Source organism: Chaetodon auriga, chromosome 18, assembly GCF_051107435.1.
Source record: "Chaetodon auriga isolate fChaAug3 chromosome 18, fChaAug3.hap1, whole genome shotgun sequence".
Taxonomy (NCBI): domain Eukaryota; kingdom Metazoa; phylum Chordata; class Actinopteri; order Chaetodontiformes; family Chaetodontidae; genus Chaetodon; species Chaetodon auriga.
Genome location: NC_135091.1, coordinates 17,307,699 through 17,449,837, shown reverse-complemented (window position 1 = coordinate 17,449,837; position 142,139 = coordinate 17,307,699). Strand labels below are relative to the sequence as shown.

The 142,139-nt window shown below is 42.3% G+C and overlaps 10 protein-coding genes and 1 non-coding gene across 18 annotated transcripts; 7 read left to right on the top strand and 4 right to left on the bottom strand.

The window, feature by feature from the left end:
* Positions 1–30,568: 30,568 nt before the first annotated feature.
* LOC143335862 (uncharacterized) lies at positions 30,569–33,802 on the bottom strand. The gene is made up of 4 exons (XM_076755511.1): positions 33,611–33,802; positions 32,350–32,493; positions 31,727–31,807; positions 30,569–31,090 (listed from the first exon to the last, which is right to left on the bottom strand). Exons 1-4 carry the CDS (start codon positions 33,786–33,788, stop codon positions 30,975–30,977), a joined length of 519 nt encoding a protein of 172 aa, XP_076611626.1. The 5' UTR covers positions 33,789–33,802; the 3' UTR covers positions 30,569–30,974.
* Positions 33,803–38,760: 4,958 nt separating this feature from the next.
* On the top strand, positions 38,761–67,054 carry vsnl1a (visinin-like 1a). Its single transcript, XM_076756889.1, has 4 exons — positions 38,761–39,195; positions 45,926–46,092; positions 63,423–63,638; positions 64,773–67,054. Exons 2-4 carry the CDS (start codon positions 45,931–45,933, stop codon positions 64,968–64,970), a joined length of 576 nt encoding a protein of 191 aa, XP_076613004.1. The 5' UTR covers positions 38,761–39,195; positions 45,926–45,930; the 3' UTR covers positions 64,971–67,054.
* Positions 67,055–68,477: 1,423 nt separating this feature from the next.
* On the bottom strand, positions 68,478–70,972 carry sf3b6 (splicing factor 3b, subunit 6). Its single transcript, XM_076755554.1, has 4 exons — positions 70,854–70,972; positions 70,040–70,158; positions 69,342–69,480; positions 68,478–69,144 (listed from the first exon to the last, which is right to left on the bottom strand). The coding sequence occupies exons 1-4, from the start codon at positions 70,881–70,883 to the stop codon at positions 69,055–69,057; spliced, it is 378 nt and encodes a 125-aa protein (XP_076611669.1). The 5' UTR covers positions 70,884–70,972; the 3' UTR covers positions 68,478–69,054.
* Positions 70,973–76,503: 5,531 nt separating this feature from the next.
* tdrd6a (tudor domain containing 6a) lies at positions 76,504–86,760 on the top strand. Its single transcript, XM_076756936.1, has 15 exons — positions 76,504–82,246; positions 82,496–82,575; positions 82,709–82,786; positions 83,047–83,092; positions 83,359–83,438; positions 83,639–83,693; positions 84,001–84,104; positions 84,193–84,244; positions 84,369–84,448; positions 85,090–85,144; positions 85,562–85,614; positions 85,695–85,758; positions 85,945–86,012; positions 86,341–86,398; positions 86,669–86,760. Exons 1-15 carry the CDS (start codon positions 76,519–76,521, stop codon positions 86,758–86,760), a joined length of 6,693 nt encoding a protein of 2,230 aa, XP_076613051.1. The 5' UTR covers positions 76,504–76,518.
* An 815-nt stretch (positions 86,761–87,575) lies between these two features.
* On the bottom strand, positions 87,576–93,262 carry pla2g7 (phospholipase A2, group VII (platelet-activating factor acetylhydrolase, plasma)). 5 transcript variants are annotated; one of them, XM_076757060.1, is made up of 11 exons: positions 92,899–93,262; positions 92,465–92,592; positions 92,184–92,334; positions 91,622–91,715; positions 91,462–91,530; positions 90,211–90,382; positions 89,704–89,817; positions 89,208–89,299; positions 88,793–88,963; positions 88,553–88,701; positions 87,576–88,463 (listed from the first exon to the last, which is right to left on the bottom strand). In XM_076757060.1, exons 1-11 carry the CDS (start codon positions 92,960–92,962, stop codon positions 88,363–88,365), a joined length of 1,305 nt encoding a protein of 434 aa, XP_076613175.1. In that variant the 5' UTR covers positions 92,963–93,262; the 3' UTR covers positions 87,576–88,362. The 5 variants fall into 5 exon arrangements, with proteins under 5 accessions (XP_076613175.1, XP_076613178.1, XP_076613176.1 ...); XM_076757063.1 differs by having other exon boundaries at positions 93,087–93,245; XM_076757061.1 differs by having other exon boundaries at positions 92,465–92,587; positions 93,155–93,178.
* A 469-nt stretch (positions 93,263–93,731) lies between these two features.
* Positions 93,732–101,717, top strand: ints9 (integrator complex subunit 9). The gene is made up of 17 exons (XM_076755776.1): positions 93,732–93,862; positions 94,310–94,437; positions 94,549–94,609; positions 94,787–94,849; positions 95,047–95,186; positions 95,357–95,443; positions 95,578–95,698; positions 95,786–95,920; positions 97,050–97,161; positions 97,379–97,559; positions 97,992–98,052; positions 99,158–99,329; positions 99,460–99,584; positions 100,350–100,517; positions 100,786–100,884; positions 101,005–101,142; positions 101,328–101,717. The coding sequence occupies exons 1-17, from the start codon at positions 93,854–93,856 to the stop codon at positions 101,502–101,504; spliced, it is 1,977 nt and encodes a 658-aa protein (XP_076611891.1). The 5' UTR covers positions 93,732–93,853; the 3' UTR covers positions 101,505–101,717.
* A 580-nt stretch (positions 101,718–102,297) lies between these two features.
* glrx5 (glutaredoxin 5 homolog (S. cerevisiae)) lies at positions 102,298–105,855 on the bottom strand. Of its 2 annotated transcripts, XR_013078489.1 has the most exons (3): positions 105,432–105,855; positions 103,423–103,892; positions 102,298–103,392 (listed from the first exon to the last, which is right to left on the bottom strand). XR_013078489.1 is itself a non-coding variant. In XM_076755778.1 (2 exons), exons 1-2 carry the CDS (start codon positions 105,727–105,729, stop codon positions 103,720–103,722), a joined length of 471 nt encoding a protein of 156 aa, XP_076611893.1. In that variant the 5' UTR covers positions 105,730–105,855; the 3' UTR covers positions 102,298–103,719. The 2 variants fall into 2 exon arrangements, 1 of the variants encoding a protein (XP_076611893.1); XM_076755778.1 differs by having other exon boundaries at positions 102,298–103,892.
* A 309-nt stretch (positions 105,856–106,164) lies between these two features.
* Positions 106,165–107,238, top strand: prkrip1 (PRKR interacting protein 1). The gene has a single exon (XM_076755777.1). The coding sequence runs from the start codon at positions 106,206–106,208 to the stop codon at positions 106,767–106,769; it is 564 nt and encodes a 187-aa protein (XP_076611892.1). The 5' UTR covers positions 106,165–106,205; the 3' UTR covers positions 106,770–107,238.
* A 165-nt stretch (positions 107,239–107,403) lies between these two features.
* On the top strand, positions 107,404–107,679 carry LOC143337045 (small Cajal body-specific RNA 13). The gene has a single exon (XR_013078699.1).
* Positions 107,680–107,946: 267 nt separating this feature from the next.
* clmnb (calmin b) lies at positions 107,947–116,775 on the top strand. Of its 3 annotated transcripts, XM_076755774.1 has the most exons (11): positions 107,947–108,054; positions 109,354–109,723; positions 110,146–110,207; positions 110,307–110,402; positions 110,780–110,863; positions 110,954–111,046; positions 111,167–111,393; positions 111,551–111,744; positions 112,137–112,219; positions 112,778–114,354; positions 115,939–116,775. In XM_076755774.1, the coding sequence occupies exons 2-11, from the start codon at positions 109,642–109,644 to the stop codon at positions 116,063–116,065; spliced, it is 2,625 nt and encodes an 874-aa protein (XP_076611889.1). In that variant the 5' UTR covers positions 107,947–108,054; positions 109,354–109,641; the 3' UTR covers positions 116,066–116,775. The 3 variants fall into 3 exon arrangements, with proteins under 3 accessions (XP_076611889.1, XP_076611888.1, XP_076611890.1); XM_076755773.1 differs by lacking the exon at positions 107,947–108,054 and having other exon boundaries at positions 108,336–109,723; XM_076755775.1 differs by lacking the exons at positions 107,947–108,054; positions 110,780–110,863 and having other exon boundaries at positions 108,336–109,723.
* Positions 116,776–126,186: 9,411 nt separating this feature from the next.
* Positions 126,187–128,071, top strand: LOC143336312 (alpha-1-antitrypsin homolog). The gene is made up of 4 exons (XM_076756388.1): positions 126,187–126,826; positions 127,115–127,385; positions 127,529–127,676; positions 127,880–128,071. Exons 1-4 carry the CDS (start codon positions 126,193–126,195, stop codon positions 128,069–128,071), a joined length of 1,245 nt encoding a protein of 414 aa, XP_076612503.1. The 5' UTR covers positions 126,187–126,192.
* Positions 128,072–142,139: the final 14,068 nt, after the last annotated feature.

Below are 142,139 nucleotides of genomic sequence, written 5' to 3'. Positions count from 1 at the left end.
TCCAGACCAGACCAGTTCCCTGCTTAAAAACATGTAAAATAGAATGAATTTCATTGGGACAATGTCCTCAGTATATAGTAGTTCCAATAAGAACGGATTGCAGTGGGGATTGTGGATTATCCAGAGTAACAAGGACATAGACATAGAACGAGTAATTAGTGCTCTAATTTGTACAATTAAAAGCCTCATCAGCTCAACTGATTATGTTTAATATATCATAGTGATTATGAGGAACATTAGGCGGCCTCAGTTCCTCTTAATAAACATGACATGACTCCAATAAACAGTTATTCCAGAAACACATCGCAATGGCTTGTAAACTGTCCAGTTCAAAGAAGTTGAAAAGTATTGGCAATCAGCAGCTTCAAGCTAAAAATATCTCAGTATCAGCTTTTGAAATTCATACTGTTTGAACTCTTTTGGGAGGTGATGCCAGCTCAGGTCAACCACTCCTGAGCTTTAGTTATCGGCATCCAGCGCAGTGTTTGTACATTTGACATCCGCGAGCAAAGCCGGTATTTCCAACAACATCATTACTGGTCATTAAAAGCTCATCAGGCGAGGATGTGAGCTTGTAACTAAAAGGAAATGTATGCATGCGGTAGATGAGTTTGTTCCTAATGAAGTTTGTCGTAAAGTGTGCATGTATTAGCCATGGATGGAAATGGCACTTGGGGCTTGCTTGAGGGCCTGAACAACTAATTGATTTTTCACACAAATTCCTCCTATGCCATTGATTACCCTTAATGCGCTTTTAATTTAGTGGTCCCACGAGATATTTCTGCCTTCATTTACATGAATAGTATGGGTTCAGAGCTGTTTGCCATCTGTGCTCACTCACAAATCTTCGTCGACCAGATCAGAATAGACCCACATAGTGGTGATATACGATTTGAAATTTGGGGAAATGTATTTGTATCCAGTTAAATTCTGTCAACCTCCTTTTATTGATCTTTAATCTGTGGCTGTAACTCAGTGAAGATGCTAAGTCTAGCAGGTTAGCAGACTGCCACCCACTACAGCACCCACCGATTCACTGCACGATCTGATAAAACGCTGGCCAGGGCGAACTCACCTGCTGCCAAAAGCTGTGATCGTGCACCAGAGGGATTTTATGCTTTGAGAGGAAAACAGAAGGCAGGGAAGAAGTTTGCCTACTTGGCTGTCATAAATCTTCACTGGCAGCGTGAACACTGGCTGACTCATAATTTGCTTTATGGCTGTCCTGCCTCTGCAATGAAATGTGTACATTTATACTATATGGGTGTCTGTAGATGGTGTGTGTCTTTGTGCATGTACACGCGTGTATGTGAAGTTAAAAGAAAATTGGAGGTTACTGCAACTTGGGTCTTATTCTCTCCTCTGTTAACATGAGCTCTGAAAACAAGACAGCATCTCCACAACTCCAATGAGCAGACATTGAGACACTTAAACAAGCCAACAGTCGAGGCAGATTATATAAACCACTTTATTTGGAGGTAAATTCGACAGTCAGTGCACCTGAAGTGTCACAAACCAGGAAACTGGTCTGTAAACTGTCATGGATGTTTACAACATTTTGCCATTTACCTTTTGCTTTCTCTTCCAAACAGGTTTGTCTCATTTCAGTGATGTTGCTGCATTCCAAGAGCTCAGAAACTAATGTGCTAACTACGATGTTTTTGAAGCTGATAGGAATGACATCTAAAAGCGTACAAACTGTGGTGGTTTGAAGAACTCTGGTTTTCTTGTGTGCTGTGGAGAGGTGTGGGGCTGTGTTTCCTGTGCTTCCTTTTCTGGCAGAGGCTGGGCGTGGTTCTCCAGGTGGCTGGGAGACGGCTCCTACTCAGCTGGGACTCATCACAATCAGCACAGCATACAGACTGTTGACTGCTGAAGACTTGTCTCCAGATTGTTTCTGCTGCTTAGTGGTATTATTGGTGTATCAATCTGCATCTGAAAACGCAGTTTACTCCTGAGTTTGAGGAAACTACAGAGCTCTTTAGGACATTACCTTTTTTAAAAATTACATTATATATTTGTGATTCCTGTATATCTTCAGTAGAAATGAATGAGCTTATGGATGAGCAACCCCATCTCCAGAGGAAGAAGATGAAATGGATCATGTTCAGGGACGACATTCTTTTAATGTAAAAAAATATTGATTTCTATAATATCACCTCTCACGCTTCCCCACAACAGGTTTGCCCACACATCAAATTTTAACAATTTCCTGTGACTTTAATGAGTTAAGATTCAGTTTTGGTTTGTGAGTGTTCGTCTCAAGTGACCCGGTGAGCAAACAGCATGGCTGTTGCATCAATTATAACTGAATGAAACAGTTGTGAAAATTGTGCATGGCCCACAGGCTGGAGGGACATTTGGGAAAAGTTAGAAATTTGTTTTACACACATACAAAAGTAATGAGACTTGGACCCTGTGGTTGGGAGGTGAAAAACTAAAACACGGGCTCAGTGGGAGCTCTGCTGACAGACTGCAGGTCAGGAGGTGGAATGGATCGTGCTGTCTCACACTTACCCCTTCCTCTCGGGAGGAGTGAGAAAAGATGGTGCCTCTGGGTCTGAAAAGTGAAGTCAAGTGGGATGAAAGGGCCTTAAACCTGCTTTCTTTGTAATGGCCAGCAGGGGTAATGCCATTGGTTGCAAATAGAAGTCAGATTTTATAGAAGTCTATGAGAAAAATGATCCTACGATTTGAATTATTTTCAGTTCATGAAAGTTAATTAGAACATTTTGGTCACCTGAAACATCTTGTTCAGAGTTTGCTGGTATTAAAAGCCACCCTAAGGTGTTTGCTTTAAGCCTGATTAGCATCCCAATTAATACTGCAGTCAAATTGAGTTACGAATGCACCTTGCAAACCAAGCTCCTCCTTAGCTCCACCCTCTTGTTCAAATCACTCCTGGCTCCAAAAACACAAGATAGCAGCGACCAAGATGTAAAACCTCAAAAATGGTAGCCCAGAAAAAACAATGGGGAAAAACAATGGGGCTACATCCACTTCTTTTGTACAGTCTAAGCTCAAGAACTAACTCGCCTAGACAGAAGAAGTATCATTATTTACACAGGCTATATCACTCCCTCTCTACTCCCACGCAGGTGTTGTCCAGTTCACGCTGAGTCATCCAAATATCAAACCGACACAGGCAGCAGAGAAACGTGTGTGACAGACGAAAAAGTGAAGCCACGCCACACGCCGCGCGTCATCAATGAAACAGAGGTGTGAATGTGATGTTGGAAAGGATGATTGAAGCACAGGATGCATCACCTAACCATCATGCGTCATACTGAAAACAGCACTTGTTAGAAAGTCACATGTGCAGAGTTGTCACAGGTTGTCATGTCACAAATCGTTTTTTTTTTTTTTTTTTTTTTCCTGTTTTTCTATTCTGCATCCCTGACTAATAGCGAACAGCAGTGATTTAACTTCCAGGAAAAGGCAGCTCGTGAAAGCCAGCAGTAAGGGTGCTGACAGCTATGAGAGAGACTCATCTTTCCTCTGATGCACAAAAAGTGACATGTTTACAGAAAAAATACAACCCCTCCGATTGGAATTTATGAGAAACGTAATACTCTACACCGAGTGTCTGATATCAGAGGAAATTGGAGTGCAAAGCATAAAACATATAAAAGAATGCTTGTTTATCAGTGAGAGTATCACGGCAGTACAGCTGACAGCCCCAGCGGCAGCTCTGTGTGGCTGTGCTCACCTAAATGATGCTGTCAACATGCTAACATGCTCACAAAGACAATAGTGGCATGCTAATGTCTAGCAGGTAATGTTAGGATGTTTAAATTCCCCTCGTTTAACCAGGAATTGAGAGCAATCTGTCTTTTGCAGTGATTCCCTGATAACAAGTAAAACACAGTACACACTGCATACAAAACAACAGAGGTGAATTAGCTAAAGTATATTTGGTACAAGAAGTGCTTCATAGGATAGGGAGGTGATCTGGGTAGATGATGGGCATACAAAACACAAGATCTCGACACTGAGTCTCATCCATGATGAGGCACAGAAGCAAAGGCAAATATCATGGTTTCAGCTGAATGAGCATTTCAAGTTTTGGAGTATTTGGTGTTGCACACTTTCAAGCCGCACGAATGCAGGGCACACTAACATGACATGCAGGTACTGGTAAAGTACAGCAGGTACAGAAATATGTTTCGTTATTGTCTCAAAATATCAAGCTGTAGGCTTCATAAAGCTGATAATGTAGAAATTAAGCTTTTTTTACTTGACTCTTGTATCATTGCAATAGCAGAAAAACAACTAGACAATTTCCCTGCGGGAAATTTTGAAAGGGCCACGGGGTCTACTGCCCGACCGCGTACATATACATTACATTATATGCCCATATGTCTGTTTATTTCCATGTGGGAGCATGAGAGAGAAGTGCTCACAGAGGTACTGAGCCTCAGAGGTTGCCACAGCAACTTCAGAGCCCCTCCCAATCATGCTCTATGAGACACAGCTGCGCACGCACACACACGCCCCCTCTCAGCACTCAGGCACACATGCACTCAGAGAGAGAAAAAGAGACATAGACAGACATGGCCGGGCTTAGAGGCCTCTAATTCAAATTCTGTAAGTCTCACACATTTTTCCAGCACATTGTGAGAGAGAGGACAAGTTTGTCTGCAACTGTGGAAAAAATCATGCCTGTAGTGTGGAAACTGTGGCCGGGAGGAGCCTGGAAAGACAGAAAATCTGGAGTTTTTTTTAGGCTCTCTGCCACTGAGGCCCAGTGGTTGTCATGGCAATTTGGCTTGGTTGCCCATGACGATAGGGGCAGACAGAGAGGGGCGACAGAAAAGCGGAGAAAACGAGCGATTTTCTGCCTCTGCACTCCTCTCACATTTGGGCTTCTCCTGAGAGAACGGAAGCTCCTATCAGAAAAACAAAGACACCGTGAGCGCCTTGAGGACTTCCTGAACGTTTTGGTGTAATTTTGTGTTTCTACAGAATATTTTGTGGACACAGTCGCGAGTTGAAAACAGGGCTCCTTTCTGCTCTCTCCGAAAATCTTTGTATTGGAGTGCATGGAGAGCAGAGACAGACGTGGCCGCGCTTAGAGGCTGCTAATTCAAATTCTGTTCGTCTCACAGATTTTTCGAGCACATTGTGAGAGAGAGGACAAGTTTGTCTACAACTGTGGAAAAAATCATGCCTGTAGAGTGTAAACTGTGGCCGGGAGGAGCGTGGAAAGAGCAAAAACCTAGTCGTTTTTAATCGGCTCTCTCCCACTCTAGCGATGATGTCACCCACTCTAGCCTCTAACTGTCCGCGCAATACACACCCATTGAAATCAGAGAATTTCTCCAAAAACGCTCATGGTCATTGATGAGGGATTATTCAAAAACTACATGAGTTATCAAAACGCGGCTTAATACAGCAATAGACAAGACTTGTTACTACAATTTAAAGTTTAAATGGAGTCTCTAGGTGAAAGTATGCCGGAGCAGTAGCCAGTAGAAAAAGTGCGACAATTTTTACCGCCTCCCATTCATTTCTTATGGAAAATTTATCGCAGTTTTTCGCGACTTACGTCGCGAAAAACTGCGATAAATTTCCCAAAAATAATAGCACGCCGATCCCGATCGAGACGCACGTTTTGATATAACATTTGCGTGGGTGCTCCCAAAACTGTAGGAGGAGTAGCGGTCCGAAATTTGACACGGAAGAGGAAGAATAATAATAACTAGACAATTTCCCTGCGGGAAATTTTGAAAGGGCCACGGGGTCTACTGCCCGACCGCGTACATATACATTACATTATATGCCCATATGTCTGTTTATTTCCATGTGGGAGCATGAGAGAGAAGTGCTCACAGAGGTACTGAGCCTCAGAGGTTGCCACAGCAACTTCAGAGCCCCTCCCAATCATGCTCTATGAGACCCAGCTGCGCACGCACACACACGCCCCCTCTAAGCACTCAGGCACACATGCACTCAGAGAGAGAAAAAGAGACAGTGACAGACATGGCCGGGCTTAGAGGCCTCTAATTCAAATTCTGTAAGTCTCACACATTTTTCCAGCACATTGTGAGAGAGAGGACAAGTTTGTCTTCAACTGTGGAAAAAATCATGCCTGTAGTGTGTAAACTGTGGCCGGGAGGAGCCTGGAAAGAGCAAAAATCTAGACTTTTTTTCAGGCTCTCTGCCACTGAGGCTCAGTGGTTGTCACGGCAATTTGACTTGGTTGCCCATGACGATAGGGGCAGACAGAGAGGGGCGACAGAAAAGCGGAGAAAACGAGCGATTTTCTGCCTCTGCACTCCTCTCACATTTGGGCTTCTCCTGAGAGAACGGTAGCTCCTATCAGAAAAACAAAGACACCGTGAGCGCCTTGAGGACTTCCTGAACGTTTTGGTGTAATTTTGTGTTTCTACAGAATATTTTGTGGACACAGTCGCGAGTTGAAAACGGGGCTCCTTTCTGCTCTCTCCGAAAATCTTTGTATTGGAGTGCATGGAGAGCAGAGACAGACGTGGCCGCGCTTAGAGGCTGCTAATTCAAATTCTGTTTGTCTCACAGATTTTTCCAGCACATTGTGAGAGAGAGGACAAGTTTGTCTACAACTGTGGAAAAAATCATGCCTGTAGAGTGTAAACTGTGGCCGGGAGGAGCGTGGAAAGAGCAAAAACCTAGTCGTTTTTAATCGGCTCTCTCCCACTCTAGCGATGATGTCACCCACTCTAGCCTCTAACTGTCCGCGCAATACACACCCATTGAAATCAGAGAATTTCTCCAAAAACGCTCATGGTCATTGATGAGGGATTATTCAAAAACTACATGAGTTATCAAAACGTGGCTTAATACAGCAATAGACAAGACTTGTGTCTACAATTTAAAGTTTAAATGGAGTCTCTAGGTGAAAGTATGCCGGAGCAGTAGCCAGTAGAAAAAGTGCGACAATTTTTACCGCCTCCCATTCATTTCTTATGGAAAATTTATCGCAGTTTTTCGCGACTTACGTCGCGAAAAACTGCGATAAATTTCCCAAAAATAATAGCACGCCGATCCCGATCGAGACGCACGTTTTGATATAACATTTGCGTGGGTGCTCCCAAAACTGTAGGAGGAGTAGCGGTCCGAAATTTGACACGGAAGAGGAAGAATAATAATAATAAGAAGAAGAAGAAAAAACACGCAGGATAACAATAGTGCTCGGGGCTTCGCCCCGAGCACTACTGTCTACAGCTTTGCTGTAGGCAGTAGTGCTCGTGGCTTGCCCCGTGGCCCTAATAAGAAGAAGAAGAAAAAACACGCAGGATAACAATAGTGCTCGGGGCTTCGCCCCGAGCACTACTGTCTACAGCTTTGCTGTAGGCAGTAGTGCTCGTGGCTTGCCCCGTGGCCCTAATAAGTAGCATTATTTCGATCAAAATGCAGAACACTAACAGACACTAACCAAATCACAGCTGGAAGTCTAGACAAAGCCCAGGCTGCAGGAGTAGTATGCAACTCGTATACAAAACTCTTCTATCTGTTTGATTTAGGATCATTTCTACCTACATGAAATCCACAGTTCTACTCTACCAGCTTCCACGGTCATCATTTTACACCGAGCATCTCAGCGAGCTGAAACGTGTACACTGTGTACTCACAACACTGGTACATCGAGTCCAATCCATGACTTCAGTCTAATTAGCCCCCATCCAATTTAACTATCCCTCCTCAGTGTATACCGCCACAAAAAGCAGCGATAACGACCTCTGAGTACAAAAGCCCACACGGATCACAAACACAGGGCAAATTTTGAAATGTGTGTGTGTCTCTTCTGTGCCTCCCTAACAACTGCCAGCCATCCAAGATGAATGGCTGCCTTACCCAGATGGGGTGTGGGATCCATGGCAACAGCTCTCCCTCTTCTTAAAATGCTGTTATGTTTTTGGGTGTGATGGACTCCTCTTGGCTCAGCTTTCCTGCCATTACACTGTAATTAGGCTTCATCAAAACATAACAAAATACGTCCCATCCAGCTGTACTGCTGCCAATGGGCCTGTCATTTCCTCGACCTTGGATTAAGATGTACTTAACTTGGACGCAACTGAAAAATAAAACAGTGTAAACACGTTTTTCTTACTAGTATCTGGGAAAACACTTGTTACTACATACGTTCTGAATGGAAGAGACCGTTTTAATTACTCTTGCCATTAATCAAAACAATTTGCACTCACTGTAAGAGGATGCTTAAGTGAAGAGTGTCACTCAAGTAGCATTATGTTGTGTTGTAAACACACAGAGGCACATGCATGCCTGGGGAAGCTGTGTCTTTTCTGGTCGTTGGAAAGATATTTGACATTTTGTCTCAGCTATATTCAGACTCAAAACTCAACTGAACATCACCTGATATTATTCTGAAAGGCCTGGAGATTTAAAGAATTTGGGGCACATGGTTAAACATGAATATACATGCAACCAAATACTGAGTTGATTATTCAAGGTTTACAGTTAAAAAGAAGCAAATATTGCATATTTGAAGGGAAACTAAAAGCTTCTTCCCCTTGCCTCATGTTGTTTAGGTGTGCAATGTCATGAACTTCTGTGGAGATCTGCAGTCCCTCCTTTTGTCTCCTGTCTGTCTCTCCTCTGTCTGTCAAGTCTGAGTCTGTCTGTGCAGGGCGTGGCCGGCTGGCTGGGGTTGGCCTCCTCTCCCCCTGAACACACCTGTGCTCAATCTAACGATCAATACTCACCTGTTCACTCAGTATATAAGCGCCCAGGTTCTGACTGGTATTCGTCTGCCTTGCTGCACAGTTATGGCCAGACCTGATGATCATGTTAAGTACTTTTTGTCAGTATTTCGTCTTGCCTGCCTTCCTGCCTTGTTTTCTCCTGCTTGTGCTCAGGTGTCTAGCCTTCACCTGTCCGAGGAACTTGGACCTGTCTGCACCCGAGCTCAGTTACAACACACTCTGCTTCCTTCCTTGCTCACATTCATTAAACTGTCAAATCTTTCCTCCTCCTCCTGCCTCATCTGTCTGAGCCTGGAGTTTTGGGTCCTGCAAACTCTGCTAAAACACAACAACTTCACTGTAACATGAGTCTGGGAAGTCACTGCTAGTGGCTATTCCATTGTAAAAGCATGTTACTCTCCTTAAAACCACATACATACCAGGTACAACAGCTTTAGACGTTCTAGTAGACAGACTTTTCCACTTAAGACAGAGCCAACATAGCTTGTCCCTGCTTCCACTCTTTAAGCTGTGAATCTGCTGAACATGATGTGCACTAAAATGATGACATGTTTTTCTTTCTGGTCAAACATGTAATACTTGCATCTTTCTCGATGTGTTTCTTCTTACAGTAAATTAACTAAATCTTCTTATATTCCCAAATTCCACCAAGAACTATACAGCAGAGTGATAGCAGCAGTCAGGAGTGTAAAACCTTCTGAACTGTGAGTTTAAATCTTTTCACTGCAGCTACTGTGAGGTGCAGAAAAGGCCATTATCTGGAGATTCCAGCTCAGCACCCTCTGCTATAAACTATTTTCAGTGTATCCCGTCAGATAAATCGACCCTCTAATCAGACCTTTACAAGTGTGTTCTGATGGGATATTCTAGTTTCAAGTACTGTGGAAGTGAATAAAGTGAATTTCACACATTGCTTGGTGAGAAGTGTCCACGCTCTGGCTTGTGAAATAAGTTTAAAACCGATGTTTGATAGAAAGCAAATCGGTCACAGCATGAAATGAGTCACACCAAATGCAGATTTTTTTTTTTGCAAGCCACATATGACTTTCAAAATGACCCACGCAGTGGATAGATGAACCAATCAGGCTGCTCTAACATTCAATAGGTTATGGCTTTATTGCAGAAATAGCTGAAAAAGTAAGAGGATTACTGTTTTACGCTCCAAATTTAGGAAACTCTTTAAAAAAAAATGCATCAGAAATCTGTGAGTGATGCAACGAGGCTCGTTTGCCCCAACTTCTGTCCAAAGATCAGAGCCTTGAGATTCAAGGCGATTGTGTTTCTTTAGGATGGGATGTGAGCAGACTGGTGATCTTTTGCAGGGCCGGACGGATTGATGGAAGAGAGTGAAGAGGAGGGAGAGTGCAGGAAGGGGGGGGGCAGATCGATGGTTAGTCGACCCTAACAAATAGATTATGAGGTGACCTCTGCGCACAGGCCAAGACTACCTCCACCGAAGAGAATAAAGAAAAAAGACAGCTAAGAGAGTGGAAGAAAGGTGAGCACACAAGGGGGAAGTAATGGAGATGAGAAAAGACCTGACAAAGACCTTTGGACACTACAGTCACTTCCATACACATCTTTTCAGGTTTCTGGTGTATCTGGTTGAGGTCAGACAGAAAAATTACAGTCATGCAACCCTTCAGCGAAGAAAAAATTCTGATTGACATGTGCCTGAAATCTCAATTTGCTGCTCACTACATGTTAAACTAGTGTCTACTTTAAAGGGAGTAGTAACTTATTGAACAAGGAAATCATTTTTTACAGTCTCGGCCATGTCTGTTGTTTTTTCAACCCAGTTTAGATGAATCTATGCCCACTTCTGTACGACGAGCTCAGGGGGATACGGTGAATGAATTAAAGTTAACGTTAAAGGTTTCCCACTAGGGCTCCAGAAGAGGAGTGACAGTTTTCATGAGAATGCAGCCGTCAATGTCGCCTTTGTCCTATGGAGGCAGCTGTGGTTTCAACTGGGCTGGAAAAATGATGTCCTGGTCGCACCATGAAAGCAGGATTATTCTGTGCTACCTTGTGAAACAGGTTCTGCTGGCAGCTTGGTGACTACTGACAGGCTGTTTTGTGCACTGCTGTAGATGGTGAGCTAGCTGGCCCGCTAACTGTCATTCAGCTCAGTGGCTAAGGTAATGATAAGCTAACAGTTTATTCAACATGTTCAACCTAAGTGTTGCCTCATTATACTCTGGCAGAATGGGGCTGTGTTTGTGATGGATGGTGCTGCACACTGAAGGGGCCATACAAAAAAGAGCTGCTGGTCAATGCAAACCAGTAACCATCTTGTGAGAGCTTAACAGCTGGGATGCCCATCAACATGATGGTGTTCTGACCCACGAGTACTTAGCTGTCATTAGTGCAATACCACATGAGTATTCACACCACACTGTTGCGGCTGGGAATGAATGCTTGTTTCCATCCTCTGCAGTTCTGAGATTATGAGGAGCTGGTTCATCAAGATAAGCAGTAGGTGTTGTCAGTTCTCCAGTCAGTTGTGAAAATGCCAACGCAGAAAAGAAGGCCTATCGGGATGACAGGGTTAAATGAGTGCCAGCCAAAACCTGAAGCACATGATGTAGGATGTGGATGGAAACACACCTCGTGATATCTGAAACACTGCTCCTGGAAAGAATCTTTTTTGGTTTACCCTTCAACAACTGCATGTAACGGGAGGTCAAAGTGACTACAACTCAAGGATCTCTGATCACCTTGGCTAAAAAGGTAGAAAGACGACAGTTTTAGAAGCAGCTGAACGACCTGAAAATGAGATGAGCTTAAAATGTTGATATGGATAACTGGGATTCTTTGCTCATAAGGTTTGATAAGCCTTGAGCACAGGTTGTTTCAGCTGTTTGAACAAATGACCAGAGCTCTGTTGCTTTTCTCATGAAGATAGGCTCCTGAACAGTATTTCCACTCTCGGATCACCTAAATTTAAACGTCCCTCTCTCCTTTCCTTGGTGAATGCCCCCAGCACTCGTCTCACTTCCATCTTGCTCTGAGTGAACGCTTTGGCTCACAGCGGCGGGAGCTTTGCAGAGGACAGAGGTTAACGGTACACTGCCCTTCCTCTCCCTCACGTACTAAATTATTTAACCAGCGCCTGACAAGCTCGTCAGTTAAATCAGGACGGGGACAAATCTGACAAGACACCTTTGCCTCGTTTTCGGCTCCACCCGGAAGCAAAGCCATGGTGTGGACGTGGACGACAGGGCTGCTACAGGCCGCGCATCTAAACTGTGTGACCGGCTCACTTCTCTGCTGTTTCTCCATATGGGCTGAGTGATCATTGAAACATGCAGCTCCAGGCATGCTTCAGCCCATCCCCATCTCTGAGGCCCCTGAGACAGTGCATTATGATGCGGCAGCAGCACAACTTCATTAAAGTTTCATCGTGTCTTGGAGCAAGCTTGACGGGAGTTCTGAGCTGCCTGCCTGCATGCCACCTATGACTGAAAGTACAAAGGTTCCTCCCTCTGACTCACTCCTCTCCTCCTCACACTCTTTCTCTTCATCTCTCCTTCCTCCCTTCCTCTCCGGTCAAGCCGAGCGCTTGTTAAATAACATGCAGGCCCCCTGAGATTTGCCTATAGGCCTGTAGTCGAGCAGATGGGCCCGAGGACTCACTTGCTCACTTCCAGCTGTCTCTTCTGGTATTTGAGTTGCCATTAAGACTCAGGACTGAAATGTAAGGAACACATGAAGCAGGCAGTTATCTCTACACTGCAAACTCAGACAGAATATCTAACAGAGCATGGAACCTTTCTGTCTTTGCCTTTAGAAATTCAGCTGAGGAAATGTAGATTTAGGCAGTCACTGATGCTTTGATCTACTGTGACTTTCCTCGGGTAGAACACGAACACCACTGCAGCTTTTTCTGGAGCTTCCCAGCAGTGGATGTTGAATGCATCAAGCCAATCTGTCGATGGACTTGAAAGGATCCTTTGGTAAAAGCAATTTGCAATCAATTGGACTTGCTTTTGGCTGGATTTGCAGCCCAGGATTTACATAGCTGCTCGCTCGCTGCGGGTGTTTGCTGCAAATGGGGTTTTATTTCAGCCGCTGAGCCAACAGCAGCTCATGGGAGATTTTGGGGCAAAGCAGAAGGACAATCTTGCTCGCCGTATTTCAGCAAACATTTTTATGAGATCCCGTTTATTGTTTGCAGTAATTCTGAACCAGGTGTCAGTATGTCTCTCGACTGAAAGCGTTATTGTTGTACTTACCGAGTGCATCATCGCTTTTGAAGCTGCAGTAAGTCAGGGATCAAGAGATTCACTGCTCTATTTTTAAGTGCTGATAGATCCACCACGGCACTCAATGTGAACTTATTATTTTTTGTGCTGTCAGTGCAAGGCTTTAATTCATTATATTTGATTGGCAGGTGATATGTTGGTTTTTGTTCCTTTTCACAGCAATATGCTCTTTGTTATACTAACAATGCTGTTACTAATAGCACCACAACAGTGTTCAGCACCCTTTCCTTCTGCTGATTAACCTTGAATTAGATCTTACATTTTGTAACACAGGATATACAGTAACATGAAGGCACATGGGGCACTTTCTTTGTGTCTGATATTCTACTTCCTTTAGGCAGCTATAGTCCTTCATGCAAAATTACAACCGTAAACAACAGGCATTCTGAGTGTGTGTTACAGTGCTTCCTATGCTATCTTCCTATGCTCTGGCTCACAACAAAAGAGTGACGTGACATCCTGTGCAAACAACCTATTAAAACATGTTTTGCTCAGTAGCCCACTGTGACCGTGACTGTGCCGTGATACAAGTATCATTTTTAGCAGTTCTGAAATACCTGCAATAAGAGTGAAATGTTTTAAATGCGATGTTGCGGTTGGAATTTCTACAAAGTGCGAGACATGTTTGGAGCGTTCCCTCAAAAAAGCACTTCACTGATTAGATCAGCGTTCCTGTCATTAGAGGCACAGGTTGTGTAATGATTCCTGTGGCTCTGGAGGAGCGTTTTGAAGAATATTTGCCTTCTTTTAGAGTTGGGACCGATGTGATCCAGTATCAGTATAGGGTGCTGACACTGATGGAATTCTCTCATCTGCAGTAATTCATTCTGCCATCACTGGTCCACATACTGATCCAAATCCCATAGTCTGATGATCCTTTGAATTCTAAATTTTGTGGCAAGCAGTACTTTAAGAGAGACAGGAAGCAGTTCTCAGTGATGCTGACCCTTTAAATGATATTCAACACAGAAGACAAGATCTCATAAACCCATCAGGAAAATACAGCTGCAATCAAGGAATGCAACAGCTGTACTAGCAGAGAGTACACTTCTTCCTCTTCCTGCAGTTCACTGTCCCGGATTTATTATTTTTTAATAAGCAATTAAATTATTTCTAAGAGAGACAGTTCAAAGATTCACCCAATTATTATTTCCAACCACGCCCCAATCAGCTTCAATCATGTAAACAAAATCACTTCAAAACAGCAGAGTAGATGGCGCCTGAACACATCATTACTGACAGACTTAATACATTTAAGATTTAATACATACCTGATCCAAGAAAGGACATCCTTCACTTTTATTTTCCACATTACAAACATCTGGTTTGGGGGAGTCATTTATTCATCGGGGTGCTCCTTGGGGGTATTTCTGATCACTTCCCCATCCTACCTGATTCTATTTCTACACCTACGATGACCTTTGAGCTCCTCCCACCTGATTTTAATATCAGTCACTGACGAATAGAAGCACATTCTACCGCTGCACCCACTGTCAAACAGAGCATCAGGGATGACATGTTTAACCTGTAGCATAACTGAAATTGCCTCGATATAAATGATGGTACTTCAGGTCTCATAGTTCTCTCGAAATTTGAAAGACTGTGATCTCTACAAAGCGGTTGTATACCAATCTTTTTTACAGTAGTCACCAGAGATAAAACATGAAAATAATTATCATACTAGTGGTTACTCTGAGCCCACATTAACTGGTCTGTAAACCACATCCTATCAAATCCATCGTGTTGAAATTAGAGGTGCTCCTCCTGAAGGTTTTATTAGAGATAATCAGGCCAAATAATCAACAAACCACACTGTGATCACTCAAGTGCTCAGTGGGGAAATGAACAACCAGCTCGCAGCGGTTCAGCTCGGCCGTGTTTCCTCCCTGTGTCAGCATCTACTTTGTTTTTTGCCAAGCGAGGGTGAGAAAGAGAGAGATACCGTGGTAGATAACTAGTGCGAGATGGATAGAAAGTGAGACAAAGAGAGAGACGGAGGGACTGTTAATTAGAGGGTGTGACGTCTCTCCTGGATGTTCTGGTGAGTGGTGAATATTCAGCATCCAATGGAGCTAATTCACAGACAGCAGCAATGACGGAGAAGAAGCCAGTGTCATTTCCCGCAGACGAGTGATAGCTGTGGGAGGGGAGGAGGTGGAGACGGAAGGTGGTGTGGCACATGGCCTGTTACCATGGCAATGAGTCCCATGATGACCTGCAGAACATAGATTAATTCCAGCTTTTCTTACGGGTTGACACGAAAATTCCTTCCCTCTCCTCAGCTCCTCTCAGCTGCTCAACTTTGTCATCCCGGACCTTTCACCCACTCTGTGAGGCGGATTTTATGCTGCCAAATAATAAGAACAACAACGCTTTGAGCTCGGCTGTTTACTGTATGTGACAGTGAGCTAACGCTTAGTCATAGCGCTCATTTATATTCATACTGCTGTAACTTATGCTCATAGACACAAAGTAGGCTCCTGTGCTGTTGAGAGAAACTCGATTTGGCACTGTTAAAAACGTGCCGACACGATTTCTATTGCATAATGTGCCTTGATGTGTCTGACAGGTTGGTGGCTGTGATTTATGGTGGTGAAAAATTGATGCTGATGTTCGGGAGATGAAAGACCTCTGCGGGTGGCGAAGAACAGAGGAGAGAAAAAATGAGGGACAGAGAGGCAGACCATAACGCCATATTGTCGACAGACTATTTGTTAGCCTTCAGTCTGGTCAGCTCATATCACTGTTGTTGAAAAGCTTTGAGGACATTTTATTAGGACATTTGCAGCAGAACAACAGTTAAACTGTTGCTTTTTAATGACTTATACCATTGAGCAAATATCTACATTTCTACTGTATACATGTTTCTATTAAAACACTAATTATTTCGTCACTGTCGACAAAAAACGTACCCTAACACTTTATCTCAAGGATGATGGACCAGCTTGTTCAGACAGCTGGAAATATTTTGTCACGTCATCTCAATGTCTCCATTTAGCTGGTAAGTCACTGGTGTCATTATTATCCTGGATGTTTTTTCTTGTCAACAATGTGTGTGACAATAGTCTGACTCACGGGATGTAGACTGTGGGTATTAAGCCACCTATTTCAGGCTGTCAATGGGAAGCCTTTCAGCTATCTGCATTTACTGTTGAAAATCCCGGTTGCTGGGAATCACCAACAACCTCTGAGCTGGCAATAGCCTAATCCTAACCTGGTCGCAAACGGTATGAATGTAAGCATGCTAACAGCTGTTAGCTTTACTTTTGCAGTATATTTAATTGAAAATAGCACAAAGACAAATTGTTTTTTGAAAATTAGATCCTCATTTAGAATTTGATACCATCAACATGCGTCTAAAAAGTTGGGACAGTGGCAACAAATGACTGGAAAAGCTGTGAAATGCTGACAGAAAACAGCTGCTGGAGCATCTCACAATGAATGAGGTTAACTGGAAACAGGTGAGTATCATGATGGGATATAAAAGAGCGTCCCAGTGAGGCTGAGTCTGTCTGAAGTAAAGATGAGGAGGACTTGATTTGTTAGCTACTAGCTAGCCACCTTCCACAAAGCTCCCAGGTTACGAAACAACAGCAACAGAGGAGATTTTTGTTCCTCAAGTGAGTTTATATTTTTCTAGCAATGCATCAAATGACAATGTGAACAGGGCCGCTCATAGTGACAGACCTGCAGACAATTATCACCTGTGTCTGCAGCTTGTCTTTCTTTCTTCCTCATAGTGGCTGTCAGTTCACTGTTTAGCTGTTGCTACTGCGACTTTGCCATCTCAGTTCGCTCTCACAGCTCGGTTTCATCATCAGCTGTCTTCCGAGAAAAAGCTCTCCAAACAGGCTGTACACTACCTGCTCAGCACCAAACAACAGACAGACACAGTTAGATGGTGAACGTATTGGAGCATTTAGCAGCTAAAGAGCCAAATATTTCCCTCAGGGGTTGGTAGAGACCAAAAGAGCTGTAAGAGAGAGAATAATGGACTTACAATTGTCAGGTTGCCTGATACACAACTCCATCTGAATGCGAATGCTGGTCTCTGGCTGCTGGATGTGTAAATAAGAAACTGTTTGTAAAAAAAAAAAAAAAGGGCAATTATATGTCAGTCTTGTTTCCACAACTTTTTTCTGGCGCCCCCAGTTGGCTGAGGGGAAAAAAAGATCTTGCAGATTTAAAGCTGCACTAATCAATATGTCAGTATGAAAGCTGAATGTATAGACAAAGGCTGTATTTAGCAACTAAAGAGCCAGATTTATTTTTTTTTAGGAGTTGTTGGAGACCAAAACAGAGCTAAAAGTAGTGAATACTGGACATCAATGTGTCCACACACAGTTGATATTGTTTGAGATGTTATTATGACAACTTGACATCAACCAAGACACCATAACCTCATGCCTCATTATCGTTGTAACAATTTTTGTAACAGTGTAATAAATAATTTCCTTAACCTGTTTAACCCCTAAGGTTTGACGATAAAAAGTAATGTGTCCACTAGCTACGACTAACTGTTGCATGCCCAATAGATTCTTTAAGTCTGGTAATTCTGCCTGCTATGGCTTCTTTATGATGGGTCATGTTGTCTTGGTTAATGTCAAACAACGTCAATATTACATTAAAAACAACATAACTGACCAAATGACAACACTCAGAAAGACATGTCATGGTCATGTCATGGTCATGTCATGGTCATGTCAGTCTTATGCACACCCCTCCATGTAAAGTGCACCTGTAGTGTTGCTCCAAGCTTGGTGCTGTTTTAGACCTTAAAAACTGAAGTCAGGGAGCCTAAATCTCTGAGCTTTATATACCACAGACTACAATAACTACTGTAAAATCATTGGCTGCAGCCTGGCTGGTATAGATGAAATCTTCCTGGTCAGAGTTGGCTAAACTCTGTACACCTGTGTAAACGCACCACCATACCTCTGGGTGCTTCCCATCGCTGCTTCCCATCACGCTGTGGACTCCTGCCACAGCAAGCACTGAGCAGCAGAGAAATATTGACTATCTCTGTGCAGCACATGTAGGCGCAGCAGCCTCCGCCGACTGAGGTTAAGGAAGGAGCAACTGATTTCTTTTTTCCCTGCTGGAATTTCAACCTATAGCTCGGGAGGAGGAAGTTGTTCGGAGTTTTTAGTTGAAGTGTGTACAGATTGATACTTTGGTGTGACATGTTTGCAGATTATGTTGTATCATAAAAACAGACGTACAATAGAAAAGCGTAGGCGGAAAGTGAAGAAACGAGGGTTGTACATTACCTCTGCAAGTGAATATTGCACAAGCAGATGTAAAGCTTGAACCTTGAAGGGAACAAAGGAGAACCTTCATCTGTACTACACTTGAGGCTGTAGGTGATTTGAAATGCTGTCCAAGGAATAGTACAAGGATACATGAAGCTGGCTTTTCCACTAAGTGTTACATTAATTACAATCTACAGGTCCCTCATCGTCAAAATACACGTTACTTTTTATCTTCCAGGCGTGTTATTTAACATGAATTATTTGAATGTCTGACCACAGAGAAGCCAAACCACAAAGGGAGCTATTTGAAAATGAGAAACGAGGGAGTGGGCTCACAACCCGCAAACACTTAACACAGTGTCGCGATTTGTTTTGCTGCATTGCAGCAGTGGCTCCCTCATGGCCGTCTCTCTGGAAAGGAGGGAGAATTAAAAAAAAAAAGAAAACATGGCAGTCTAAATATCAGCTCAACTCCTTGCATTAGGATGGACTGATCCGTTGTGCTCTTTCTAAAGAACAAATGCTGAGTTTTCTATTATTTCTTGCTCTCACTGTCAGGCTGTTTTTCTTCTATCAACTCTCATCCATCTTTTTTTTTTTTTATCTTCCATATTCCTAATCCATAATATTTTCTCTTCTATATTCCCCCAATCCACCATATTATTTCATCAGTAGCACAAATACCCCTATCTTCCCTGGCATTTTATATCTCTGACCAGAGCAATTTATTAGCCTCTGTGCCAACACAGACATCAATTCCAAAAACATCAATATTATTCTGTGGAAGGTGTTGCCTGCTCCGTGATGATTTAGACAGATTTTCCAGTCCTCTATTTTTTCTGTGACAAATCAGCTAATCCCTGCAGGGATGTGTGAGACGGATGATCGAGGAGGCGTGATCCCGGGTCAGAGTATCGACAAAACCTCCTGCAGAGGTCAAAGCTTTTCACACTTGTACGGTCCTTATGACAGGGCACCCTGCAGGGGACCGTGGGGACAGAAATAAATAGAGAGAAGCCAAGGAGAATGCAGGTTACTGTTTCATTTTTTTTCCTGCACCCACGCAACAAAATTAGACCCTGCATTCATGAACAGCAGCACTTGTTCTTAATCAGTGTGCACAATAGCCAACATTCCCACTGAACGACCTCCGATTGAAATACTACTGATACTACTTTTGTTTTATGCTGTACAAAAACGAATATGTTTGTACAGTATTATTGCACAGTAATAGTTCGACATTGTGGGAAATACACTGATTTGCTTTCTTGCCAAGAGATTGATACAGCTGTCGTGTATGTGCATTATGTACAAAGCTAGCGCAGTTCTCCTAGCTTAGCATAAAGACTGGAAGAAAGGGAAAACAGCAAACTTGGCTCTGCTCAAAGTTCAACCTAATATCCTCTTTGAATTTAGCTAATTCGAAGGTTTTAACTCATTATAATAAGTACATGTACGCAAATATAAAAACAACAATATGTACTATTAGGGAGAGTCACGTGTTTGAAATATTTCTTGACAACCAACTGCTTATCAATCCCTCTGCTTCTGTGCAGCGTCTCCACGAGTTGCCTGCCAACCTTACAGTGATGACAAGATTCAGGGAAGGCAGTGAGGCCAGCAGCTGTTCGCCAAGTAATAGTTATAGCACAGCATTCTTTCTTGGAATTAAACAAACTGGACACATGAGCTTCGGAGGTGTTGATAGAAGGATGTCTGAACTTTGGGCAGAGCCAGATCAGCTGTTTTTCCCCTGCTGGCGGTCTTTGTGCTAAGCTTCACTAACTACCTCCTGACTGCAGCTTCACATTCAGCTGAGGGCAAATTGTTGTTTTTATGGTTTCTTTTTGATATAAAGTGTTTGCGGGCTTTAGAGGATTTTTGAACTTTGGGCAGAGCCAGGCTAACTGTTTCCCGCTTCCTTCAGTCATAATGCTAAATTAAGCTAAGCTAAGAATGGTATTGATCTTCTCATCTAACTCTGCGCAAGAGACTGAATAAGTCTGAAAGTTCTGACTGTTTGCAACATTATGAACAAACTTAACACTCCGTCTCATTTATAGAGCACCAAAGCGTTTCACTGCATATTGGCTCCATTGTTTATATCACTTGTAGCTCTCGTAGCTCAACATTGCTTGTGTTTGTTTTTTGATTACCTCCGCCGATGTCATTCCATTACTTTGTACCATTAAATACTGTGCAGAGTTCAATGTACATCATAAAGAACACGAATGTGATGCAGCTGCAGATATAATGATCCAAACTGAACGCTGAAGCTGGCAGCCTCAGTCTGTGCATGAAGGGATGAGATGTCTTGATGTTGGCTCTAAGCGTGCTTTGTCATTAAAGAAGACCCCATTTACATGCGATCTGGATCCAGACACGTTGTCCTGATAAGGAAAAAGGTGTTACTGCAAGGAGATATACCTCTAATTACTGATATGTCTCTTCTGTGCCATGACAGCATCACAAGATGTGTTATTCAACAGAACTGTGAACCAATATGTGAAATTAATGATAAAAGTAAGAAATAACTGTGTGTGTGAGGGTGTACGCTGCACTCATCTGCAGCTGACCTGCTGCTAACAAGGCATGTAATTTATGTAGTCCATAACTTAACAAAGGAGTCTGGGGCTGATTGGCCACCATCTCAAATTACTCTGGAGAGATCTGATCTCAATGAGGACAATGAGAACACATTAAAAATACCAGGTGTGAATCAGATTGTTTATTATCTGGACAACTTATACAGACACAGATCCCATTTTAATACCAGGTGTAAATGGGGTATAAGAGACACACTGACCACTCAGAACATCAGAACACCTTCAAGACCTCTGGGACTTCTGTGAAAACAGGCAGGTTATGCAGCAGAAATACCCACAAACACCCAGTGTTGCCTGCAAATTACAGGCTACAGCAGTCTCTGCAGCAGCCACAGGTAACAGTTCATTTACAGTATAAATTCTGAAGTGCAAATGTTAAATTATCCACTCAGGGCATAGATTTATTCTCAGTGTCCACTGAAAAGATCCCAGCAGCAATAGATTTCCCAGACAGATGCAATAACACAGCAGCCATGTTCCTATTCTTGCATGCAATCAGTCATTTCCACCCCTCCACTCTATCTCATCTGTCTCTGCTTGCCAACACCCATCACCTGACAGCTCACTGGAAGCACTTCAATATATATCCATCATTTCTGTGTGTTATCATCACATGTATAAAAAGCAGCCAAGCAGCAGCAACAACTGCGGCAGTGTCCAGAGCCGTTTTGTGAACAGCACCGCGGAGATCAATGATGGAATCAGCGTCACGCGGGGAATCGGGCGGGTTCGTGTGGAATGAGAATTAGTCTGGAGGATCAATGCACTATAAACAATTTCACTGACATCTCTCCTCGCCCCCTCGCTCCCACAGCTAAAATAAATACACCTAATTAAGCACCGGAGGGAATGCTGACTTCAAGACCAGACACACCGAAACAGAGCAACAAATACTGTACAGTGCCGCTCGGAACGAATCGAGCATGATCGATCAGGATCAATACTGCCGCGCTGCCTCGCACCTCACCACTGACGCTACGGAAAATCAAAGAAGGTAACTTTTCTTTGATCTGACTCATGCTCATTTGGCCTCCACTGTCAAGCACAAGCAGCGTGCCCTGTCAGCCTATCAGCAGAGGCCTCATCAGGAAACATTATGAAACACTTTTACAGTCAATCACCCCTTCTAATACCTTTTTAAACGTCTATCCCTCGAGATTTAGATTTCCTATTTATACACTCGATGTTGTCATATATACACCGTAACTCTGAGCGCGGGACATTTTCTGCCTTGTGTACTGACAGAAACACCCTGTGATTGGCTGGATAAGGACCTATTTCACAGCATTTCGCCACGCCGTAGGAGGAAAAGCACAGGTGTTGCTAATAACGTTAACGATGGCTCTGTTGTATTCAAGTGTCATGACAGTGCGAGCCGCCGCACACGATACCAGCACCCTGAAACTGATGCAACTGAACAGAATTCAGTCATCATTCATTCTATTATTCACACCTGTGCTTTTTTTTTTCTTCTGAAAATGCCTATTGTGTGGATTTGGGGTTGGCAATAAACCACCGAGGCAAACCATTTGATCATATGTCGATTGTCATTTAATCCACCATCCAATCCACCCTCCTGCCTCATATTCCCATTAGTTCAATGTAAACATGAACGCAGCATTACGCGCTAAAGCAGAATGTTGACCATGTTCACACCATCTCACTGTAGAGCATCAGCGTAGTTAACATTTGTTAATTAGCACTAAACACAAAGAGCAGCTGAGGCTGATGGGAATGTCTTTAGTTTGTGTGTCTGACAAATTAAAACTTTGACCTGATGATAGAGCAAACGTTAAGGAATCAGTCATTACAATTCATCTGGACAATGAGGAACCAAGAATTTCTTATTGTGGCAGCATGGAAATGCATTCTGTACCCAACCACTGGCATGGCTGAAGATCACACAACTGAGTTTCTTGCTTTATTTATGGATTTATTTTTTACATTTTGAGAACTTCTGTATGTATTTGTTTCTTGCTGAAATCTTATTACCAAGTGCTGCTGTTGCAATGACTTAATGTGGCCACAAAGAGTTTGAATTCAGACCAAATGCTGCAATTTCCTCCACCACAGAGGCTGGAGCACACAGAGTCAAACCCTGTTGGGGTCACAGAGAAAGAGCCCCAACATCATTCATGAGAAATGAGGAGCGTGCCTGACATATTTATGAGGACAGCGCCACGCCATTTCAAAGAGTGTCTACTTGGAGAAATAATGCTTCACAGTGTCTGAGGAGAAAAATCATAAATCTGATTAAATGCTGAAAGAGAATAACACATCTTCTGTCTGTGCTGGCACCGCTAAGCTTCTGCTCTGCACCATTTCTTCACTGGCGGACCAAAGTCACAGAACTACAGTAAACAGACTAATTGCCATTTGACTGGTGTGTGATAATACTGTCTAGGAAACGTTCATTGCTGCTGGCGTATCTGCCTAGAAAAAGCACCAATTCTCTGTTCAACGCAGTTATGCTGAACGTTCCAGCTTCACCAAGCGGTTTCCTCAGAAGAAGCAAAGCTCACTGCACTTTATCAATTTTCTCTGGCAGTCAGTCCGCAGGAGCTGATCGAAAACAGAGTGACCCCCCATGATGTGCCCCGACTCTTTTATTTGTTGTGGGTGACTTCCTTTTTTTAATATCATTATAATATTAGCAGCTCATTAAAGTAGTATCTATTTTTAAACAGGTTAACAGCACAAAGTGCAGTTATCTGAGGGATGAGGGAACAAATTCCCCAGCTAGTCCTCTGCAGATTAATGCCCTCTCCCATCATGCCTGTGGGGTTAGCTGGGAGGCAGACAGCGATTAGTCACTGGGTGCGGTGAATTTATGACAGCCCCTCATTTTCATGTCAGCTCAGTGACTGTGCTTTAGCGCTAACACACACTTTGAATATCTTCTTGTTTAATCAGCCCAGTGTGAACGTGTTATGAAATCGGTATAGCATTCACAGACATTGTCTGCCAGTCAAAGTCACAAATGCCCTTCTTCAATCCTCACAAAATCTAATGTATGTATGCATACCAGCATGATTATTTTTACATTTTGCATATCTGAGTAGCAACGTACAGCATTTAGCTTCAAACCTGAACCCTGGAGACAGCTGGGATACAAAAGGCCAGTGTGCAGAGTGTGGGTGGATTAAAATGGTACTGCAGCATGTACGTAATGAAGTACCATAATGGAATTATAAGAGACTTTGGCACTTGTTAATTCAGGCCATTACTAAATGGCCCCACCTACGTTCTTTTAGCTGATAGGCCCTGGCCCTGATTCAGGCTCCACACACTCATCTGGACTTCGCCTCACTAAAATAACCATCCGCCTCATCGCTCAGCAGCAGATTTTACCGATGCCCACAACAGCATTTGATGTTAAGGACCCTAATGATGATTTATTGTATGGCAGAAGCTGTCCTGTCCTCCCCTACAAAGCCAAAACACAGTATCTGTGAGAGGTAATTCAACTCCATCCACTCAAAACTCTATGATATAGGACTTGATAGCAGTTATAGCAGTAATTTTAACACCATCTTTGACATTTAAACCACTCAAGCAGTTAGTTGCCAGAAAGAGTACTGTACTGTAGGTGCTTCACAATAGGAGTTTTGGCAGATGTGTAGAGGTGAAAATACACTTTTGCTGGACTGTTGCCTTTCCTTCAGATGCAGCCTCGGGTATAACTAGTTGAATTATTCTCCTCTGCAACTGCTCATATGATTGGCAACCTTATCTCCAGAGAAATACAATTCTATGCTTCTATTTTACATGAGCAAAAAGCAGATTCAATGAACTGAATTTAAATGAAAAAAAAAAGAAAATGTGGAGAAAAATACCAGTTTAAGAGGTTTTTCGAGTCCGAGTCGAGGGTCTAAGGATAGAGGACATCATATGCTGTACAATTAAAGCCTCTCAAGGCAAGTTTGTGATATTGGGTTATAATCAATAAAATGGACTCGACTGACAGATTCCACCACTATCAATAAAACACAAACAACAAGGTTGGGCTGCTTTAAACTTGCAAGTTTCGTCTGTCCCAGATAGTTGACTATCTTGGGAGAAACACGATGAAATCTTGTGGTTTTCGATCATACTGTGACACACGTCCACTGACAGCCAATACAGAGCTTTTTACAAAATGCAGCGTCTGAAGCCCCACAATGACTGTCACTACGTACCACTTTTACAAACCAGCCAGCCAGAATAACACAGAAATGACTCTGAACACACTGGTTAGCTCGGGTAATGCTACTGCTAAAAAATAAATTCATATTCTCATTGCAGAGCTGCAGTTCACCAGGCCTTCATCAGCACATCTGACACGCCTCACAATTCAGACTGAGCTCTGAGACAGATTGCGACCAAGATTTAGCCGTCTCAGTGTGCCGTGTGAGGAACTTTTAAGATTGCAGTTATTGCACGGTGTAAAATAATGGTGTTTTCAAAATCCCCATGATGGAATGAAAAAGTATGCTTTCTGCTAACAATCCCACTATGCAATGCATCCCATTTCTGTTGTGGGTCTTAACATCTGTCCGCTCCACTATAGAGTGAAGTTTGCAATGGCTTTTCTATAAGGGGTTCATCTACAGGGATATCTGCCACAGCTCGCTAAGACTGACAGTAATCTCTTAAATCTTCAGCCGCCATATGTTGTGAAGTGTAAGCACACAAATTTGCTGGCATTGGCATGTTGGACTTTATCAAATGCATTTGTAGAGCAGTGCTGTTGATCATTCTGTGTGTAGAGCTTTAATAATCCCCTCATACCCCCCCCCCCCCCCCCCCCCCAGTGACTCTTTAGTTGATCTTGCCATGAGTCAGTGAGGATCCTGTGTATTCAACCAACACCGCTGTTTGCTGCACTCAGACAGGTCTCCTGTCCAGTCTGCGCCAATTTAATTAAAGCTTTTTAGGAGCAGGCGAAACAATAATGCAAAGTTGTGTCATAACACTCGACTGTGAAATCCTCTTATTGTCCTTCTCTGGACCCGCTTCCCATCATTCTGCCCTGTGCCAAAGTAGAGATTACTGCGCGGGCCGACCTGAGCGGAACAGCACTGGGATACATTTCCAAGTGTTCGCAAATGGTCCTCTCTTGACACTATTTAGATGTTGGACAGGATAAATCCAACATCAGACTCTCTGCCAGAGCTGCTTTTCAGTGACATCCCATCTGATTAAAAATGAAGTGTATCATGCACTTATTATAAAAGAATCCATGAAATGATGCTTGCAGAATCAGACGTGTTACAGTCTGGTCACTTTGATGACATTACAGTCCAGCAGCAGTGACTCAGTCGTGTACAGAGGCGATATATATTCCAGTGTATTTTTAGTCCCCAGGTCGATCATCTGGTTCTGCTACTGTGGCCTGGTGATTGCTATTGATCCGAAAAGGCAGCAAATACATGCAGGCTGAGTTTGTGTGTGTGTGTGTCAGTGAGTATGCATACAGTGCTGTAAACTGTGTGAAAGGCAAACTCTTAGTATAAGCCCTGCTTGTTTGCTTTGGAGAGACGCCGTAGTCTGCTGCAGACAGTTTGACACCACAGGTTCTCCTTTGATAATAACGCAAAGATGCATCAGCTACTGTACTGAAACACTGTCAACACTGTAAACAACCTTTTGATACGGATACCTTAAGGCCCCAGTGTGTGTTCAGTATAACAGTGGAAAGAAGAAGATGAAGCTGCTGTGTTTTCCTCGCACAGGAGATTGCTTTCATATTTGATAAATTTGTTGCTTATTAATCTTTGCTTTGCTCGCGCTGTCTCTTTATTCACAACCTGCAAGCCTGGGTCAAAGAAGAAGGAGCAATTCAAAGCCATATAATAACTGCTCTTGCTAGCCGTTGAAATAGTGAAGGCATATTGGCTGATTCCCATTAATTATCTTCTAGCTTTCCAGTAATAAGCTTTCTAAGTATAGGCCTCTGTGGTTCTTCCTACACAGAAGAACCATGCAAATGATTCAAGGGGCATAAAGGGAGGAGGAAGTGTGCATATTCTGCATCTTCAAGGTCTCTCCACGAGCATAATAACATTACTTGGACTCTCACGCTGGGATAATGCCCATCTTCCATTCCGCCTAATGAAAATAAACAAATGTGTGCATGCCTAATCCCTTTAATTTTGGTGGTGGGGAGGAAATTAAAAACACGGGAATGCAAATCACTGCCAGGTTTCATTTCTGGTGTTTTTTTACACGTTGGCTCCCCGGGTTATGCTAGGAGATCATAATTTGTGGTAAGTGAATTATACAGTGAAGCTTTTGTTAGAAGAGGGAGGAGTAATTTTGTAAGAACTTAAAAGATAAAAGACAACTTCCAGCTCGACTGGAGCCTTTGAAGCCTCCCTGCTGTTCCTAAAGCTGTAATGTCTCTTTCATGTTACGTAGAGAGGCTGCAGATACAAGTTTAAGGAATCCTAATATCACATCTTAACATAAAAGAGAAAAGAAAATTAACCCTTTATGCATCTGTCTAATGGTAGACCAGTGGTAGGAACCATACTGGTGAAATCAATAAAACAAAATGAATTTTATGTATCAGATAGTGATTTACACTGAGTTGCATACAACACAGTCATTGTGTTTCTTTTTCCTCATTTTCAGGCAGTTGACTTGATGAACAAAAACAATTAATTTTACTAATTACTGGAGGCCACGGAACTCTCCTGTTCTGAATTGTTTCCATCATCTGTTTCCATTATTGTCAGTGAGTATAAGTAGTCTTTTATTTGTTATGGATAGCAATGTCGGTCTGTCGGATGGACGGCCTGTAGGTCCACCACTTTGGACAAGACTGAAATATCTCAACAATTATTGGATGGATTGTCAACTTTTGCACAGATGGTCCGAGGAGGGTGAATCCTACTGGCTCTGGTGATCCCCTGATTCATCAGCTTGCTAGCACTGTCATTGTGAGCATGTTAGCATTCTGCCACTACCATTTAGCTCAAAGCACCGCTATGCCTTATAACAGCCTCACAGGTGCTTCCATGGTCTTTTTTTTCCATATTATCTTGATTTAAATGTGTTAAATAGTCAAATCAGCCTCCCTCTATTGTGGCATTATGGCTCTTTAGATGTTCTCACCCCAAAATGCTAAATATTACCCACTTCAGTTCCTCATTTGATTATTCAGAAATATGTCATCAGGTACAAGGTACGAGCACATTGTTATAACAGATTATAATATTCTCTTAACCCAAACTTTACAAAAGAATCAAAGAGATACTCTCTCTCTCTTTCTATTACAGACAAACATTTCATCCGCTATCTGCTGCAGTTGGTGTATTCCCAAATTCACACAAGTCTACTTTCAAATGTACGTACAGTATGTAGGCCAAATAAACTTTCAGAGCAGAACAGACCTCCTATTAATAACAGTCTAATCTATTAACTGTAAAACCGCCTGGTATTAATTCAGCACCCTCATTACAATGCAGGTGGCAATGCCTCATCATGCTTTAATCTTGAAATGTGGCAATTATGCAAGAATGGTGCATAGGTAACACACTCCACTGCGCTTCAAGTGAAGTGCAACTAAAACGAGAAGATTAGTGGCCTGTGTGTAATCAATAAGGAATAACAATAGATGAAATACTGTTCAAGCAACTGCAGATGGAAATGCGATCCCATTAAAGACAGTGAATGGAACATTAAGTTGTTAGAATGGTACAAATTGATATATTAATAATGTATTAAGAAGATGTCAGTCTGTAGAAAAAACAACTGAGTAGAAATTTTTAGCTTAAGGCAGAAAAAAATATCCATATCCATGTGAGGATTAAGCCCTGCAACAAATCAACACACAAACTTGGCAAAGGCAGCTCAGAGTGACTACCACTGACAGAGTCATTATCAATCGAAAAAAAATCTAATTCAACTCCCCCAGCCTTCACAGACTGTGCCTGATTAAAAAGGCAGATTGAATGTGTAGCGTCTGAATCCAATTATTTTTGGAAAGCCATGCCGTGGCATTGTTTCTTTTTGATTTGCACTTGCCTGTCTGCCAGCTGAGGCACCTTTCTCATTGAAACAAAATGCTCCCCAAAAAGCCCTCGCATTTACTGAAAAAAAAAAATCCGACTATTTTGATTCAGAGATGTGATCAGGACATGAAAAAATGTTATTCCAAAGTACTGAAAAACGTCAGTGAAAACAGCACTGGTCAAATTGCTTTGATAAAATACACTGAGGGGACACCTGCTAACACAAAAGGAATAATTGGAGCGAGAGAAAAATCCTAATTATTCTTTACAAAACAAAATGTGTCATGTGATTTCGACTTTTTCATTCTGCCCCTTCACAAAGAGAACTTAAGGCAATCAAAGTAAGAAGGTAGCTGTCAGATATCAAATAAACGTCAGGTTTAACAAGCATGCTACTCCCAACTGCACACGAGCCAAATTGTCCTTAATTCTGTTGTAACTTCTGTTTCATCAGTTTGGAATTTGCTGCATTAAACGACAAACTGAAGAAATGCAAGCACTGACAATATAGTTGTTGTCTTAATTTAAACAGGTGCAGACAAGCTGTTATTGTTTCCCTCACCTCTACCCACGGGATCTGTCTCCAACATGCACTCCATGTTCCAGAAAACACAGCTGACTTAAGAATAAAAGCAAACCTATTTACTTCACATTTAGGGAGCTGTGGATGGCAGGTAAACAAACCCAAACAGCACTCTTGATACCATCGTTAGAACTTGAGCTGAGGTGTTACTTCCACTGCCTACAGCCTCTACAGGAAGTGCTGAGTCCATGTTAAAATCAATTCAGTATGTCTCTACTGGTTTCTATCTGGAAATCTCTTAAGCATTTAATGAGGTAAACTGCATTTCTATGACACGAGCAGCTTTTCAGCAACCGCTCTGATATAGCCAACAGTCTTATCAGGGTTAAAAGGTATGGAGGAATGAATTTGTTATCAGCTCATTACTATTTATTGTTATGTTGTGCTACAATGGCAGGAAGATACTGAAATTGTAATGTGTCCATCTGTTATGCTAGCAAACAGTGTATTTAGATGATCAAGTTGTTGAAAAAGAGTGCATGTAGTCATCAGATAAAAAGCATATCTTTAATCACTAAATTTTGCTGAGGAAATTATGCAGCAGGAAAAAATCAGCCCACAGCTGACAAAGAGCTGAGACAGACACAGACAGTATGTACCACCGCTTTACTTCAATGATGGAACAACATCAGAAAGGGAGGAAATGCTAAGTGCTTGTCTCAATAACAAAGATGGATCTATGCTTTGCCTAAAGGTAGAGTTATGTGTAGTACATACTTCACATGAAAAACACCTTTCATATGCAATTATATGATTTAATCCAATGGTGAACAGGACATTTTGAAATTCAACTTCAGCTAACCTCCCACAGAACTGCTCAAGGATACATTGCATACAGTACATGTGAACCCATTTAATGGTAAAAGCAGAACACAACAGTAAGAGAAGATACTCAGCTCATTTACTCGAACTGAAAACGCCCACACATAACAGGAACGAGTTGAGCGTGCTGTACAATACACCTACGGTCGAACATATAAGCGCCAATTGTATGCAACAAACCTGACTGAAAAGTACATGTATTTCATACAACACAATACTGTAGTTATATTACTATGTAGTTCTATTCATATATTACTATATAACTTCATATAAATATTAACTTAAAAGTAGTATGTAAGTAAAACCACCAAGACTGTATATAAATACAATAATCAGGCGAGAGAGAAAGAAAGAAAGGAATAGTAGGGAAAATATTTTTAAAACCAGAATATTTTTCCAGCAAGTCAAATGTGGGAGCAGGTTTGCTTTTATCAGCAATATCAGAGTGTCCTTGGGCAAGGCACTGACTACCCAGCTGCTGCAGCAGCAGGCTGTGATTATATGTAAACCCCCCGTGAGAGAATGGAAGTGAATGTGCACATGTGACATTTTGTGGATTCACTCTTCCCTGGGAGCAGTTAAAATATACAGGAACCAGAAGCACTCACAAAAACCAAGAAAGAGTAAAAGGACAAAACAACCATGAACAATACAGTGTAAGTCAGAAAATAAGACGGCAACAAAGATGGCTTTTACACGCTTCACTAACACTCACACACATCACCTGGACTGTATTTGTGATGTTCATTTGTAGGGATGGGGACGGTGTAGGTGTTTGGTCTTGGCTCTCTTTGAAAGTCCGACCCTGATTGGCCGTGTGCACGTTCTCAGAGGCTCCAGTCTCCTGGGCTGCTCCGGTCCTGCACACAAAAACACAAAAATATAACAGCACGGTATGCATCGCTCCTGCACGCCTGGCAGCCGGGAAGCCTTCTCTCTGCTCTGCACATGGGGTGTGTATTCGTTTCAGCCCACAGCCCCACAGATCATTCTGCTGTTTGTTTTCTGCTAATGGTTCCACAGAAGCCACAGTGAACAAAAGAATGGACATGCTGCCTTTCTTCATGCTTTCAGCATCTTTAAAAAGCTGACAAGATAAATATATTGATTCTCAGTGTGCCAAGAGAGAAGCAATGTTGTTAGACTGATTTTTTTCCCCTCAAACTGACAAGGTGAACACATTGCGTCTCCACGTAGGCAAGTTGTTAGACTGACTCTCCTCTTAAATATTCAGAGGCCGGCCCACTTGACTCCCAGGAGACACACTTGGATTCGTAATGCGGAGGAAGCCAGCATCCATACCATACTGCACCAGGCATGACAATATATACAGACATTAAAACCTTTCCAATGATTCAAATGGACCGCTGAGTGCCTTTTCTTTCTTTAATCTTGAAACAAGAATGACTCTTACCCAAAACGAACCCAGCATTTTATCAATAAAAAGGCTCAGGGGCCTTTCAGTCTTTTGTCTGCCATTACAATACAAAACTCACTGTGGCTCAGTTGTTCCAAGAATGGTCGACACACGAACGAGGGAGACCACATTTTCCTTGTCTGCTCCATCTCCTGGGGCTCTGAAAGAGACATATCGACAGTCAGTGAGCCAGGAGGGGCTGACTAGTTCAGCCTTATTCGCTGCTCTGTTTACTTTTAAACAACATTTTCGCATTTATGGTGGTATCGTTCCACTGTAGCTTCACGGAGGAGGGAAGTGAATATTTGAACATTCATGAGAGGAGACTCTGTCACTTTGAAAAGACCGATCAATAAGAATAATTGTATTTCTTCGCCGAATTCACCTTGCTGACCTTTTAAAGCCTCCAACACAAAACGCAACACTGTAAACAACACAATAAAAGAACAGTTAGCTCTAATTAAACTGTGTAATGTTTTTCAGACATGTCAGACATTTTAATTGTTGAAAACGTGGCTCCTGAAGAAAGTTTTCTGGTTAAGCAAACCATTATTTTACTCTAAATTTAGTTTCACCATTTGTCAGCACTGATTACCGGAGTAGTTCGTTGATCTTCTGTTGTTTTGTCCCTAGAGATAAAATTAAAGTTTTTCTTGCTGTCTTTTATTTTTTTTACATAAAACTACTACTAAAACTACAAACCTCTGTGTTTCTCTGGAGTGTATATGGATGTTTCCTGACAGAGGCGGGTGCCAAGGGGCACCTCCTGCTCGCCGTCACCGCTGCCAGAGGTACAAGACAGCATTCGATCACTTTCACACAGCCTGCGGTCTTCATCAGCATCACCTAAACAATAGAAATACGACACACACAGAGCAGTGATTGGTCTTTTGTATTTTTCTGGCATCATTGTTGGAACATAATCATGTTCTCAATAAAAATGATAAAACAACTGACAGCCCCCTCTTAAGCCTCATGGCCAGGTTTAATGTTAAACTATTCCATATTATACAAGGCTGAGTCCAGTGGTTCAGTCATCTAACTTTAGCTGACCAGTGCTTTGACACTGATACATTCAATCTAATTGCCCTGCTAGACTTTTCACTTCACTTAGGAAGTTTGAAGAAAATCCTACATTGACTGAATTTAAAATGTGATTCTTTTCTCAGCGGCATGTTGTAAAGATACAGTAGTTTACACAGCTCAGATGGTATGAAGAATAGTTTGACATTTGGGGAAAAACTCTTATTCACTTTATTGCCAAGAGTTAGCCGAGAAGATCAATACCACTGTCTTATGTGGTTGCTAAATGTGAGGCTACAACCAGCAGCAGATTAGTAGCGGTGACCCTGGAAGCAGGGGGAAACAATTAGCCTGGGTTCGACCACAGTGAAAAGAAATCAGCATGAAAGACCTCTTAAACTCACTAATTACTGTATTGTATCTTATTTCATTTGAACAGAAACTGAAGCGTGAAAACAGAAAGTTGTGGTCTTATAAGGGTTATTTGCTGGAAAATATCTAGGCCAGGCGCAGTCACTTCCTGGAGTCTTGTTGTGACCGTGAGGCTGCAAAGCAACCAGAGGAGAAAAGAAAGCGTATTTCCCAATATGACGAACAACCCTTTGCACAAGGAAAGTTGTGGAATGCTCCGAAAACACCTGTTTGGAACATTCTACAGGTAACACCCAACTTTTTTGGAATCAGAGTTGTAACTCAGTTTCATTATGTACTGCACTGCGAATTTCAACATGCACACAGAGATAGATATATATCGAAACCCTAACCCTAACACATCAGTTGGTCATAGGAACATTTCTAACGGTGCTTACTGCCGTATATGAATCTCATGTCTGCCATCGTTACAACGGGAACCACTCTTTTACCAGTAACATGAAGTCACTGGATGCACTAATGGATGTATAATGCACAGTAAAAGCGGAGTCGTATTGTTTGAAGTTACCTGATGGTGTATCGCTACTTCGTCCCTGTTCTGGGCTGCTGAGCTGTTTGCAGTTTAACGTGCCGTCCTTCGAGGCTTCAGTTACATCGCTACACTTCTCAGGTGACGATGCTCCACTGTTGCTCACAAAATAACTCACACTGATATCAAAATACAAGTTCAGCTCTTTCAAGACCATGTCAAATTGTTTTTTCATCTCAAACTTAGTGCTGTCGTTAACAACCCAGGCTGGACTGTTGCTCTCAGAGGACATAGGGGAGGACACTGACAGTGGGTTTAAGTCATCCTGGACGCACTCAGAGGAATTACGACTTGATTCACTGTTCGGCTGTTGCTCCGGCCGTCCGACATCTGCTGCTGGGAGAATGTTTGGGAGTTCATTACAAATATAATCACTACTCAAAAATCCATTTGCCATGTTCTCAGAGTGGCACTCGAATCTTTCCACTTCCTCCTCACCCTCACCCTCCTCCTCTTCTTCTTCTTCTGGTACCTCTTCATGCCTATTGCTCTCTGCCTCTGTTATAGAGTGGAAAAGTTGTTGATGAGGTGTTTCCAACAGCTGCCTGAGCAGGCTGGTAAGGAGAGGGCTGTTGCTCAGGACAGCATCATCGTCATCATCATCGTCAAGTGAGAGCTGGATCTTTTCGAAAGTGTCAAACCCTCCCAGCACACGGTCCCAGACAGTTAAGGCAGATGGCACTGGGGAAAATCTGTCACTACAGATTAAGGCAGTGGGGTTGTCAGCATTCTGTGTACGGGTTAATTCATGGGGACCTGGCACAACTGCATCACTTGTTGCAGGAAGAGTAAAAGCCAAAAGCTCATCTTTATTTCCAACCATGAATGTCTCAGCTTTGTGTTGGTAATCAGAGAAACAACTGAGTTCATTTCCTTGTTCATGTTGACTAATGAGTCTTAATTTGTTGCCACTTTTACTCACGTTGCCCTCTGTCCACTCACTGATACAGTCATCATCTGACACCTCAGTCATGTCTGCTTTCTGTTGATGTTGTTGCTGATGACTGTCCTCTGATGTCACTAATATTTCTGAGTTACCCTGCACATCAGTTTCTCCTCCAACACTTGCCACTTCTTTTCTTTTGTTTGTCCCTTCCATTATTGGAATTACAGCACTGTATAGGTGATCAGACAAACATCCAAGGTTATTTCCCAATTTCTCTTCAATGTGTATTAAGTTGTTGCCATGTGTACTTATTTCACCCTCTGACCAGTCACGGATGCAATCGCCAACTGACATTTTAGTTGCATCTTCTTTGTGTTTTTCATTTTGTTGTAGGCGTCTTTCCACTAAGTCCACTGAGTTTTCTGATTTCCCTTGTTCATCAGCTTGTATTTCTTCTTCAAAATTTGTTATTTCTTGTCTGGCAGTTTCAGTCTGTAAATATTCAACCTCTAGTGTCTTCAGGAGGTCAAGGCTGACAGGAAAACAGCTGGACTGATCCTGCTCTTTTAACTGATGTCCCACAGTATCGTGGCTTTCTTCTCTTCTATCCCCAGCTGGAGGACGCTTTGGACTGCTGCTGGGACTGGATTTCCCATGACAGCTGCCTTCATTGCTAGTCTTGTTGTGTGTTTCATTTGTGGTGATGGAACAAGCCTGTAGGTCTGTGTATGACTGACATAAGTCCTCTTTTTCATCTTTGCACTGCTGTGTTCTGCTTTGGTAATTAACCAGCCAAGTCTGGTCGTTAGCTGAAACCTCCTGTGATGGCCCGACGTCAGAACAGAGTGGAAGAGACATTTCCATCTCACAGACTTTTACTGATGGAGATAATTCTGCACCTGCAGAGCTCCCTGAGTTACAGCGTTTCTCTTCAGCCTCCCTGTCAGTTTCACTCCAGATTGCAGGGTCAATTACACTGAAAGGGCCTGTATCATTATCTCCTTCAGCAGGCTCTTGACTGATTCTTGCCGGCATTGGAGTCTCTGTTGTGTGATCAACCGTTTCACTTTGAGCTTCGGCTATCATCTTTCCAGCAGCATGCTCTCCTTTGGCCCCACAGAAGTCATCAGCTTCAAGACTCACAATTTCAATTGCAATGTTTCTAGCTAATACCACATCATAAGAAACAATTGATCCCTCAGCACATTCAGCCGCAGAAGGGATGGAGTCTTTGCTTCGGCCATTCTCATCAACTTGGCCTTTTGTTTCCCCATCACAGGCGGCAACATTTTTATTTTCACAAATTTGCAGTTCTAATATTTTTTCAACATTTTTTCCACCTTCTGCCAAGTTCACAGAGGGGTCCTCCTCTGGGTTTGAGTAGAATGTCATGGGACTGTAACCTTCTTCGTTTTCCTTGCTGAAAAGTGTGTTCTCACTAAATCCATGCTCGTCTCTCCTTTGACTACTCTCTTCAACTTCAGTAGCTTTGCTCCATGTATTAAAGAAGCCTGTGTCATGCAGCATGTTTTCATGAGTGTAATCAGACTGACATCTTACTTCTCCACTACTTGAACTATGCGTGAATGTATGGATGTGACTGACACTATTTAGCACCTGCCTCCCATCTTCATCATTTCCATCGGGAAGACTGTAACCACCAGGGGGCTCATCTTCAAGCGCTTCCCCCAGATGTCTGCAATCAGGATGACTGGACGTGTCAACTGCAGCTCTGGCATCTTCTGAAGTGTCAGACTCTGCTAATACCACACCTGCATCATCTACCGGGTATGAGCTGAGCTTGTCACTCTCAGTAACTGCTGACTGCTCATTTTTCACCAGAAGTAGGAAGCGTCTCTCTGCAGTGAGAAAACAGACTTTAGACGATCTTGTGTGAGCATCATAAGTGTGTGAAGAAGTTAACTTAGTAATAGGGTTGAGAATTAATTCAGTGTGTTGTTGCTCATGAGGCTTTTCATCTTCAATATCCCCACGTTCTGCAGTGCTCACTAGGACCACATTCTTCTGCCACGTACTTGTTGATGATGGAGAGCCAGTGGTTTTCCGAAATGCCAAAAGCTCTGGAGAGTAAGACCTGCTTTTCTCACTGTGGTTGACTGTCTTACAATCCGTTTTTGGTCGTTTCGGAGAGATTGGTGAACTAAGCTCTCTCTCAGTTTGTGGGCTGATATCTTCGTGTGAGATTTTATCCATTTTCAGCTGTCTACTACACCTAAAATAGAAACAGCTTGTGTGTGAACACTGCATCAGAAAGCCACACTGCTCAGATCAATAAGTGTCAGTCTATCAAAAAATGCAATCATGTCAAGAATGTTTCTAATGCATAGTTTATTTTTGGTAGATAGCATTTCTAGAAAAACCTTTTTCACATTAAAGAAAGACTTTTCAGACTGGAACACAGACTCACTGTAGTGATTCAAAATAGTTTTGTAAACCTCAGCCTGTACTATAGTCCACATTTCCATCTGTATTACCATAATAGTCCATATGCTCTGTTGTTGAATAGCCACAGTAACTCACCTTACACCAAACCTGCAGTTAAAAAACATGGAAGTAATCCCACAGCAAACCTCTGAAGAAAAGAGATGAGACAACAACAGTGAGTGGATTGAATTGTTACACAGTATAATGCTGATTCACTGCACAGAATGGTGGCACTACAGCACTGTAGCTACACTGTTGCTTCCCTTCTTTAACGCCTCAATGAGGAAGTGCTGTGCATCAATTTCTGACAATGCTAGCTTTGTTACAATGAACACAATAGGCCAAATTCACATTAGACATACTGCCTTGTCATAGCAGCAGAAGAACAGGTGTTACTAATAACATTAACAATCGCTCTGTTTTATTCAAGTGCCCCAGTAAGCCATGATAGTGTTACAGTGAGCCAGCATAAACAATACCTGAAACCAAAGCAACTAAACGGAATTCAGTCGTCATTTATTCTACCATTTACAACAGTGCTTTTCAAATTGTGACACTAAAGATCATCTGTAAAAAAGGCCTGTCTCACCCTCATGCTGTCTATAAGGATTAACCAAATGTTAGAAGGAAGAATTTAAGCACAAAAAGGTGCAGGCGCCAAACATGTGGTCTGACTGTCACCTATCTGGCACAGCACTCAGACACAGACATGTTTACATATGATGAAATCCTGCACTTTGTGCTTATAGTATGGGGATTCACAGAACTATATTTGAATATCAAGCACTCTACAATATAACATTACAAATATAACACACCAAATAATATCATGACATTGCAGCTGTCATATCTGCTTTGAGGCAGACAGGATTCAAATCACCAGATGAAACACTGATATTTCTACAAACACAGAAGTTATCCCTCTGTATTTTATGTATGACACAATTCATCTATGGCGATCTCTTAGTCACATAAAAAGATCTTATTTTAAATGTTGATGCTGTATGTGGACTGATTTGTGTCATCCATGTCACTGTAACCATCTTATGCCTCTTTGAACAAAGGTTTGCCAGAAAGAAAAAATGCACAGAAGCTAATTGCTGCTGTTAGCATTATTTTGTGCATGACAGTTTTGGCCAGTGAGCTAAGAGTACACATGGCTTAACAAAAACTAGTTAGCTCCTTTTTCAGAAACACTTGAATTGACTGTTTGAACTAGTTTTCATAACTAAACCCCACTCAATAACACTATGTTAAAAATAACTGACTTTTTGTCAGCTATTTGTAAACCTTAAATGGCTAATGTTAGCAAAGTCAGCTAGCTAGCTTATTGAGCAGTCTTTACCATATCCTACTTTTGGCCATTGACACGGACATTAGGTAACATTTTAAGATAGTAATAACTTCACTTCTTTATCCATCTATTGGTTACTCCCAAGCTACTCACCTTCTTAATTAGTTTAACATGGCTGGCATACCTGGCATAAGAGCTTGGGTAAGTTACTTTCCTTTTTCCGGTTGCATCCTGTGTGGCGCGAATTTTCGCGCGTGCTGGTAGCTTTAGTTTAGCTAGCTAGCTAACATACATTGTGTGGCTTTGCCTCCCAATTTTATCAGATTACAAATGCTGATGTTGTCGTGTTTCTAGCGCTGAAAGTCACAGCAAGGCCAGCTGGGGAGTAGCTGGACTTATTAATGTCAACTATGAAAACTCCTGTTTGCTTGTCATTTCTTGCTGCCTGTACTTTATTCTTCACAGCATCATCCTGCAATAGCAAACCACACAGCCTGAGCAAGAGAGGCAGAGACGCACCGCTCTCTCTCCTTGTCTTTCTCTCATTATCTGTCTCCCTCTCCCCCCAGTCTCTCTCTCTCTCTCTCTCTCTCTCTCTCTCTCTCTCTCTCTCTCTCTCTCTCTCTCTCTCTCTCTCTCTGTCAGTATCTGTCTCCTCCTCTCAGCTCATCAGCAGCAGTGTATGTTCAGCAGCATCACCCCGCGGACCCGCACCGCTCACCGCTCACTTTTGGTTGATGCCGACTTTTCTCCCGCAAAAAAACTCAATAAAAGCAGCAGAGAATAAATTGAAACGCACGCCAGAAATCTAAAGCTCGCGGCTCGACAGAAGAGCAGCTTCAGACGTTTGATTCGCCTCTTTTCCGTCCTCGCAGGGTTTTTTTTTTTGACCACCTCAGACATCAGACCGGACTTCTCCCGTTGACTCCACACTGTAAGGTAGGATGGATGCTCTGTGCCATTTGTTGAAGGGTTCGTAGTGTGCATGGAGATAAATAATTTTACATACTGACCTGCATGATGCAACCTGGTGGTGCGTCATCCTTTTGCTTGCACAAGACTAATTATGGATTTATTGGCTTCCATATTAATGAGGCGCAAACTACAATAATGAGACATATCATTTGTCAGTATTGGCTGCACAGCTGCTTCATCAATGCCTGATGCTATTGGCACGTTTTGCACGCAAACCCGCGACTTGTCAGCTTTAGAAAGATATGGTTGTGCCTTGCTTGGGTTTACGCTGACTGCCCACACACACACACATACACGCACGAGGCTTTCGATTCAACAACAAAAGTGTAAAGACAGACAAATCAGCATCGGCCGCGGCTGGTTCACGCCGTCTCCCTGATCAATGCAAACTGTGTGAATTTCGTCGATTACAATTAGGACTTCTGCGTGGGATGTCTGCGCCTGGCACGACATGGCACGATGTGGTGTGATGTCCTGGTGTAATTTGGCTCTGGTGCTGATGTTGTATGGGTGTGTGAGTGTGTGCGCGTGCAGGAGGAAGGTGGGGGTGTGGTGGGTCTCCTTAACCCACATTATCCTCACTCACCATGAGGCTACTTTTGCAAATCAGTGCAGACATGACCACATCTCATCTAGCTGTGCTTCATGCTTATTATATCCCTACCTCTCCTGCACACACACATGCACACACATTTAAAGGCAATAATAATCAAACCCTTAAAGTGCATGGCTTGTATCTAATGTTACCCCTCCTGGCTGGGGCTCTGCCTGACTCTCAAGGTCATCCCCCTGTTGGCAAATGATGGTAAAGGGACAGAGTTATGTAATAGCCTCCTGCCTGGCTCAGAGGCAGGTCTGCTGCTTGTTAAAGGACTGTAAAATTACTCATTTGACAATAGATCTGTGTGTCCGCCCACACCTGTCTGTTGATGTGTAAGTACAGCTATGCTTTTCTGTTTTTTTTTTTTTTTTGGTTTTTTTTGGCTTTGACGATGCCCCGGTGGACTACAAGACAAAGGGGCTATGACTCAGGTTTGGAGTCAGCATGGTGCTCTGCTCTGCATTGCACTGCAGACTGACCCAGAGTGTGTTGTCCCACACTCGATCCCTCTCGGTCTCCCTTCTAAAATAAAGCTGACATTTGCTGATTATGCATCATGCTGTCTGTTTTTTTTTTGTTTTTTTTTCCTGTAGATGTGAGTAACGGGTGAAATACTTTACCATGCATAAAATGAAGCACTAACAGGGAAGTGGGGTGTGTTCAGTGTTTTGTGCTAACAAGCGTGTCATGCCTCTGCATCCGTCTCAAATCACACCCTGATTACACTCACATCACTCTCCTCGCGATTACCATTTTTTTTTACTGTAACTTATGCCTCTTTCCTTTGGTCATCTTTTTCTGACGATGCACTTTTCCCCCGTTGCTCTGTGAGCGTGAGCTGGAGAATGTGGAAGGAATCGTCATTATCACATTTGTAGACTACTGAGCGCTTGCTGAGCGGAGAGATTTCTCTCAGTTATCTAACATTTAAAAATAGTTTTCATTCTAGTCCTAATTTATTGTAGTACAAGGTTGAGGGTGAACATCAGCACAGTGAAAGGATGACAGGGCTCTTACACCGCTCTGAAAAATCCTGTGTAAGTACATGGAGAGCAATGAAAACCTGGAGTCCAGTACGTGTGCACACACTTGGCCAATGGGGCCGATTCTAATTCTGATTCTGAAAAATGACAGTGAGTGAGTGGAGACGTTGATGTGAGGGCAAAAAGTATGGAAGACAAATGTGACCATGAATTCCTGGCATGTGGCAAAATGGTGTGGTGTGTGGTGGTGTTTTCTTATGGCCAAACTGACCATCAGATCTGTGAAAACAGGCACGAGGCGAAGGTCTTTGAAAAGTATATTTAAAAAATGTGGAGGAAGATGATGTTTTGAAATTGCTCCAACACACCATGTTGCCACTTGCGTCACTTTAAAGGTTGTGCAGTTGCGGGTTTTATATAAAGCGGTCTGCGGGGGATGTGTGATTTATTTAAGTGTTGCCTTTTTGGACGCCGTGAATTAAACGCTCAAGATTATTTCTCAGAGTAAACATTATTACATCTTATTATATAAACTTTTTACTGACATTCTAATAATGCGTTGTGATGTAAAGCTGGGCTACCGGCAACACGCTGACACAATACAGATGCAGATTCAGCTGTGCTGCTTGTTGCATGAATGAAGGATGACAGATTATGAGTAACACTTGCATTATGATGCAGAGTGTAAGCACACTGTGAACACATTAGAAGTGAATGAACATTTAGCGCCACATCAGAAGTTTGTATCTTTCATCCAAAACGTATTCATTCCTCAGAGGTTTTCTATGTTGCGTGTGGTGCAGCATCAGATATGCTAACAGTCTGCTCACCATATGCTTTTAATGCCTTGAAATGCAGCACTTAGGCTTAATTCTTAATGACTTATGGGATACAACATTCTATAAGCAAATGTAACAGGCGTACAATCTTAAGCACATGGTGCCCACACTTGCATTTATGACTGGTGGGAGGTAAGTTATATATGCTGTAAGCATGAACACATGTATTCACTTACATACTGAGCATACATGCTGTAGAAATATGCATGTGATGTATTTACTTTCTAGAAGTGCCACACACACTCTCCCGCACACACATCTATAGTGACATAATGCCGAGGCTCTCATGCGTCTTGTGCTCGCGTCTCTCCGGGGACACATCTGTCTCCTGCTGCAGCTGCCATCTTCAGGCTCAGCGCATCGTGTCTGACAGCCTGTGTATTGTAACAGAAAAGTGTTCACAACTTGCTGTCGGAGTGCACTGCCTCCTCGGCTTCACTGCAGCACTGACAGACTTTTGCATGTAAGCGGGGACGTTTCCTCATAGCTAACACGTAAGAAGAGGCTGGTGTTCAGTTGTCGTGTTCAGACAGTGCTGTTTAACCCATAACCACATGTCAGTAGTGATTGCTGCAGATGTTATCTTCTAAAATACAGTGTGTGTGCGTAGTCTTTTGCCTTTAAGGGAGCAGCTGAAGGGTGGGGTTCAGTAGCATTTACTGAATCTGAATTGGATTCAAATCGCTTACCAGTAACATCAGCATTCTGTCGTAGGCAGAGCAGATGGTCACTGTGAGCCAGACAGCAGCTTCTACACAGACTCTGCAGAACAGCCCACATTAACTTTCCCGCTAAAGTCTGCTTATTATCTAACCTACAAACATGAATGCACGTCTCTTCCTGCACCTTAGCTTGTTGAACCAGCACCAAACTTACATTCACCATCAGCACATTAAACAGCATGTAAACAAACCTATGTTTACATGCTGGTCCGGTCCAGTTTGATGCTTTAGTTTGCTCTTTAATACCACTAACAACATGCTGTCTGCATGTGATTACTTTGCCTCTTGGTCCTTACAGTGTAACACAGGCTTTCTGGCAGCCTGTCAGCTGCTGTCAATCAAACACAGACAGGAACACACCCTTCCAGCCAGCCACCCTTCCTTTATTAGGGAAGGATGTTCTAACAAACGATTGCATTGTGGGAAATGTTGGCTCAAGTGTTTTTGGATACTAAGGGCTAAAAGCAGAATATCTCTGCCTCTGCTGCTTTGATTCTTTTTTAAATCTGTTCATGGATGTGCAGTGCTAATGACAACAAAAAAAGAAACTCAAATTAGAAACACGTATGTTTGGCAGTGTTTTGGTCCGATGTGGTAGTATCAGTTTCATATATCAAAGATATATGAAAAGATAAAGATATAAAGATACGAGTAGGACTGCTGCATGTTTGTCTTATGGAGGAAAAATAGCTGTTCAGCAAAGGGGCTTTAACTCACAGTGGGCTGATCCACTGCTGACAAATGATTGTCGTCACTTTTCAAGATCTCAGAATACATATTTAGTTGATTTTCACATTGAAACTGAAGTTGAAGGATCACAGGGTCAGTTATGAATCACAAAAAGAAAAAGAAAAAAACAGAAGCAGCTGAATGCTCTGATCGACCGGCGGGTCACATTAATTCAAGGCTGTTTCTTCTGAAAAGCGCCCGTTTGAGAGATTTTTATCTGAACGCTTCTGTGTGCTCAGACTGCATAATCTGTGTCATAACTAGCACAGAGAGCACTACCTCCTCACTCACAGATCACCGTAATACAATGGCCTAGTCCAGGCCTTCAAATGGAGGGGAAGCTCAGTGGGATGTTACTGTGCTGTGGTCATCGGTCACATGTCTCTCTCCATCCCTCGCTCCTTCAGTCGGCCTGTCTCTCTGTCATTTTTTGGGTTGTGGAAGTGTGGATTCTCATCTCCACCTGTTGCATTGTTACAGTGATTCAATTAAACATTCTGTTTATCTAATTAACGAACTTCATGTCCTGCTGCCATAGGGACACTGTAGCCTTTGTGATACCTGCAGTGATTTAATTTGTAATAAATGCATTTGTAGTATTGTCCATTTAATTTACAGGCAGTGTGGAAGCTCGATTAGTCATAATCTGAATTTTCAGTTTTGCACATCGTGAATCCTCAGTCTCTTGGTGAACTTGCATCATGCTGAGCTTGGCTGAACACATTTTTCAAAATTGGATTTCAGGCCAGAGTGTATCTATCTTCCTTAGACAAATGGTCACCAAATTGCAGTGCAGGGACAGACAGGGACTGAGGTGCTCAGGAAGGTTCTAAGGGGTCTCTGTCAAATGAGGAATTGTTTATTTTCCTTTTTTTTTTCTCAGTTCACTAAGAATAACTTTTCTGATCGATGTGTCTCTCTTGCCACGTTTCTCCCTCTCCATCAACAATGTCAACAACCAAATTAGATCAACTAACCAAGCCGCGGTCTACACACACACACACACACACACACACACACACACACACACACACACACACGCACACACACACACTTCAATCCTCCATTTCACAACTCTGTCAAATAATTCGACCCCTGTGTATACTGGGGCCTGTATGAAAGAAGACATGCACACCTCTCTGTCATAATAAAAAATACAAACCCTTCTCCCTGCCCAATTCAATCCAGATAAAGGCTAAAACAAATTATTCTGCCGAGAGTCACAAAAGATTGATGCCACTCTCACGTCTCTACATTAAATATCGAGGTATTGCCAGCAGCCAGTTAGCTCAGCCCTCTGTCAAACCACCAATTGTTGTTTCTACACTCTGGTTTTTTATTGTTGGGCAGAGCCAGGCTAGCTGTTTCCCCCTGTTTCCAGTCTTAATGCTAAGCTAACATAAATATATTTATTTATTTTGATGTCACACCTTACCCTTCGGTGAACTATTGACTTATTTCACTTCAGTATGAACATAAACTTGCTGTGCCTCCCTTAACAAAATCTATCGCAGATGACCTTTCCACTGTATTTTTAGGGTGTAGTTACGCCGTTGAACTGTAAATAATGTAGTTGCGAGCAGGGACCATTTGGAAATCTGCCTTGGTGGTGTGTTCAACACAATCTGGCATGTAGGGTGTGACAGTTGGCTGCTGAGATGCAGTACTTTCCCGAGCTGTGTTGTGACACAGTCAAGCCCTGAAAATGAACAACCAGAAAACATGAACACTATGAAAAAAGTAAGTCATTTCTTACAGTAAAAAGGTTGGTGTTTGTCAGCCAACATCAGAGCTGAAGAGGGATAAAGGCAGCAAAGTGATGCGAGCTTCCACTCACTGCATTGTTGGTTTTCACAGCATATTGAAATATACGGAAGCCAGCAGAAACCTGGAAAGTACAAAATCCATCTCAAAAGCCATGGCGTGCTTTTAAGAAATGGTCACTTTGAAGACTCACGCTTAAATGGAACTTTGCAAAAACCAGGACAGCATAGCACGCCTCAGTGTACAGCGTACTGTATATGACTGCAGCACCTCTTGGATGCTTGCCTGAGCCTCCTTTCCTCACCACTGGGCACTGCGAGACAGACTGGCACCACACACACTGATGCTGCCTCGTATCTCTCTTGGTCTTTTCGAGCTAAGGAGGTCTAATAAAACATCTCAGCAGAGAGTAGAAATGTTCCAAAACTCTAACCATCTTTTGCAGATTATGATAATTATGGGTTGGTTAATGGACTAATCAAGGCCATAAAGTGGCAGCATCGGCGCTGTGCAGATGCATCCGCAGAGGCAGCTGTGTGCAAACTGCTCCAGTGGAGAAATGAAGGGACATTAAGCACCAAAACACACTTGAGTTTCTCTGGAAAGTCACAGTAGACCAACTACTTTAAGATGTCATTATTACCCTCTTCAAATTCCAAAGAGTTTCAGAGAGATGCTCGCCACGTGGATAGTAAACAGCTAAAAACCTTTTGAAAAAATAACATTTTAATAGGCTGAAGCTAAAAGAAAAAGTCGTTTATGGAGAAAGCAGGGTTTTACTGATTCAACAGGGTGTGATGAAACCCTACAATGAATGTGATCATTCCACACAGTTTATCATCGCAAAGAAAAAGGTTGGTTTGTTCTGTAGAAATCTCTGTTTTCAGCCTCGATAAATCACCTCAAACACCCTTCAGACCTACAGGTTCATAACATGTTCTCTGTATAGGGCATTTCTTTGTGTTCTTTATTAAGTGAAAGGAGTTTAATTTGTGTGTGTGTGTGTGTGTGTGTGTGTGCGTGTGTGTGTGTGTGTGTGTGTGTGTCTTTTTGCAGGCAAAATGGGGAAACAGAACAGCAAGCTGACCCCTGAAGTGATGGAGGATCTGGTGAAGAACACAGAGTTTAACGAACATGAGCTGAAGCAGTGGTACAAGGGTTTCCTGAAGGACTGCCCCACCGGCCGCCTCAACCTGGAGGAGTTCCAGCAGCTCTATGTCAAGGTGAGACTCCACTGACTCACTTTCAGTTGATGGATGTCACACATACGACACATACTGTGTGCTTCAGCACTCACAAACACAGAACCACAGCACACGGAGCACATGCCTCTGAGTCGATCCGACCGGAGTTCGATAAATGTTTAACAGCTCACAATGGGGTTGAATAGGTTATAGTAGAGGAAAAATATTGCAGTATGAATAAAATAAAGCAGAGTGTAGTTTGAAAGAACAGAGCCAAGTTTGTTGGAGTTCAGCAGAGGAGAGCAGGAGAAAGTGGCCCCAGAGCAGAAAAGATTAGTTGCACAGAATGCTGCTGAATTCATTATGCTAACATTATATTAAGATATTCTGATGGAGGCTGGATCAATATCCTGCTGAAAGCTCAATTTTTTGTATTGTATTCATGACAAGTGAATGGTTTTTTTATCAAGATGTTCTAAAAACATCTACAGAAATGTGCATAAGGGAGCTCACTAACAGAGTAGAGTAATAGTCACAATGGTAGTAACACTTTAAGTCGTGGAATTACGAGCATTTGATGCAACAGGAGCATTAGTAACAGTATCGTAGCATCACTAGCAGAGGCATAGTGTAAATTATTAGCTGTCTAATCATATTTAAAAGATCAACACAATGCATTGTCAGTGGGTTTTACTACACATGATATTAACAGGGTTGCTTTGTGGTCACATGAACACATTCTGAATCACCGCAAAACCACTGAGGGAAAGTGCTTTCCCATTATAAACCCTGCAAGATTTTAGCAGGCACCCTGCCATGTTCCCATTCGCCGCTCCTGTATCTGGGCAGAAAACCAACAGACGGGCCGATATCTGAGGCGCTCAGATGATTATCTTCTCATGTTAATATGTAGCCTAACGTATCTCATTACATCTGACAGAGGAGTGTAAATTTATTCCATGATTAATTCATTTAGTCTTATGAAACAGAACACATTCATAGAAACACTGAGCTCATAATGAGAGAGAAATTTGTGATCAAATAACACAGTAAGTGGCTATAAATGGTATACTTCAACAAATATTCACCATTAAAATGAGTGCTATTACAGCTATAACTGATACAGCTGCCCGCTGCTAATACAAAAATGGATTGAGGGGTTTCCCGCCTCAAAACGAGCCGTGCATGTCCCTGCTTTGCTGTTACATCAGGCTTCTTGTGTCCTCTTTTACTGAATTCTTTAACTTCCTAAGAGTTTTCATGTAGAGAGCTGCTCGTATTAGAAGAGGCCTTAATCTTTTATCACTGGTGCCAGAACAAGCCTCACATCCAGAGGGGGCTGCTGTTACATAAGACGGGTCTAGGCACTGAGGTTATGGGTGCACTTCCTCTAAATGCCATCAGAGCTCAAACATCAGCTGAGACCAGGAGAGAAAGTTAAAAAAAAAAAAAAAAAAAAAAGGGAAACCATCAGATGTAAGTGAAGATATGGCTGCCAGGTTTAAAAAAAAAAAAAAAAATCAGAGCAAAGCACATCTGTCACCACCGGGAATGCCGTTTTTCCATTTGGACCAATTTGTCCCATTAAAACCGACTGAAAAGCATTAAAAATCCTTTTAAAATTGAACTACAAAAATAACCTGGTCTCCCGGGAGAGTTGAGAGAGAGTTGGCAGCTCTGACGGAGGGATAGAAACACAAAAAAATGGGATGGAATATCCCTTAAAATCTCTTTATGGCACAATACGACGGCTCACAAGCAACAGTGGCAGGAAATCTGCAGCCGCACAAAGGGGGCAACACAGCTCAGATCTAAAGGGGTCTTGTAGGCTTCTGGGTAAATCCTATTATTGATGCATCCTATTGTGTTTCTAGGCAACAGTGTATCAGTGATAAGGCTTTATTTAAATCCAGAGGGCTGATAAGTGGAAAAACGGTCTGCTGTGACCTCACATTAACGGGACAGATTGTTCCTGTGAAGAGTGACTCTGCATGTGTGTCTGGAAATGTGTGTGTGTGTGTGCGTGTGTGTGTGGTGCGGGGGTCATATGTTTAGTGGGAGGGAGAGTGAGACAGTACAGTGTGTTTTTGCGTCGGTTGAAAGCGAGAAACAGAGACGGGCAGAGATGAGAAAAGTAAGCAAGTGAAGCAAAGTGTGTATACATTATTTATTAGTCATTAGCTCCAGTGGAGTCATAAGAAATGTACGGGAATATGTGTGTGAGTGTGTGCGTGTGTGTGTGTCCTCGCTGAGCATGCATGCATGAGATAGACTGGCTTCGACTTACACCTGTGCACCCAGATCTTTATTTCCGTGCACTTCTGAGCTCGTCCCCGCTCCGTTCAGATCTCCCCACATTCACACAGATCTGCACCTGCACCTGTGACAACTGCCGAGAAGCCCCCTCCCCAACCAGCAGCAGCAGCAGCAGCAGCAGGACGCTAAATGCAGTGTTACCTCCACTCGGCTGCCTGCCAGGACTTAATGTACTGTTTAGGTTGGAAGTTGACTCTCCGCTCTCTCGTGTCTTCTTTCTTTTTTCCCTTCTGTGCTCTGTCTCGCACTCCTTTAATTCCCAGTGCCTTCGTGGAGGTAATCATCTTTTCAACTGAGAAAAGGAAAGGCGGGGTAGAAAAAAGTGATAAGGAATGAAAGAACGGGAAGAGAGAAAGAAAGAAAGGGAGAGAAAGCAGGTGGAGCATGTCGGCTGGAAATAATAGCTGTGCGTATCTCAGGGCAGTCTGTGATATTCATAGTTGATGCTGTGGTGGAGCAGAGAGTCTGCAGTATCTCTGTGTGCACCTAAGCTGTATTGTCACTCCTCACGGTTCCATTCAATCAGAACTGGAGGAACATGAATTACTCTGCATATCATTATAAAAGAGCTCATTAAAATTAATGAATCTCAGTTCTTTCAAATGGTCAGATTGATTATAGTTTAAGAATCCATCCTGATCAGTTGCTGGGCTCAGAAGTACGGCTAAACGGACGTAGAAAGTGTGAAATCAGAAGTAATTTAAACAGTTTCCAGGAGATAATAACACAAAACGATATAGCTTATTTAAATGCATATTTAGCATTTAAGTAATTAGTAATCTCTCAGTGTGGTGATGAGGCTGAATAGATAGATTTAGCTTTCTCTGAGTAGGAATGGATTAGGCCAGTTTTCAAATTTTCTCCCAATTGACTGACTGATTAATGGACTAATTGCTTTGGCACCAATGTGTAATGTGAAGAAACTGCATCTCCACTGACACGGAGCTGAGCTTTTCCGCTCTCCGTGTTCATTTTACTTTACCGAGGTTAGAATAAGAAGACGTTCAATCACTTCACACTCTCAGCACCCACCTGCACGTTTAGCGTGATCACGCCTTGTCTGTCTTGTTTTTCATTTTCCGACCAAAGTGTCACCGTTCATAAATCCTGGTCAAACTACGGCGGATCATTAAAGTGACCTCCTGCAGGTTTTTTTTTCTTCCCAGTGGCTTTTTCGCTCTTAGCAGCATTGCCGATGCCAGACAGCGATGTAAAAATGGAAGAGAGGCCTCCGTGACAATTCACACTCAAGCGCTTGCATGCCACAGCGTGTGAAATTTCTCATCCCTGACACGCCAGCCGCTGTGGGAGCCATTTGTAACAGGATAACGACACTCCCTGAGATGTTAAGGTGATAGATTTTGTCACTCTGGTTTTTTTTTCTTTTCTCGCGCTTGATGCACGCAGAGACAGCAGCCACAAAGAGATATCCACAAACACACATGCATACATTTTACAGCGATCCATACGGAACAGGAAGACACAGCTATAGCTGAAACCCTGTTGCATATGCTGTGTGTCTGCCTATGCAGCATGTTAGGGTGCTGGTTGACAGCAACATGAAGTGAGCATCAGTATTGTTGGTCCCCTGCCAGCTGGTGTTCTGTTGATGTTATGTGATGAGATACGGTGCCAGTATAATGGACTTCATTATGGTTTGGAATAGAGAGCAACTCTCTTCTGCTCATATCGCTCTGTTGTTGTTTCTATAGAGAACACCTGCACGGAAATACAGGAAACAACAAAGAGACGCCAGTTTGATATTTCAGCTTTGTATTTTGAGCTTGTTGCTGCAGGTTAGAACGGTGCAACAGTGTTTGAGAAATTGGATTTTGTTGCTTTGTAGAATTCAGTTATGGCAGTTTAGCAGCCTCGTACATGAGGTTGGGAAAAATCTGACATTTGGAAATGAGAAATATGAACACTGAACTCCTGGTTTGTCGCTTTAGATGAGAAGCGATATGAAGGGGAGAGAGGGCTTTGTTGTAGATTGGATACATTGTTTTGATGCTGGCCCACACAAACACACACACACACACACACACAGACTCACACACACTCTGCACACCCGTTAACAGCAAGAGCCTTGAGGCCACGCAAGCGAGACGCAACAGAGCGGAATCCATCCATACAGTACATCTACATTCAGGTCAGCATCTGTGTGTGTGTGTGTGTGTGTGTGTGTGTGTGTGTGTGCCACTGACCATTCAGCAGTGCTGGCTGTGAGAGTCCCCGTCGCCTCCCCAGGCAGACAGACAGACAGACAGACAGACAGCTCGCCGGGCAGAATGATAGGAAGGTAAATGAAGCGACAGACGGACACTGACATCATCTGGCCAACAGCCTGTTTCTGTGAGGAAACATATGTCGCCTGATCACAGGAGACAAAAGACCCACAGAAGAGATGGAGACGCAGCGTTAGATTGACAGGGAAGATCAGCTGTGAAAGAACACCTTTTTCCAGGAGGAGTTATTTGGAAAATCCTAATACTTTGGATGGGTGAGACGAACAGTAAAGCTGATATAGAGACAGACTTACAGATTGACTCCCATACAACCAGAGTTTAGACAACAGGCAATATGGCTGAAATCAATATCACCATAATGATATTTAATATTTTCACGAAACTTAAACAAAACATAATCCAGCTGTCTTCCACTGTTATTCACTACATCAGGCCGGCACTTGATATTTGAGGGTTGCATTACAGATTATGAAGGCTGCAGAGGAACATTGTGATTTATGAAACCGAGTTATGCACGTCACCAAGATACACACATTTTACTGTTGAAAAACACAAACTGCGACACTGTTTTTGGCTGTTTCTCAGCTCCAATTTTAGCTTCGTATGCAACAATATATACAGTATATAGACAGAACTTTGTGAAACAATACAACAATACCATAATATAGTCACGGAATAATGGGTGTTCTGCTATATTCTAAATATACAAGGCTAGGTGGAGAAAAGCTTTAAAGATTTAAAGGCGTGGATCACAAAGTCATGAGAGGAGGTTTCCATCTACAATACTGACTTGATGCTTCATTACTATTAGCGGTACACAATTGGAAAAACTCAAGCTCATTTTGATCCATATTTGTAGGCCTCTCTGCATCACACCAGCCATGATACAAAAAAGTCTATAGACGCTAATAATTCCAACAATTAAAAGCTTCAACTGGATAAACATTGAAAAAATTCATGTGGTGTACCTTCACACCAGAAAGTGGCGACCCTACAGGGCTGCTGGTGGTGCACCGCAAAGCTTGCATGTAGCCCTCATCATAATATTGCATAACATATCCCTCTCCCTCTTCTCTCTCTATATGTTCCTCTTCCTCTTTCTGAGCTGCTCTCTCATCCCTCGCACACTTTCTCCCTCGCTTTACCCTTTTCCTCTCTCTCCTCCCTTCCTCTGTCTCCAAGTGGGCTTGTGGCTGCCATACACCAAAAATAGCCTTTGTCATCTCGGAAGCTCTCACGCCATTCTCCATCGCTGTCACAACACAGGCACACACTCAGAGAAACTCTGTGTATGGGGTTTAACAGCATGAAACAGTTTGTGCTCACTTGAAAAGGCTTCTTTTTATGAGCTGCACTCTGCTCAAATACAGACTCTTTGTTTAGAGCTCAGAAAATTTGACTAACACGAATGGTAATGATAAACTCTGGACAAAATGACTCACTCGTTATCATAGTGAGTCCTTTACGATGTTTGGAAAGCGCAGAGGGAGGGGAATCTGACACTGAATTAGCAGACTGTAATTTTCACAAAGACAAACACTGTTTTTTCCACCGCAAATTTTTTCTCCAGTCTTTCAGAACAGAAAATTGGTGTTAATTGCTGAGAGTGTGTGTCAGTGTTTGCAGACGAGATGCATCCGAAATGAGCTGTAATGGAGACAACTGACACATAAGTACACTCAGGGAGGCAGAGAGGAAGACACATGGATGCACAAGAGGCAGAGAGAGGGAAACAAGATGGTCGGATTTATAAGAATGAATTGCTTTTGACCTGCCAGCCTCTCTCTGGCCTCTTTGCAGCATCTCACGTGGAACCTTCAAGATTGAGCTGTGTATAGCCATTAGCACATCCTCTCTAACAGTAAATCTGTTATGATGGTTGAATGGTGAAGGCCAAAGGCCACAGAGCTATTAGTCTCAGCGTGCACGTTTAAAATCCTGTAGCAGTAAGAATGACCTTCATCTGTTTAAAGAGGGTTCAAGCCGCCACATCAGCAAACATCCACCCATCAGGAAGACACCGAATTCCTATCAGGCTGACTCCTGACCTGCATGTGGAGGCAGACCAACAAGGAGAGAATAGCCGGAATAACTAGAATAGCTGGAATATGATTACTAAATTTTTCCCATTTCTGTTTGAAAGATGATGACAAATAAGTAGTATATTCTTGGCGACGCAAGCTACATAATCATTCAAAACAGGATAAGGTGTATAGTGATACCTTAATTATGTTGGCATATACTGTAGTGGCAGTTAAGAGTACATTCTGCCAGTATCTCAGTGTGGATTTAAATATGCACTCAAGGTCAAGTCAGGTCATCTTTTGTTGAAGTACTCTGTAAATAAAATGGGCCTTGTTAATCAGTGGAGTGGCCCTCCTCTTCCCAGCTTGTAGTGCTTTGGAGTAGAGCATTATTAGGTTAGGAGCCTGGCTTCCCCTTTCTTTCTTTCTGCCCTGCTCTCCTTATCTTTTTTGTCTCATTTTTACTCTCAGTCTTTCCTTGTAATCATTCTTATTTGTTGTTGTCAGCTCATGTTTTGTCTATTGTCTCTCTGTCTTTCTGGCTAGCCAAGAGTTTGTTGTATTTTTAATCAGTAGCCCAAGATATTAACTGCTGAAGGGGCAGTTTGGCATTTTGGGGAATACACTTATAGGCCTTCTTGCCAAGAGTTTGTAAAAAAATAGAAACAGGGGAAAGCAGCTAGCCTGGCTCTCTCCAAAGCTGATATTAATTTACCGCTAAATATTAGAAATTAACAAGTTAAATTTTGTTTGTTTAAACTGCACACAAACGTGTACAAATGTAAACTACGAGGATTTACCCTTTTTTTTTGGCCAACCAGCGACTTCCAGAAACTCCAATTAAGGTTAAAGAAATTAAATATAACTTATTAATTAGTAAAATCTAGAGGTGCTGCACGGCAGATTTCATAAACTTTAGACAGAGCCAGGCTAGCTGCTTCCTCCCTACTTCAAGGAAAAGAGAAACCCTCTGCAGGCAAACTCACTCACCAGAGTGGGCAAAGTGTTGGCACCTGTGAGAAGTGGATAGAGAGAAAGGGTGGTGCTGTTCACCTTAATGCTACACTGCACAATAAACACAGCGCACTGCTCATTACTTACAGCGGTGTGTTTGTGTTTGTTATGCAGGTACTCTCAAATTAGGTCCAAGCGCCATGAGAATACGACTCAATCTATGCGTATTTGCATTGACCTCAGGGTTAGAGTTCTGCATTAAATTTAGATCCTCGACTTTAATAAATGGACTCAAATATGAGGGAGATGATATAAACCCTGTAGACATCTTGCGGGTGTTTTAGCTCTCTGTAAGTCGCATAGAAATAATGCTGAGGCAGCGGGGAGGACAAACACATGAAGACTTAGAAGCACGAGGTTTCTTTCCTTCGCATGCACACACATTCAGATTTGATTGAGCAGCCATGAGTGATCAATGAGGCTGAGGAAGAACAACCGAGGAGGTTCGAGGAGTCATGTGAATGGAGGCACAATATAAACAATGAACCTCACTGCAGACATGTGGAGAGAATGGGAAAGGAAGAGGTTTTGTGTTGCTCACTTTTCCCTTTTTTCCCTCGCCCCTTTCTTCTTCTTCTTCTTCCCTTCCTCTCTGGTGCCGTCTTTTGGCCCGGCTGCGGCTTGCAGGCCGATTATGCGCTTTTTAAAAGGTGGCTTCAAACTGCACAAGCTGCTGTGGATTTATCTTGCCAAGCACTTTAGAGACGAGCCATTCTGGACACACCGCTGGCAAGTGAAGATAAAGCGAGCACGTCCTCACTTTTTCTCTGATATTCTGCCTCGCTTTGAATTGCGTCACAAGGAGGAGAGGGTAGCCCCCAGGTCTACCTGCCAAACCTGGCAGTGAGTCACGCTCTGCTTCCTGCCCTGCCTGGCTGCTTTTCTGTATCTGATTTAGATCAGAGTCAGTATCAAAAAGGCAGAAAAATGGCACTGGTGGACGGCGCTGAACATGACATTTTAATGTGCTTCTTTTATGTGATAAATAACTTTTTTTAAGGATATTTCAGCACCATCATGGATAGTCACTGGTCTGGCTTATTGATATGTTGCTGATTGGGATGCTGCTATGTATGTATTTTGATGTATTTACCTCTCATTGCAGCCCTCCCCCGCTCTCCCTCCTCTTGTCATTCTTTCCCCAATGCCAATACCTATTCTCCTCACCATCCCCTGAGGCATGATATACATTTCCACACTCAATAGTGCCATCTGCTGTTGTGCTGTCATTTACACTCCTAATGCAGAGTTAGTGCTGCCAGATGGGTGTTTTGTAACCACAGATAAACCAGGGTCAGAGACAGGTCTGCTGCAAATTCCTCTTAAATCACAAGCTTAATGACAGTGTGCAGTCCAGGAATCAGGCTGATTCCTGGACTGCACTCAATCATACATAATAGACAGCAGAATGGAGGTCTTGCCAACCATTCATAATATATTCTTTTAGGCAATCTGTTGTATGATTTGCATGTGGTGTCAGAAAGGAGGACTCCCACTCTTCAATATCTGCTTCCCACCTCCAACACACACACACAACCAGTACTCGTTACGCTTATCATTGGCCATTTTATTTTAATCACGTGGCCCCTCTTCTTGAAATCCTATTCTCTCACTGAATCAAAGGCTCATCCCTCAAGATCAGAGCAATCTCACAAACCTTGACCATAAACAAAGGTCGCACGTGTCTTAATGCAGTCTGACTACTGCTCAGATAGATGCCTGCCACGTTCGACTCCTTGTAGCACCGTGTCTTCAGTCGTGCTGCATTCAGGTCATATTTTTCAAACCGTAATTACGAGTAGCTGAGTGGGAAAAACTGCCATCAACTTGTAACTCAGAGTTGTAGATATCAGGAATTTTTCAAACAGACAAAATCTCCCACTTGGTGAAAAGAACCACAGACATGTCACCAAACAGAGGGTATATTGGATGCAAATGCACCACCGCTAGCAGTTACATCAAAATGCAATCCAGTGTTTACACTAAGACAAATCAGCTCTCTTAATAGGAGCTATCTGTGACTACAGGGTTAGCTGTGGGAGGCAGCCAGCTTCCAATAGTGTATGAACACTACCAAGTCAGGAAGAAGGAGTTGTTGTATCCTTGAGTCTCACTAGAAAAATTCAAACAGAAGCTGAACACCCCATTTTAGTTGAACATGCCCCCCTGACAAACTCCAAAAATGCATTTCTCTCCATATAGACACCACTGACTGTCCACGCTGCTGACAGTCGACTGCTGTGTTTACAGTACATGTCGGGCTGAGGTGTGTGTGGGCTGAACACGATGATGTAATGATTTTTCATGCATTTTTGGGAGGCTCTAGTTGACAGAATTACTGGATTTTATCTGGAAAAAGGAAAGTAAATTCTCCTGAACGCTGCAGTCTGGGACTATCAGTTGATACCTTAACACTGACTGTACATGTTAGTCACTAACTCTAAAAAACTGGATTAAGTGTTAAGCTGATTTTTGAAGATTTCAGTCCTGATTGATTTGGCGACACCCGTGGTTACCGTGGTAACAGCAAGTGCTGTTTAATAGTCCAGCCAATGCTCCTTGAGCAGCTGCTTTGTCAGTAATACAACAGAGGGGCATCTGGTGTATCTGTTTACAGTGCAACCAAACACACTCATGTTGTTTTCATAAAGAAAGTAAGTCACTAATCTGCCTTTTCCCATCATGCCATGAGAAGCCACAATCTGATTTAGAACAAAGTCAAGTGCTTATTTCAGCAGTTATTGTTGGAAATATTCTCAGGAATGAATTACTGCGAACTTGTTTACCTTTGATGACACTGATATCACAGCAGACACCCATCTGAGAGTAACAAGGGGATGATTAAAAATGCATTTTACTGAGTAGAGGGAGGGTGAGCGAGTGTGTGTGTGTGTATGTGTGTGTGTGTGTGTGTGTGTGTGTGCGCGCGCGCGTGCATGCGTGCGTGTGTGTGTGTGTGTGTTTTCTATCTGTGCAGACCCTGGAGGCTTGGAAGCAGTAGCAGCTACAGCAGTGCGCTGGCTAAGTTTCTGTTGCTGCCTGGCATGTCACTGAGGGTTTATGTAAGAGCACACACAGGCTCCATCTCTCTCTCTCACGCACACACACACACACACACACACACACACACACACACACACACACACACACGCACACACTGTAAATACCCCAGCAATGGATTATGCATGTATTCCCTCTCTCTCCCAATTCTGCTCGGTGAAGAAGCATCTAAGCGATGCTTTGCAATGCAAACAGCCATATGCAGCGACAGCCAGTGCTGTCAAGCCATACTTCTGCTTGTGTGTTTCTCCAAATAGGCTTGACTGCATCTGACAATGTTAGCAAAGGGATGCATGAAACATAAGGCATTATTTACACAGCCCTCTGGTGCCACAGTGGAATGACAGAAACCGTAAGAAACAAGTCAAAGCTAAAGCCTCACTTTTGAGTGTGTGGCTAACGGGAAAATACAGACATCCAATGCTTTGAAGGGCAAATTACAATCTCAGCGTGACCTCTGAAACCTGTTCGTATGCAGGCGAGATGAATAGCCAATGGCAAACCTGCTACACATTGTTGATAACAATAGAGGCAGTGTCTGTAGGATCCTTAAGCAAGGAGAGACGACCTTGTGAGCTTCATGAAAGCTGGAGGAAATATCAATAGGCTTTAGACCATCAAGTCATTATATTCTGTATTCTCTTTTATTCTATTCTCTGACAGTTTTGGTGGTCAGCATAATGATAACATTCATCCATGGTCAAAAATTATGTTTTATATTGTGCAAATGAGCTCTGAGGCTCTCAAAAGTATGCATGTGTGTGCATCTGTATGTATATAGACTGTATATCTGGACAATAGAACCAGACACTATCAGTGGAAAATAGAGGTACACAGTACAGAGCATGGTATCGCCATGGCAGCGGTCCAGCGCAGGCATCATGGGATGGTGTCAGTGAGCGCATGAACGATCAGCCATGGGTCATCTTCTGGGATAGGGTGTTTTGGCAGGTCTGCAGCTTGTTCTCTTTCCTGTCTATTGGCTTTGTCAGGTGTGATTAATTACAGCAGGCAGAGATGGAACTTTGTCTTAATTATGTTATTTGATCAAGGTAGAATTAATGAAAAATCAAAACCTAAAAAAAAAAATCAAAAACCTCATTTTTGTCAGCGATAGCTATTAAAAATATTTACATTTACAAATGCCTCACTGCATAGTAGTTTTAAGCTAGCAAAGCTACCAAAAAGTAGCCTGCTGTCCTCCTACTAATAACAACATTCTTGGAAACTCCATTTCCAGCTTTTCCTGGAGCTCAGCTGTATCTTCCAGCTAACTCCATCAGGAAGACTGTGAGATGGGGTTGAGAGCTCAGGAAAAAAGTTAGAAAGTGGACCTCGATGTAAGGCGAGGCTGCTTTTGGCTGCTGATCAAAATGAGAACTATTCGACATAAACCTTGCCTTACCAGCCTCCTGTTGCTTTATGATAACAGGGTGTCTCAGCGGGTGGAGAAATGCCCTCAAACTGCATCTATCAGATCTCAGATTACTGCAGGCGGCCTCAGATCAGTTCCCTTTGTTTTGTCGTTTTTACCATTTTTTGCTATTTTGTAAGTACTCAGAGACCAGTAATCCGTTTACATGCAGTCTGCAGCTCCCCAAACTGCAACAGAATGTACATATAGTAAATAAATCTTCATCACATTTAATTCCTGACCCTTGCGAGCTCATCACTGGAAGCTTTTAAGCTACAAGATGTCTGTCCAGCTTAGCTGTTATCTGCGGAGCTGGCAGCGCGGGCAGGCCAACTAAACACAAATCTGGATCCAGCACTGCTGTTACCTAATTCTGAAGTTATTTTCAAACCAAACACGAGTCATTTGTCGCTCGTTACTGATCAGCCCCTCGTTTGAGGATTGATGTTGAATCACCACTTTGTGTTTTGAGCTGTATTATTCATCTGCTCTATGATCTTGCAGCCAGTCACTGTTCTGTTAGTGTGAAACGGCCTTCATTTGAGTGTGACTGCTGAAATGTCTTTCTGTTTCCCTCTTTCTCTTTTTCCCTTTCCTCTTCTATCGCCTTCCTGTTCTATCTTCTTCGTACCTTCCCTTGTTTCCTCCCTGCTCTCTGGCTTCCTCTCTTGCGGTTTTTGGATCAGCACGAGTGCCAGCTTGCAGGCTGATTACGAAGGCTTTAATGTTCCATTTAACAGCGGCATGTTTTAGGTCGTGTGTGCGTGCGTGCATGCGTGTGTGTGTGTGTATGGAGGTTGGGTGGGTAGGCCTCGCCACGCGCTCATTGACACACACAGACACTGCAGCATTAGCCTTTATTAAGCCAGCTGTGCCTGTCCGCCTGGCATTCAGCCTGTCCTTTGATGGCCGACTCCAAACAACCATATCAAACAGCCATAACAGCAAATGGGAGCCAAATCAGAAGAGGAATGAGACTTAATGGAAATGTTAACAACCTAATATCCGTAGCTGTAAAAGCGAGGAAACGGCGGCTTCAAGGTTTGGTTAAGTGGTAATCGTGTGCCATCTAGTGAAGGTTTTGTTTTTCAGCCTCGACGGTTGCCGTCTATTGCTCTGACATCCGACGATGCTTCTGCGTGTGACAAAGACAGACAAAAGGAACCAAAGAAACTCCGATGGAGGAATTTCACAGTCTCATCACCCTGCCCCACTTTCCGCCTTTCTTCTCTCCGTTTTTACATAACAAAGTGTTTCATAACTTGCCAGATTGTCGAGGAGCCGCAGTGGCTTGCTCTCCCCCTCCCTCCCATCATCAGCATCTCTCCCGCATCACTTCCCTGACACCTTTCCTCCTCCCTCTCATTCCTCCCCACCCTCCCTCCCTCCCCTCGAAACGCCTTCCCACATCGCCCCGTCCGTCCACGTGCCTCCTCCCGTCCCTCGGGGGCTTGGGCAGACGAGGCGAGGCAGGGCCGTGCGGGGACAGGAAGCAGCGCTCGTGGGAAGGGAGACACGTCGCATTTGTGCAGAAAGCATCAGTCAGCACCCTGCTCTCTACACCCCCACCTCCCCACCTGTCCTGAGGGGGCTTCCTTCTTCAAATTAGTTAGTCTTCTCTGGAGAAGGGGCAGATAGGGACCTGGATGAGGGCGGGGGGCAAACTCCACTGCTGTCACGCTCCCTCTAACACTTTCTCTGTCACACTCGCTTTAGTCTCGTCCATCTTTCCTGTTTTCATTCTTCTCCTCACCTTGTTGCCCGCTGACTCTCTCTCTGTCTCCCCCCCCTGTCTCTTCTCTCTGTTAACTTCTCGCTGCAGTCAGATCGGTTTGCTACTGCAGCAGAATTTACATGGGTGGGACCTTATTGCAGATGGGCAGTTTTGCAACCCGAGCTGACTCTCAGCGTCTAACCCTGTCTTATTTATCCTCCTCCCCTCTCTTTTTTATTTCCCATCCACTGCACTCTCTCCCCTCCCATTAGAATTCATGGCCTCGACTTCCCCCCCGTCGTGACTGCAGACGGTTTGTTCGTGCTGGGGCAGTCACTCTTTGGAGAGGCTAAGGCAGTGTCCTCGCCTTTTTATTCGGATATGTATCTCCGCACACGGCCAAGGACACAGTGTAGAACAGTCTTGTACCGCCTGAAACATAAGTGCACGTGCCTCGGATTTGCTTGCTGCATAAACCTGCAGTGGATTTTCTCCCCGCTGCTTTCAAAGTTCTGAAGTTTAAATCTGCTATAATCAAACTCCTCTTATTAATAATAGATGGACTGGCTATGTGTTATGTGAAAGGGGTCACTCACCACAGATAATCACCTGAATTGATAAACTCAATGTCGTTTCTAGATGCAGCAGGCAGCGAAAAAGCTCTAAAAACTCACTGCAGGCTACCTGTGGAGCACCGTTCAGCAGACAGACGAAGGTAGCAACTAGCTGGTGAATATAGTGGAACATTTAGAGGCTAAAGAGTATGATATTTCACTCTGGAGCTGGTGAAGACCAAAAACAGAGCTAAAAAAGGAGTTACATGCACATCGGGTGGTCATATCAACTTAAATGATGATGTTATGTTCACAACTTGTTCTTTCCTTTCAGTTGTTAGTTACAGCTTTTCTAGAAGCCTATCTTACTCATAAAAGTTGACTTCCTCCTGAAGAAGTACTTTAATTCTCATCTTTGAGTCCACATGTCAGCACAGGGATCTGATGACATTTGCTGAGAGACTTAATATTAAAATGATGAAGGTATTTCATTTCTCCGATTCAACTTGACATAATAGATCCATGCCTGAGCCATTCACTGACTTTTTTCAGTCATTCCTTACGCAAAGATGTCAAATTTATAGTTTATATGAATAGAAAATAAACTGCAAGACATTTTCTCAAATGATGAAACGGAATGGAAAATCTCTTCCAGTTTGTTGTGTTTCCTTGATGAAGGCTGCATCTGCAACACAAGTCCTCAGAGAGCAGCCTCGCTCAGCTTAGATTACCCATCGGCTCTGAGAGCGTTTACCAGAGAGGTCAAGTGGAAGGTTGAATCTAATGAATCGCTCGGCTTCTCGCGGCTATCCACAGGGTTCACGGTCTACAGTACACGACGAGCAGAGCAGGGGCGCAGTGGTCATCCACAGAGTTCCTGCATTAACCTCTGACCTTGTGTACATGTAGCGCAGTTATGCAGTGATGGCTTGGACTGGAGCTGATCCATAGTATTTTGTGAATTGTATGGTAGAGCCATAGGGCTGTACATTTTGGCATCACTGCACAAAACAGAACTTTGGGCAGAAAATGTAATGTTTTGATGTGTTACTCTGTGCTCCATTTTCTGTGCCGCTGTCCTATTAAATCCTGATCCTGGTCTGGAGAATCACATCAAAAGCAAATGTTGTATAGGGAGTATTTGGTATTGGGCAAAGGGGAATATCCATCCGACATCCAGCAATTTCCTGTTTCCACACAAATGTGAAAAACTTTTTGAACATATTGAAATATATTTTTGAAAAAGGTGTAGGCCGACAACTTTCTTAAAGCATACAGCTGTTTGTGTGCACCAGTGGAACACACTGAAAGCGTACTGTAATCACTAAACACATTTGACAGTAAATGAAATGCGTCCATCTCAGAGCAGCGCTGAAGACAGACTGCCATAATCAGCTGTTTGAGTGATCAGTGACTTTAGGTCCACTCTTCTTTCCCCTGCTGCTCCTCCGATGTCCGCCCTCCCTCTCACTCCTTTCCCAAAATTTTAACATTGAACTCCTTGAATTAAGAGCTTATTTCGACCAAGCCAGAGTTAGTGGTCATTATTGGAATGGTTTCTGTAAATGGAGTCTGGTGGCTTTGGTGAGAGCTGCTTAAAAAAGAAGGATCACCAAATAATGCACTAAAGTAGTCAGGTTGGGAACCAATAGGTTTATGTATTCGTCCTTTAGGACCCTTTAAAGCTGAGAGTTTATTTAGCCCCGTGGTATGCCATATTGTGATGCCTCATATCTGCATATGGACACAACAAGAAAGTACTGCAAAGTGAAGTTGTGAGGGAGGAGGTCCTGTAACTGGAAGAACCATATTCAAGTTGAATGTATCAGGATGCATCAGGTGCGTGAAAGGTTCTGGGTGCTGTAGGTGGCCATGCAGGGGAAAGAAAAAACAGCTTCCCTTCAGGAATCAATAAAGACTACAATGTAATTGTTAGCACCTACTTCTGCTCAGCGCCACCTGAAGTGCCCCGCCCCCACCCCCGCCTGTCACCACTGCTGGCAGAACACACACAGCCCAGTGAAACACCTCACATACTTACCTGGCAAGCTAACTAAGCTAACCACCCTCACCTACCTGTCCAACAGAAAACAGGCTAACTCTGCGTCGCTCTTCATCCCCACCCTCTCCCTCAGTGCTCGCCAGCAGGTGAAAGACAACCCCATTTCACTCTCATTTTGGAACAAGCTTTGTCTGCTTGGCAGTTCGACTCACTATATTTGCATTTTTTCAGTGCTGCGTCCAACACTTTCATAGCCTCCACTTGCTGCTTACTGTCTTTTCTTTGTCATTACCTTTTTATAAAGTCCCAACCTCATCAGTGCATTGTTATTGGTTGATGGCTACACACCCACTGCCCAAAAGTTGCAGCCCAGAAAGTCCTAAACACTGCAAAATAGGAAAATACAGGCAGTCTGTGCGGATACAGTCGCTGCCACATAATTCTAGTGGGTCATAAGTGATGATTGAGACGGATTCTTTTTGCATGAGTCTATATACAGAATTGTTTTTGGGAAAGTCCTGCATAGTACACCATTAAAAGCACTGGATGAGAATAGGAAATCAAAGTCTATTGAATTACTGCAGGTAATGAAGGTCTATTGATTTTAAATGCAAAGATCTTGCATCATTATGTTCCCAAATAACACCATCTGTTTTCATTAATCTGCCCGTTTCTCACAAACTACAGCATGATCTGGCAAAATCTGCCAGTGGCCTCATTCATTTTCAACCACGATCTGCATCATTTTGCCACACCAGAAATCTGACAATCTAATCCCCAATGAATCACTTTGGGCCACGTTTCATCACGAGTTGCATGCATATTTTGCAGGTGTAAAGGAAAATGTGCTGTATTTTGACACCAGTTTCTTGCTGAATATTGATGTTTCCTTTTGGGTGCTGGTTGCATCACAGAGGGATCAAGCTTATGAGTGAAAGCAAGGCATCATTGCTGGAGGGATTATCAAGAAAAGCTAGCTTTGATAGACTTACGTTTCTAATCTGCTTCCTCTTCTTTCACTCCAGTTCTTCCCTTACGGCGACGCGTCCAAGTTCGCCCAGCACGCCTTCAGGACCTTCGACAAGAACGGCGACGGCACCATCGACTTCAGAGAGTTCATCTGCGCGCTGTCCATCACATCACGAGGCAGCTTCGAGCAGAAACTCAACTGGGCCTTCAACATGTACGACCTGGACGGGGACGGCAAGATCACACGGGTGGAGATGCTGGAGATCATCGAGGTATCACATCAAGGAATAATGCTTTTAAGGGAGCGAGCAAGTTAAAATAATTAATAGTCTTGATATTTTTGATGCATCATTGAGTATCATTGTCACGATTATTAGCAAGACTGTTTCAATTTAGCATTTTTAAAGGAATAGTTAAAACCCACCTAGCAGCATATTTAATGTACAGACATGAGAGCGCTATCGATCTTCTCATCTAACTCTCAGCAAGAAAGCAAATTTCCCAAAATGCTAAACTTTATTTTTAAGGTTCTTCTCCTTTGTTACGTGGCTGCAGTTGGCGAGCAAGCGATCTGTTGCCACATGTCTCGTATGCTTTTCAACCTACTGAGTCACAAGGCTGCAGCACTTTGGATTTTTTTTTCTAATTAGTGAAAGGTTATACAGCAGAGGACTGAGCCTGCGGGGCCTGACGAGACCCTAATTAGTCATACACAGGAAAAATATGAAACAACAAGCGCAAGAGTGCATGTTGAGAGCAGGCTCATCTAGAATTTAGGGCACTTAGTCTGATAGATAATATAGCACTCAGGCAGAAGAGGAGATTTTCATGTTATTCAGCAATAAACACATGATGCTATATCTTCATGTGGGATATAGTAAGGTGGGATAATTTCCATAAAATTTTCCGAACACATTTACAGTAAAAATCAAAAGAGGCTGTCTGATATGCATTCAGCATCTGAGCGGTCCCACTGATCTGTGCTCAGTATAAATATAGAATTAAATTATTCATGCATGTGTGGATGCTGCAGAGACTAATCTTTCACATTCTGTTCTGTCATGTGGAGGACATCAGTAAAAAAAAGAAAAAAAACGTAATAGCACAGACTGGAGTTTCTGTGTGTCCTTATTATTATTTGAACAGCACATCATGTTTTCTGTGAAAGTACAAACTCCAAGGCATCAAACAACGCCAGAGAGAGGCTGAAGCCGACTGGCAAGTGATCCAGCTGTGCTCCATCTGTGCTGCCGTCAGACGGCGGTTTAGACGAAAGGAAACCTCAGCATATTTCCTCCATTCCTTGTTTCCTTTCTCCTTGTTTCCTTGCATCACTCAGGAAAAGACACAAGCGAAGGTAATGTGGGTGCATTAAAGAGACTTTAGCTCTCTCTCTCCCCCTGCAGGCGATCTACAAGATGGTGGGCACTGTGATCATGATGAAAATGAACGAGGACGGCCTGACGCCCGAGCAGCGGGTGGACAAGATCTTCTCCAAGATGGATAAGAACAACGACGACCAGATCTCGCTGGAGGAGTTCAAAGAGGCGGCCAAGAGCGACCCGTCCATCGTATTACTGCTGCAGTGTGACCTCCAGAAATAGGCCGGAGGGCGAACGCAGCGCTCCACCAGCCGCCACGGACTGCACAGAAAGAATTTCATGTTCCATTCAGTTTGCAGCTATTTCCACTGAAAAAAAAAAAAATATGCTTGGACTACCTTTCAATGGATCTGCTTCTTGTGTTTGAAACACTCGTGTGCATGAGAATGTTATTTGCTATAAAAAGATCTACACACAACATATAACAGTGTGCGGGTGCAAGAGTGCAGGTGCACACTCACACCACAAACACACTCGCAGTACATGCACACACACACACACACACACACACACACAAATGATATCTCACTACATATGAACACCTTGCACAAATAATATATATATAGATATATATAAATATGAATATATATATTTAAATTATTCAAAGATCAACTGCCAAAATGTGAAGTGTGCAAAATATTTTCCATACAGTTTCATTCTACTGGAGCTTGCGCATCAGTGATGTGCTACGTTGAATTTGCCGCTACTCTATTTATCGTTGCGCGTTTACTGACGCTAGCTGTATGTGTTTCATAATACTGAGTAATGTCGACTGAACCAAATTCCTATGATAATGTATCTGCCTCCAATAAGACACTCTGTCCATCCTCTCAAATATTAGCTCTAGCAGAGATGGATTAGCGTTTGTCCAACTTTTCCTTACAAAAACATGCTTGTACTGTCAGTAAAGAAATTGTAAACGTAGTTAATTTGCATGCCTTTAGGTTCTGCCTTAAAAATCTCCTCATTTTGCATCCTGTAACCGCAGACAGAAAGCCTTATCAAAGCAGAGAGACTTGGGAGAAACCGTGAGAAAAGGTTTTTACCGACTCGGGAGAAAAAAAAACACATTGCAGTAGGTCCTCTACAAGTGTTGTCGTATGGGATGTAATTTTTGTGACCTGTCGAGAAGTTTTCTTTTGACTGCTTTAACTGTGGGAGCATGTTTCCTTGTAGAGTAGCTGTAGTATATGTTGCTGAGAACTAAATCCCCGCCCCTGCGTGTTTAAACACACTATCTCATGACAAATGAGCAGACGTTGAATGTGGGGGAATCCATCATTTGGAACCAGGCGTAAAAAAGAGATTGATTGATACCTTTTTGAAGCAAACGGAGGCAACTGAGATGAAGCATCATCCGGATCCCCTGGAGAATGAATGAATGCCGCTTCCCTTAGTTGGAGTTAGACTAGATTAGAAGGAAGAACTAAGTATTCATCTATAGTTGGAGAGCATTGTTATCAAACTTAGTTATGAGAAACCATCACATCCACAATTTTCCAACTAGCCTGCGGGTTGCATATCAATATGTTGAATTTAGAGGGGTTTTTTTAGACTTTTTTGAGCATTAAAGAGGAGAAGAGATAAGGTCTGTGCAGCGTTTGAACTTTTCTGTTTGTGTTTTTCAGTGGAAGTAAGTGAATGCTACGTAGTGAGAGGAGCAGTGAATGGCGTTTCATTATACACTGTAACTAGTAGAGGACAGCCCTTACTGTTAAGCCATGTTTTTAGTAGGTTGGACAATTCGCCCTCCCTGACCCTCGAAGTATTTCTCTCGTACCAATCAGTCAATCTTTTTGTACTTTTTTACTCCCCTCTCTCACACATTGTACACGTACAGATACATACTAAATGTAGAGAAGTTCAGTGTGTTACCTCTTAAAAATGATTTGGAAATAACCCGTAAGCCCACGTCTTTAAGTGCATCACCTGGCCCTGTCTGAAAGCATTGCAGACACTTTCCAACCTGAATTAACACAACCAGGGTTCTAAGAGCTTAAGGAGGTCAAAGGAGATGAGATATGCCACAACATACAGAACTGCAATAAAGATCCAGCATACCAGTCCATCGTCATCTCTCAGCGGTGTGGCTCCTTTCGAATCTGAACTTCTTTACATGAACATCTTTGGCCAGACAATGTTTCTAATTCCAACTCCGTTGTTACTATTATTGCTATCAGGATACCAAATGTAAGCAAAGGCAAACGTGTACAAGGATTCTTTTGTAGCATGTATTGTGTCCCTGACGACATGGCTGCACTACTCCCTGTGTTGTGATTTAATCTAATAAAAGGAACTCTATGGGCTCTTGTCTGGTCTGCTAACTCAACAAACCATCTCTTCAAGCAGCATCTATATATAGCAGAGCTACACCAAGACCAGCGGCTTCTAATAATGTCTGCTTGTAGCTACTATTACTATTTATGCAGTAATTTCACCTATTTCAACTGTTATCCATTACTTTTAGCTTTACTTTTCTACCCACTTCTCCTCGTACTTGCTAACTAGAATCTCAATGGCAACATGTCTTTAAGGTGTTAAAGACATGTGTGTCCTGTGTAGTCAACCAATCGCAGCTGTGCTGTGGCACACTAGGACAAATGAAAAGGTAAATGGCAGAGATAAACAACACATTGACAATAACAGCTTCCCCACAAATATTTTTATCGGATGTTATTCTTGTACTTCACTACAACTCAGAGAGAATTATGAATTTTACACTACCTTTTATTTGACAGCTATTGTTGCTTTGCAGATGTAGTCTTTGAAAATAAATCCTGTGATCAGAGCATAAAATATAACACCTGATTATAGATTAAATGACACAACAGAGTGGAAATCAGTTAAAACTAACCCCAGCTGAAGTGAAAATGCTGTTTAAACATTATGCATCAGTTATGTTAGTACAATAATAATATTAAAAAGAATAACAAAGCACTCACAGGGGTCACTTTTCTGCATAATGAGTACCTACAAAATTATGGAAAATGTCCATTACAATCTGCTCAAGTACAGTGGGAGGTCTTCAGATGTTCTATTTTGTCTGTCATACAAGACAATCAGCAAATCTTCGGTATCAATGGTTCGTTGATTTGTGGTCCAAACAGCGACTGCCCTAACACGAACACAAGCAAACCTGCTTCCTTCTTTGATTTGTTACTACAAGAGGTAAATCTAGTAAGTGGCTCCAATACTTAGAGCCAGTATTGAAGGTTGTGCTGCTGCACTTCTGAGTGGAAGATACGTTTCTGAGATAATGTCCCTGTTCATCCACCAGATGTCACTTTTGAGTGAGACAAAGATGTTTTTGAAGTGGCGGTAGCTACTGTACATGAAGAGCGGTTTTCATTTTCTGTGATTTGATGGATTTACATGTGGCAGAGATAATACCAAGTGGCACTAACTTTTTTTTGTTCTATATAAAAATACTTCTCAGTACTGAGTCTGCTCTGTTTGCCCATGAGCCTTTGGCACAATATCACTGATTACACAGGGTTCACTTGGAGGCCTGTGGCCTCACTCAGAGACAGCACACTCCACACTAAAACCCCAGAGACGGCACCGTCACAAGCTGTTTGAAGCTTCAGGCAAACCAAGAATCAGCAAGCCCCTAACTCCTGTGCAAATGTGGAAAATGCATCTGGCCTATTGATCTAAATGGGTTCATGCAGAGGACAGCACTTCCACCACATTAAATCTACCGTAAGCAAAAAGGCAGAAGACAGAAGCTTTTAGAAAAAAAGAAAATTTATTTTACAGCAAGCATTTACTTTACAGAGTCAGTGCTGATAAACTTCATTTGATATCACACACTGCATATCCATGGTTGGCTTTAAATTAAAAGATCATCGAAGTCTGAAGAAGAAGTGACAACAAAACTGAAAACAATCTGCTGTAGCAGGTTTAAACATCTTTCCCAGCGTGAACATTATGACCAATCACCATCTAGACCCTGTTGCTGAAGAGTTTATCCCACCTGTCAATCGCTTTGACCGGTACACCAACAAAACTTTTGAAGTCCTGTCCTGAAACTGAATTTTCAGAAACAATATTCTATGTGAACGGCATTCAGCTGTTTCCTGCCATGACGTAATTCACATACTGCCAGTCTTAACAGCCTTCTCGAGTATTTGATGACGGAAATATGGAACAAAATATATTTTCTGACTGCTCATTTCAAAAAATCATTTAAAAATGACATTTTGAAAACCACGTCAGTAAACCAACACCAGCATAAAAAAAGGAAAGCAATTTTTGTAAAGGTACAAGAGAAAAGATGAGGGGGGGGGGGGGGGGTTCCAGAAAACTATTTTGGAGGGTCTGTGTTGATGCCGTATTTCTCTTTTAGAAGCTTCAGCTGTTCCTCTTTCTTCTTTGTGTCCATCTTCTGGAAAGCCTGTGAAGAGTCAATAAAACAAGGAAAGTTAAACTAAACATGCAATAACTTGAAGAAAGTATATGATTGAATTGTCTAAAGATTCAAAACTTGGATTTTAAATCCCAAAACTAGTTTTGTTTGACATTTACTTAAGCATATTCCTGACTGCTCTTTGACCTCGTGATGCACACAGACACTGTAATGCTCATACATACTCTGTTTGCGTTGTAGTAGAGGACCACCAGGTAACGGTTGCAGACATTAAAGCCTGACAGATGGTCACAAGCGTTCTTGGCATCAAAGATGTCTTCATAAACCACATAGGCTGTTCCTCGTGTTTCAGGCGTGTTCCCTCTGAGAAATACAGAAGAGCAAAACACACAGGAAGTGACCACAAGACCAATATCTAGAGCCATGCAACAGAAAAAGACATTTCAATGGAACCAAAACTGTTTGGAATCTATTTTTATGTGAGATGAAAATGTATATATGGGCAATGCTGATATTTCCTTCTTGCTAATCTAGAAATCTGTATAGCATCGATAGTGGCTGATGCAGTCGAAAATATTCTGTCCTCTTTCTAATGATGTTTTCCTACTGACCCAACAAAAATATGACTCACATCTATCTGCTCTTTTCAGGAAACAGGACTTTTTCAATGCTGATTAACGTACCTGACTCATCAATCCGAGCAAAATAATGTGGAGGGAATTCTAGCTTTGTATCTGTTTAACTTTGAGAATGGCACTGAAAAAGCCTCATTACTTAGAAAGTTTGTGTGTATGTGTGCTATAATACCATTATATGTTATAATAACACGATCTATTCTGACCAGAATCAATTTTATATGTAATCCTGTACCTGATGCATGTCTTCCACACTGACAAATGTCTCTGGGAGTATAAACACTTACGTTCTGATTTGACGTATGGGTCCATACTTCCCAAAGATATCATACATTTCCTCAGCTGTGATCTTGTAAGGAAGGTTCCTGACATACAAGATTCTGTTCACCTCAGGAGGTAATCGTATCTGTAGCACACAACAAGAGAAACACAAGTATTAAACATCCTGTTGGACATCAGGTTAAACCACAGAGAAGTCAATGGAGATGCAGTCTGGGGTTTTAGTAACTGACAAAACGTCGCGACCACTGCTGAGGCCATTCTAACTAAAAGCTCAAGTGAAGCCATACACGTAGGTTCCTTTTAGTGTCTCTGAAGCTAAGGGGGACATTGACCTCAGTGATCCTATAACCTGCGCTGCGGTAACGGCTACTACTTCCATTTGACTCATTTATTTGACATTAACGACTTTATCTCCTGGCCAACAAAGTTTCCCAGGGGCCATATCACCACCTTATACATTTAAATACTTAGCGCTATTCTGATTGAGAACCAATAGTTAGAGTTAGCGAAAACATTATCAACCGACGTTTAACTAAGTGACGTCGGTGTTACAGTGTACATGTCGCCACGTTTCTCAAACAAAAACTTCAAACCCCCAGATGGTCCAAAATGAGTCACCTAAATACGGTGATATGTTGTCTCAATAAAAAGTAAAAAGGCGCTAAATTATAATATTATGAGATTCTGTTCAATTCGTTAGCATGCTAACGGGCTAACCGTATGCTAACACCAGCTGACGCTAGCTTCTAACCGAACCAAGCTAATATTATATGTTATATACATCACAGAATAAACCACTTCTCAATTCTTCACACTTACGTTAGCGCGTTTTGCTGCTTGCATAGCCATGGTGAAATCTTTTTAAGCGTAAATACGACTGCTAAACAACAAACACGCAGTTCTCCTGCTCTTCACTCTTTCCGTCAAAATGGCTGCTGTGGCTGACTAGTGACGAACTTCCGGTTTCCGGCTGAGCAACTACACCCAAATCCGGCGTGCTGCTGCCCCCTGTATTGTCTGTATTGTCTACCACATTTTTACTAATATTGATTCCTAAATATATAACTTCTTCTTTAACTGGAACACTTTCATGTTTAAACAGAAAAAGGGTGCCTTTTTCAATATTTAGTTGGCGCTGGTACCTTAGTGAATACATTAATTAAGACACTTGATATGTCTTTTCATTCTTTCGAGAGATAGCTGTATCATCAGCTAGCTGAAAACATGTTGCTTTGATGCGTTGAAAGGAATCATTATGTATATGTAAGGCCATTATTTGCATGATTAAAAAGAATAAAACTGGAGCTGCAGGATCCCCCTCTTTTTCACCTCAGGAGATAAATATGCAGATAAGGCCAGCACTGATGCTAAAACCACCAAACTCTGTAACTGCTGTGTTTACAGACAGCAATTTTTGTATTCTGATTACATCTCTGATGACACACGTTTTTAGGCAGTGCAGCAGGAGTAGAATCTTTTACAAACATCAGATACCTACAAATGACACTCTGGCTTTCAGAAATCTCTCACAGCACGTGATCAGGTCATTTTCACAGAGAGCATTTTGACATTTCACAGCAAGAATAGCACAGGTGTAAATAATCAAATAAATGATGACTGAATTCCATTTAGCTGTGTTGGTTTCAGGTAATGCACATTCTGGCCCACTGCCACAGCTTACTGGGACACTGAAATAGAACAGAGCCATTGTTAATATTATTAGTTACACCTGTGCTTTTCCTGCCATGACAAGGCAGTATATGTGCTGTGAAGAAGGCTTGTTTTAAGGCTCAATCACTCCACAAAATCCCTAAAGAAAACTGTACAAGAAAGTGGACATGATGCCAAACAGCCTCAGAACCACCAACAGTAACAGCACCTCCATCTACAGCCACAGGGCCCATAGCCATGCAACCTGCAGCCTCACCTCCTGCAGCTCCATCCCCAATAACTCATTTCTGACTACAATCCAAAAACAGTTTCTCACTGAGAGGTGACTGAAAGCTGTTTTCCCAGCAGTTCCTGCACTAGTCAGGGTTTCCACAAGGTATCCAGGTGTTTCTATTCTCCAGTCTTTCTCAAATTAGATTTTGCAGCAGTACGTAACTTCTGTCAAATTCACTCTTCTGTTTCTGTTACTTTTTCTGACGTGTGCATGCATGAGAGAAGGAGAATTCTAAAGAGTTTTAAATTGAATTTAAAATACGTGAAAGTGGCTTACCAAATAGCATTTTGTACACAGGGTTTAGTGCTGATTTCAAATACAGCCTTAACAGGAAGCAGTTTTCTCCATCTTGAGACTTCTGCTGTACTCACAGCAGTTTGGAGGACAGCTGTCACAAAGAAAGAACAAAAAGGGGTCTCTGCCTTCACTGTCTTAGGAATTCAGTATTTTCACTCTTCTCTTATCTCTTTTTAATTATTATATACTCTGTTTTATTATATATTTTTGTTATATTGCATGCTAATGTATCTAAGTAGTCTGAACAGTCATCAAATACAAAGTCAACAAACAGGTACAGCATGACACCATAAGAATAAGTGCACCCTTAGGTCATTATGGTGCATTGGCTCCCCCTAGTGGTTCACTTCAGCCAGGGAAATGTTGGATGGTATTTTCTTTTTTAACCATGTGTTCCTGAGCCATATCGTCACTCTCCATGTTATCATGTGGAAATGAGAGTGTACCCAGTTGTTACTGATTCATGTTACTGACTAGTTGCCATCACCATGAGTTTAAAGTCAAATATTCATCCAGCTATCTGACTTTCTTTCTGACAGGGTGATTCTATTTTTGTTTTCTTTTACTTTTAATGAATTGCAAATGGTTGCAGAGTGTGATATTGACTGTCCCATTTCAGAGACTCATTTGGCTGAGTCATAACTGTTGGAGTTTTAATGAATAAATATTCTACTCTACATCTACTGTATATTTGGCACCGTGCAGATTTGGTGTAAATTAGTTTTGCTCGAAGGCAAAAGGCAGAGATGTATCAACACATGGAACAACACATCCTTGACTTGAACATAATTACATTATTTCAATTGGTAAATGCATTACATGTCAAAATAAACATACTAAAAGTAAATAATCACAACATGAGATACTGACACAAAAGTTTTTTGTTATCATTACTATTATTACTTGTATTCCTTCAGTGGTTGAGGTAGCAACTGAAACAGAAAAAAAGATGCGGCTGTGGGCAAAGTTGCAGAACAGTTTGTGTTTCAGGTCTCAAGTACATGATGAAATGATCAATGCCAGCTTTACTTTTGCTCTTGTGGATATGGAAGACAGAAGGCTCATTGTGTATTGTTCATGTAAGAATTTTTGTGTTCAAACACAAATTTTTAGAACAAAATGTTCTGTTGTGAAACTAAATCATGCTGCTCCTCCCGGCCGTAAACTATGACTCATCAGATGAGTATACGCACTTTGAGTGATGTTTCTTCTATATTCATCTACACAGTGACCCGTTTCCTGTGCTTTCATCCTGTCTGTGGAGAGGAACACTCTGGTGAAATCACTCTTGAGGCAACACTTTCCTCATCACTCCTTCAAAAATGGTACTTTAAACCACAACATATTCTTGAGCAATTCATTTGACATTCATTCATTTCATGACAATTGATTTACAGCAATCATAGGAAGACACATAGCTCACTTTAATGCTTGGCATTCAAAATCATAGTTATAGCACTCATTTGTCAGTCTACTAAAGAAATACAAAAAGACTTTTAGGCCAGTTCAGTCTCTGTGCATGCACATGATATCTCTTATTGGAAGTGGTGTTAAGCAGCTTTATTCTGAGAGATGGAAATGAAAATAAGATCCACCTGGACAGAGACTTGCATAGCCAAAGTATTGATATGTACGATCCGGATCAGAGCCAGGCTTTCATGGGTCAAGACCTCTGGCTGGGTGAGATAAATTATTTGTGTGTATAATTTTTTCAAAGCAGCACTAACTGAAATGAGTAGGGTATAAGAAAAAAATAAGGCAAGGTTTAACTGAATTTGTGCATTTACTTGTGTGTCAGGCCACAGCAACGACAGTTCCGGGTCAGGGATGGGAAAAAAAAAAAAAAAAAACGTGCACTGTTTCCAGCACGCGGGCTATTTTGCGCACCCTGACGTTAGCAACCTACTAACTGTTCCTATCGTCGGTTTGCTGTGGTGTTAGTCGAATTTGGAGTTACACCAAAATATTTTCCAAGATAGCTAAACGGGTCATCTGTCACAACAGTGTACATCAGAAGAAAAACACTGGAACAGGACAAGCTAAAGGAAAAGTTTGGGCGGGTGGAGTACGTTTAGCTCCGCCGTGGTTGCGCGTGGATTCGCCTGGTAAACATTAATCTGGTAAACCTCTGCTGCTCCCATCACCTTGACTTTCAGTGGACTCGGCAGGTTCCCCTGGAATAAAACGGGTGAGTTATTGTGTACGACCTCCCTTTGAGTTACTGAGTATGTGTTCATCTAAACTGCACGACAGTCGTCGTGCTAATGTGCCCCAAATTCATTAAATGCTAACACCTGTTGCTAACGTCAAAGGCAGTTGCTAACGTAGGCAACGCTAGCGAAAGTGCTAGCTACTTGTGGATGTATCGTTAGCGAACCCTAACGAAAACGCACGTCCGTGTTGTGATTAATTAAACGGTGGGGTTTGGGGATTTTTTTTGATAGAAAACTGTGAATTGAGTCACTCATATCTATGATTGTGAAAGTAAGTTAGACTGATTCGTGAGCTTAACTTTACTGTTGATTCAAAGGAAAAGTTCGAACTAACGATGGTAGCTTGCTAGCTTTGTCAGTGAAGTCAGTTAAGGTTGTATGACAGGTCAGTTTATTGCGTACCTGTGGTCTTCAGAGAGTTTTTAACAAATCAGATGTGAGCATGTTAAAATGGTTAAAAATCACAGATTTTTAAAAAATGTTATTCTCTAAAACGTGATGGGACCATTGGGCATCTGTGGGATGTTGAGTGTTCAATCATTTATTTTTATCACCCAGTAATTATTCCAAGTAACTGTACAAGTTTGATCAAAGCTAACTGATGATTTTGCCAGAGGAGAATGGAAAATTATGACCAAGCAAGTCAGTGGTTGTTGAGTGTATTCATTATTTGAAAATTGAATCAAAATGAAATGAAATGTCTGTCTTAATCTTTTATTATATTTGATCAAACTATGTGAACATGAACAACACAAGCCTGTATGAAAGGGCACTGGTTACTCCAAACAAGCAGAATACACCAAACAAAATCGAATTTAGTATGTTTAAACAAGCAAAATAGTGGTGATTCTTTATTTTTTAACCCTGGTTTTGACTTTGATTGTTGCAGTGTGTGCTGGCTAATCTTTGATTAATACTATCACATAGTTTCATTGTATGCAATTGATTAACAGTGTGAATATTAGTTTCTGTCTTTTCATGTGCTTTGGGCCTCATCTTTTTAGACTTCCCACTGCATCGGCTCACAGCAAGATTTGGTCAAGCTCCTTCATCCCCTGTGAACATTAAACATCAAAATAGACGTTGTGAGTATTTTGGAATATGGCAGCATTTTCCCATCTCCACTTACCAATTTTATTGTGTGTTGGAATTTCAGTGGTTTGTTGTAGGAACCCTAATTCCTACCCAGATTTCAGTACCTATTATAATACTTACTTAATAATAATAATAAGTGATCCAAATGAGTTGAAATGAAAATGGCAAGTAGGGCTGGTTATTGAACATCAGTACTTTTATGGCACCATCAATCCATATAATCATTTTGAATATACACATTTATTTTGAAATTCCCATGGCACACCTGTGTCATTGCTATCCATTTGTATCCAAGTGTATTAGGATGATAAAATTACTGTTTCTGTAAATGCAGTGTGGTGGTTTTGGTGGAAGCGATATCACAGCTACACTAAAAGGACCTTACACTTTAACAAAAAGCGATAGGAATTTAAGTTTAATAATATTGTATGCATGGTGATAGAAATTTTGGCATTTGTTGTGCTCATTTAAGGCATAGATAATGGATGTTTTGTCTAACAAGGTGTTATGTTGCTGCAATTTTTCCATTATGGATAGATAATGTTTGTCTGAAAAAAATTCTTGTTAAGGTTTTGATGGTACCCTGTATGCAACATTAATGTCCTTTGCCTGTAACATGACTGTTTGTGGTGAACTGCACTAGGTGTGTGTGTGTGTGTGTGTGTGTGTGGTTGTTTTTAGAGATGGTAACAGGTGTTTTATACTCATGCTACAATTTTGCTGCATGTGCTACAAAACTATCAATCTCTTTAGCACCAGTGCTATGTGCAAAAAAGTTATCATCCAGGCCTGTTGTGTTTAATATAGGTTTTGTGTGTGTGTGTGTGTGTGCATATTGTGTGCTTTTATGTGTTCCAGATAAGATCCAGTGCTTAGACTGCTGTGTTGATGAAAGGTGATACCATGGGTTGCTGGAATTCATGAAACTGCCAAAATGTCTTCAATCCAAGGACTCCCAACACGAGGATCGGATATAACAGTTCACATAACCAAGGTTCACTTGCATCCCCTTTGTGTGCTTGTGGAGTTCTGGGGAAAATTGATCCAGGATAGAACAGGAGATTATGACTGCCTGGCTAAAGACATTCAGTCTCCTGGAAACAAATTGAAAGAGTTTGAAGGAAATCCTGGTGACCAGTGCTTGGTTCAGATAGATGGTACTTGGTACAGGTCTCGCATAGTCTCAAGAGATGGGTTGAAATACAGTGTGTTTCTCTTTGACAAAGGGATGACATATAGCACCACCACAAGTAAGCTGGCATGGGGTAAAAAAAAGTACTTCCACCTGCCACCTGAAGTGGAATTTTGTGTGCTTGCTAATGTGCTACCATGTTCATTTGAGAACAGATGGTCTCCAGTGGCTCTTGAATTTCTGAAATCTCTCTCCGGAAAGTCTGTGAAGGCACATGTACAAGATGTACTGGTGCCACACAGAACATTTCTCCTGCACATCCCTTGCATATCCAAACAAATGTATGAGATGGGAATTGCCAAGAAGCTGTCTGCAGACATGTTCCAGGACTTTGTTCTGACGTCACTGCAGTCCCATAGTCGTGCTGAAGTGGCTCCAGTGACACAACAGATCTCCACCGGAGCAGGTGAGTGGTTGCACAAGCAGGAGCTCTTCATGTACCCAGAGCTGCCAGCAGGAACTACAGAAGCCGTCATAGTCACAGATGTGACAAGTCCACAGCGGATTTTTTGCCTGTTGAAGGTGTTCTCACAAGAGTTGAAGAAACTCTCAGAGCAAATCACACAGTGCTGTGAAGGCAGGATGACCCATTGCATTGTAGGTCCAGAAATGATTGGGTTTTCATGTGCTGCAAGAGGAAGTGATGGCAGGTGGTACCGCTCTATTCTACAACAAGTATTCCCAACCAACAAAATGGTTGAAGTGTTGAATGTTGACTATGGAACAAAACAGTTCATTCACATGGACAATGTAAGACCACTGGCTGCAGAGTTCTTCAGGATGCCTGTTGTGACTTACATCTGCTCCCTCCATGGAATCATTGACAAAGGGGTTGGATGGACAAAGAGACAGATTGACTACCTCAGGACCCTTCTTCTGCACAAGACAGTGTTTGCCAAATTTGAGTACCAAAGCATCTCTGAGGGTGTTCACTATGTCACACTCTATGGGGATGAAAACACAAACATTAACAACTTGTTTGGTTCCAAGGAGAGCTGTTTGGTGGAATGTGAAAAAACACTTGGGGATTATGCCATCCATAGCAGTGCATATAGCCGCCAGCATCCAGCTCCACAGGAAAGAAATCCAAGAAAGATATTAGCTCCTGGACAGACAGTAGAGGAAAAAGAAGGAAAAGGGACAGTAGAGAAGTTGCCAGCTGAAGACCTCTCTCTCAACTCCTCTCATGTTGCTGTTGTTCAGAATGTAACTGACCCATCAGAGTTTTGGATCCAGACACAGAACTATGCAAAAGAGTTTGATGAACTGATGGATAGTATCTACCATCTGTACAAAGATTCAGTGACTAAAGATGTGGTAAGAAATCCAACTGTTGGGCTCTACTGTGCTGCCAAGGCAGAAGATGGTGATTTCTACAGAGCAACTGTAGCTGAAGTTGGTGGGACAAAAATCAAGGTGTTCTTTGTTGATTACGGAAACACCGAAGTGGTTGACAAGAGTAACATCAGGATCCTTTCTGATGACTTCAAAAAGCTGCCATGCCTAGCATTGAAATGTGCCCTGGCTGGTATCAGGCCGAAAGATGGGTGGTGGAGTCAAAGTGCTTGTGAGTTTTTCATCAAAGCAGTCACAGACAAAACACTAAATGTACATGTGATCGCAAAATTTGATGGTCGCTATGATGTCCACCTAACAGATCCTCAAGCACGGGGAGAAAGAGATCTAACTGCATTGATGTGTAGTTCTGGCCTTGCTGAGAAGGTTGAAACACTGATGCAACCTAAAGCTAAAATGACTGCACAAACTGCTATTTTGCCCTCCACACAAATTCCAGATGCCAGACAGTCAGATGTATACAGAAACAATGGAATGCCTTTCCAGACCATAAACACAGTTGGCCATGCCAGTAATGAGAGACAGTTTCTTACATTCAAGGAGCACATGTTTCCCATTGGAAGTGTCCTTGATGTCAGTGTGTCCCACATCGAAAGCCCAAATGACTTCTGGTGCCAACTAGTACAAAATGCAGGGCACTTGAAATTGCTCATGCATGACATACAGGCTCATTATGCAGGCAGTGAGTTTCAGCCTCTTGTAGAAACAGCTTGTGTTGCACGCCACCCTGATAATGGAATGTGGTACAGAGCCCTTGTAATTCACAAACATGAAACACCTCATGTAGATGTCTTGTTTGTTGACTACGGCCAAACAGAGACCGTCTCTGTCTATGACCTGAGGAGGATCTGCCCAGAATTCCTCACTTTGCATGGCCAAGCTTTTCGATGCAGTCTGATAAACCCTGTTGACCCAACATCTGCCACAAATGAATGGCATGAAAAACAAATTGCAAAGTTCCACAGCTTTGTGGAAACTTCAGCATCTGACTTTGTGATATTGAAGTGCACCATATATGCTGTCATGTACAGTGAGCAGAAGATTGTTTTCAACATTGTGGATCTAGAAACTCCTTTTGAGAGTGTCTCCACCAGTATGATCAATCTAGTCAAAAGTGCACAATTCAAGAAAGGCACTGGGACGATGTTTCGCCTGGACACATACTATTATTCAACGCACAATGTCAAAACTGGAACAGAGGAACAGGTCACAGTGACATGTGTGAACAGTGTCAGTCACTTCTACTGCCAGCTCGAGAGGAATGCTGATGTGATAAAAGATCTCAAGATCAAAGTGAACAATCTCTGTCATCAGCTTGAGTGTGTCAACCTCCCAACAGTCTTTGGATCGTTGTGTTTCGCAAAGTACACTGATGGTCAGTGGTACAGGGGACAGATCAAGGCTACAAAGCCAGCAATTCTGGTTCACTTTGTGGATTATGGTGACACTATTGAGGTGGAAAAGTCTGACTTGCTTCCAATTCCCAAAGAGGCTAATGACATAATGTCTGTGCCTCTACAAGCAATTGTGTGTGGTCTCTCTGATGTCCCTTGTTCCTCTGATGTTCCCAATGAGGTGAACAGCTGGTTTGAGACAAGTGCAACAGAATGTAAATTTCAAGCACTAGTAGTGGCCAGAGAACCTGATGGGAAACTGCTGGTGGAGCTCTATTGTGGAAACACTCAGATTAATTCAAAGATCAAGAGGATGTTTCAGATCAAGAGGCACACAGAAGAGCAGGTTATTTGCCAGGGTCGCAGAGAACATGAGACCTCAGTAAATCATGCACAAAAGATTCGAAAAGCTGTGCCAAAACAAGCTGCAGAAATGAAAGATGACGCTCAAACCATCAAGACAAATTTCTCTGCCCAAAAACCAGCACGTCAAATGAGGGATGCCAACATGAATCTGCAGTCTGCACCAAAGCCTTTGTGGCAAGTTTGTGAAAATGGTCACAAGGTCAAAGCTGCTCCATTAGAGCTGTACAGACCTCCACACCAAAGGCAGTCATGTGGAAAGACACCAAGTAACATAAGAACTGGTTCTGAGCAAGCAGGTGCCAATACCAAACCCAAAAAAGAAAGTCTGCCCACAGAAACTAAGCTCATCAAGTCCAAATCACCTGGCACAGAACCTCTGAAGGAAGGCAGTGTTGAACAGCTCCCTAAACTTGCCAACCTGCCCTCAAAATCTATTACATCAGGTATGGAAGCAGATGTTTATGTCTCACACTGCAACAGCCCATTGAGTTTCTACGTGCAGCTTGTCAGAGAGGAGGATGAAATACTCACCCTTGTGGAAAAGCTCAATGATCCACAGTTCATCCCCCAAACTGACAACATCAAAGACGTGCATCCAGGTGACCTTGTTAAAGCAGAGTTTGCAGAGGATTCCTCATGGTACCGAGCAGTTGTAAGAGAAATCCGCAGTGACAAGATGGCTCTTGTTGAGTTTGTTGATTTTGGAAATACGGCAGTGATGCCAATTTCCAAGATTGGCAGACTCCCTAAATATTTCTTGCAACTTCCCATGTACAGCACACACTGTATGGTGAGTGACACTTCAGCACTTGGAAAAGAGGAAGTGCTGGATCCAGAAGTGATGTCAGCTTACAGAGAAGCCCTCAGTTGTAATGGAGAAAAGATATTCAAGTGCCAGTTTATCAGGCAGTCAGGATCCATGTGGGAAGTCAGTCTTGAAGACAGTAGTGTGAATGGTTCTGAAATTGTGTCAGAGAAACTTGAGCAAGGTGAGGCAAAACCTGCCCAGAACTCTGACGTCAGGCAAGTATCAGAAGATTCACAGAAATGGCTACCGAACTCCTGTTCTCTATCTTACCGCCAACAAGAGTTTTTAGAGGGACAGAAGTTAGAGGTCTACATCGCAACCATAAATGATACTCACAGTGTTTGGTGTCAGCCTGCGGACTCAGAAGAGCTTGATAAAATAACATCACGTGTCTCAGAAGTTGTGGATGATCACAAACACATTGACCCAGGCTCCCTCTCTCCTGGCAGTCCATGTATTGCTCTCTTTTCAGACGACCATCTTTGGTATCGTGCAGAGATCATCAACAAAAATGGAGAGGAGCTATCTGTTTTCTTTGTGGACTATGGAAACATGTCCCAAGTCAGTGTTACAGATGTTAGGAAAATGCCCGCTGACCTGATGAAACCCCCCCCACAGGCCTTTTTGTGTGAGTTTGAAGGCTTTGATGCTTCATGTGGATCCTGGGACAGTGGTGCAGTAGATGAGTTGGCAGCGCTTACAACAGACAAAGTGTTACAGCTGACTGTCACTAGAGTGACAAGGGAAGAAGGAAAAATCAAATGCCTTGTGCAGATGGAATGTGAGGGCCAGGTGATAAATGAGGCAATGAAAACGTGGTGGAAGAGCTCTATGACAGAAAACAAATCTGATGCAGTTGGACTGACCACTTCATGGAACACACCACTGCAATGTGAGCCAACCGTGAAAGAGACTACATTGCCTGAGGATCAACTCAAGTATCCCGAAAGTCAAGAAATGGAAATCCCTGCTGCTTGCCTTTACCCTCAGATAGACCACAGTGAAGAGCAGAGTGTTGGCAAGCTTGTTGACCCTCAAACATCAGAGGAGGTCCCAAAACTAGCAAGTTGCTTGGAGCACAGTAGAAGCTCTGATGATTATCTTCATTCTGAGTCCCCAAAGGAAGTGAGGGATCAGATTTTGTCAGAATGCAATATGACCACTGAACCTGAAATACTGAGCCTGACAGAAACTGTTTCCAGTGAAGGGGTGAACGTAATCCCCACTATGGTGGTCTCTCAAACCAACCTCGAAGACATTTTGCCATGTGATGAAATCACATTACCTCCACTCAGTAACAAAGTTGACCAAGGTAGTTTGACCTTGAACTCTGACAAGAGTGCTGTTGAAACTGACGATGGCACTGAAGAGGAGGGTGCTTCAGTGATGGACACTATTGGACCAGATGACTTAAATTCTCCATTGGATGAGAACCCTACAGAGACCACAAAAGAGTCCGAAATCGGAATGACTGATTTGGATTCTGTGCCTGGAGAGGTGAATGTCCACAGCATGGAAAGCTGCGTTGACATCATACATTTTTCTGGTAAGCAATGCATTTATTCTCCTTTTGTCTTTATTTTTGATTAATAAACAGTAGGATGTATTTCTGTTCATCAAATAATCAGTTAAAAGTAAAGGGATTAGGAAAGTCATTGATATGGAAAGTTGCTGTGAAACAAAATTTTGTACTCTGCTCATATCTTACTTGCTTTGGTCACCTGATCTCAGTTTGTGCTCAGTGATTGTGTGAGTTAGTAATTTTGTGTTTATTGTTGTTTCTTTGCATTTCCAGATCCAAATGAGCAGAGAGAGGACAGCAGGGTTACCATTGCAAGGGATAGTCCTCTCAGAAGTATGACAACAGTGAAAATGGTAAATGTGTGACAGTAACTTTTGACAGAAAACACACACACACATACATACACACACACACACTGCCACTGACCAGTACAAACGGGTAGATAGACTTAATGGATATCTAATTGGGTGCTATGTTCTTCTCAAGGTTCCCCGTGAAGCTGTTTATCCCAGGGAGAGCATGGATCCAGAAACAACTGATAAGATTTCTAAAGACTTAAAGCAGGTACATGAAGTTGTTTGTGTTGCTATTTCCCATTGTACAGTTTACCGAAGAAATAAAATACCTGTTCAATACATGTATTCAAAGATTTGGAATGATTTTGTTAATATTTAGTTGTATGGATGTACATAGTGACATTTGGTCTTTTGATGTTCCATGTTTCAAAAAAGACATTTGGGAGAAACTAGCCATGGAGCGAAATAGTTACGAGAACATAATTTTTGTTCCTCCTCAGTTTTACTTGTGTGTTTGTCATCTTGTAGATTCAGACTGAACCGGTGCTGCCCTCCTCTGTGCCTCCCACGTTTGGTGAGGGATTCCTAATTCTAAACACACAACACTCATACATACATTGCAGGCATTGGATATGACATTTTCTGAAAAAGCGCCTAAGTTTCAAGGCAAGCTATCACATTAGCCTACAACACACTGAAGCTTTAGGCAACCAAAAAGAAGACAGAAAACTTTTGACTGGTACTGTAGGTAAAATTGACTAGCTAAAGTAAGTGTTAAGTGTAATATTGTGTGTTAGGGAATAACTGTGTTTTTATGGTGTGTGACTGTGGTCTTCATAGATGCTCCTACAGAGCAGGAAGTTGAAGCTGGAGATGGTTCCCCAGAAGAAGAAGTGCTGTGTGTTACCACACATGAAGAGGTAATGTTATGGAAATTCAATATTTCGGATGGTGGTTTTGCCAGTGCTGCTTTGTTCCTTTTGTGCAGAGTAAATGGTCAATTTTGAATATTTACTGTACAGATATTTTGAGTGTCTGTGTTTGACAGTTTTACATCATTGACACAGTCTGCATTAGATGAAGCCCTGAGGTCAGTGATGGGTAATTTGTCCTGTTTTAGAATGACTTGGTGGCTGGGGAGGAGACCTTGGCTCATCATGAGGATACATCTTCAGGTTTGATGATCATCTCAGAGTCTTTGATTGTCTAATTGAGTTGTCAATTTAAGCACCCTTCAGGCTCTTTTTTTCTCTTTTGTCTCTATATGTATGTACTGTATGTGCAGTAAAAATGGAGAAATGCAAACTTGAGCATTGTTAGGAACAAACAGTTAAGCAAGTTAACAGTGGTATACTGAGTTATGCTTATTATAATGAAGCATAAATCATTTTAATTTCACTCAGTGCTGCCAGTAAAATAGACTTCTTGGTTTATGTGCTGTTTTTTTCAGTATGCACTTGAAAGCCTTGAGGCAATGCACAGGTTGTGTCTCTAAATCCTCTGTCTTTGTATCTGCAGTCCTGCTAGCTGACACGACCACAGAAGCCAGTGAGCCACTCACCTGCACTGCTCCATCTCAAGATTCGGTAATGGATTTGAACCCACAGAAATCTAAACTCAAACTTCAAAACCTGTCCTGTCTGACATGTGAAATTTGTCTTGATTGCTGTTCAGGGTGATGGAGTTGAAGAGGGGACCTGCTCTGCTGAAGAGGCCTGTTTGACAGGTGACACACTTCAGTGCCTGTGCCAGGCATGCAGTGTGATGACCATTTTATCAATCTTACTACAGCACTGCTTTATAGTAGTTGGCAACATCAGATTTGTTTTTTTTCCCCTTTTACACTGCAGATCCAAATGAACCAAGTGATGACCTCAAAGTCACCAGTGCAAGAGATAATAGTCTCAGCAGTAGGACAGCAGAGGAAATGGTAAATTGCACCATAATGAGTTTCTACATGTGAGGTGTCTGCATCTGCAGTGTTTTTGAACTGGCTTGCAGGCTTTGTAGTGCAGTTGCAGCTCAGGGTGGGTAAATTTAGGGGAATACCGTGAATTCTTATATAAAAGCCGGCATTCACATAAGAGTGGCCATTGTGAGCAAATAAAGGCCATTCAGAAGAACATACCCTAACCCTGTATCATCCACCTCGTGATTCCAGATTTCCACTTTTCCCAACCGATGTTAAATTTGCCATTGGTGAAACTCAGTACTTCCTGTAGATGTTTCACTTTAAAAACTTCTCAGTAATGGAAGGCTGGAATACTTTCAACATGAGAAATCTGCCAGAAGTCAACATTGATCAGGAAAAATGGAAGAGGACTGGAATTAATTAGTGAATGAAAATGGCATTTTAGTTTTGGAGAAGAGAAACTGAGATCATTGGTGCTGTGTGGGAAAATGTAATTTATCAAGACCGCAACCTCTTATACTATCTCATTAAAGGCCTGGTTCTCTCTGCCAGTGTGCTGCTGTTGTATGTGAAGTGCTACACATAAGAGTACTGTTATTTTGATTATGTTTCAAGTTTCCTTTCTTTACATTAAAATAGTGCAATTATTTCATTTTTAGGTCCAAAATGAATCACAGCTTTCTTGTGGGGAGCTTCCTCATGAACAGTTAATTGGTGAGTCATCTCTAACACAACATACACAATACACCATAATTACTGCAGGCTTAGATTCCAAAGTAAATGATAAAATATGAGGTGACAGTCGTTTGAGGCAAGCTAAATGGAGGCGTGTCATTTAACACTGGGCATTTACACAGACCAGTGGTTATTACCACTAGCTCCAAAGCTCCTCATTGGCCTGGTCTACAGACCGTTCATGATTGGTCTTGTTGGTCCTGACTTGCTGTTTATGTCCTGCTGTGTTCTCACATTGCCTGCAGTGTGCTGTGGTGAGACAGATACGGAGGATTGTTGAATTGAACACATTTTGGGCTTTTCCACATTCCTCTCAGATCTGTTTCCATTCTATATTTCATTGAAGCTGGTTGTTGCCACATGCAGTATTTATGTCACCTGCTTCTGTGTTTGCAGCTCTGCCATCTGACTCTGAGCCACAAGCCTCCACAGTTCCCTGTCCAGATTTGGTAATAGACATCAATCAACACAGTTCTAAAATTAAACTCCAAAGCATCACATCACTGACAGTGTCTTTGTTGCTTTTTAGAGTGACCTAATTGAAGAGATGACCTGTCTCATTGGAGAGGTTTCTCTGTCAGACGTCTGCAGAGGTATCAGACTTGATGAACAACACAATGTGCCAGCCCTGCATTGTGATTTATGGTGTAAAAGAATTGTATTAGCTGCCAGACTAGCCTGCTCTCCATTACCACTGATCTTGATTTTCTCAAGGACATGAATACCATACTCTGCTGGTGTGTAAGCCTTCCTATACTGATTCCTCCTTGTTCTTTCAGACCCACAACAACAAGCTGAAATGGAGGCCAATGAGCAGCTGGTGCACACCTCGCCTGAACATAAAGAGGTAACTGTGTGATAATGGTGCCTTTTGATTCTAATATAAGTCCTCAGGGTTGACGTCCAAATGTGTATATATGCTTGCTTAAGGTATTAAATGGACAGTTTAGTTCAGACATAAGTAGCTGTAGAATCAGTGACATTACATAAGGTTAAACCTGAATAGATGCTACCTGGAGTACTAATAGAAACCAGGATACAGTGGCTTTGCTTATACAGAACATAGTGGCTGCAAACCTGGACACCGTGTTACCAGGTTTCTCATGTACCATGTAAGTAATGTTATACCCGATAAGATTAAAACCAGGGTACTGTTTTTTTCTGATGACTTCCAGGATTTCAGTGATGGTGTGCTTGAGGAAGAGAAGCCATCTTCTGCTGATGACAGTTTTGGTAAGTGATGATATGAAGAATTGATCTAAAAATGATCTCAGTTTTGCAAAAATAAAACTGAAATGGAACAATTTAAAATGAAGTAGTCATCGGATGCATCAAGTAATATGATCATAGACTTCCTGTCATCTGTTCTCTAGTTGCTTTAAAGCGCTGTTCATTCTAATCTTCACTACTTGCAAGTTTCCTTTGCAGGACTTTATGTACAATCTGTTGTGTGTTGCATGCACCACAAAATCACCAAACAAGGATATGTTTTCCCTTTTTTAGAGGCCCAGCTGACACAGATAACGCACCTCTCTCTGATCGTCAATGATGGTTCTGCTGATGTTGTGCCTGTTGAGCAAGAGCCAGAGGAGTAACCACCTCCTGTTTCCTTCATGTGTCTTTATCAGACATCTGAAACGGAAAGTGCACCTTTTAAGTTATATCGAACAGGTTCAAGTTTTCTTTCTTTGTTGTGTTCGTTCTCCTGGCATTCTTGATTTGTTGGATTGACCCCACGGTTCATGTTTATTTTTGGCCCAGTGGCTGATGTGTTACAGATTTGTTTCAGGGGATCTGTTCTGATAAAAATGCTGCGTCATTCTTTGGAAAAGTACCGAAAGTTTTGTTGAATTTCATAATAAGTTGAGTGGTTGTCAGTGAAATGCAGCGGTTTCAATAGATTTTTCTGTATTTTGTGTGGATGCATGCATGTGTTGGAAAAATATTTATGTTGGCAAAATAAATATTTGAGATCTGTGGAGATGAGTCATGGTTGTCCCTGTTAGGCCCTCAGGATGTCCATTTCAGATGAATCAGAAGATGGTTTGAATGGGTGAGATCTGGTGTCTGTCAAAGCAATGCCAGCACTTTCACTTTGTACAAATGTCACCTGAATGACCAGATTTGGTTCATACTTGCTTCACACTGTGACACTACACAGTTGTTTATCAGTGAAAAGCATGAACAGGATTATAGCTTGCTTAGGTCATTTATGGCGTTGATTGTTTTTAAAAAAATGCCATCTTTTCTCAGAATGACGAGGGCAGTTGTTCGTAGTGCGCCTCAGGAGTTCACGCAAACATGTTCACAAGCTTACGTTTAAGCCATTTCTAAGCTCGTAGCATTAAGGGCTTTACAACGTGAGTAAGCAGACCAGGATGATCAAGCCACTTAAAGACTGACACCAAATAGATTTGTATACAAACCAGATTTATTGAGTTTCAGTTGTGTATAAATGGCAGGTATTTCAGACAGTAAGTGTAGAAAGATAGAAGGCTGTTACATGTTACTGACTGGATGCACAGTACAGAGTTATGCCTCATGGTATCTAAATGCCACCTTGTAGTGTTTGGATTCTTCTAATGATGTTGACTTGCTTATGTGGCCATGTCCTGTTGAATCAGCATGGATACATTTAGTTTGCTCTCTTGGTTAATAATTAAAATCATACTTCAGTCCTCTTTTTTTTTTTTCAACAATGCCCATCCCGAGCCGATTGGTCGGATCCGATTCTCATTATAGGCCTCGTCACATAATCACACTGCAATCATAGTGTAGCTCGCCTCTGCTTGAAAGTCATATATCCAAAGAGACGTTCAGTATTTGTGTGAAATAACATTTTCTCGGTCGGCTTTATGTACACTCAAAGATGAAAATGATGAAAACAATTTCTCTCAGAAATTGCTGGTAATGGTGAAGATTTCACCGACAGTAAAACGAGGAAGTGTTCAGCTGCTCGTACGCAACATTCAGGCCTCATGAAACAAACGCTGGTCCACTGAGTGAGTGTTTTACCTGTCGAGAAAAACCAATCTTTCCTGCGGGTGAGGTAGAGATTATCTTTCCTATCCATGACTACTCCAGAATGTTACTCTGAAAGGCCGCACAGGCCTGCCTTGACATTTGGGGTCCCACGCTCCAGGTGGAATCATTCATCTCACAGTCCCTGGTATTTTTGCTGTAGCATATTAGGCAGTTCAGATGGCAGACTGCAGCACAGTAACATTCGTTCCTTGAATGAGGTTTTCATCTTGCCCATCAATGAGAGGGTCCCACTGGTTGAAGTTCCTCTCCAGACCTGCAAAATCCAACAAGACTTTTAGCATCTTCCAGAAGTGCAGCGGAACACTTTAAAGATTCAGGAGGGCGAGCACTTTCTGCTCTTACCAAGATGGCGTTGCAGGAAGGCTAGTGTTGCTTTGTTGGAGAGGTCTATGGCGAGCTCGGGGTCGATCTCTCCCTTCAGCTTCATCAGCTTCCCGATCCAGTTGCCCGTCAGGAAGGTGAAGTCTGGGAAGCTCTGGTGGACTGTGCCTCTGATGAAGGAATGCAGTGGAAAGATTTACACAATCAACGGGACTGAACAGACTGAACGCGTTATCCCGACGTCAGCTCTGTCTGTCATACCTGATGGTGATCATTTTCCTCTGTATGACAGCAGAGTCCAGCTTCCTCATGCGGCTGATGTTCCCCGCCCACTGGAACTTCTCTGAGTTGATGAAGAAGATGGGCTGCTTCACCCGAGGAAAGATCTCATCGTCTAAAGGGAACATCCAGGCGTCCAGCGCGATGCCACACCTGATTGAAAAGAGCCAAGAGTTTCCAGGACATATCAATACCTAGATCAAAGATTGGGTGTTGGCTGAAATTCTGATACTACTGTCATATGGTATTCTTCTAGATTTCATACTGACACCAAAATTCTGTACTTCTGTGAATTTATAATCTTAAAAATAAACAACTCATATGTTGTATCATAGGACTGCTCCTCCAAAACAAGCAGACATGCTGATGGATGGATGTTCATTGTAAATCCACATACTTGAACTTAACCTCTTTGCACAAAGCTTCAATCACTGTCGCTCCCCCGAAGGAATGCCCCATGGCTGCTGTCCTACACAGATCCATGGAGTTCTGTTAGCCAGGAGACAAGAGGACATGTCATTAAAGGAGGGAAGAAAAAGAAACAATAGATTCACCACCATGGGAATGAGAGTAGAACTATAACTGACCACAGCTTCTCTGTTGAGGATTTTTGAGTAACTGCTATGACTTTGCCATGTTGACAATACAAATTCAGTGTATAGCAAAATGTGCTCAAAATATTATAGAAATACACTCTTATCAGAAGTTGTTTTTCCAGTTTGACTTTCTTTTTTCTCTCCAGCTTGTATCATCATCCACATAATTCCTGTCTTGCTGTGAACTCTGTACTTTGTTTGGTTACTACATCTCATGCTCTGCTGTTTCTCATTTCAAAAGAAACTCACGATGTCTCAAACTGGACCACAAATCTCAAACGTTCGTGCGGAGGTTACCTCCAATGTTGTCCAGTCAAACTGTGTGTGCAAAACATTTTGCACTGGTATCCCTGAGTTGATATCAGTGAGCTTATCCAGAGCCAGAATGCATTCATCTGCTCTCTGTTTCACCTGGGAGTGAAGCCAAAGAGACACACAGGAGAAAAGGAAAAAGCACACACTGAATACAGCTACAGCTTCCCACAAAGCCGTTCAAATACACACTGTGATGAAGTGCCGTAAACAATACAGATAGCACAGATGAAATACCAAGATAAAACATCTATAATGTGAGAGTTGAGCCATATCGCATAAAGATCTGAGTGAAGAAACAAGGATGTGGTTTGATGTGCACAAACCATGCAGCATGTTGTTTAGTCAGTGTAAAGTTCAGATGTTGTGCAATCCAGCTGCTGTCAATTCCAAACCCGCACTGCTTAACAGAGGAATAACGTCTCCACCTCCACCTTTCGCACAGTGACTCCACTCAAACGTGCCGCTTTTGTCACGTCACATGGACTTTACCTGTTTATTTCTGAGAGGGAATTCGGTCTCTCCATGCTGCAGAGGTCTGTAGTACATCCACTCGGTGACCAAGGTGTCCTGGGCTGAGGCAGATGTTTTAGGCACATTCTCGTTCGCCTTCTCTGAGTCCGTCTTCTCACGAAAATAATACGTAGCCGAGGCTGACTGGTCTCTGCAGAACAGAGAAACAGACTGATGATGAATTAGGAGTAAAAAGCTACAACCTGGCTATGATTTTAATGCATTCGATCATAGTCATTTAACAAGAGGCAGCTTGACACGTTTCTCTACAGTGCAAACACAGCATGTTTAAAGTGGCCTTATTGAAGCTGCTGTTTCTAGTTATAAGCCGATTTTATTGTCTTCACTTCTCTTGTTTGTAGTTCTGCTTTCATCTCGTGTTGTATTAAGTGTTATTCCAGAGGACCGCAATGGAAATAAACCTCCAGGCTTTACTGTGTTTCCATTCTCAGTGTTTTTTAATGCATGTAATGACTGCGGTGCGGTGTCACAAGTGTTTTTAATCATCAAATAAATTCATTTGAAATAACAGATGAATAATGTCATCATGTTTCAAGTGAATAAGAACAAAAAGTACAGTTTCTAGGATCACTTATCTAATAAATGAACGGTGATAAGGAACTTGGTTTCAGCTCAAAATAACATGGTTTCCAAAGGGGACTTCTTCATGTGTGTTTTGGTGAGACGCTAAGCAAAATAATTTGGCAGCGTGACAAAAGCGCCACAGACTGAGCGGCTGCATTGACCTGTGACCATCGACACAGGCATGTGAAACAAAGTCTGCCTCCTGTCACGGCTATAAAACCACGCCGCAACACTGCCACATGCTTTTTTTCCCCCTGTGGCTTTAGCTGTTAACCACCTGCTAAAATTCAGTGGAATACCACTTCAGTCCACACGAGTGACACACTAACTGTGGCCATTATGTTCATCTCCATATGGTCCCCTTGTCTCTATCTATACTGAAAAGAAATGTGATGACCTCGTTCGTACTATTGTCTGCACACCCTTTCCACTCCTACTCCACAGATAAACAGACAGCCGCTTGCAGAAGAGACTGTTATTGTTGGCTTGGCTGACGTTCAACTAGAATTTCCTCCAACTGACACATGGCCTGAGTTTCACACTGTCAGTGTGAGAGCTTGATTCTCAGTTTAATGAAAGAAACCCTGACATCAACATGAGGACTACACATCAGTTAAAAGTGTGTTGAATAAAAAAATCTCATACCTGTGTTCCACGGACACCACAATGAAGCCCTGTGAGGCCAATTCTGCACATATAGCTGAATACAAAGTCCTGGGAAAGACCAAGGAAATGTCAATTACACCATCTGTAGCACAACATCCAGTTCATAATGAGTAAATGCCAAAGTGGTGTTCAAACGTACCTAAAGGCTCCAAGGCCATGGGAGAAGATAACTACAGGACACTTTCCATTTGATTTAAACGGAGCGTCCAAGTAGGCCGGGATCTTAAAGGACCCTGCAATGAACAAACGACACCAACAGAAGCTTCAACAGAGTTTTTGTACACTTTTGCTAGTTAACAAATAAAGAAACAGACTTTCCCACCGTTCAGTCAAAGGCTGGCTCCCACACACCTTTACAGTGTGAACATTAACTTGCAGATTTGAAGCTTATCAGGGTAAAGTACACACTTTCTTTCACTGTTGTCAGAGCTATTATTTGATTGTGGTAATGTTGTTGAGAGTGCAGACTGATTTCATGAGCCTTCCCTGGATTATAATGGATCAATAACACTACTCTGATGAAAAAGCGATGTGAAACAAGCAAGTCACATTTAAAAAAAACAAGCTAAAACACCAGCAGCAATATAAACTACGTGACATTTGTCATAAATTACCCAAAACATGCAAAAAAAAAACCCCCAGCATGCACTTGTATAAATCACTTGAAATGTTTTGCATATGACTGACAGAAGTGAATTTACCAAAGAGGTAGTTGAAAATCCTTTCACTGAGAGTCCTGTTGATTTTCATGAAGTCTGCCAGGCCATTGAAATACTCCCTGCAGGGAACCCAGTCTGGTTTGTCAGCTTTTTCAACTTCTTGGCATGGATAGTAAAGCCGGAAGAAGGTGCCCTGTGAAAGTCACAGACACAGGAGCTCACACACTGCGGCACGCAGACACTGCTGTCTACTTCTATGTCATTTCTTTTGGGAAGGAAAGTCAGCATCTCCTCTGGGATGACATGTGTGGTTCTGCTCGTACCTGTGCTGTGTGGTCCATCATGAAATCAGTGCATCCCACAGCATTTGGGCCCTTAGGTGGAGGGATCCCAAGATGATTACTGCAGGCGCTGCCCATGGCGAACAAACCGAGCTCGTACCTCCTCTGCTCTGTCCGACACAGACACACTTATTTGATCAAATACTCAGGACATTATCAAAATGCTCAGTGTCTTTTTTTTTTTACTCTACAACATCAGCGTTACTCTGCCTTCATTAATGTATAAGTAGTGACTTGATTGACTGGTGGCTAATAAGACAAGAAAGAACAGAAGTTAGCTATTACTATTTAACTTCACCAGGTGTAACTGAGTACGTGCGGAGCGTCGAGTTTACCGTCGCCTTCACCATGTCGTAGCTGTACAGGACATCAGTGTATTTCCGCTATCAATATAAACGTGGCGTTTGAACCCCTACCTGTCCGTGCCCACTCGTAAATCCTCTTGACTAATGACTGTACAAATCCTCCATGAGAAAACATCGACCTCAGTGGTGTCACAACAAGCGAGCTAACCTCAATATCGCCTGGTTAGCTGTTAGCCACAAAAACGCGCATGGAGATATGTAAGAAAAAAAAAAAAAAAAAAAAAAAAAAAAAGGCCTACCGGGGATACAGAAGTAGCTGTGTGCCAATGATACTACATCAGTTTCGCAACATTGCCACGGAACTCACGTTACTCATGTCACTTTCTCGAAATTAATCCACCGGTGTGAGGCACTTCGGGTGGTTTGACAGGTCGTTAGTGTTACAGCTAGCTAGCCGCTGCTAGCGTGGGAGGGGGCTAAACCAGAGTAATGAATGTCAACTGTTACTTCACTGTCCCGTGGCAGTCGCCCCGCGCTGTGGCTGCCTAAAAACGTGCCTCAACTTGAATTTAACACAACTTCATATGATATTTACAACAAATAGGTTAACTCCACACAGCTCATATTATCATCACAATTAAAGTCTCTCTACATCCGTCCTCCAGAGACCCTTTTAAAACCGGTTGAACTGCTCTATTTACGGCTCTGGTCAGAGCCTGCGGATCTGATTGACAGTCCTGCAGTCTATGGGCACGTGCATTTGTTGACAACAATTATTGACGCTTTGATTGATATTTTTACTAATATTTTGTGAGACACCGTGATTTTTTCAGGGCCGTCACAAGCAAACAAATACGTGTTGTTTTGTTCGGTGTTTGGTGCGTTTGACTTTAAGAATAAGATATTTACTGTCACTTAAGACACACTCCATCTCTGTAGAGGGCAGTAGAGGGAAACAGTGGTGGAAACAGTGCGAGCGGAGTCGTGAAAACCTCTGTAGAAGGATGCAATGTTAGCATAGCCGACTACCGATAAACTAATTTATCAGTCGTTGCTAGTGTTGAAAATGAAATTGGTGAGTAATAATGGCGTTATTAATGCAGCCAAGTCAACCGGCAGCTGTCTATGATAATGCGTCACTAAATGTTTCAGGTTATGTGTAGTTATAACAACCCTGTTAGCTTAGCAGCTAATAGCCAATTGCTAATATAGCTAATTGTCTCATCCACTGTGGCTAACGTGAGCTCTGCAGCTAAAAGCTAGGTTATGTATGAAAATAAAGCCAGTTGGTTAATCTGATGCTGGTAAATGGAGCATTCAGTTCTTACAGTGAGACTAACTGTGGAGCTGTGCGTGCGTTTTTCCACAGATCTACAGACTGACAGTATCTCCTGACTGGACTGAATGTCATGTGCTGTTTATCTGTCAGCTGTATCTGTCATGCATTGTGTTGCTGGCACACAGTGTTGTTGTTGTTTTTCCACGTCTGTCTAATGCGTGACGTTCCTTCCATGTCTTTCAGTATTGTCTGTCTGGTCATCCTACATTGCCTTGCAATGTCCTCAAGTTCAAATCCACCACCATCATGTTGGACTGTGGGCTGGACACAACCTCTGCCCTCAACTTCCTGCCCCTTCCTCTCGTACACAGGTGAGCCACTGGAATCAGTGGTACTGCTTTTATTCATTCATTCACTTATGGGTGGCAGAGTTGCCATTGCTCATTGCATCATGATGAGTTTTTCTGTTTGTTCTTTTTCAGCCCTAGACTCTCCAAGCTACCTGGTTGGGTCTCTAAGGATGGAACATTAAACCTGGAAAAAGTATGAGAAGCAGTTTTTGCTGCATTTAACTAATTCAGCTTTTAATCTGCATCTCAACTTCAACACTTGTTTGGTTGTTGATTTGCTTCTCTTTCTGTCTACACCTAAAAGTGTAAACCTAATAAAATTTGTCTGTGACAAAGGGCTTCAAAAGACTATTTCTGACCATCTTTCCAGGAGCTGAAGGAATGTGCAGGAAGAGTGTTTGTTGACTCACAGCCAGAGTTCTGTCTTCCTGAGGTAGACTAAACCACCCAGCCACCACACATACAGTATCTTCAGCTAAAGGGCATTTCTTATGTCTTGCTAAAAACATCAGTCAAGTACTTCAAATGAATGACTTTGCTGAAGGAAATTATAATGGAAATGCAAACAAATGCTTTACTTTGAATAATAAGGCATCGGAATAAACTATTTCCCATTTATATTGGCCACAGAGAGAACTGCTGGATCTATCTACCATTGATGTCATCCTGATCTCCAACTACCACTGTATGATGGCCCTGCCCTACATCACTGAACACACAGGCTTCACTGGGACAGTGTACGCCACAGAACCCACCCTGCAGATTGGCAGGTAAGGAGATACAAGGGAAGAAATCTTAATCAGCCTGTTTTTATATTCATTTAGAGGAAAATATTCATGTTATTTTGTAAAAAGAGATTGTGTAAATTTAGTATTTCTAAGTTTGAAGAAAAATGTCATCTCAGGAACAAAAAAATATATATATATATTATTTTCCTCAGACTGTTGATGGAGGAACTGGTCAACTTCATGGAGAGAGTTCCTAAAGCCCAGTCTGCCACCTGCTGGAAAAACAAAGAAATACAAAGGTACATAAACTAATGTAGAGAAAAAGTTTCTAAGATGATCATGCAGTTTTATTTATTTTACTTTCAGTTACCTTTCAGTGGCATTTAACATGACGCAAAATGATATGAATGAAACCATGCTTTTATTATATCAGGATGCTCCCTGGGCCTCTGAAGGATGTGGTAGATGTGTGGACGTGGAAGCGATGCTACAGCATGGTGGAGGTCAACTCTGCCCTCAGCAAAGTGCAGCTTGTGGGCTACTCACAGAAAGTGGTAAGAACCTCTTTTCTGCTGCGCTGTGTGCACAGGCATACGCCCCACAAACACAATACTGACTGTGACAACGTTTCCTTTCTCCAGGAGCTGTTTGGAGCTGTGCAAGTCTCCCCCTTAAGCTCTGGTTACTCATTGGGCAGCTCCAACTGGATCATCCAGTCTCATCATGAGAAAGTTTCCTATGTGTCTGGTTCATCCCTCCTCACCACACATCCACAGGTAAGTCAACAATTCTTAAGCTGGAGAAAATTACACATGGGGCCTGAGGAAGACCTGCAATGATCAAGAATGCGATACGAATGTTTGACTTGACCTCAGGTGTATGTTTGTAAAATGCATTTAAAATTAACATGCAAGAGTCTTAAAAGCTCTCCAAACAGAAAAGAGCAAACTCTCTTGTTGGATTTCAGTTTTCTGTTAGTCATGGTGGTAGAAAATGGGGAAAACAAGCTCTTTTGTTTATTCCAGGATGCACTTTATAACACACAAGGGATACATTGACAATGTTGTTTACTGATGACTTGTTTCAGTCATTTAAAGAGTGTTTTATTGTTGTAAGGGTCTGTCTGGCCTCCCTGTCCAATAGAGGAATAAGACAGACCTTGAACAGAGAGCTTTTGTCCAGTCAGGTCAGGAAAGTGATCTGTCAGTGTGTTTTTGTCAGAGAAAGCTGGAAGTGAGAGAACTTAGAGGTGTAATACGAACCGAGTGCAACATAGCCAGGCTTTCTTTTACGTGAGCAGAGTCGACAAAACCTAAAACCCCAGTGAGAGATAATGGGTATCATGACAGTGGTTATCAACTTCTCTTTGTTAGTCCAGGTTTTCTTCACCAGATTCTGTCAGCCTTCCCGTACAAGGGGCCCCCTCAGTGCTTACACTTTATTTCTAATGAGTTGACTGCACATGGTCAAGCTCCTTAACTTTAAACTTGATCCAGGATATTAAAACATGACATAGGAATTGCACTTAGGTCTGACACTGTCCCACAGTGAAGGATAAGTGGAAATCACTTTAGTTTTTGGCCAAGTCAGCATAAGATGAATTTCATTGATTGAATATTATCTGTGATGTTACCAATAGAATAATCAGTTTTCCAGAGGGTGTTCTGTTAGCCTTCATCACTCTTTTAGCGTATGGATGATTTACTGTAACATCTAAAGTGTTGATATTGCCTGAAGGAAACAGGGAAAAAAAAATGATTTTCTTGTCCTTTAATAAAGCTCACCGGAGCGTTTTCACAAGGCTGGTGATAATTTGAAGTATCTTAACCTCTCTCTCTCTCTCTCTCTCTCTCTCTCTCTCTCTCTCCCTCTCTCTCTCTCTCTCTCTCTCTCTCTCTCTCTCAGCCCATGGACCAAAGCTCCCTTAAGAACAGTGATGTTCTGATTCTGACAGGCCTCACCCAGATGCCCACCGCCAACCCAGATGGCATGCTGGGAGAATTCTGCAGCAACCTTGGTAGGTTTCAGTGTAGTGGATAATCTTAAATGTCTGGCTAGAGGTTCTTGATTCAAATTCTTTGTTGTTGTATATATAAAAGCTTTTGTCAGTAAATACCTGTTATTTAATTTGTCATACTTCCCTGAAGCTTAGTTTAAAGTGACCGGGGAATCGTATTGTCTCTGTCTTTGTTGAATCAGTGATGTAAGTGTTTATTATTCATCTGTGCCTGCAGCCATGACCATTCGAGCAGGAGGCAACGTTCTAGTGCCGTGCTACTCCTCAGGAGTGATCTATGACCTGCTGGAGTGTCTGTACCAGTTCATTGAGAGCGCCAACCTGGGGACCACGCCCTTCTACTTCATCTCACCTGTCGCCAACAGCTCGCTGGAGTTCTCTCAGATCTTTGCTGAGTGGTGAGGAGCTGTCCGTTATTTTCCGATCTGTCGTTGTGCAATACGCATCCATTAAAATGTGACTTTTTGTTTGCTTCTGTTTGCAAAGTGTTGCTCAAGAGAGCTCAATGTTTGGCCTGTGATTCATTATACATTCAAAACGGTGCAGATGCAACAGCCAGTGTTAGTGTCGAAGTCAAACATTTACTGTCGCTGACTGCAGCAGTGCAGTGTCTGCTGAGTCCATTTTCTGACAGAATGGTGCATTGCAGCAAACAAAAGTCATCTCTATGAAACAGCTGTGTTTTTTTTTTTACTTGATTTTAATGTGAGTTTAAGACGTGTAAATGCAGTCAAAAACGAACAATGCTTGTTTACAGCTGCAATACTGCGCTTGTTCTCAGACACCTGCTGATTGTTCTCCAGGATTATTTTGTGATATTCTCATTCTAGGCTTTGCCACAACAAGCAGTCAAAGGTGTATCTCCCAGAGCCTCCATTCCCTCATGCAGAGGTGAGTCCTGCTGCTGTGCCTCCTGCTAGTGCAGAACAATGCTGCGTTCCTGAGATAGTGGATGGCTGTAACTCCTGATTATCTGCTCGCAAATGACCACTGAAGCCAGTCAAAAGCCTGGAGAAGGTTTCTGAAACCACATGCAGTTATCAGACATCAGTACGTGACAGTGTCTATGTTTACATGCACAAAATGTTACCCCTATTTTCCCTTATTCCGAGAAGGAATAAGTAGTCCTATTAAGCTGTTTACATGGTGATGAAAATGGATGTTTCACTAATGTCCTCATTGACACGCAGCCGTGCACACCCTGATTAATGAACCCACTGCAGCTCCCTCCCTCAGTCGTTCAAAGGTCAGCACTGCGATATTTGTGCATATCCTGTTGATAATAATCCTTCTGATCAGAAGTGTGGGCTTGTCTTATGTGCATGCATCTCTAGCCCAGCCTTGTAAACTGTTGGTTAGGTAGTTTGTGTACAACACACAGAGCTGACCGCAAACAGGCGAGAGGCCGTGTATCTCAAACACCAACTGAGCTGCATATTCTGAATGTGCTGCATACATGTACAAAGAAAGCTCCTAAAACAAAAAGTAATATTAACATATCCTGCATGTCTTCATTGGAATTCAGAAAATCCAATCAAAATATGCTCTTTCAATGACCCCTGTAAAATATCATCATATTTGTAATAACAGTGGAATATTAGTGGACATGTAAATAAAGTCACTGTTTGCTGTAAACGCCACCAATTACATGTCAAAATCCAGTGAGATACCAGTGTGGAAAGTATGTTTTCGTTTACATTCTAGGTTGATCAGGAGACAGTGTTTTACATTAGAGAAATCAGGAACTCTGTAGCCAGGAATCACTTGAAATATTTTTCTCCATCCATATTTTTGGCTCAAACTGACAATGAGCAACACTTGATGCTGAGCACTGTCAGAGTGGACAGCAGCAGAGGATCTTCACACCTTCTCCTTCATGTACCGCTCCTGGCCAGACCAGCCACGAGTGTTTTAATGGTGTTTTGAGCTGGTGAGTGAAAGTGCAGGACACAGTAATGTCGACTGCTCCCTTACAATTCCTGCATTGTTGTTTCAGCTCATCCAAACCAACAAGCTGAAGCACTACCCCAGCATTCATGGAGACTTCAGCAGCGAGTTCCGTCAGCCGTGCGTGGTGTTCACAGGTCACCCGTCTCTGCGCTTCGGGGACGTGGTTCACTTCATGGAGCTGTGGGGCAAATCCAGCCTCAACACCATCATCTTCACGGGTAACTCTTAACTGTATTACAAGCACCTCTCTATCATTTGCTAGATATGACTGAAAAGATGCCGTCCTGTTAGTATAAAGCAAAAGCTATGTGTCTAAAAGCCTCTTTGACTTCTCTTTCTTGACACCAGAGCCAGACTTTTCTTACCTGGATGCTCTGGCTCCCTACCAGCCACTGGCTATGAAGTGTGTTTACTGTCCCATTGACACACGGCTCAACTTCCACCAAGTATCCAAGCTGCTCAAAGAGGTCCAGGTATGGCCAACACCTGTTACCATCCCATTCATAAATACAGCAAATGTACTATGAGCACGACCTTTTAACGGTGGCTGTTAGAGAAGTAAGCAGGAAGTGGATTGCACCTACATGAACTGATTTTATAAGCTTGAGTTTATAGAGAGAAATTTCTTTTTATTTTTGTTATGCTAGTAGCTTGGCTCTAAGAATGGCGAGGCCGGTCTGTTGAGCATTCCAGGGACACAACACCAAATGTAAACGAAAACATGGCTGACGGTGACAAACGCATTCTGTTTGTTTGACAAGCGCACGCACAGTTGAACTGTCTGCAGTGCAGCTTCCTTGCATACATAGAGGAAACAGAGGACGATGACACATGAAGGAAGACGCCATTAAACATTTGAATATGTGAATATCCCATTTGCTAATACAAACACTGTAGTCTACACGTGCATCCTATGATTGACATGTGCAGAAGAAGAAATGAATTTACTTTATGTTGCCTTTTAGCAGCTAGTTTACATTTACTGTCTGCCCTTCCATGGGTGCTGCCATTGTTGTGTGATGTCACATCTGCAGCATTAGTCGTTTTCTTCATTTCAAAGCATCTGGTTGTTTCTTCTGAGGAAGCAGCAGTGGAGTTTAACTGACTGACCGTGTAGTCTGTTTACCTTCACTAAAAGCAGGCTCAGTCTAGAACATGGTGTCAGCACGTTCGGTACCTCAAAGGACCCTTCCAGCCTCCAGGGTTTGACCACTGACTCATGTATTTGCGTCCTGCAGCCGCTCCATGTGGTGTGTCCAGAGCAGTACACACAGCCTCCACTGACCCAGTCCCACCGCTCTGATCTGATGCTGGAGCTGCAGCCCCCTCCCATGCCCTACAGACGCTGCTCTGTCCTCAACTTGCCCTTCAGACGCCGATATGAGCGCATCTACATACTGCCTGAGGTGAGTCACATGAATATATTCTTCCTCAAGTTGTCTGGTTAAAAGGAAGCTAACAGACTGACAATGTTGAATAAAAGATAAAATCAGTACGTTTGGAAACAGCTGGTGAGTGCATACTTTAAAGTCTCTCATGTGTGGGCAGGAGACAATGACATATGGTGTATAAAAAGCTGTCAGAATTAAAGAGAAGATTGGATTATGGAAATGCTCCTGCCTGAGAACAGGTGGCCAATTTTCTAGTCTAAAAGTCAGATTCTTCTGTTCCTAGCTGGCCAACTCCCTGGTGCCCTCTGAGATTAAACCTGGCATCTCCCTGGCAACAGTGTCTGCAGTGCTGCACTCCAAGGACAACAAACATACACTGCAGGTGAGTGTGTGCATCTTGTGAATTTTTAACACAAAATAGGTACATGACTGTGCAAATACGGACGCCATTAGCTTAGCTGCAGTGACTTCAATTGAAGTTTTTCCTCTCCTTTGTTGCCAGTCGGTGCCCAAACCCCCTCCAGTGCCCCCCAGCAAGAAGAGGAAGCGGGTCCTGGAGGAGCCTCCAGTCATGCTGACCCCCAAACCCCTGCTGAGTGGAGCCGTGCCTCTGGAAGCTTTCCTGGCCACATTACAAAAGGTGTGAAAGCTGCAGACAACCGTGGGAACCTCAGTATTGTTTTTCTAATAGCCATCAGTTGGCATTTTCCCCTGTTTTTTTACTAGATGGATGTTTTGCCTGACACAAATATTCATTTCACACAGGCCTTTCGCAGTCTTGCATCCACATCTAGAAAATCTGCATTTCTCTCCTCCCCCCTATAGCACGGCATTACAGAGGTCAAAGTGGAGGAGACGGCAGACGGACACATCCTGCACCTGCAGGCGGAGGACACTCTGATTCAGCTGGAGGAGGATGGGACGCACATCGTCTGCGACAACAACGAGCCGCTGCGTACCTCACTGAGAGACCTGGTGCTGCGCTTCCTGCAGAAACTCTGACCTGGAGCCTCTTTGCACCTCCTTGTTGGTTTTTCAGCAGTTTTTCTGCCTCACTGGACTGTGGATCACAGAGATGGTGGTGGAGTGAAAGGACATGACGGACAGCTTTGAACTGTCCACCTCAGTCGGATTTAACATTTACTCTAGCTTTACTGTAAAGTCCAGTTGTATTTTGTGAAATAGTATTTTGTATTAAAAGATTTTTCAAACTTGTTACAGATCACCTCAGTGACTCTTTCAACTAATATAGCAAAACGTAAATGAAAACGCTGAGGTCATCAGTCATGAGCTTGAGTTTTCCTAAGGAGGAAGTGAGAAAAGAAGTTCAACGGGAAAATGTCAAAGCCATTTTAAACCCCTGTCTGTTACCTCTGCTAAATGTCAAGCATTTCACCACTTTACTTTAAAACCCAGTGTCTAAAATGACATTTGCAATCCCCATTGAAGTTTAATCCAGAACTCCTGTCAATTTGTGGTCAACTCATCAGCTGAAGACGGCTGAAGTTTCCAGGTGTGACACTGGGAACAGAGGGAACTGCTCCACATCCTGTGCTCCTCCATTGAAACAGCCATAACAGGCCTCATTACAGCAGATACTTTGATAGGTCCCGCACAGCTGCAAATAACAGAATGAAAGGCTGAATTCTTCTTCTCTGAGTGACTTGAAGAGAATGGAGCCAGTGTTGATGTTATTAGTAAAACCTGGACTTGTCTCTCCTGTTAAGTCAGAGGAAGATGGCACCTCACGTCCCAGCATGCTGACGGTCGTACAAAAGAATCCACATCACTCGTAATTTGTCACAAAATATTTAATGGGTGCAGGGTTTACATGCAGCTACAATAGATTCAATAATATGCTTTCAATATACAATATCTTGCAGTGCACTATGTGACCACTGCTTCAATAATACATCTGTGTGCAGCAGAAGAACACTCCCATCCCTCGAACAAAAAAAGAAAAAAAAAAAAAAAAACACACTTCCTTCAGTGACAAATGAACAAATACCACAGGCTTAAATAAAACTGCTTGTTTATCCAAATGCGCTGGAAATCAGTTGTCGAGGTATGTTTTTGTTGCGTTTCAGCGGGTGAACACATTAAAACAGAGAGGACGCACAGGAAATGTGGCTCCTGGCAGGAAGAACAAACAGGGGACAAAGGTGTCCGATCGATCGAAGTCATTGACGGTGCGTGTGTGTCACGAGGTCAGTGAGGTGTGGTCCATGTCTGCAGTCACCTCCACTACACAAACAAATTCAGAAAAGAGATGTCATTGACCGGCTGTTAAAAACATCTTTGTATTATTATGAACCCACGTGAGCTTTATTAATCCCTGGCGTATGAACATCAGTCATGTCCCCTCTTTGTTCTTCCCTCTGGTTTTGTAGCTTTAGGCAGTTCAGGTTTCTATCAAATCTCTTCCTGGTGTGACCCAAGCAGCATTATAAACATCTGTTTTTTTTACTAGATTTTTTGAAGGATGGCATTGAGAAGTGGTGAATCGAGATGTGATAGAAAAGTATTCAAAACACAAGCACGTGAGAGATCAAAGTTTTCCTCTGTGTGATAAGGAGATATCAAAGCTGCTATAATCAATGGATCAGGTGACTATGCGTAATATGAGAGAGGTCAGTCCTAACAACACCGGCCTGTGCAGCCACGTACAGCTTTATTGCCTCTCTCACCTCATTGTTTTTGGTTTTCTGGCCTGCAACTTTTATTTTTGTCTACAGGAGGCAGCTGCTGTCAGCACAAAAAGCTCTGATGAACACAGTGTTTGCTACCAGCCCAGCACCAAACAGCAGTCAGAGAAAGTTAGCAAATAGCTAGTTGAGCATTTTGCAGCTGAAGAGACTTTTCTCGGGAGCTGATGGAGACCCAGTGAATACTGTACTACATTCATCAGGTGGCCAGATACATGTCAGTGTTGTGTTCGCAATGCCCCCCAATGGCTAAACATCGTCACTGCAGCTTTGAGGAGAAGGTGAGAAATGTGGGGAGAAGGTCAGAAAAATCGGATTTTGGATCTTTGTGAGGACACCGTCCACCCTTTTTTCATCTGCTTTCTTGTTGTGCCTTGTTGGCCAGAAGGGTGAGTCAATTTTGCCCATGGCTGCCTGGAGAGTTGATTTATCTGTGATCATCTGAGTGGTGGGGGTCAACCTGATAAATGTGTCCTCTGTCTTGTCAGCTGTTTGAAGCTGATCCTCTTTCTCTACTTGGATTCCTTCTCAGCGTTCAGCAGTGCAGAGTTGATGCCCAGCTTCTTTAACTCATCCACCAGGTCTCCGTTCTGGTGCATCTGGAGCAGGATGTCACAGCCTCCCACAAACTCGCCGTTGAGGTACACCTGAGGGATTGTGGGCCAGTTGGAGAAGTCTTTGACTCCTGTGGAAGACAGACAGACGGTGTTGGTGTCAGAGTCAGATTTAAACTAAAGACAATACTACATCACTACAAGTGGTAAGAGAATCATGGGAGGTGGACTAACATGACATGTCACTTACAAGCTACACCCTTCGGCAACTGTAATTTGTATAATCTAAACAGAAGAACTGAGTAATTAGCATGAGCAGTGATGGCCACCACGACAGAGACTCAAACATGCAATGGCAAACAAACCCCACACCAGCACCTACTCTGTTTAATCAAGAGATCTCATATCACCACAGTGAAATGTGCATGTGTTTACACACAGTGACTCAGCATTTAAACTGATTAAGCAGTGGCAGCCTGAATTCATTTATTAAGTTGGCCACATTTGATTCATGCTAGAGTTTAACTACAACACTCTTCTGCTGTCTCTCCTTTAACGGCCATGGACACTGATCATAATAGTAACTGTGTAATGCTGTAAACTGTGATATCATCTGAGGCTGTTATAGCGTACTACTGAGCCTGTTGAAAAAGTTGTGCAATTACAAGAACGTCCGACTTCATGCGTTCCCCTTCAACAGCCTCACACACCGCTGAAACGCTTTTCAGTGTTTTATATCACTGTATTAACAACAGTGACAGCACTCGACTAAAAATAAGATATTTTCCACTTATTCTGAGAGCAAATTCTGAGCTTTTGGCACAATCAACATCCTGCCTCTGTGACCTCATAGACCCAGGCCCTGGGAAATCAAACGCACACAATGAGACTCAAACGCTCGAGCTTTCCTGTTCTTCCCCATTCTGAGGACACTGCATGAATGCAGCATATGGAACACTCATGGAAGCACTACAATAGTGCATTGTGGGACACTTAATTTAGTTAAGGCTATTCTGCATCGTATTAAGTAAAATATCTGTACTGTGGCCTTTATTTGCCGTTCTTGGACAAGAATTTGTATCTCATACCCTACCTGAACTTAAATCCCCCATAAATTGGATGGTGGGTGAATGAATGGGTGTGAGTCACCTTGACTCTGACGTATGTCACATCACACTACTGCTGCAACATAAGCCTCAATCGACAAAATCCCATTAAAGGCCAGTGCTGATGTAACTACAAGAAACGCAGCCTTAACCCTTAAGTGCGGCCATTATTAAAACAACAGAAATGGCTCCTGGTGTGGCTGGATGAGCTGCTAAAGACACACATGTCCATACTGATGGTGACACCCGTTTGACTGTAAGGACCCCACCCTTTGGTCCTGCTGCAGGGCTCAGATAAAACCTGAATGCTGGGAAATCTGTAAAAGTAGCCAGAGAGGGCCGTTGACAAAAGGCTGATATGTCAAAGGTGTGAATGTGCCAATAAATAACTTGTTAACAAGGAGGACAGGTGAAAGAGGCCATGCTCACAACACAGGTTTCATCAGATACAAGCATATACTTTGGTTGCACTTCAGGCTGTCAAGTTGGAAACTTTGAGCTGAAAATAAAAAGTTCGTGAAAGGTGACGACTTGTTGCTGTTACGTCATGAACAGTTTCCTCACCTTGTCTGAGCTCCTGGTCCTCCAACACGTTGTACGCAGCGTAGTCGTCCACCCCGTGCATCCGCAAGATCTGAACCACGGCGTTGCTGAAGCCGCACATTGGCTGTGCCGGCGTCCCCTTCATGAACACCACCACTTTGTCCTTCTTCACCATCTCACCAAGGTCTCTCTGGCCGTCCGCCGCCGCGCACAGGAACCGGGCCGAGGTCGACCTCACGGGTCCGCCGGCTTGTATCGGTAAATAGACCGCAGCCCCCGACCGCAGACACTTTGAAGTAGATCTAATTAAACTGTTCATGGTTTTCGGTAGACAATAGTTTAATATGTGAAGAAATATTGCTGAAATTGACTCGTCTGCTGTACAAGCCAGAGGAACACCAGTTCGTCAACACTCTTATCTCTCGCGAGAAGGGGCGGTACCTGGACATTGATTGGACAGATGCGCCCAAACAAATTGTAATCTGCTTTGCCATTGGTCGATGTTAAGCGTCAAGTTAAACGTCAGTTACACAAGCTAATGCTATTCAAAGTGACATTATAAACACACATACAAATATACAGACATTTATATAGCATATATACATCATATATTATAAAGTAATATTACCACAGCCATTGCCACATACTTAACCACATACTGTTGCGTATTCTCTTGAAAAACAAAAAATTAAAATAAAAAAAAAGAGTCAAATAACTATTTCCGTGTTGCAGAGTCTCTTAAGAACTTCCGGGTCGACCTAAGCAAAAAGGAACAAGACGGCGATAGTTTGAAAGATGGCGGCGCACACGCAGAAGAATAACAAGCAGGGGAAACCCGGAGGAAAAGAGGCTCAGCCTCTGATAATCGCCAAAACTCCGGCAGAGGAACAACGTCTGAAGTTAGAGAGGTTGATGCGGAACCCGGATAAGCTCGCTCCCATCCCGGACAGGCCAAAAGAATGGAACCCGCGGGCTCCGCCGGAGTTTGTCCGAGACGTGATGGGTTCCAGCGCCGGTGCAGGCAGCGGGGAGTTCCATGTTTACCGACACCTCCGACGCAGAGAGTACCAGAGACAGGACTTTCTGGACAAGATGGCAGATAAGCATAACCATGATCTGGACTATCTGGATAAAGTGGAGCAAAACAAACAGGCCGCCGAGGAGAGAACAGCAAAGCGCAGGAAGAAGCGGGAAAAGCTGAAGCAGAAAAAGTTGATGATGAAGAAGGCAAAGCTGGAGGCCAAAAACAAAAACGACAAAGACACCTCCGACAAGAGCTCAGCGAGCAGCGAAGAAGAGGAGGAAAGAGAAGCCGAAGACGATGCCGAGGCTCCCAGCTTCATAATGGGGAAGAAATGACTTGGTCCTGGTTTTAATCCTCCCTGGTGACATTGTGGGTGTCTGATGATGAGGCCTCTGGGGACATGGACACAGAATCACATGAGAGCCTCTGGAAGGAGCAAAATAAACCCTGAGCCACTTTAAGTGGCTCCTACAGAAGAATGTTGCCCGCTTTTTCCAATTTAATCACAGAAAAGCCTGGATGGACTGCCCTGTTTAATGGGCAGGAAGCTGCCTTCAGTGTGTGGTTTTAAGCTGACCTCTGTGGTCAGAGTCCCAGCTGGAAAACAGACACGCTGAGGCGCCTCAGATTTTTCATTATGCTGTTTATAATCTCACTGAAATATTTGTTTCATGTTTCAGATAGCTGGCCAGGCGTTGTCTTCAGGTATTTCTTGAGTGTGCAAATTATGTGTTTTTTGTTGAATCAATGGGAATTGTCTACATTTGAACATAGCACAAACGTTTCAATAAAAACAAAACTATACATGGACGTGTCAGATGTTCAGATTGCTAAATTCTCTTTTTGTTGCAGTCACTGTTGGATGTGTTTGTGTTGTATGTTGGGGGCTGAGCAATGCATAAGATACTACTGCATTAAATGCAAGCAAGCGTGTGCATAGCACAACTACTGTATCTACAGTCTGATCGGTCTTTGCAGCCTTGTGATGCTGCTCCTTGCAGGAATATTGCTTGTGGGCCCAACAAGGTTGCAGAAAGCAACTCAAAGAATGAAAAGGCGTGACTTCTGGAGGCTCAGGAGTTTCACGTGCGATGTTCCTTGGACAGACTCCTGCTTTCCACGGTGGTGACGGTCTCGCTCTGTAGCCATCACCTTTCTTGAGGCAGGTAGAGTAAAACCTGACAGCCAGATATTGTTTGAAACAGGGAAAGCTCTTCCTGTCAGATACTGTCAGCTGTCACAATAACATCTGATTTGATATGCAAAAAAATCAAGGCTTCAGCAGCTTTGATTGGTTTCTGTAAGGAATGAACTTTGAAGTTGAAATGAGGTTGTCATGCAGGGCAGAACAAGTGAGACCTCTGGTCCAATTATTGAGTCTTTTAGTCTTGGCTCATGTGCTGGTATTCCACATTGATATTATTTATGATTCTCACTAATGTGCTCCTTCACAGTGTTGAAACAAGTTCAGCTATTATGATTTATAAATGACAGGTGTAACACAAACGGCAAGTTTCTTCTGAGCGATTCTGTTCACTGATGGAAGATTTCACTCATTAAAGATGCACTGAAGTTTCCCGCTGAGGTTGAATGAAGAATATTACAGAGCTGCAATAAAATGTGGGTCACTGCAGAAAGCACGGACTGCTTTTCGCAGCTTGTTATGAAAATTTCATTGCATCACATTAAGATCCAAAATGAGGGTTTAGCTTCCCACAGATACTAAGTGATTGAAAACTTAATTCTTCGTGTTCTTTGATAAATGTTCTATTTTATAAAGTGAGCCCATTACACGTCGTGCATTTTTCAAAATGAAATGTAGATTACTGACAGTGGAGGCAGATTTTTGAAATTGCAGACGGAAATAAAAGTGTGTTCAACCAGTTCAGCAGAGAAATATGGACACTCATCAAGTGGTTCCCTTAAAAACAAGCATCAAACTAAATTTCACAATTGAGAAATATCCATATACATGTTTATTATTGTAGCACAGTATTATGTAAAACCTATCCTCAGGCACAATGGAGCAAATATATTTTGACACAAGCCTCTCCAGCAGCCAATGGAGATTAAAGGATTAAACAGAAAATGCATTATGTCAAATAGCCTTGAGTCTCACTTTCTAACTATATTAAAAAATGCTAGGAATTAGCATTATCAGGGCCTGTGGGGTTCGGCTGCATTCAGACTGCTTCTAGCTCTGCAGCCCTCTTATTCATTTGAATGGAGCCAGTCCTGCAGCACAGTGTGGGCGTCAATACAGAGGATTCAGGAAAAAAAGTTGAACCAGGCTCAGCTTTTGCCACAATGTGATATCACCCTGGTGGATTTCTTTGTAACGTGAACTCAATATTTCTGTTTGCCTTTGTCGAGACCAAAGATAAAGTCATTTTCTGAGCTGTAAAATCTTGTCTGAGCCTTACAAACTGTTGGACCAGTGCCTTTCAACAACACAGCTGCACCGGCACAGCCCTCTGAACTGCTTTCATTCAGGGCTGTTGTGGGTCTGAATGTCTGCTCCAGACGCTGATGGTGAACTGCAGCGTTCTGGTTCATGTTTGGCCGGGGACCTTTGTTTTGTTGGACCTTACCTTTCTGTGCCCTCACTTCCTGTCATTTCTCTGCTGCAGCTATCTAATAAAAGCATAAAATCCTGAAAGGATGTGAGTCCAAAAAGAGTTTGCGTCTCAAACCATCTCTATAGATAACATTTTTTTTAATGTGCAAATGCTATAAAATCACCTCAGCAAAAACATTACTATCTGCTCATTCCTGTGAAAGCTAGTTGATTCCTCAAGTCTGAGCTGAATGTGCTTCTCTCAGTGAATCATGTCAGAAGGATTTATTACAGGCCTCTGCAGGAAAACCGTACGGCATAAAACCTAACAGTGATCCCTGCTGATTCCTTCATTTTAACAGTTAAGGACTAGCGACTGCCTCCACAGACAGATTTGTATGAACCGCAGCCTGCCAATAGGATTCAGGTTGAGTTGTCTCAGGGGAGTGGAAACTAGAGTTGATCAACACCTCGGAGGGAGGTTTCAGCATGTTCAGGCAAGACACACTGCCTCCCTTTGCCTTTTCTTCATCCGTATTCTGTAAGGAAACCTCCCAGCACCTCTAATTGCTACAAGTGCCTGACATTTTGAATTGTTCTCCCGTCTTATCTCCACAATGGCTCTTAAGTGGGAGCGAGACTGAAGTTAAATGAGAATGCCGGACGAGGCCAATGGGGATTCACAAAAGAAATCAGAGGGAGAGATCAGTCATCAGCATGAGCAGCCTCAAGGTACTGTGACAAGAAATACAAGTCTTCAGTTGAAGGCTAATTCCAACCCACTGTGTGGTAATGATGCTAAATAACCGCGTATAGTAGAAAAACATCACTATGCTCTTGAGAGGAAACAATTTGCAAGATAACCACATTTGTTAGGCTTGTCCTCCCTTCGGTATGTGGCATTGGATTGCTCAATCATACACAATTTCATCCGTTGAATTGCATCAAAAGTAGTTCACTTGAGTGTGACGTGTTGCATTTGAAATATATAATAGAAAGGAGATTAAAAAACAGATTATCTCATCTCAAATATCTTCACAAATTCTCCCACTTGCTGTTCAGTTAAAGCAAATTTTTGAAAATACTCCCAACAGTGTTAAATAGTAAAACTGCAGTGTTTTCTGTGCCTGTTTTCCCTGTTTTCTCTTCTCCAGATGAGAGGAAAGCAGTGCAGACGAGAACCTTCACCAGATGGATGAACGTGTTTCTGCAGAGAGTAAGGCTCAAATCAATGCGGATTTACTGTAACATCAGTCTTTTATACTGTAGCTCATAAATGCAATCACCAATAAGCTTTACGATTTGTTATTTCCAGAGTGATCCTCCCATTGCGGTGCACGACCTGTTCACAGACATTCAGGATGGCAGAATACTGATGGCGTTGCTGGAGCAGCTGTCTGACTGCAAACTAGTGAGAGTCAAGTTCTGCTGTTGAACAATTTGGTGTCAGCTAATATCAAGCCAATCAGCGTAGCTGGGAGCAAAGGGAAGTAGTTTGCCTGGCTCTGTTCAAAGGTCATAAAATCCACCTACCAGCAGCTTTAAAGCTCGACCTAGAAATAGGTGACAAAATGTAAGTTACTGTTGTTGTTACCTTTGCACAGAGCCAAGCTAGCTGCTTCCCCCGTTTCCTGTCGTGACGCGAGGCAAAGCTAAGTGGCTGCTGGCTATAACTTCATATTTTTTGCACATGTGAGTTTTATCAACCTATATCTGAGCATGAGAGCAAACAATCGTGTTTCCTGACACCATTCCCATAAACGCTCCTACTGCAATGTCTTATATTAGCTTTACAGGTTTAGGTCATCTCCTCACCGCATTTTCAGACTTAACAACATTTCTAAGGCCCTGGCATTCCTGGATGATAGACACGTGAGTGTGTTTACTTCAGATGATAGTGATATTATTCAAATCAGGAAAAAACTTGACTGTGCATGATGTCTCCTCCCTGTTGTCCCTCAGGTAAAGTTGCTTGGCATCGATGCCTCCAGTATTGCTGACGGTGTCCCTTCTGTTGTTCTTAATCTTGTCTGGAACATCATCCTGTATTTCCAGGCAGGCTTTTTCACCCGTCATCCATCACTCTAATATCTTAATATATTATTTCACTTCTGTCCCAGCTGTTTGTCTTTGTCACTGACCTTACATACACTCCGCTCTTTTACTCCAATACAGGTAAAAGAGGTGACGGGAGGCCTCCAGAGGCATTTGTCTTCTAGCCTCTCTTCCTTATCAATGAGCAGTTACCCCTTCCCCGGTGACCTCTCTCCCCAGCCAAATGACATTGGCAGCTACTCCTGCAAAACCCTGCCAGGCAAAGGTAGAAAGACTGCCAGGGAGCCCAAGTACCATGGGAAAGCAATCAAGACTCTGCTGCAATGGATCCAAGGATGCACATCAAAGTGAGTCTGAAAAAGATCCAAATGCTTATGAAATCATTTTTGTCAACAAATTGTCCCAAACCAAACAAATACTTAGAAACCCACAATGAGTGAAGCAAAATGTGTGAGCTGCCTGTGCTGAGGTTATATTTTCCATTGTGCCATTTTGAATGTGCAGGTTCGGGGTGGAGGTGCATGATTTTGGGAAGAGCTGGAAGAGTGGGCTGGCATTCCTAGCTATGATTAAGTCCATAAACCCAGCCTTGGTTGACCTGAGGGACAGTCTGTCCAGAGAGCCAAGAGAAAACATCCAGCTGGCTTTCATGATAGCCCATCAAAGTTTGGATATACCACCTCTACTGGAGCCTGAAGGTAAAAGCTTACGAAATAGAAAGAGTCGCACATTGGTCCATTTTCATCCTCAAAGACAAAATGTCTTTCTTCATGGTCACATAAACAGTACAACCACTGCGCTTATGCTAAATAGGTGCTAGAAGCCCAACACAGTGTAATGATACCACTTATCAAAGGTCCGCAGGGTATATCAGCAGCATTCGCCTCATTGCAGACCAATTCAGAGGTTGACCTCTCTATAAATGCACAGCAGAGGTCATTGCTGTGTGCAGTGGCATGTTTATTATATCTGCAGGGTCACATTGAACTGGGCTTTGGTCAAACCTCCAGCCTCCAACAGAAAGATATGTTCTCTATAGTAACAGTCTCTCCTGTCAATGTGTAAAAACTGTCTATTCTTCTTTCTGCAGATGTGTTCTGCATTTCACCAGACGAGCGGTCCATCATCACCTATGTGTCTATGTTCCTGAGGCACTGTTCAGGAATACATGAGGTTAGGCTTGAATAAGTTTGGCATTGTGTCTTTTTTGCTTTCTTGCTGAAAGTTAGATCAAAAAATTGATACTGCTCTCACATCAGTCTGCTAAATATAACACTACTACCAGTTGACAGTTAGCTTATTTTAGCCTAAAGACTGGTACAAACAATTAGCCTGGCTCTGTCCAACAGTAGCAAAATCTGCCAACCAGCATTTTTAGGTAAAAATGACAATTGTTTTTACTGGAGGTTATTTGCATGACTATTTCTTGGCTGGGTGTAGTAAGGATGGAAGGTTTTTGTCCTGATTAAAGAAATTAGATATGTCTTGTCTTTCAGTGAGCTGATTGACAGATTTTGTTACATTTGGGCAGAGGATAGCTGTTACCCCTGTTCAAAGTCTTTATGCTAAGCTAAGCTAACTGGCTGCAGCTTTATATTTAATGCACAGGTATGAGAGTGATATTGATCTTCTCATCTCAGTCTGCATTCACAAACACTAAGAATCAAGTATACTTCTTTCTGGGCATTATTTGCAGAGATATCAGTACCACTCATAAACTATGTATTACAGGACTGTACAACAGAAGTTCCTCAGATTCCAAATTTCGGATCACTTGAAACAGTCAGCTTTGGGGAGACCGGTGCTGATGACCCAGAGGCGCAAGCTTTGCTCAAAGGCTTTGAGAAGAGCAATGAGCAGCAACTGTGGAAACAGTGGGCCAGAAGACCCTCAGGGAGCCCCTGTGTCGCCTCACTTCACACAAGTGGAGCAGTTAAATCTGGCCTGTCCTCCAGCAGCGGTGACATCTTTTCATCCTGCCGTGGCCAAAGCATCAGTGAACAGCCTGTGGGCAGTGTTGCCATCTCACCGTTCAACAAAAAGAAAAGCAGGCCTCGGAGCGCTTTAAAGCCACCCAGTCCGCTGGACACAGCCGTAGTCAGCCAGGACATCAGATCATGGATGGAGAAAGCGTCTGCAGATCAGGGCTACAACAAGCCAAGAGTGGATGAAAGTCACTTTTCTTTGAGCTCCGAGGAAGGAATCTACAGCTTGTCAGCACTGGACTCAGATGAGGAGGAGGCTTACAACTACATCCTGGATCTGAATAAAGAAGTTTTTCAACCACATAATCAGCTGAAAAGACAAGTACCAAGGGTTGAAGAGGAAACAGCGGAAGAAATGTTCCTGAATGGACAGCAGACTGAAGAAGTGAAATGTCTGGAAGTGTGTGAGATGCTAAACGGCGATGGATGTAAACATCAAGAGGACTCACTTGCACAAAATGTTGAGTCAGACGTCAGGGCTCAGTCAGCGTTTCACAGGAAGTTTGATTGGGACAAGAAGGGAAGTAGTTCCAGAGAGATGACAAACAGCAGAGCTTTGTTTGACATGGAGCCAGAGGAAGAAAGCCAAGGCAGAGAGGAACGCGAAGAGGAGAGAGTTGTCAGAAGACAGAGTAATGATGATGGCCATTATTGTGAGGAAGTGAGGAAAAAGGAGATGACAGAAAATGCTAGACTGGTGATGCATGGATATGATAAAACAGAGGCTCTGGTAGATGAAACCAAGAAAACAAAGCTTTTTGAAGTGGCTAGTTGGAAGAAAGAGCTTGAGGAAAATACTGAAAGAGGGCCTTTTGAAAAATGGGGGAAAGCAAGTGAAAAGAAAGTGGTAGACAAAGAAGAAGAGGAAGACAATTTGATGCCATTTGAGGAAGGGAAAAACATAAAGTTAGGGACAGAAAAAAAGGAAAAGGGTAATGTAAAGGAGGAAGAGAGGGAGAATCAGCAAAGTGTTGGTGAGGATGTATATGAAGTCAGAGGAGCCGATGCAATTAGAATTAACACAGAAGAAGAAAATGTTGGGAAAGTCACTGCCCTCGAAATGGAAGATTTAACTTGTACAGATGAAGTCAAGGAAGAATCCAGTGATGAAGTCAAGAATTCAATGGATTTGGAGGCGGTTATAACGGCAGAGGAGAACAACAGAAAGTGTAAGATTACAAGACGCAAACTGACTGACAAGAAGGAGACAACAGACCATCCTGGTGAAACTACCCCAGAAAATGACACAAATGGAAGCGTTAACGTCCACTGCAGTGATACTAGTTGGACTCCTGCCTGCAATGCAACCTCTCAGTCATTCAGGTAGGTCATGACTTTTGTGATTTACAGTTGACTTCTTGGTAAAACACTGCCCTTGTTTGTGATAACTACAAATCAAGCTTTCCAATTTAGTATGGCATAGGTCTATGCAGTTTACTAAGACAATGGTGGCAGACAGGTTCAACTCTGTTTTAAACAGTGGATCTTCAATTTCACACTAAGGTACAGAGAAGCAGGTTGTCATTTCTGGCTGATGACTAGCATGTGAACAGCTATTTTTGCAACATGACCTGTAACCTCACAAAATAATGCAGTTAATTACATGCCCTTTGCCTTGAAATGCATTCCTGTTTCCAAAAAAGTTGGGACGCTGTAAAATGTAAATACAAAGAAAATGTGTTGATTTGCAAAACATTGAAAGCCCTTATTTAGTTGAAAATAGCACAAAGATAACATATCAAATGTTGAATCGTGTCCTCATTTAGAATTTGATGCCAGCCACACATTTCAAAAAAGTTGGGACAGTGGCAACAAAAGACTGGGAAAGCTGTGAAATGCTAAAAGCAAACAGCTGGTGGAACAACTCACAGTTAATTAGGTGAACTGGCAGCAGGTGAGTAACATGATTGGGTATAAAAAGAGCCTCCCAGAGAGGCTGAGTCTGTCTGCAGTGAAGATGGGGAGGGGTTCAACACTGTGACAGACTGAGCTGACAAACAGTGCAGCAATTTAAGAATAATGTGTCTCAATGTAGAATTGCAAAGAATTTGGGGATTTCATTGTATACAGTACATAATCTCATTAAGACATTCAGAGAATCTGATGAAGGACAAAGGCTGAAAACCTATACTGGCTGTCCGTGACCTTCAGGCCCTCAGACAGCACTGCACTGAAAACAGACAGGATTCTTGTTTGGACATCACTGCATGAGCTCAGGAACACTTCAAAAGCTTCGTCTGTGAACACAGTTCATCACTGCATCCACAAATGAAGCTGAAACTCTACCACGCAAAGAGGAAACTGCATATAAACCAGAACAGAAATGACCCCAAACTGTTGAGTAGCTGAAATCGATCATCAAGCAAGAATTTGAACTCATTCCACGTTGAAACTGACACCAGTCGCTCTCTTAGGTTCAGTTCCTCCTCAGTTCTTTGTTAAAAGATGATGCAACTGAGGGCTAAACATAAGCCTACTTTTCCCTACTTTTCTGAAATGTGTTGCTGGCATCAAATTCGAAAAGAGGATGTAATTTTCATGAACTGCTAATTAGCAGGCTCTGCTACTGTTTGCAGCCAACGCCAGAGCAGATACACACGGGTTAATCCATTTCTTACACTTGTGTTTTTGGTTTTGTAAGCGATAAAACAAGACGCCATCTTCAAAACTCTTCGTATATCGAATATATTGCTCATCACTACATCCCCAAGCTCACAGGTTCAAGACTGACTTACGAATTGCTGGTCAATCACTGGTCAATTCAGGTACAAAGAGGGGATAGTTAAATTTTGTGTTTTTGGTTTTATTGCTTTGATCTACCTCCGATTTCTTCGTGATGAATATGAATGTGAAGTGTCTCACTTTAGTCTGAAACGAACGTCTCGTGTTTTATGTGCTTTTCAACAGAGAGAAAGGATTCATTCTTCAGTTTTCAGCAGCCTCTGGTGACATAACCCCATTGCAGCTGGAAATGCTCTTGGTCCTGTGGATTCTGCTCTACTGCTGCTTCATGCTACCTCAGACGAACCTCTGAGTGCTTCCTTAGCACACCCTTATCATTAATATATGCTTATTAGCCCATTTTCTACGAATAAGCCAAACAGGGACACTTAAGGGTGGCTTGACTCTTTATCTGTGTCACTATGTTTCCCTCAAGGCAGCATTTAATGATTGTGTTTGTGTTTCGCTGCCAGCAGAAATAATTTGTCATTTGGGCTATCGTTTCAGATGAACGCATAATGGTGTTATTCCTCTTACAAGACATTTTTTCAGCAACTTGGTCTAACAATACACAATACATTATTACAGGGTTTGCGAGTTTTTTTTTTTTTTTTTGCTGAATGCATGTCCAAGATGCTCTGTTTTTCTTTGATTTATTTTTCTGGCAGAAATCCTTTGAATTTCAGTGGATGTTATCAACCACATGGTGGCATCACAGCCTCACAGCAGCAACTGTCTCACATGACAAACTTTCTTCACAGTATTCTGTTGACTGCTGAGAATCCCCTATGACCTGCTGTTTAATTAGAAGCTGTATTGACATGGCTGATAAGCTGATAATATTTAATGAGCACTTTGACATTTCGTAGACTCTCCCTGTGCCACTTGTGGCTTAGAATGTATATTTCATTGTTTTCATCTCAGATACTGTATGATAGTTAAAGCTTATCAACAATGCAGGCTTTTTTCATGACATTTTTGAGATTATGAGATACAAATAATAAATCACATACTTGTTCTGCACTATACCTCTGCTGGTCCTTTCCACTTCCATGATAGAATTTCGCTATGTAAATACTGTATTTCCAGGTGCCGTAAACACATTAGACACATGTATAGTGTCTTTGTTGGAATACCAGTGTGTACAGAACAAACTAGAGCAAAATTTGAATCTGCATCAGTTGCGCAAGTGTTCAAAATCCATGTTGACCAGAATGTGTATTAAAGGGAGGGGGGTGAGAATGCACTGTCCTCACTGTCCACCAAATACACACACATTCATCGCTGTTGAAATTCTAAGAAACTAAACATGCCGCCATTGTTTGCTTGGAGCTCAACCCACGGGTCAAAAGCTCAGTGCTGGAGATCGATATACTTTCAACACCATCGCCACCCCCGCGCAAAGCCACGAGAACAACACTTCCCCAAAGCCGGAGTTTGGCTGGTCTTATGAGAGATCAACCTGCGGCATCTCTGAATCAGGCCAGGCCAGGATGGTGAGAGAAGGAGCGATGTTCTTTTTTATGTACAGTTTTACATGTCTAACAGTGCTGGCATTGCTAAGAGGTTGCACAGCAGATGGGTCGGTTCTACCAAAGCCTGAGAAACGCTTCAGCGGGCCTCTGCGCAAGGAGCTAGAGGTCAATCAGCAGCTCAACACATCAGCTTTAAACACAGCCTTGGCCTTTGAACCTTACCATGACCTGGCCACCAGAACCACTGCTGAGCCTGGGGTCCAGCAGCAGCAGCAGCAGCAGCGCAACATCTTGTTCTCGCCCTTGGGCCTGGCGTCAGCTCTGGCCCTGCTGTCCCAGGCCTCTCGGTCCGAGAGTCGGAGCCAGGCCCTGGAGGCGTTGGGGCTGGCAGCCAACTCTACAGAGCAGAGCGTGGAGGCCACCATATCTGCTCTTACAAATCTGCAACACAGCCTCACTCTGCAGGAGGGAGGGGTTGGAGGTGGGGTTCAAAGTGCAGAGTCTGAGGCTGGAGCTGGAACAGGAGCAGGGATTAAGGCCACAGCGGGGGTTAAAATTGGAGGTGCAGATGCTGGAAACAGAGCTGATGTAGATGATGGAGCAGAGGGCAGGACTGGAACTGAGGATGGTGTTCATGCTGGGGGTCAGTTGAAAGTGTGGAGCGGCCTACATATTGATGGAAGACCCTCACTGGACTATGACAGTTTTTTGTCCAGGCCTCAGCACACTGGACCCTCCGCCTTCAACATCAGCTTTGAGACGTTGATGAAAGACTTGCAAGCCTCTGACAAACTTGAACTTAACAATTATGTTTATTTCAAAGGTAGCTTCTTGTTGTATGGCTGATGACAGTTGCAGTTTTTGTGCACATGTATTTACAGTACTGAGCAAAAGTTTTAGGCAGGTGTGAAAAATGTTGTAAACTAAGAATGCTTTCAAAAATATAAATAATAATTGTTTATTTTTTTTTTTAATTTACAGAATGCAAAGTGTTTGGTATTTGGTGTTACTACCCTTTGCCTTCAAACCAGTATCAATTCTTATAGGTACACTTGCACAAAGTCAGGGATTTTGTAGAACCAGCCAATTATACCAAACAGGTGCTAATGATCATCAGTTTCACATGTAGGTTGAAACACAGTCATTAACTGAAACAGAAACAGCTGTGTAGGAGGCTTAACACTGGGTGAGGAACAGCCAAACAGTCAAGGTGAGGTTGCAGAAGGTCACAGGTCATACACCATGGCAAGACTGAGCACAGCAACAAGACACAAGGCAGTTATACTGCATCAGCAAGGTCTCCCCCAGACAAAGATTTCAAAGCAGACTGGGGTTTCAAGATGTGCTGTTCAAGCACTTTTGAAGAAGCACAAAGAAACGGGCAACGTTGAGGATCATAGACGCAGTGGTCGGCCAAGGAAATTCAGTGCAGCAGATGAAAACACATCAAGCTTATTTCCCTTCGAAATTGAAAGATGTCCAGCAGTGCCATCAGCTCAAAACTGGCAGAAACCAGTGGGACCCAGTACACCCATCTACTGTCCGGAGAAATCTGGCCAGAACTGGTCTTTGCTGCTAAAAAGCCATACCCCTGACACGGAAACAAGGCCAAGCGACCCAACAATGAACGAAAACATAAGAACTGGGGTGCAGAAAAATGGCAGCACGTCCTCTGGACTGATAAGTCAAAATTTTAAATATTTGGCTGGAGCAGAAGGCAGTTTATTTGCCGAAGGACTGGAAAGCAGTACAGCAAAGAGTGTCTGCAGGCAACAGTGAAGCATGGTGGAGATTCCTTGCAAGTTTGGGGCTGCATTTCTGCAAATGGAGTTGGAGATTTGGTCAGGATTAATGGTGTCCTCAATGCTTAGAAATACAGGCAGATCCTTATCCATCATGCAATACCATCAGGGAGGCATATAATCGGCCCCCAAATTATTCTGGCAGGACAATGACTGTCTTCAGCGTAAAGAGGAACAAAAAGTCCTGGAAGTATTGGTATGGCCCCCACAGAGCCCTGATCTCAACATCATCGAGTCTGTCTGGGATTGCATGAAGAGACAGAAGGATTTAAGAAAGCCTACATCCAAAAAACATCTGTGGTTAGTTCTCCAAGATGTTTGGAACAACATACCTGCTCAGTTCCTTCAAAAAGTGTGCGCAAGTGTACCCAGAAGAATTGATGCTGTTTTGAAGGCAAAGGGTGGTCACACCAAATACTGATTTTAGATTTCTCTTCTGTTCATTCACTGCGTTTTGTTAATTGATCAAAATAAACTATTAACACTTACATTTTTGAAAGCATTCTTAGTTTACAGCATTTTTCACACCTGCCTTTGCACAGTACTGTATATTCACCATGCAGGGTTGGGAAATATTCCTGTACTTTAAGGGTATGAACAATCAGACAGATCACTTTCATTGCTTTACAAAAGAGAAACGTACATCTTCAAAACACGTGAAAGCTTAAATGACAATGACATTGCAGCTAAATTAGAAAAAGCAAAGTCAGTACACTTCCAATATGTAAATTCACACAGTAGGTACTTTTTGTTGGTGTGCAACCTCTATCTTTGCCAATCTGTTTTCTTATTTAATCTGTAACCTGTCCCCTTTATTGATGACACATAAATCAGGTCGTCAACCATTTGAGCGCCGCCACACGGTGCTACGGAGCTTCCAGCTGAATGCTACGACCAGCGTGGAGGTTGCCATGATGTTCAGGGATGACTCTTCTGACGTGATGATGCTATATGACACCAACTGCTCTGCCACGGTGGTGCGGCTGGCCCAGTCAGATCGCCTGGCCTCACTGCTACTTCTTCCTAAAGCTGAGCTGCAGCCCCTGGAGGACTGCCTCTCTGACAGCCGGATGAGCTTTTGGCTCAGCAACTTGAAGCCAGGGTAGGTAGGGTGTCCAAATGGTTGAACATGAATGAGCATGGCATGTCAAGCTACCCTCTCACTCATGTATTCTCCTGACTACTTGCATGGGCTTTTGTGTTAGCAGCTTCAAGGATGAGTGAATGTGAAATGATGACAGTTTTTCATCCCTATCTTAATTACATCAAGCTCTTATTGGAGTGAATTCAGATAAAAAAGCATCAATTTGAGGCCAGGAGGAGCTGTTAGGAAAACACAGTGATTGATAAGCTAGAAATGCAACATTTGAAGGGTTGGTTCACCTTAAATACAATTATTACACCCAGAAATCTCTTTTACCTCTGGTAATACCACGCGATGCTCATTGTTTTTATGTTTCCTGTTTTCAAGACATGTTTTTGAGATTTATGTTTCCAGCTCAATATAATGGAGGTGGATGGAGTTTCATGTGTGATGCCCACAGCATTAACCATTTTCACATTTTAAGAATTCCACAGCATTGAGTCCCTCTAGAGGCAATAAGTTTCTTTCTATCCACTGGTTTTATGAGCAGTTTGAAACCTTCCTCAAATTCATATGTGGAAGTAATATTAATGCCATGTTTCCAACATTGTCCTCAGAACATACTGTGAACACTATTTTTATTACTACTTTGCACAAAATTTCTTCGCATAATTTTTGTGAAGATCATAAACAGAACTCCATTCACTTTCATTGTGTTGGGTGGAAGCGTAAATGTCAGACATGAATATCTCAAATCCTGGACAAATAAAGCATGGCTAGATATTACAAGGGCAAGAGAAAGTGAGAAAATATGTTTTTTAATATGCTTTTTGTTACATTTTGGGGAATTTACCCTTTAACAACACAAAGGTCGTATTTATTACCGGGTTTTAGTTATGAAACATGTGGTGGGTGGAATCTACATATGAGTGTTTGAGCATACTAGCCCATAGGTTCCATGTACAGTGTTTGCCCTCTTTCAAGAATGTTTGCTTATCCCTGAGTATACAGTATATTGATCCATGTCACAGGACAGGCACCCTCTCACTGGTCCCCAGCAGTCACTGGCTTTTTGTCGTTCAGTAGCATGATGAATGATGCTGAGTAGATTCTAAGTCAGCAGTAATTACTGCTCTCTATACATCAGTGCGTGAAAGCCTGCAGTCCAGGTCCCACAGGTTGTAACAAGAGAACTTAGAGCAAATCCATTCACGCATTGATTGTTGTTTTCACAGGCGGGCAGAAATCCTTTTCCCTAAATTCCAACTAAGGAAATCCTACAGTTTAGAAAATCTCCTGAGGAACTCCGGGGTATCATCCATTTTCTCAGACTCAGCAGACTTCTCGGGAATATCGCCGAAGAAGACGCTGAAGCTTGTCAAGGTTAAGAGACAACCAAAATGTTCTGTTTTTCTTTGTCAGAATGGAATACTATGAAAATACTAGACATAATCATTTGGTTGAGACCTTTGAGGAACAAATTTGATATTTGCTTTCATTGATTTGTACAATTGCTCATCTCGCTTCTTGATGCACGTTTCACTCAGTTTATTCTCTCCATCTTTGTTCTGTCACTACTCCCGTTTCTGTGTCGTTACACTCAGGCTCCTCATGAGGTCATGCTGGAGATGGAAGAGACCAAGTCAGAAGACGGGGGGAGACCTGACACCATGCTGGACTTCTCTGTCCCTCCAAGAATTACCTTTAGCAGACCTTTCATCCTCATAATCTATGATAGTGTCACAGGGCTTGTCCTGCTCATAGGGAGAATTATTGATCCTACAGATGTCTAAACTAGAGTGAACTTTACACTCTCCTTTTTGTCCTTTTTTCCCTTTTGCTATGTAGATATAATACTGCATTCACTTACAGTACATTATATAACAGCATTGGTTTGTTTTTTTCCATAATGAGGCATATTATATTGGAAAAAAAAAATACATTTCCTGCAATTTCACTGAATTTGCTGAGCGTGTTTTGCTTTACGTCCAATTTTCCAAACATTTCAGGATGATTTATAGTTCATTCCTCCATTTTCACAGAATGATGAAAAGACATTTAAATGGAAGTAATTTATCCCTGTGACTGAATCTCTGCTATTCCTGCAAAAAACATAAAACACGTTTCTTCCACTACAAAAGCATTTTCTCTTTTGTCGTTTTTTTCACTCTGCAGCCCATTTCCTCCTGTAACATCTCTGTATCATCTTATGCAATTATCGGAAATGGCTTTGCAAGAATGTCGAAGCTTATTTGCCAAGACAGAAATGAAAACGTTCATAAAACACTGTTACATTTTCATACTGCAGCAGAGTTTAGCAACTGCTGGACATTAGCTCATTTTACCTCGGCATCAGACAGACTTGTGGAGATCTCAAGATAATATTTAGCTTGTTGAGGAAATAAACAACAGAGGATGGTTTGAGGAATAGGAAAACAAATCTATGACAAATAACAGAAAAGTCAAATCTTCACACCATGACTGACCTGGGACCAGAAGTTTTCTACGTATAAAGAAAATTAGGTGTTGAGAACGTGACCACCTCACACATGCTTCACACCAGGGGTACACACAGACTTCTATGGGTGCTATAAAGAAGAGGTGAGAGACATTAGAAAAAACATTGTTTATTTTATTTGAGATATTACCTGTGTTACTATTTTTGCAGTCAAAGGTGAATTTACAAGTGAAACTTTAAATGTAATATAACTGTTAAATTCTGTTTCAATATGAGCCCTATATATATTACTCACTGATCATCTGTCTGACTCTTAATGGTGACTGAGATTTCATAGCTGCTGATGGTTTACATGCACATGTGATGAATTAATGGTGCGGGCGCTATAATAGCCGCAGCCGTCTCTAACTGTCGTGCATAATGACAGATGCTCTGGTGCTGGTGGACATCCTTGCTGATGCAACATAGTCGGTTCTTCTTTGCTGTGCTTCTCAATGACAGGTCTAATGAGTGGTTGAGCAGGCAGACATGTCATTATGCAGCAGATAATACAGGTATACTATGCAGGATTCTCCTCAAAAACCTGTCACTGCCTATTTATCTGAAGTGACCCTTCCTTCTGCCTGTATTTTCTTATTATGCCATGGTGAGGATGTTTCTGGGCTGCAGCCTTTGGACAGTGGATGTGTCGCGTGTAGGTGAGGTCTAGACTTTATAAAAAGGGAACGTTATGAAAATGGTGGGCACGGCACTGAAAACCTACAAACAGTAATATACTTCTTTAGAGGTTTAGATACATGTACATGTTTATATTGTCAAGGTTTCTCTATTTATACATGCAAGAGTTATCTTAGCCTCCCCTCAGACCTTCCAGTCGCTTGATTTGTCCTCCTAAAACTCCTTCCTCACTTGATACATTATACTCCCTTCTGCACCTCATTGGATGGTTTGCAGGCATATCATAACACACTGTCATGTGTAGGAATGAAAAGCATCCTTTCCCATAAGCCTTAGGCCATCATGGGTTAATACTGCATGCACACAGATGTTGGCAGAATGGAAAGAACAGGAAAACCTCCCATCCTTCCAACTTTAGAGCGTTCATTTTCTAAGATGGTTGATGGCTACCCCCACTGATGACCTTATAGTCAAATTATCGCCTCTTCAGTTAGCTGAGTTGCTTATATTAATATTACTACAGGATTTTATTTAAATCTAAGTGCCAACAATGCAGGTTTTTTTCAACCGTGCTATCACAGCTCCGTCACAATGAAAAATTTGCCGACCTAGCTGCTCATTATTAGAGTCTAAACTGCATTATGCCAATGTGGCAGCAATGTCACCAGCTGAAGTGAGTCCATGGGTGAGTAGGCAGGCTGAGGCCACTTCACAAATGGCTGTAATAGCAGCAGGACAGAAGGGTGTAAACATGTTTTTAGACAGCAGAAATGACAGCTAAAAATCGAGGTGGTGGACCTCATAAAGATGGAAGAATCCAAGTTATGATGACATAAGTACCCACACTTGTGAATTTTCACAGGAGCTATATTTTTTCTTTGACGCGGATTAAATTATTGTCAAGCCTCCTATAGCGGGTGTTGTCGTAGATACTCAGTTATCTTACAATCTCACAATATGAATACTAACAACGTAACTGTAGTAGTAGTGTTTGAATTAGAAAGCTTGGAGGTGACATTTAGGCTTAAAAAGATGCCGTGTTAGCACACAGCTGTCTCTTCTTTCTTGTTTTTGTATTTTGCTTTTATTGGCTTATTTACAATAAAGATGCAGACAGGAAACAGTGAGGGAAAGAGAAGTGTGACATCCCACAAAGGTCTCCAGCTGAAACCAGGCCAAGTGTCATGATCCAGGCGGTTTAGTTTTGTTCTTTCCTGTTTTATTTTGAAATATTTTCTTGTGTCAGAATTTACTTTACTTCCTGCATTTTTTGGAAAACCACTTATTACTTTTCCAAACAAGTTTGGTCAGTGTTTTTGATGAGTTCACATTGATGGAGAATGCAGAAAAACATTAAATTGTTGATGTCAGATATGCACTCATTAAATATATTTGTTACCGCTTCATGTAGATAAACTGTGGAATAATACTGAAAAATGATAATGGAAGTGTTGTCATTTCATTGTGAAGATTTAGAAAGACAGGAGAGACATCAGACTGCTTGCCATCATAGCTTAGCAAATTTGTCAGAACAAAGTCAATCACCAGTGTGACCAAATCGTATTTTCCCATTCACACACTCTCTGCAGCGTAATGCTCAGTGTGGAGCCTGGCTGCAGTTAAGGAGAGCAGCGCTGCAGCAGTTACAGGCTGAGGTGGACAGAACACCATGGAGGACAGCACAGAAAGGATCAGGACTCTGATTTATTTTTCATTTTAACTTAAACAGATCCATTTAAATATGTCCAGATCTGCTCCAGTACTGATCCTTAGGATTGTCGCGGGACATCTGTATTATCAACCTTTTAGCTATGAATCAGGGCCTTGAGTATTTGGATTAAGTAGCTTGTGAAAAATAAAGTGTCAAATTGATCAGGCTACAGCAGTTATTTCAATGTGTCGGATACATATTTAATCAACATTTAGGAAAACATAAGTATCCGATTGGACTTCTATCAGCAGGACTTGCTTAACTTTGGACTCTGGACTCTAGTCTAAAAATGTTATGATACTGTATATTGTGTCCACATGTGTATAAAGTTGGTAGACGAGTGCTTAAACTGCATTTACGACATGTTGAGCATTATTTTATGGCTTGGCATGAAGCAAAATAAAGCTCGATCGAGAAATACTGGCATGCTATTATCTTTCTACTTTAAATCAATATTGTTATTTAGATGAGTCAACAGGGAGTTCAGTCACCCAGTTATGTTGATGAAAGGCTGTATGATTTAGAACACCACTTCATGTTATTTCATGAAAGAAAGCAAACCAATGATTTCACAATGGAAATCAAGTGAAAACCAGAATGACTTCACAGTCTGAAAGGATTTCTCTCATGTTTCCCTGCATACTGAAAGGCCAGTGAATTCTGCTGTATTATTTGCTATCTTTAGGTCTATGATGATAATATAAGCATGAAGGTATGTAATGCAATATGTTATAAAACATATGTGCAGACGCTTTTCCAGCAGCCCATTATCTGACCAGTGATCCTTCACCCAGGCTGTGGTGAATGAGTTGGGTTGCATCAGTAAAGATAGTCTGGTCAGATATTTGAGAGCACAGAATAGGGGCTGGTTAATTTTTGACCGAACTGTCAGCTGACTCTCAGAGCTCCTGTATATAATGGGGAAGTTTCTGGCAAACTGTCTGCAGCAAAGAGGACATTAAAGGTAAGCAAGGCACTTTATTGGAATATGCCAACATTTTTTATATAACTTTAAATTTTAAAAATCTGGTTTGAAAATGAACCTTTGACGACATGATGATATATAATAATTTGGAAGGGTAGAGCTGCTTAGAAGCTAAACCACATCAGTGATGTGTCCTGTTTAATTAAAAGGCATGGAGCCGTCAGGGGTCTATATTATCTAATACTACTTTAACCTACTGTATTGAGCCCAACTAACCTCCTCTGGCTTCCCTGGACAGGCTTTTAAGATGCGTGGGATCTTTGCTAGTTGTGCACTCACAGCACTGCTGCTGGCTGCAGCTTGGGCAGACCACCACGGGCACCACCACCACCACAACCACGCCGGCACTGAACACAGCCATGAGGGAGAAATGAGCTGCCACAAGCTGTCCCCTCCCAATGCTGACTTTGCCTTTGCCCTCTACAAAAGTCTGAATGCCAAGGCTGCTGCCGGAAAGAACATCTTCTACTCGCCGCTGGGCATCTCCACCTCTCTGTCCATGTTGTCTACAGGGGCCAGTGGTGAAACCCACAGCCAGCTGTTCTCCACATTGGGCTACAGCGCTCACAACCAGGCAGACATCAATGACGCGTATGAGCATCTTATCCACATGCTTGGCCACAGCCAGGAGAATTCGCAGTTGGATGTTGGCAACATTGCTGCGGTGCGCACTGGCTTCAATCCTCTGGAGAAATTCACCAAGGATGTGCAGCACTACTACTCTGGTGAGATCCACAAGACCGACTTTACCAAATCTGCTGAGGCTGCAGCTGAGATCAACAGAATGATTGCAGAAAAAACAAAGGACAAGATCAAAGACCTGGTGAATGACTTGGACGCTGACATGGCAATGGTGCTGATCAACTATGTCTTCTTCAGAGGTAGGACACATACGCATACAGAGAAATTCTCAAATGAACTGACTATACATACAGACTGCTTTGAAAAACACATACAGTAGAGACACACCATCAATACAAGTTGAGGTGTACATGTGTAGTGTGAGGTGCTGAATGACAGAACATGCCACGAATGTGTAAATTAAGATGAGTCATGAAAGATAAAAAAATGCAAGATAATTTTACATGCTGCAACATTTTAAAACGAGTAACCATGATCGCTTGAGCTGACATGCAGTGACTACTTTCCCCCTCCACTGCATCATACAGGACAGTGGGAGAAACCCTTCAATGGAAACTTAACAAGCAAGGCTGACTTCCATGTGGACGATACCACCACGGTTCAGGTGGACATGATGAAGAGGACAGGTCGCTACGACTTGTATCAGGATGCTGAGAACCACACCACTGTCATTATGCTGCCCTACAAGGGCAACACCTCCATGATGATCGTCCTGCCTGAGGAAGGCAAGATGGCGGAGGTGGAGGGCTACATCAACAAGGACTACATCAGGCATTGGCATGACTCACTCTTCAAGAAGTAAGAGATTCATTTGATTTTCTTCCGAACTCTCATCTCCATGGTTGTAAAGTGTCATGGAGTAGTCTGTGTTTGAATGAACGACCTGGAAATCAGCTTATATATTCCAGTGATTCTGACTGTGTCGGTGGTCTGTTTGTCAGCTCTGTGGATCTGTTCATGCCAAAATTCTCCATCTCTGCTGATGCCTCCCTGGAGAGCACATTGAAAGAAATGGGCATAACTGACGCCTTTTCAGACAGTGCTGATTTCTCTGGCATATCTGAAGAGGTCAAGCTCAAACTCTCAAAGGTAGGAGAGGCGAACGTGTTTGTTATGTACACAGAAAACATTAAAGGAACATGCCTATGTCATGATGCATGATGACGCATGGAGGAATGTTAATGATCACAAATACGAGTAGAGTAGATGTTTGTTGCAGAGACCCTTTGCTAGCTTGTTGCTTCTACACTTCTTAACAAGACATTCACTGCCTCGTCCTGGTTCCTCTGCAGGTGTCCCACAAGGCTGTGCTGAGTGTGGATGAAACAGGAACAGAGGCAGCAGCCGCCACCACCATCGAGATCATGCCCATGAGTATGCCTGAAACAATAAAACTCGACAGACCCTTTTTGGCCTTCATCCTGGAGCACTCGACTAAGAGCATCCTCTTCATGGGCAAGATTAACAACCCCACAGCCATGTAAAGATGCTAGGGAAAGAAATGTTACATTTTCACAGTGGATTAAGTTTAAGTTGCTTCAGGACATTAGCTCATTCTTACCTCAGCATTTGGAAGCCCTGTAGAGATGTCACAGTGATAGTAAGAGTATTGTGGGAATGATGAATAGACCATAGTTTGATGAATGAAACAACAGATCTCTCATCAAGTAAAAGAAATGTCATCTGAACATGGCTAGGTGCATATATGTCTAAATACATCATTACATATTTCATCCAGCTGACTGTTGCATGTGATGCAGTCGATGTATATCACTTGAAGCATCAGCTGACACATTGAGCTAACGTGTCACTGGGCTTTTGCTGTCTCAACGTTGTTCATAATGAAGTGAAATAAAGATTTGTCATGAACACCTGCCATTTTATGTTATTTTAATATTTCTATCTCACCTTCTATCAAGTTCACAGATCCAATCATTTTAAAACTGGGGGCTTCATGAATTACAATATGAAAAAATGAGACATTACTGAGAGAAGAACCAATTGTTCTGTAAAAAAATGTAAAGTAGTTGAAATGACAGTTCTGAAAGAGTCTCTTTATATTGCCCTCCGAGGACACTGATTTCTGGTGTATCGTTTGATTTCTATAATTGTGTGAAGATCATACACATTTCACGCAACACACCAGTGCTTCTTCACCGACAATGTGCCCAGTGATCTGTGTTGCAGTAGTACAGATAACTTTGCCAGAGATCTCTTGGCACAGGACATAAAAAGTTAATATTTAATAAAGCTGTCAGCTAACTCTCTTGGATCAGTTGAATGTAAGGGTGAAGTTTCTGCCAATCCCAGCAAAGAGGACGTGAATGATGAGAGTGGCTCTTCATTAAAATATGCTGAATGCTTTATATAATGAAGATCTTGAATGTAAATTTCATAAGTAGAAATGAAGCTTTCAACATGTGGGAATCAAGTGTGATAGAATGGAAGTGTAATGCTGTTTAGAAGTAACATTCAAAGGTACTGAGTCATTAGTTGCTGTCCGCTTCAAATTTTTAATTCATCACATTAGATAAAGTATACTATCCAAACACATTATCAAATGAACACCAGTTTATTTTTTTACAATCAAGATTATAAAGTTGTTTATTATCAAAGGCTATTATGATTTGCTGTGATTTACTGACAACTCTCTTTGGCTTTTCCTGTCGTATGGACGGGTAGTAAAGATGCGTGGTATCTTATCTAGCACTCACAGCACAGTTGCTGGCTGTAGCCTGGGCAGACCACCAACACCACCACCAGCCTGAACACAGCTGAGAGGGAGAGCTGATCTGCCACATGTCCTGTCCCGATACTGACTTTGCCTTTGCCGTCTAAAGCCTAAAAGCCAGGGCTGCTGCTGGAGAGAACATCTTGTCTGTGCTGTCTGCTGGTCTGCATTGTAGTTCTGCTACAACTGACAGTCAGCTGTTCTCCAGCCTGAGCTGCACTTCCTTAAACCAGATTCTGGACAATGAAGTACATAAGCATCTTTTTGACATGCTTGTCACACCCAAGAGAATCAGAAGTTGAATCTTGGCAACTCTGTGCCCCTGCACTCTGGCTTCAGTTCTCTGCCATCTGGAAGGATTTCAGGTACTACAACTCTGGTGACATCTTCAACATCAATCTTATCAAACTTGTTTTTGGCTAAAAGACGTGGTGAAGGACCTGGATCCTGCAAAGGCCATGGTGCTGATCAACTATGTCTGTTTCACAGGCAAGGGAAGTAAATTTGAGTTTCACCCATTTGAACAGGCTAAGACATGTGCGTGAAAAATAAACATAAACATTTAAATCTCATGATTTTAAATATTAATGTAACATATAAATATATCTTAAGCATATAACAGAAAGTATTTGCACTGACACATCTACATTGTTTTCATACACAAAGGTAGAATTCAATGTGGATGACACCACCACAGTTCTTGTGAGCATTCATGATGACAAATGAGAATCACTATGTTTTCTACCAGGATGTTGAAAACTGTATCACCACCATCATGCTGCCCTCAGGGTAAATCCCCTATGGTGGTCATCGTAAAAGGGGTGAAGGGCTGCATAAACGAGGGCTACATCAAGCACTGACCAGACTCACTCTCGCAAACATAAATTAAATCAATGTTTGAATCCTCCCAACTGGTTGTAGATAAAATGTGTTGAAAGACCTTTTACTAACTTGTAGCCTCTATAGTAGACGTGCTCTGTTTCTAACAAGCCACTGATTGCCTCCTCCTGGTTCCTCCACAGGTGTCCCTCCAGGCTCTGCTGAGAGTAGATGGGATTGGAACAGAGGCAACAGCCATCACCATTGTCAGGTTGGCATCCTGGAGTATGCCTGAAACCATGAAACTCAACAACTCAATTTGTCTTCATCTTGGTGAACTCCATCAGGAGCATCCTCTTCATGACCAAGATCAACAATCCTGTAGCCATGTAAAGGCACACAATGGGGAGCAGATGTTACATTTGTTACATTTCAGCAGATTTTAGTAGCTTTGAGATTTTAGCTCATTTGTTCTTATGGCATTACAGTTCTGGTACAATTATTAATGTTATTTGGCTAACCTCGCCTCTCAAACTAATCCCAAACAAGTGAAAAGTAGTTTTTTGGGGATTTTAGCTCATATGGCCTCATAAAGTGCTGTAGAGACGTCAGGGTGATATTAAGCCAGTCAGAGAGATGATGAATAGTGGACAGTTTGCTCAATGACACAGACAGATCAATCACAAATAACCGAAATGTTAGTCTGTTAGTCTGTTTGCAGTCTTTCACCGTGACAAGTTTCTTATCATCAGTTATCAGAACCTGACAAGGTGTCTAAAGGTCTACATACATCATTATATATTGTATCCAGCTGACTAGTATATACACCTCATAATGCATTGGACTGCTGACTGCTGAGACAGCTTGGATGTTATTGAGAAATTGTTTCAAACTCTTTCAACATTGTCATTAACAACTGACATTGTATATGTTATTTTATTCATTCAACTTTAAATCAGATATTACTGTCAAGATCATTCCTGTGGCTTTATGATTTACAATACTAATTATTGCTGTTTATTGAAAATAAATTAACATTTCTTTTTCCAGAGGGGATTTAAAGTAATTTGAAATGGCTGTTTGGAACGAGATGCTTCATATTTCCATCAAAGACTCTGCAATATCATTTGTTTTTGTAATGTGATGATTACTGTAGGCTGGTGTGTATACAACCTTTGGGTGAAAACTCAGCCAACCCATGTTGCGTTGAGTGAAGTGACGCTTGCTGTGCCAGAAATCTCTTAGCACAGGACAACACAGGCTGCTCCTTGTTAATTTTTAACAGATTTGTCAGCTGACTATCATCGATCTGCTGAATATAATGCTGAAGTTTCTGCCAAACTGCGGCAAAGAGGACACTTATGGTAAGCATGGACATCTGATGAAATATGTGGAATGTTTTAGAAACATTTTGAGGACTTGGACATAAAGTTAAGAAGTAAGTGACATTTGGAATAAGTGAAGTTTAGACATGAAATTTGCAAAACATGTGTGTTACAATGGCAATGTAAAACTGTTAAGATTAGATCATCAGTGTGATCTGTTTCAACATTTTGGGCTTTAATATTACTTTTTTTGTTCATCAAATACTACTGTGACCAAATACGGTCGAGCTCAGCTTCCTCTGGTTTTTCCTGTCATATGGACAGGCTGTAAAAATGCGTGGGATCTTTGCTAGTTGTGCACTTGCAGCATTGCTGTTGGCTGCGGCCCAAGCAGACCACCACCACCATCTCGGCTTAGAACACAGCCATGAGGGAGAAATTCACTGCAACAAGCTTTTGCCCTCCACAAAAGTCTGAATGCCATGTGTGCTGCTGGAGAGAACATCTCCACTGTTCTGTCTCTGCTGTCTATAGGTGGAAACCAGTCAGCTGTTCTCTAGCTTGGGCTATGGCATCTTAAGTCAACGAAGAGTACAAGCAGCTTTTTGACATGCATGGACACAGCCAGGAGAATCAGCAGATGGATGTTGGTAATGTGCTCTGGCTTCAATCCTATGGAACATTTCCTGGTGGATGTCAGGTACTGCTACTCTGGTGACATCTTCCATGTTGACTTTACGAAACCTGCTAAGGCTGATCAGTTCATTCTAATAAAATAAAATAATAAAACCCAGACCAAGATAAAAGATATGGTGAAGAACTTGGACCCTGGCCATGGTGCTGATCAGCTATGTCTACTGTAGAGGCCAGAAGCCAAATGAAGTCATCAGATGTCAAATAAAGCAGTTTTAATGATGCAAATGTGATGTGTGATAACTGTAGAACAAACACCCACAGTTAAAGACAAATTATTCTCATCTTTCCACCGCCTCATACATGGGATGTTGACAACCACACCACCATCAACACGCTGCCTGAGGGCAACACCTGCATGATGATCGTCCTGCCTGATGAAGGTAAGAATAATTGAGATGGAGGACTACATCAACAAGGACTACATCAGGCACTGGAGAGGAAGCTTCTTTTGAATCCTCCAATCTATGACAGGTAAAGTGTGTCGTGTTGTAAACAGTGTAATTATTGGAAGGGAATGCCTTAATAAACGTTGGGATCTGGAGAGGTAGTAATCATTGACTGGATGAATATAACGTGGGTGAAGTAATGACTGAGAAAATGTTAACTGGATTAGATATATCTGATTTACTTGAAACAACAAGTAATGTGTTCATGATTAGCGTTTTAACTTAATAAGACAGGCTGTAATTCAACTGTATGTTCCAGGGATTCTGCCTAAATTCTCCACCTCTGCTGATGCCTCTCTGGGTGAAACACTGAAAGAAGTGGGCATAACGAATGCTTTTGAGGAGAACACTGATTTCTCTGGTATGTCTAACCAGGTCGAGCTCAAAGTCTCAAAGTCTTTCTTCTTCGGTTTGTTGCGGGAGTTGAAGTTCTTATGAACATGGGAATATGCCTACTCCACTGCATGAGCACTACTTCAGGAACAACTGCAGAATAGTGACATATATCTCCAGAGAGTGCTGAAAAATACCCTTTAGCTTCTACATTTTTCAAACTAGACTCTTGACTGCCTCTTCCTCCACAGATTTCCCAGAAGGCTGTGCTGAGTGTCACTGAGGTGGGAACAGAGGCAGCAGCTACCACCATCAAGCAGGTATTTTTCCACAATTTGCCATCAAGCATCAAAATAGACAGACCCTTCTTGGTTTTCATCCTGAACTCCACTGGGAGAATCCTCTTCATGGACCAGATCAACAACCCCACAGCCATTAAAGGCACACGCTTGGAAATTAAGTATCATGAACACAGGTGTTGTCATGAGGATCCCATCATGCTGATCATGTAGTGGGACATGTTTGGACTGGTCTCAGAAAAGAAATAATTCCACAAAGTATCATTAAAGAACATTCTGCTTACATAAATGAAAAGGAGAGTCCATCTGTCAATTCATCGAGCTGTTGTTTAACAGAAAAAATAATAACTGATTGATCATTTCAGTCATTTTAGATTCTCAGCCAGAAGAATTTGCTGCTTTTACTTGTTGTACATTAAATTGAATATTTTTGGGTTTTGGATTGTTGGTCACACAAGACATTTTATGACACCTCCCTGAGCTGTGATGGCCATTTTTCACTTTTTCCTGATATTTTATAGACCAAGAGATTATTTAAAAAATAAATCTATAATGAAAATAAATCTTAGTTACCACCATAATTAGAAAACATCAAATCCAAAATAAATGAGAACACTGAAATGTGATTAAATATTTTTATTTAATTTCACATATCGTCCTTGGCAGGCTATTATTCTCTCAAATCTCATCTTTCCCTATCAGTGTTACTCGACTGGTGCCATGTCTACATTCCAGTCAGTCAGCTGGATGAAAACACTCAGTATTATCTGGTGGCTGCTCAACAGTTAAGTTATTCAGCCAATGGTACACCAGAGAGAACCTGATGGCCATCAGCCTCCCATGACTCCTCGCCCTTTGACCTGTCAACAGAGGAGTTGCTGCAGGAGTGTTTACACAATCAGTACACATACACTTTGTCTCTCCTGTCAGCCCCCCACACAGTGACTTCTGTGAAGGACACGAATAAGAAATATCTGAATCAGAAAGCTGAGTGGGCAGTTCTTTGGAAGTGTGGAAACACTCCAATCTGTCTAGTCTGCTTCACATACAGTAAGCAGGGACTGCTGAGGACTAAGCAGCACTGAAGTCTATTGGAAGCTGCACTGGCTTGCGTGGTCGTAGTTCATGGTTGCATACATACAGTATGTATGGCCCATAGGAAAGTTTAAAGGACTGTAGTAAAAGTAAAAAGTAAAAAAAATCAACTACCACAATGAATATCAAGTTGCGTTGTCTTGACTTGGCAACGCAGTTGAATTGCACAATGATTTGAAAAGTATCCATTACCTCATAAAAATGAGGTAATAATTATTATACTGTGGACTTGATGACACCGTGATACATAACAGCCGAGGCTAATTTTATGAGTTTGCCAACAGAAATCAACTGAAACAAATAGTGACCTGGATTGTAACAAAACAACAAAAAACCCCCCCCAAAAAATTCAGTATCTTAAAGACAACACTGTTTGTGAAACAGGTCACAGTACTGTTATGTATATGTGATCTCTAGCAAATGAGCTGATACATGTACAACTACTAGTGCAGTCCTTCCCCTTGGAGGACTGATCAACAGGACGGATGTCTTGTGATGTTTGACCAGAAACAAACAGAAACCACTGAGTCTACTAGAGAACATAATGTCCTCAAATACCTTATATACCTTCAATGCCATGTATGACATTTATTCTACAGTATATCATCAAGGTTACTGACTTATTATTACTGTACAATGAGCAGACCTAAGTACAGTTTCTGGTTTATGTGTCAGTACAGTCTTGTTGTAAACTGACTTGAATAATCACTAACAGTTATTCAATGACAAAAAAAAATGAGTAGAGAGCAGATTTTACCTTTAGCAGCATGATAATAGCAACGAGCATCAAGTCAGCAGTGCAACAGATCCATCAATACTCTCCCATTTTGGACAACACTAAACCATCAATAAAATGATCTGCACCAATCACGCACACAATGTCACTCACAGTTTAACCCAATTTCAGGTAATTCTTAAAGCAGATAGTGTGGAAACAGCAGGAACATAGGAGAACACAAAAGCCCTGGAGCCTGCTGGCAGGCTTTCCTACACAACTACCTCCCAGGATGCTACAATATTTAGTGGTTAATAGTATTGTTCTGATGGCTTGTGTGTATTTACGCAGGTGTAGATGTTAGAGTCCTCAGTGCTGCGTGTTAAATAGTGGCCTTTGCACATATTTCATTTTTCTCTAGTTTGGAGCTGCTTGTGAAATACTGTAAATGCAACTTCTAAATGTACATTTTTTATTGCAAAGTATCTCTTGGAATTCAATTATGTAGGCAAAGTTCAGTCTGCACTGTAGTGTGCCCCCCCTCCCCCCCCGCCCTGGAAAACATCACAAACTCAACATCATTTCTGAGCCTCTGCACATAGACGTGTTCATTAGTGTCGAGCTCCCCGGCTCCCCCTCTCCTACGAGCGAAAATCTCTCAGATCTCTCTGCTTTGGTTATTACTCCTGCCTGAAGAAGATCAAATGCGTGGTACGCATGCAAATCAAGACATGATGTGACACATTGTGAAGTGGGCATCTATAATGCATACGCCATCAAGCTGAGGATGCACAAGTCCTAACGCCAGTTATTTTAGTCTGTGTTCTCACACGGCTCATTCAGTGGGATGTGATGGGAGGAGAAGCAGCACATCACCGCAGCGACACTGACACACAGACACACAGGGAAAGACGTAAAAGATGAAGTGATGAGACGAACAGGTGTTCTCAGGTTTTTGTCAGCACACATTGTATATTCCACAAATCCATGACATTCAGAACAGGTACCACTGCAAACTAAAAGCCTGCTGAAACACTTGTGTTTATTCACATACTAGCTATTGTATGGCGTGATCTCACCTACGGTTACACATATATGGACAAACAAGCAGTGTGTTTAGCAGACAACCGTGTAGGATGTTACTTCCATTCCAGGACTCAAAGCGAGTTTGATTACAGTCCCTGTAATGCTACTTAAGGCTGCTATTATCATTATTATATCAACAATGGTTCAGATGACTGGCTTTATGTGGAAAGGGTGATCAAAGTGACGCACAGATAATTATCACCCAACTCTGCAGCTCCCTTCAGCTCTACGGAGCATTTTAGCACCTTTTGGCTTTATGAAAGTTTACTGTTTTAGTCCATTTTTCATTTCCAGCTCAAGGCAAAATGATGTGATTTACCTGCTCTGCTATACCTGCTCAGTGCCAAGCTGAACATAGTGGAGCCTTTAACAGCTGGAGATTTATCTCAAAAGTTGGTGGAGACCAAATCAGAGCTAAAAGAAGAGTGAACATTGGGCTTACATACATCAGGTGGTCAGAAGCATAACTTCAAATTAACGCTGTTGTTGAAATCAGTGCTACAACTCAAATTAATGCTTTGATATCTGCTGAATGTGTCAATAAGCAGCTGCTCACCATGCCATCTAAGAAACTGATGATATGTCCATGTTATGACTGCGGCTCGTTTCAGCTGTCCCTCAGCAGCCACAAAATAAGGTTTAAGGAAGAAATAACTAAATATGAGCATCACTGGAGAGTAGACCTTGGCCTAAATAACTGCTGGCACTCAGATGTCAATATAACCCTAAAACTAAGCCTGCTGTGTGGTCATTTTGTGGAATGACCTTATGCCCACATTCTAGCAAACAGCACCCCATTTCATTTGGAAGTGGACCAGACATGAATTTACATAACGTCTCGGTCCAGCTATTTGGTGCACCTGTGCACAAAATGTGCTCAACAAAGATGGCATGGTTTAAAGCACAAGGCGTTACAACAGTCAGTGAACAGTCATTTCCCTGATGGCAACCACAGCATCATTCTATAGATTTTCAATCACTGTACCATAAGATATACTACATACAAAAAGAAACATTGAAAGAGCAAAAACTAAAAGAAAACAGATACCACAGTATACAAACCTGAAAGAATACTAGAGTGCTGCAAAGTGCACTAAGGCACAAAGTATCAAAAAGAAGCTAAGGTTGGCAGTAATGAACACCTTACAGTAATGTAGTTACTTTTCTCAGTAATGAGGAGTGTAAGGGATTACAATCTGAAATCCGGTAATTACAGTTAGTTACAGTTAATAATCCCAGTAACAAACACGGCTGAGAAACATGTTGCATGTCCTGGGGCTGCTTCAGAGCCATCCTCTGTTTTGCTGGCTGAACTTGTTCAATTTGAAGCAGCACCAGCGGGAAATGTTCCCTTTGCACTAATGTGTTCCTTATCAAGCAGATAAAATTGCACAGGATTATGTGCATGCACCATTTTCCTATGAATCTCCTGTGTTTAAGTCGGTACAGCAATCTGAATCCAGTGCAGGAATGTCAGACCACTAACAATAAAAACGACTACATAAAGAGATAATCACGGAATGGAAATACAACAAAATGCACACAGTAATTAATATCAACAAATAGGGTTTGATTTCATGACAGTCTTGAGGATTAAAAAAAAACATCTCCCTCCACTCAAATATTTTTTTTTGCTTATTATGAATTTTCCTGGATGGTTGACTGTGCAGAGTGATGAATGTGCAGAGGTCGACTCTAGACGGAGGGTTTCACATTCATCTATTGCCTGAGTCTTATTTTATGACATCACATCATAGTTTGGAAGCTATTCGTGGTCCAGTCAGCACCTTACACAAGGGTGAAACCTGAAACGTGAAACCTCGAGCTCAGATACACTGAGAGTGGGCTTTGCAGTGAAGCAGGAGGCATGTTGTGTCCAGTAGTGGACACAGAGTCTGGCTTTTTAAACGAGGAAGGACAAGATGATTTTTTTTACTCCAAAACGTTTTGTGGAAAAAACATGTCAGACACAAATTATTATTTACAGCAGAGTATTTCAAACCAGTCTGAAGGGGATCTTGTGTACACACACACAGACACAGACACACACACACAAAAGCACACACCAGTAGGTGGCACTGTTGTGTCATGGGAACAGAGTGGGGGTCCTTGCACCTTGCCACTGTTCACCTCGTGCTCTACTCGTTTGAGTTTGTAATTTAGACCAAAATTAAAACACAGCCGCTCTTTCATTCATTGCTCTACTTTACACATCAAAGTCAAATGAGTTGAACGCTCGGAAGGTCATGGAAAGGCTCTCCCTCCTGTCATCTGTCATCATCTGTGTGCTAGCTGTGCCACAGTCTCAGCCAGGGAAAACACATTAAAGGGCCAACCTACACTAAACGAGAGCGGCTTTTGTTTTTTTTCAGTCGGCTTGGACAGCGTAAACAAGCGCAAAAAAAGCAAGAGCCAAAGCTTTAATCTATCTCTGCGGAGAAAAAAAAAGAAATCTCAAATCTCAGATTAGCACCTTATTTATTTTTGCAATAAAAGTGAGATTAGGTTGTTTATTCGCACAGATCAAGATGTTAAGATGCAAGATCAGAGCAGGGATCGTTTAAAATTCTGTTTTGGGGTGTATTTCTCATTAACAGGCACGCTAAAACGCTTCATCGCACAGGCTTTGGCATTTTCATCAGCCGCGAGGACACGCACGACAAAACCCACATGGTTCGCCATCACATGAGCACACAAGTGGGATAGACCTAACACACTGCGTATAACCTCGTTAAATGTGCATGAAAGCCAACAAAGAAGAGGCAGGAGCTAGGTTGACAGAAGGAGGCTGCTCCTACATCAAAGACAAACAATAAGGAAACTGATAATGTTTATTATTTATGCCTGGCTTGCCACAGAAAGTAGAGATGTGCGGCGAGAAATCCGACACCTTTCATGTGGAGGCTTCTGTGGCAGAGAGGAGATAAACTCACAAGAAAGTGAACTAAAAATGTTTGTATGCACAGCGCGCCCAGTTGTGATGTTTTATTACAATAACTCATGCTGACAGTCCAAAGCACATCACTCACTAACTGTGCTGACCTATCCGTCTCTGCCCACACACACACACACACACACACACCCACACACCAACACACTGTGTAAAGCCATCCTAAGCAGCGACGGCTGCCGTCTCCATGTGTTTGAACGTGCTGTTCGACGCCACGACCCCAAAATCCAAGCGTGTCTTGGCTGTTGACAAATGGGATTAGACGTAGGGCGTTCTGACAGAGAACCCGCTGTGTTGGAGGATTGACTGCCTCTGTATCTCAGTTGTACTATATCAATCCAGGTCAGTGGTAGGACAGCAGCTGTGTTTCATTATTATTCCCCTGTCATATCTCATCAACCCTACAGAATCACACCACTCTCTCCGGGTTCTTGATACATGTGTTGACTGTTTTTGTACACCTGCAGCTCTAAGGTGTGTGGCACTGTGCGGCTGATCTATCACATCTAATGCATGGTGAAATTGCTGCTGGCCTGTTAGGGACAGCCATGCATGCACACATACACACACACACAGGCAAGCATGCAAACACACACACATACTCAAACACACCACTCCACCACCTACGACCTGTCTGATAGAGGCAATCAGTAAAGATTTACTGCATCATAAAAGATACACTGCAGGTGTTGACATAAGCAGCCCAAATAAACTTTCCCTCCCTGCGGTGTGACTGTAGAGCCGAGACTTTGCTGCTGAATTATTTGCTAAGAGTTCAATTTAAAGAATATCATCAAGTAGTAATGGAAACAGCAGCACATTAGGAGCGTCGAGCACTGATGAATACAGTAAGGAAATGGCTGGCGTCCAACTGAAATCTGGTTAAAAGCACACGAAACAGCAGGACTCGCTGTGGAAGAAGAAGCATTGAGCCGTTGACCCAAGGGGGAACCAATCAGGAGCTAACTTCTAATTGACAGATTGTTAACATATATTTGCTATAATTCAGGAAATATATAGTAAACAACCATAAAGTTCATTTAATTAACCAGTTTCTAATATAACTATTTCCATTATTAGATTATCGTCTTTGAATTAACACAATGACCATTTTCTTATTTGTCTGTTCCTGATTAACTGAGGAAAGGAGCTAAATGGCATGCAAGTAATAAATTATATTTGCTCCCTTATTATGCACATGCATTAGTACATAAAGTGGAAGTATTTCCATACTATTAGATTTGCACCATTAAGAAGTCCAGAATGCATGATTAATACATGAGTAACACAGGACAGAGACAACAAAAACACACTGATAATCAGCTCAGAGCACGTTCCCATTAATATTCACATCCATATGCCGTATTAGTGACCACCATAGATGCAAACCAACTGCTGAACTGATGTGTCTTCTTGTATTGAATTACATATTTTTTCATTACTCAATAATGGCAAGCTATGGGACTGCTTAAAAAAATTGTCTTAATGTCTTCGCTCATTCACAGTTGTTACTCACACTACACATAGCAACCAATACGACATACAGATTTTAATATTAGTGTAAAAAGGCAAAAAAAGTTTGGTATCATGATGTTCTGCTTTACTTGAAGGAAAATAAAAAATGGTAATCAACGGTAATCATGAAGTACTGAAGCATCAAACACTTTACCACAGGAGACAACAAAATATAGCAACTAATGTGATCATGATTAATAATTGCTTGTGTCTTTTCACACCTGTCTTTCTATTAATTATGAAGCTGCAGCTTGCTTCAGGTTAGCATAGCTTAGCATAAAGAGTAGTAGCATGTTACTTAGTGAACTTTAGAGGTGCTGGTAGCTGTTTTGGGTCTCCGCCTACCGCCTTTAGCCTCGGTGGACGGTGCCCCCTTCTCCCAGCTCAGCTCCTAAATCCAAATTCAGCCTTCAATACATCCCATCATAAACTCAACGGTGAGGTCAGACCACATTAATATGGTATTTTTCTACTGTCTGACCCCTAGTGGCTGTTATATAGTGCCCACAGCTAATATAATCATAAAAGACTCGCTTCACTCTGCACCTGCAGTAAAATGCATTACATTACAAGCGTTTCCTTAGGCTCAACACACCGAGATGCAGTGCTGTAAAAGACTGCTGACCCTCAACACTCTCAATGTAACTGAGTGCAGCTTTAACCCTGCAGTGCATCCACAAACAAGCTCAGGTGTGCTTTGAGATTCACCTGAAAAGTAGAAGAAGTCGGTGTCAAACAGGGTGATGTTGTCACTGACAAGCTGCTTCAGGGCTAAACTTCATCATCTCCTCTCCTTCACCTCTCACCTCTCAGCTCTCACCCCGTAGCTGGTGGAATTCTTGCCTGAATATCTACATGAAAACAGAATCGTTGTGTTTTAGAAAATGTGGCGAGCTGCTGCCTCGTGCGCCGCTGCAGCTGAGCCCAGCTCCTACCGAGCGAGGCGGTGACATGATGAATAGACAAAAACGATGCTGCTCCTGTGGCTCAGAGTGGACTATAATCAAGATGAATGTTTGCTTTTGATTGCTGGCGACTGTCGAAAACTCCGAGATGTAGCTGATTTTTTGACATCGGGGAAAGCCTGGCAGACAGAGTGACACAGAGAAGCAGAGAGAGAATCAATGGATCATCTATTATGTCCAGTGCTTAATGAAAAGGCTCTGCTGCAGATGAATAAAGTGCTGCCAAAAGGAAGTCTTCAGAGAGCCTCTGTGCCTTTAGCTTGATGTCATGATCAGTTTAATACTCAGGCTGCTTGTCCTCTACTATTGATCCACTGCTTAATGGCTTTTCTTACACAAACATCATTCAAACTGCACTTTATTGCTGTTGTTTTTCTACTCTTCAATTCTTTGCTTCCACCTTGTATCTGTTAAGGTAGCAAATTGTTATCCATCCATCTATCTATCCATGAAAAGTTACAGTTAAACGGAACTAAATGGCTTTATTTATGAGGAAACGTAATTGTTCTGTGATTGTGTTTTAGCATTGCTCAAAAGATCTGGGCAGGGAATCGGGGTGGATTTTGGGTAATCATTG

Coding starts and splice junctions, on each gene's coding strand:
- LOC143335862 (XM_076755511.1), bottom strand. CDS start 33,788: ATGGTCTTGAAAGAGCTGAACTTGTATTTTGATATCAGTGTGAGTTAT. Junction 31,808..32,349: donor CACTCCAGAGAAACACAGAG/GTTTGTAGTTTT, acceptor TGTCTCTTTCAG/AGCCCCAGGAGATGGAGCAG. Junction 31,091..31,726: donor CTTGGAACAACTGAGCCACA/GTGAGTTTTGTA, acceptor TTTTGTGTGCAG/GACCGGAGCAGCCCAGGAGA.
- vsnl1a (XM_076756889.1), top strand. CDS start 45,931: ATGGGGAAACAGAACAGCAAGCTGACCCCTGAAGTGATGGAGGATCTG. Junction 46,093..63,422: donor TCCAGCAGCTCTATGTCAAG/GTGAGACTCCAC, acceptor CTTTCACTCCAG/TTCTTCCCTTACGGCGACGC. Junction 63,639..64,772: donor AGATGCTGGAGATCATCGAG/GTATCACATCAA, acceptor CTCCCCCTGCAG/GCGATCTACAAGATGGTGGG.
- sf3b6 (XM_076755554.1), bottom strand. CDS start 70,883: ATGGCTATGCAAGCAGCAAAACGCGCTAAC. Junction 70,159..70,853: donor AAGCAGCAAAACGCGCTAAC/GTAAGTGTGAAG, acceptor TGTGTGCTACAG/ATACGATTACCTCCTGAGGT. Junction 69,481..70,039: donor CCCATACGTCAAATCAGAAC/GTAAGTGTTTAT, acceptor TGTATTTCTCAG/AGGGAACACGCCTGAAACAC.
- tdrd6a (XM_076756936.1), top strand. CDS start 76,519: ATGTCTTCAATCCAAGGACTCCCAACACGAGGATCGGATATAACAGTT. Junction 85,145..85,561: donor TCCTCATGAACAGTTAATTG/GTGAGTCATCTC, acceptor CTGTGTTTGCAG/CTCTGCCATCTGACTCTGAG. Junction 86,013..86,340: donor CCTCGCCTGAACATAAAGAG/GTAACTGTGTGA, acceptor GATGACTTCCAG/GATTTCAGTGATGGTGTGCT.
- pla2g7 (XM_076757060.1), bottom strand. CDS start 92,962: ATGTTTTCTCATGGAGGATTTGTACAGTCATTAGTCAAGAGGATTTAC. Junction 89,300..89,703: donor TTGACTGGACAACATTGGAG/GTAACCTCCGCA, acceptor CCTGGCTAACAG/AACTCCATGGATCTGTGTAG. Junction 88,464..88,552: donor CTTCCTGCAACGCCATCTTG/GTAAGAGCAGAA, acceptor TGGATTTTGCAG/GTCTGGAGAGGAACTTCAAC.
- ints9 (XM_076755776.1), top strand. Junction 94,850..95,046: donor CAGAGTTCTGTCTTCCTGAG/GTAGACTAAACC, acceptor TATTGGCCACAG/AGAGAACTGCTGGATCTATC. Junction 95,187..95,356: donor CCCACCCTGCAGATTGGCAG/GTAAGGAGATAC, acceptor TATTTTCCTCAG/ACTGTTGATGGAGGAACTGG.
- glrx5 (XM_076755778.1), bottom strand. CDS start 105,729: ATGAACAGTTTAATTAGATCTACTTCAAAGTGTCTGCGGTCGGGGGCT. Junction 103,893..105,431: donor GGACCAGGAGCTCAGACAAG/GTGAGGAAACTG, acceptor TGTCTTCCACAG/GAGTCAAAGACTTCTCCAAC.
- prkrip1 (XM_076755777.1), top strand. CDS start 106,206: ATGGCGGCGCACACGCAGAAGAATAACAAGCAGGGGAAACCCGGAGGA.
- clmnb (XM_076755774.1), top strand. CDS start 109,642: ATGAGAATGCCGGACGAGGCCAATGGGGATTCACAAAAGAAATCAGAG. Junction 109,724..110,145: donor TCAGCATGAGCAGCCTCAAG/GTACTGTGACAA, acceptor TCTCTTCTCCAG/ATGAGAGGAAAGCAGTGCAG. Junction 110,403..110,779: donor AGCTGTCTGACTGCAAACTA/GTGAGAGTCAAG, acceptor GTCTTATATTAG/CTTTACAGGTTTAGGTCATC.
- LOC143336312 (XM_076756388.1), top strand. CDS start 126,193: ATGCGTGGGATCTTTGCTAGTTGTGCACTCACAGCACTGCTGCTGGCT. Junction 126,827..127,114: donor CAACTATGTCTTCTTCAGAG/GTAGGACACATA, acceptor TGCATCATACAG/GACAGTGGGAGAAACCCTTC. Junction 127,677..127,879: donor TCAAGCTCAAACTCTCAAAG/GTAGGAGAGGCG, acceptor GTTCCTCTGCAG/GTGTCCCACAAGGCTGTGCT.